Source organism: Triplophysa dalaica, chromosome 3, assembly GCF_015846415.1.
Source record: "Triplophysa dalaica isolate WHDGS20190420 chromosome 3, ASM1584641v1, whole genome shotgun sequence".
In the NCBI taxonomy this organism is placed as follows: Eukaryota; Metazoa; Chordata; class Actinopteri; order Cypriniformes; family Nemacheilidae; genus Triplophysa; species Triplophysa dalaica.
This window is the reverse complement of record NC_079544.1, coordinates 10,564,957-10,704,315: the sequence shown is the minus strand read 5'-3', so window position 1 is coordinate 10,704,315 and position 139,359 is coordinate 10,564,957. Positions and strand designations below refer to the sequence as shown.

Genomic DNA, 139,359 nt, shown 5'->3' with positions numbered 1-139,359 from the left:
ATATAGATATTTAGTTGTTGGTTTGTAATGTCAATTTAATAATTGCTATTGTTATAAAATCAATGTGTTTATAGTGTTTGCAAACAAAAAATAAATCAGCCAGAAACAACTGAGTCTGAAGTGTATTTAATTGAAGTATAGTATAGTGCATCAAGTAAAGAATGTAGTATTTTTACAGTACATAAAGTAACACAAACATTGTAGTGATAGATGGAGAGTTTTTTAGTGTGTGAACGAGGACCGCAATTCTGCTTTTATTTTAAAACTGTCCGTGTCGCGGCCATTTGTTCAAACTTGCTTCTCCCTTCACACTCCTGCAGATGTGTAACCGCGAGGATGTGCATTCAATCTACTTCAACGCTTGTGTAAATAAACCAAACGACCGGAACATAGGAAACAATGGAGAACATGGTAATAATACTATAATGACACTGCCAGACCTTCAGTAGAGTGAAATATGCATGATGTTACAATTATAGCAGCTGTATTGGCTAAAACTCGAGGCCAACGTTTCTGTGTTGACTGCCAGGATGCTAACTTAGCCAGCTAGTCTTTGAGCGATGCTAAAATCAGAAAACAAGCGGAAATACTCCAGCGTTTTATGTAAATCTACGTTGTGACAAATGTGTGTTTACAGAAACCCACGTGTCTTCTTCAAAACTGGGTTTTGAATGGACTGAGTTCCTACACGTACCATAGCAATCCAGTTAGCCGGCTGTGTTTCAAAACCTAGTGTGCTGCCTACACAGACAGATTGCATAGATGGGGTTCCCACACGGCTGTGATGCCCAAACATGCTGTATGTGTATTGTGCTCAATAGGTTGTGAGACACGACCACCATCAAAGCATAGATGTGAAATGTTAGGCTTTTCAAGTCAACAGCATAGCGAACATCAACAAATATTTGAGGAGTGAATGCAAGTTTATGGTTTGTTACTGTGGAAGTACCAAAATAATGAAAACATTATGGGAGAGTTAAGCCTAGTCCCAGACTAAGTTTGAGGTTGTCTTGATCGAATACAATTTAGACTTGCATATCTTAAAATATATCAGAGTGATTGTTTTGTCACAAGATGCACATCAGTTATGTTTTTCGTATAGTATGTTTTTAAAGACAATTTAAATATCTTAATTTAACTAGGGCCTAGTCCTGTCTAAAGATAATCCCTGTCCCGCAAACCACTCCTGTAGACGTTAAAGGTGTAGTTGTGTATTATACATTCACTGGGAAAAATGCTTGTTTTCAGAAATCACACAAACTAAGTAAACATGGGCAAGAAATTTATTAACCACTGAGCTAACACTCACAAGCCTATCTGTAATTTGGTGTCCAGTACCAAGAAAAGCCGTAAAGGACAAACTATAGTGCAACATCAAGAACTGGAGCTAGTGCTGAGATAAAATACAGATTTGGTATTGAGAAATATATTAAGATCTCTACGAGAACCTTTTTCAAACTAAGGTCATTGCTGTGCAACTAACTACTGTTTTTGCTATTGACTCCATGTTATTATTTTGTACGGAACCAAAAGACTGACTGTTGTCTGTTGTATCCTCTCAGTGCACTGTACAGGTGAAACTAGAGCTAGGACACAGAGCCCAGCTGAGGAAGAAAGTCACTACAGAGGGCTTTACACATGACTGGATGGTATTTGTTCGAGGCCCGGAGACATGCGACATTCAGCACTTTGTGGAAAGAGTTGTCTTCCGACTTCACGATAGCTTCCCAAAACCCAAGAGAGGCAGGTGGCTTTGTGTGTGTACCTACATTAGTTTCACTGTAACTTTGTACTTTGTACAACCATTCAATACAGTTTACATTGTAGGTGTTTGTCAAGTGTGAGAGGTTGTTTTCTTCACATTTACGCTGCTGCCATGCATTATATTAATATTTAGTATTAATTGTTTTATTGTGTTGTTACAGCACATTTAAACATAAGAATGAATGTAAAATACTTCAATTATAAAGTAATTCCAGCATTATGGATGTGACATTTAAAGTCGCAACCAACCAAACCATCGTTTATCTTTTCCCAAATACCTGACGATAGAGTCCAGACATCAGATCAAATATTACTTATTATGTTTTCTGTTTAAATGAGGGACATATCCGAGCATTGTGGATGTGACGAAAAAGGACACACGTTTCTAGGAGACATCTTACTTTGTAGGAGTTCTGAAAATTAAATCAGAAGCAACAATAAGCAACAAATGGAGAAGAAAGGACTCTTCATAGAACAGAAAATATTTTCTTCCCTTTTGTGCATTTATGAGAAAGAAACTTTCTAAAAAAAGTGTGCAAAGCTGCACTTACCTGACTGTAAAAAAATAAATAAAATGCCTTTAAACTTAACAGAGACATTACATAGATATATGTACAGTAAACCGGCAAATTACATCTGAGATATAGGTGTGCTAAAAAGGTTCAAATTTTGGAATTGCTCTATAGCAGTACAGCATAATTTCAGATGATAAATACTTTTCCGGTCCCAGTTAAAGATACATCACAAACACAGATTGGATTTACAGAGTGTAAGCAATTTATCCCTGTGGCATTTTCCACATTGCTGTCGTTGTTTGAGTGGCCCGACCTGTATTATTCTGGATTAACCAGTGGCATGAGTTTGAAGTGGGATTACCTGTTTGTCGGATACATTTCAGACGGGGGCAAAGTGGATGGGGCTGACTGTTTGAGAAATTAGTTTAAAGAGTACATAATATGAAATCATGAAATTTACGTTTCATGCAGAGTGTAATGTTGCCGTGTTTGAAAGTAAGCAGTCTTCCCAAATGTAAATCCGGAGTTAATGAATAACAAAGTTATTGGCTTGGAAAAAGGGAGTTGACTCTGAATCACGCAAACGAGTCGTCCCTAGTCCGATTCGCTAACCGCCATGGATTTACGCCACTACATATAGTCCCAGTCTACGTCTTCTCCCCCAAACACAAGCTTTGAGCCTTGTTCGCGGTAGACCAATCACAGCAGACTAGACCATCTGACCAATCAGACTAGGCTAGGGGTTTAGACAGATAAATCGCAGAACGAATCATTTGAGAGTCAGTCAAGAAGTAAGGTAGGAATAACTACATATTATTACGAAATAATAGTGTTTTTACACCTTCTATGTACATAAACATGTTGTTGGAGACTCCATAAACCAAAGCAGGACCTTAAAAATCCCTAGTTATGTACTCTTTAAAAATATTATTTTTGATGCAGCTATAGGGGCAGAAATCTCTTTTAATGTGGCTGTATCTTCAGGTGGTACTTTTTATAAATTTAATCTTACAGTTTAAATGTCGTTTTTTATGTTTAGCTATCCATTTGTCACATGACATATTGAAAATAATCTTTCTCACACAGTTTGCAAAGAGCCTCCATACAAAGTGGAAGAATCAGGCTATGCTGGCTTCCTCATGCCCATAGAGGTCTATTTCAAAAACAAGGTGAGCCTACCCCTCAGCCAAATGATGCTAACAACACAATCAACACTGTTTCTTTTTTTACTTGAATAACTGGTATTTCAAGCAAACTGCATAAAAAAGGTTGAGCGATCTGCTGTGCCTAATCTTTTTAGATGTGGGAAAATAAAATGGCCAGTGTGGCTTATTTTAGGCAGAAGTAGTAGCCCATATCAGAGAAACGTTGCGATGGGTTTTGCAATTCGGTGTAGATAAAAGGTTACACAACTCTGTGGACAGGAGTATTTGTAGTGGGTGCAAACAGATTTTACACACACATGAACCGGGAATATACAGTATATGCGGCTGCTGCATTGGAGAGAACTCAACAAAGGGTAATTGGTAAGAGTACAATAATGACTAACCTTTTTGACTTACCTTCATTGAGATTTTGTTGTCATTTGTTTATTTGCTTTTTTAGAATTCTTGGCAGAATATTTGTGGTGTTTTTTCATTTTCTCTGTTAAATGTTCTGAAGTGTAACCCACTGTAAATGTTTCACATGCTGCTCAGTTTTTAGGGTGCAAGACATTTTTACTTGTATTAATAGTACATTTTTAAGGATATATTTCACATTTTAACAGACTGATCATGCTCATCTCCTTTTTTCACAGGAAGAACCTAAAAAGGTGTGCTTTAATTATGACCTTTTCTTGAACCTGGAAGGGAATCCGCCTGTTAACCACCTGCGCTGTGAGAAGCTTACATTTAACAACCCCACACACGAGTTTCGACGCAAGCTGGTCAAGGCTGGTGGGGTGTGTGTGACTGTTTGTTTTGGGATTATCTGTACTTTTAATCAGATCTTTCAAACATACAGGCTCACTTTTTTCCACTCTTTCTCATTGGGTTGTATGCTCATCTCAGGTTATAGTGGTTCCTGAAGGAGCTGAGATGATGCCGAGGCCCAGCCCAGATTATCCGATCCTGCCTAGTATCCCTCTCTCTGCTTTCTCTGATCCCAAGAAGATCAAGTCTTCTCATGCAGTAAAGGTTAGTAATGAAAATATCAATTGTAATATAACATTAAAAACATACGTTGCTTGTGTTTGTCATTTGATTTCCAAACTTATATATGATTTACCCACAACACTTTTTTTGTTCGTGGCTTTCAAATTTGCCTTGTTTTTGGATTAATAGTGTTGAATGGATTGGAGGTAATTCTTCTGTATTTGTCAGGAATGAAGCCTAGAGTATTATTTTGGAGCGGCTACCAGATTGTCATCATGTATGTCATGCATTCAATATTGACTAAAGCTTGTGTTTGTAGGAGGCTAGCAAAGATGGAGGTAGTGGGAGCAGCAAAAGTCTCAAAGCCCATAAGGCAACCAAAGAGCACAGAGAGCGTACGCGGAAAGACTCAGAGAGCAAAGCCACGTCCAGAGAGAGCGACCGTGAAGGGGGTAACACGTCATCATCGTCTTCCTTCTCGAAAAAAGCCTCAGACTCCAGAAGAAAAGATGCAGGGAAAACCATGCCCAAAGCTGCCTTTAAAGAGTCTAAACTAACAGTCAGAGAGTCCAAGATGGACAGCACTCCTCCGAAGGGTGGAGGAGCCATAACGAGTGCAGGAGGTCAATTGGACACTCGAATTCCAAGCAAGCGGCCCTCCTCCGCCACTGAGTCTCCAAAGCTAAGTACCAAGAAACAGAAGCGATTGGGGTTAGATGGCATAAAGGGACCTGTAAGTGGAGCCTACAGCAGCAACTCTCCCCGCATCACCTCGACAACACCCTCAACTTACACAGAGAAGAAAACTGCAAAAGATAATAACCACTTGCCCAAGATGAAACCAGAGGTTCAGGATATGACAAGGCAGCCAGACTCTGATGAATCTAACTCTGAGGATGAATTCTCTTCAAAATCTGAGGTATGTATTGAACAGTAATTGTAGGAATGTGCAAAATATTTCAAAATCATCAATGATGAACGGATTAAAGTTCAAGGTGCTGTTCCTTGTGAGAAACAAGTATGTGTTCTCTATGTTCAAAGCATTCGGCTCCTTCCAGTCCATCTAGCTCCAGCTCAAGTTCCAGCTCTGACTCTGATTTTGAACCTTCCCAGAAGCAAGGCCAAGGTACTGCGTTCTGTTGTACAAGTTGGGAATTGTATTTTCCTTACTGTTGCATGTATCATGACGTCAACTTAAATGTCCAGGGCCGCTGCGTTCAATGGTAGAAGATATGCGGTCTGAAGGTTCTGATGATGATAGCAGTTCTGAGGAGGAGACACCCATTAAGACATTGACCCCGTCCAACCACGACTTTCGGTTTGTGCCATTTCCTCTCAGTTCAGTTTTGATCTTTCTTGGATAACTGAAAGATTTACAAACAAGTATCTGTAGTAACATAAATTTTAATTGATTTGTTTGAGTCAGTGTAAACAGAACTGGATTTGTGGCATTAGGCTTTACACAAGTGTACAGTTTAAATGCAGCTCAACAGACCTGGTATTCTCTTGTGTTATTAAAGCAGCACTATAGAACGTCTGCTCCAGTGTCGTAAAAGAATGTAGCTGCATAAGCTTCCCAGTGGGCAGCGCAATACATGTGAATTTGTTTACTAAGCTGATGGAATATGCAAATGCAGAAACGTTGTTTGGAAACCATGTCTCACTCTTCGGCAGTCAGGGGATGGGCGGGGCTGTGTGTACCAACCCGAACACAGAACTCACAGAGTATGGTTGTAGCCTCCAGGAGGCTGGTCAGGTGGCAGTAGCGGCGTCTGGTTAAGAGTTGTTTTACCACTGTAATCATTTTTGAGACATTATTTAAAGGTTGAAAAACTACAAAGTGTTGCTTTAAAATTACTACCACATCCAGGTAGCCTTTTGAATTTGCTTGTGATTCCTTTCACTCTCACATTCAATATTTATTTCCTGTTTTCAGTTTCAGTATGGACAGTGAGAGTGATTGCAATGAAGAGTCCCGCCCTCCCAGCCAGGAAGCCCCGTCATCTCCTCCAAAACTCAGCTCAGCAAACCTCAAGGTAACATTACTCATAATTTCTTTGTGATTTCTGTTGAGAATATCTTACTTTGCTGTAAACTGTGAGCGATGTAACTGCAGATTATGACACACTGACTGAAGTTGAAAATGCATAGTAAAACTCGAAGTAAAACTTCAAGCGTAAGCCCGGAGGTTTGATTTGCTATTCATTTTAAAAAGTGCCTTTGTGTCCTTTGTTAGATGTTAGGGAAAAAGAGTCCAGACTCTTGCACCCGTGAGAAGCTGCTCAAGAGGGGATACGACAAGGTAGGAAGGGTAAATAAATCAATCATATTCATTAATAATGGCTGAAATACAGAGTTAATTGTACGTAAAACTGCGAGAAACTTTTTTAACAAATGCTGTAACAACAGGCCTATACAGAGGAGCTCGTGGACCTCCATCGCAGACTGATGGCTTTGAGAGAGAGGAATATTTTGCAGCAGGTAAAGTGTTTTATGTGTATGTGTAGTTGACAGTACATTAAGTGCTTTATTTTGGCAACATCAAGATTTAGGGTTGTAATGCGTACATTTGTGTTTGTGTGTCTATTTAGATCGTTAACCTCATAGAAAAGACTGGGAATTTCAATATCACCAATACAACCTTTGACTTTGACCTGTTCTCGTTGGATGAGTCGACTGTACGAAAACTCCAGAGCTACCTGGAAGCCACCTCTACATGACACAAGTTCCTCGCTCCTTTCCATTAGAAGAAGCCTCAGAATTGACTGGTGGCAGAGGGAATGGTATTGAAAATAATGTATAAATGCACAGGAAACAAAACAAACAAATAGAAAAATCTTTATACTGTAATAACAAAATAAGCAAATGAGAACACCAGGGGCATAACGGGGTGGTATTCAGGGTTCATTAATTCAAGAACAGCATTGCATATTGCACTAAACTTACAGAAAGGGCACAATACTGTCCAAAATGGACAAGATCTCATTATGAACAGTTGATACACCTCATTTCAAATAGGTACATTTCAAGACTGGTTTTGCACCAAAGCTATAACACTGGTGGAATGGATCGCCTGCTCATGCCTGGAAGGGCCTTTTGCAAGGGCGTAGAAACTGTGTTCCCTCTCTACCCTGTTACATTTCTGCACCATCATATGTGTCAACCACTCAGCACAGTGTGGTTGCAGGAAAGAAGCCAGAAGTGATTAAACATTATCAACAACAGCTTTGTTAGCTTTAAAAAGTACGTACACAAGCTTTACTGGTAATATATGCTCCCACAGTTCAGCCAATGTGGAAAAACTGCCTTTGTAGTGCCTTTTACAAAATATCATGTTTTTAATTATAATTTAAGTGACCTGTCAACATAAAAACGCCTGAAATTGATGTTCAAACCCCATTTAAATGCATTTAATACCTGCTAAGAGAGAACACATAACGAGAGATCTGCTTTGCATGTAAGTTGGAGAAAGGTCTTATGCATTATCTTTTGTTTCTTGATGTTCAGCAACATGAAGTCAATTTTTGGTTGGTTATTTAAGTAACTGTGCACTTTTTCCGTGTCACTTCAGTGCTTTGTAATTATCTCAATACTATATTTATGATTATTTACTACTTTTTTTTTACATAATATTGACCTGCAAAAATGTACAGATTTTTGTCAATGTTTTTAATGCATCTATTGAAGTCATATTATTGATTATTCAATCACTTGAGAGAATATGCACACAGAATGAAGATGAAACGTGTTTTGTCTGTACTCCAATGGTGCAATTGGAAAAAAGTCTTCTGTCAACCTGAAGTATTATACAAGTGAAAATGTATTTGTGTCGAATACCTATTGTCTGATAACTGCTTGACATGTTATACTTCATTGTCGATTGCCAGTTATTCTTTTTTTGATGCTAAGTAATATATGGTTATGAAGTAAACAATGTTTCCAGTGAAACCTTTGTGGCAGATGTGTGATACCTCATGGGTAAATCACAGTGAATTGCAGTATTTGTACGATAACATGAATATTTTAATAATTGATTTATAAAAAGTCCATTTTAAGTTAACATGTATGTTTGTGTCAGTGGGCCTATAAATCCTCACATGCTCACTGTATTTTTCTGATGTGAGCTGTGGACAGTTAAGAGACAATTAAACTGAACACAACTGTGGAATTTAGCTCCCTCTTGACATGGCAAGAAGCTTTTTTTGTGTTTTTTAAGATTCCTGGATATCTTCCAGGTGTCTAAAGTATTTATGTCAAAGAGCATGCGAGAATGAACCTTGTGATACTCAGAAACTCCCATTATGTTTCCACACAGTGGCTTTCGATATATCACCTATTAACAGGACTATTCCACACACTGATGAATAGATTACAAAACCATAGAGGTCTGGTTTAAAGCTTGTTCATGCTCTTAATTCGTTTTGTTTATATCATTGTGTGTTTATTTATTGCCTTTAGACCAGCAATACTGAAAGCTATGACATGTGGAGTAACTTGATGGTTATTCCAAGCAGTGTCATTTCTAATAAAGAGTTTACGTAGATTATTACATCCGTCAATGTGCGGATAATAGAGGTAATGTTAACGTTACTCATATTGCACGTGCCTGACTGCCTGTATCTCATTTGGTAGGGAGCTGCTTTACCAGGAAGCACATATACTGCTTCCTGTAAGCACATATCATCCTACTAAAAAAATCCTCAACATTGAAAGCGCATTCGCTTTAGATAAATCAATCGTGTAACGTAACGATAGCCTGCCAAACCCCTCACTTTATGAGAATCTCGGTGGGAGGACTTTTATTTTGAAGTTCAGGACCGGAAATATGATGTTTTGTTGAAGCCCGATTGTCGTTAATGCCAATGGTCGATTTGCCGGGGTACGGAACGGATGGAGTGCACGGGCGTCATTTTTACGGTAAATCTGGGGTTTTATGTCTGTATACACAATAGTGATGCTAAGAATGCGTTTATCGCGTAGACAGGATCTCATTAATTAACACTCCATTTTAGGCAAGCGATCATGTCTCGGTAGTTTTCTCCAAAAATCAACGGGGTTGTAGCAGTCGCGGTTCTTTTACGTAAATTCCTCGAAAAATGCTGCGTATCAAATATAAAACGACCATATGGGCGAGGACTGACCTACTGTGGGAATTAAACTAACGACATGATTTAAGCACAGCACATCTGGGTATGATAACTGCTTGCACAGGTATAGAATGGTATACGTTACCATTGCCTTGACAACCATTTAATTTTACAGATCAGGGTTCACATAGATATCGGGGCACAATAAATGCCTTTACCGTGTTTTTTTAGGGTGAGGCATATTTAAATTGAATACGGTTTCACATTTACTTTAAAACAAAGTGGATTAAAAGCAAGCATGTTTAAATTTGCCTTTGTGTGAGCGTTTCATGTCTTCCGTCATATTATGAAGCATGACTTTTTTGTTTGTTTCTTTGTTTATTTAGCAGACCCTTTTATTCTTTTTTTTATACATAGCTGCGTACAATTTTTTTACTTTGCCAAAGAGTCAACAATGAACACACTATACATAGCTATGTATATTAAAATAGTATTAGTATAAAAATTGTATTTTATAAACATCAGAAACGTAAGTTGGAAAGGTTTTGTTAATTTTCATCTATATTGCGAGCTGTAATGTGACTTTGCACGTGTCATTTATCCATCCACCGCTTTGCTCCTCCAGGAAGAACGTGAAAGTTCCTAAAAATGAGTTCGCAGCAGTTTCCACGTCCAGGACTCTTATCTGGCCTAGGACAAGGACCAGCACTTGGCAATAGCACTCCAGGACTTGCAGGAAGTCAAAAAAACACAGGTGAGCGAGCCAAGATGTGTGCTCCGTAAGTCATTTTCAGAGGTCATTTAACACGATTCTGTCAGTTGTGACACAGTTCTGTTGGTTTAAGCAGGACGGGGAGACTCTAATAATGCTCCACGTGAAGCGGTGTCCAGTGGACCTGCTACGATTTTCAGAGATGATAAGCAGGAGACAGTGGTGGTGCGACCATACCCCCAACCCCTGACTCAGCCCCCGCCTCATGGAGCTCCTCCCACCCTGCCATCTCCTCTCCAACAACACCCCTCTGTTCAGCCAGGCATGCCTGTCTCTGTTTCAGCAGCAGGGTCCCACCTTCCTCATGGTCTTTCCTTAGCCTTCTCAGAGGGCCCTCTAAAGGTACAGGTGTTTCATGCTTAATCTTCAGGTCGTATTTCTAGGGATGTGAAAACGATTATGCATTTTATTCAAAGTGACTTGCAGTGTCACTTTGGTGCATTCAAGGTACATTCGTTTTACATATGTATTATTAAAATCAGTTTGCTTGCCATTATGACCCATCTCTAGTACCTTTATGTTATAAAGCTCTAATATCTTTCAAAAATCTATTTGAATATGACCAAAATATACGTTTGCTTTTGTCTCTGTTCTGTTAAATCCAGTCTGCCCTGAAGACGCCCATTTCAAGCCGTGTTATAGCTCCAGCACCCGTGTCAACACAAGGTCACCTCACTCTCCCTTCTAAGGTGCCTGGTCATATCACATCTACTATGGAGACCACACAGGCCCCTGGTATACCTGTGGCAACCATAAGTGGTCAGCAGGTTTGTAATGGTTTAAATCAAATGCATCAGAATCAGTTTTTCTGCACTATAATGCTTTTTTATAATACTATCATTTTTGTATCATTTGGCTGTTTAGTGAATCCTAAGAATGTTAGTTGTGAAAATGGCAAACCACAGCATATTGAATCTGTATTAAAGAACAAAAAGCTCACATGGGAAATAAAAATTCATTGACCATAATTTTTTCTGAATTCCATGTGGTCTAAAATAGTTTTGTGTCACACAATAAGGGTCACACTGGTAACCTGCATCACCTGATGACCAACGTGCAGATCATCCGCAGTGGAGCCCCTGCACTGCAGATTGGTTCCTCTGCTGCTCCTCAGCATCCATTTACCTCTCATTTACCAAGAGGTGAGTTCTACCAATGTCTGACATTTCAAACAGTTTTCGTGTCTGCATGCCGACTGGATTTGTCTCGTCGGCGCAGGAGCTGCTGCAGCAGCTGTGATGTCAAGCTCCAAAGGAACCACAGTGCTGAGACCAGCAGTTGGTCCAAGCTCCGCTTCAGGGCAACCTACAGTCCAGCACATTATCCACCAACCAATTCAGGTACTGGTGACTGAGTTAGTACTTCCGATTATAAAGGGAAATATCATCCAAAATGAAAATACTGTCATCATTTATTTACCTTCACCTGTGTATTACAGTCTCGGCCCATAGTCACTACCTCTACAGCAGTGCTGCCTACAGTAGTGGCTCCAGTGTCTGCCACAAGACCTCAGTCTCCGGTTATCACCACAGTGGCTGCCCACTCTGGAGACATGGCACATGGGTAAGGCTCATTATCTTTAGATTTAATGATTTCACTTGTTTTAATGGGATGTGCCTTGGAGACACATAAACTGTCTGATAAACTATTTTTGGATCTAGACGCTCGCCGTTGACAATCCACCCACCCCCAGCAGCTTTGAGTATTCAGCGCCCTCCGCCCTCATGGGACACGCCCACACGCATCACCCTGCCCTCCCACTCTGCTCAGAAAGCTCTGCCTCACTCTGTTGCACAGGTTGGAAATTTTCCTCATCTTTTGGGGAAATACTTATTGGATTATGATAACAGATTTTAAGTAAGTCCCTCTTATTGCTTTGTTGTAGAAACCTATTTTTAGCACTGTGACACCTGTTGTTGCTGCAACAGTGGCTCCCATTCAGGCAACTAACACTGCACCATCACCCGCAACAACAGGTAGGTGGGAATACTATAGTACACCTATTAATATAATTGCAGGAATGCAAATCACACGTTGGTCATGATACCGAAATTTGACAGTATATTCCAATTAATTATCATTATAAGATTCCAATTATTATACATTTTAACATATTCAAATAACAGGATATTCTTTAAGTTATCCTTCAATATTTTCAAAATGAGCAGCAAGTATTTTTCTTAGGATCAAATCAAAATACTGACATACTTATAGATGCACTCATGGACTCTAAATGTTTCTAATTCTATTAAACAGCTCTTATATCTTTCTTAATGTATTCCAATAAATACTTAAGTTACCGCCTCTTTCAGGTTCTGCCCCCCACAGCCAAATAACCAGTAGCAACATTGTCACTATGGCTGTTGCCTCCCACTCTTCTCATGCCTCAGCAGTGACCACATCCACCATCCCTGTGGGTAAGACACTTTTCTAAATTCGTTGCAGTTTACTTCGGATATTTAAAGAGGCAGTGCAGAATGCTTGTGACTAACCTTCGTAAGCCAACAAACTATTTATTTATTGATATCAATTTAAGCTATAAAAATGTAATAAGAAATTGGGATTAAAACATTTTGTAAGGCTTGAATGTAGTAAACACTATATTAAAGATCGCTTGTAAGATTGTGAAACCTCTGTACTAAAGGATTTCTATTGTCTTTTAGCTAAGGTAGTTCCTCAGCCCATCACACACACTTCACCACGTATCCCATCTGAATATGTTGGAGAGAGGGGCAACCTCATCCCCATATCAAGTCATCGCTCCTCCCCCAACCCCATCACCATGGAGAATCGCACTGACAACAGGTAAACATCTTCCACCTTCGAAATATTAGGTATACTAAAGAAACCGAGATTGTTTGTTCAGATTACACTGTTGGGAAAACTGACACATTATGGACATAACACAAAAGGGATTAGTTCACCCAAAACAAAACATTCTGTCATCATTTATTTACCCTTGTAACGTTCTAAAGCAGCATAAGATTCAAGTTTTTCTGTGGACAGCAAAAATATATTTTGAGAAATGTCTCTGTGTTTTTATATCTACACAATCAAAATCAAAGGAGTATGTTTTTGTTTGGTTACCTGCGTCATCTTTTGTGTTCTGTGGCCCGTTTCAATAAGGAGGTCCAACCAACTCTAGGTTAAACCTTGAACTCCGAGTTGGTTTACTTAGAAATTAGAAACTTTGAGTTTTTGGTTTCAGAACAGCTTATTTGAGTTAGTCTGGATAGGCTTACCCTTGGTTAAGCATGTGAACCACAACTGTAAAAAGCCATGATCAATGGAGCTCCGATATGAGGATTCACCATGGCAACGGGACCAAAAAAAAGCAAAATAGTGGCAGAAAGCGCCTCAGATCGAGGCACACTTTCCACTCTGCATACAGTGGATTTAATGTATGTGCTGAAAGTGTTAGTCTGATCGCCGGTTCGAGCCCTGTTCTGTGCAGATTTGAATTGGAATGGCTGCAATCAATTGTTTATTACCTTTATTGCTTCTTTTCTGCATGGAAGTCTGTATTTATAAATTTCTTCATGCACTTTATTAAGTCATTTCTCATCGTCCATAGAAAACTATGCTCTGGCATACCTCGCATTTTGAAACAGAAAACCCAGAATTTCCCTCATTTCAGGGTCACTATACTCAATTTTCACTAAACCCCCTTTCTGAAACGGGGCCTTGCCCGTAAGTTATACAGTTTTGGAATGACACATAAATAGAAGAATTTTACACTTTGGCCGAACTATCCCTTTAAGAGTCCAACAAATTTATCTGTGTTTAGGATTGTCTTATTCAGTATACACAAAACAATACATTTACCCCTACATAAAATCTTTGTGTGGGTTTTTTTATTTCCTTTGTCTGCGAAAATTTGAAGTATTTTTTATTGTGTGTATGTGTGTTTTGGATGTTTTTATAAATGCATTGTATCTCATCTGCAAAATGCATGTGTGTTTGTGTGCCCTCTGCTAATGAGTTATGTTATTGTTCTTTATAGACAGTCTGTTCCAGTGCAGTTCCAGTACTTTCTTCCCACCTACCCATCAGGACCGTACCCGATGACCCACACTTATACCCCTATAACCAGCTCTGTGTCATCCATACGGCCTTATCCAGGTACCACTAGTGCAATTAAATCAAATGATACTCATTGTTTAAAGCTTTTACACAATGTGATCCCTTTCTTGGCATGTGGTAAACATTACTGACCAATCCCTCTTAGTGTTGCTTGAGCCATATTGATATCCGTCAGACCGGATGTTGTTGTTTCTAATAGAAGTGAATGGACATCAATAGAGTTTTACACGGATTTGATGACCGAATGTTTGGATGAACTATCTTGTTAAGGGTTGTCAAACTCTGTACTGCAACTTTGTTTGCCTGTTGTGTGGATGCAGTAACTGCTCAGGCCCCCAGTGGTGCCATGCCTGCCCAGACCGGCGTGGGAGTTGCACCAGTTCATTTGAACTCTATGCAGCTGATGACCGTGGACCGCATTACCCAGATCAACACCCAGAATATTCAGCCGGCAACCATGGCAGCACAAGGCATCCAACCCATGCCCATCCCTGCACAGGGTTTGCATACGTCTGCTCAGATCACCACCCCGAACATTCAGCCCACACCAGTCAACCAACAGCCCCAAACAGAATCCAAAGCTTCAGGTGAAAAGCCTCAGATGAGCTCTGTGTCAACGTTTATTAGTTCTCAGCACCGATTCATGCAAAATAAAGTATGATTTTGAATTGGAGAATTCAAGGCCATTTGACTGGCTCATACTTTAGAAGCCCTAAAAGGCTTGGAAAAAGTAAAATAAACGAGCAAGTTTTTGGACCACTGTTGTTCACATCTTGGTAAATGGTCTGTAGATGCATTTGATCTGCAAAAGCAAAACCATTTGGTGATGGTTGTGTTGTTCTTTCTCCCCCAGTTGTGCTGGCCGATGGTTCCACACTAGTTGCTAACTCTATTAGCAATGCGTTCACCACCAGTCAGCCTGCCACCACTGTAACCCAAACACACAATCAGAGTGCAAACTCCGGAAACCCTTCTATGGTGACTTCACCTCGTCCTAGCATTTTGCGCAAGAAACCTGCTAATGATGGGTGAGAATCCTACTGTCGGCCCACTCTTTGTGGTTGGAATGCTTATTTTTGGAGATTTATTTTGCAAAGTTGTGGTTTAGATGATCGTTAAATCTGACTATTTTATTTATTACAGTGCTGCCATTAGGAAGAACTTGATCCCAGTTCAGCTCGGTGACTCCACAACGCCCAGAATGGAGGGCGCTATCAGGAGTGCAGCAGGATCACCTCGTCCTACAGGGTAATGAAGTATTCTGACTGGTTTTACAAGCTTGTTAGTTACAAATCAGCTTGAAACACTATCTGAGTCTTGCCTTATAATTAATTTTTTTAATTCATTGACAGCGTTAAGCCCAAACCTGACATCCACTTGAGCCTCACTCCATCAGTGACTGGGGCAATAGAGGCTATTCCCCCCCAGGGAAACGAACATCAACCACAGCACGTGGGTCCACCACCCTCTCAGCTTCCCTCACAACCTGTATCCGCCCTTCTGACCTCAGCCACGCCCCCTTCTCAACCAAGTCCTGCCTTCTCAGCCATACCTGCTGCCATGGCAGTAACTTCCCCACTCCCCTCCATGGCTAATGTTGTGGCCCCGCCCACTCAGCCAGCAGCCAGTACCACATCGGGATGTGCCATTAGCTCGACTCTCCCAGAAATGAATATTAAACAAGAGGCGGAGCCTATGGACACTACAAAACCAGGTATGCACAAGTGTTCAGAATGTCCTTATACTTTATTCAAGGAATAGGAGTATAAAGCAAAAATAACCGGAGGTTCCTTCGCAGGCATACGCACTCCCACTCAATTTGATACTTTATTGACATGCCACATGTTTTTACCAGCCAAAAGTATTTGAATGAACAGCATCTTTCACCTTGTACTCTTTCAGTGGCATCAGGGCCCAACAGTGGCGCACAGATGTTGGCAGTACCAGTTGCAGACATCACTCCAGGAGCTTCACCCAGGAAGAAGCCCAGAAAACAGCAGCACGTCATCTCCACCGAGGAGAGCGAGATGATGGAGGCCAACAGCACAGATGAGGAAAAGCTCCCACCCAAACCACACAGTCATCGTGCGGAGAAACGCAAGTCCCCTCCTAAAGAATACATTGGTGAGTTCTGTTTAACCACACCTGTCTGTAATCCAAAAGGTCATGATTGGCTAGTTAATTGCATCTTTCCAAAACCTCCGATGTCCAAATCCGCTGTTTTTAGGAAATGGAAAAACACTGAACCTTTTGTGTGACAATAGGAAGAGTTTCAGATCTGCATATTTTAATTAATATTAAAATTAAAGAAAAAAAATATTTTATAGAGCTCTCGAGATTGACGTCGCGCAATCGGAATCCGCCATTTTGGCAGTAATTTAAAACCAGGCTGTTTAGACTTTACAAATCCTACTAATTTAAAATGGTGGACAGCTGCCGTGTGTCAGAATGCCAGAACAGGCGGGGATAGCAAACTACAAATCCTTTTATCATATTCGTAAGGATCGTAAGTGGTAAACTGCAATAAAATGTTCTAACCAACACGCCACCGCTAATTCCTCTTTGTTGTTATGCTACCAAATCCAATCACAGTGGGATCCTAACACAACTCCATCGTGTCTGACCTCCACCCATGGCTTCAATGGAGCGTCATTTAGGTTTTTTAGGGGGAATGTTTGACCTGCAAGATCAGTGATATAGCTATGCTGGCTACCTACAAACAAGGAAATCGAGGGTCGATTACGTTAGCTAACAGAGTTGACATACCCTTCTAAAACAGGTTCACACCAGCGGATTCCAAAGTTGAATATCCATTACAAAATTCACATCAATTTTGACCAATCCAGGCTTTTAAAGAGTCTCTGGAGTAGGACCATGAAAAGTTGATGAGGTAGTTGTAGATATTAGGATCCTGCAGGTCAGGAAAGCTTTCCGTTTCTATTGATAAACGTTAAAAGCACCCTGGGGGGATTATAGGAGCATGTTTAATCTATTAAATTTTGCTGTGCACAGTTCTATGTTTTTTTTAAATAAAACTGCACAGTGAACTCTGTTGCCTTGAAACTCATGTTGGCGCCATTCATTTCATATTCGCTCCCGGCTGTCACTGCCTGCCAGTATGGTCACGTAACTATTGGAGCTCTGTAGACACATCAGTAGTAAATTCATCCATAAAAGGATGCCATTAAACCAATATAAAAAATAAACTGTGTTGTTTCTACATTAATTTGCAGTATTGTAATGAAATTATTAGATAAGTATATAATTATTAAATATGTAAGTATATTTTGAAATGTTAATGTCATGTGACATTAGTTTGTTTATATTGATTTACACCACTATTTAAAATGTATAGTATATAAACATATATATGAATGACAGCACTAATTAAAATGTATAGTATAATGTATGTATGTATGTATGTATGTATGTATGTATGTATGTATGTATGTGTATATATATATATATGTATGTATATATATATATATATATATATATATGAAACAAAACTTGCACCATTTATCCGGCAGTAATAAAAAAACTAAAGCATGATGACCTGTATAGTGCTGAACTGTGCATCAGTGAATCTGTTCTTCATGCAGATGAAGAGGGAGTGCGGTATGTTCCTACTCGAGTTCGTCCTCCCATCACTTTGCTCCAACAGTACCGCAACCCGTGGAAGGCGGCATACCATCACTTCCAGAGACACAGCGACATCCGTGTCAAGGGTCTGTATAGGTTATAGGACACACCGTTTCTTATCATTTTTTCATTTCGCAATAATACAGTTTAGTGTTTTTTTTTTTTTATGGTCGCAGGTTATTGAATAATACATGTTTGTGTTATCTATTTATAGTATCTCAAAACAAACCCATTCGCTCGCAATCTCCCAGTGTTACAAAGGGGTTTCATTTTTATGAAGCAATAGTTAAAATCCTTTTGGAGCCGCTCTGGTTGTCTTAGGGGTTATAATGGATAAGCGATAGCCTGTGCAGCATTCCATTTTGCAATATTAAAAAATATTATGTGATGATTTTCTTGTTATACATCAGTAAAATAATGCCTGTTCATGTTATCCAATCAGAGGACAAGAAGGGCACCCTGCAGGATGTGGCCAATCAGAAAGGAGTGGTGTGCAGAGCCCAGGGCTGGAAAATTCACCTCTGTGCAGCTCAGCTCAAGCAGCTGGTCAGACTTCTTCGGTTACGTAAACTATAACAAGCAAATTATATATCAGGCTTTGGTCTGAACACTTTTGTATCTTTAATCTGCAGACTAATCTGGAGCATGATGTCTACAGTCGTCTAACAAGTCTTCAGGAAGACCTCATCCCAAAGAAGAAGGCTGGAGCTGAAGATGATCTTCACCGTATAAATGAGCTCATACAGGTGGGATCCACCGATCGCTTTCAACCACTAGTAATGTCACATTATCAATAAGGACTAAAATGTGTAGTTTTATCATAACTTTAATGTTTCACTGCACAGGGCAACATGCAGCGCTGCAAGCTTGTGATGGATCAGATTTCGGAAGCACGTGATGCCATGTTAAAGGTGCTGGATCACAAGGAGCACGTCATGAAGCTGCTAAACAAAAACAGCAGCACCAAGAAGCTCAGTAAGCTGAAGCGTAAAGACCGAGCATGATCGTGATCACAGGAGAGTGTCAGTGACACGGTGCCCTGCTTTACTGCTGTAATTCCAACAGAGGATCTTTTATCTGGCAAACTCTTCCTCTCCAGGCACACACAATGTTTTAGGGAACAAGAACTATAAATCTGACAACTGGAACAGTTTATTTTAGTCAAGTTTAAGATTTCATTTTAAACTGAATATACATATTTCTCAGATAAAAAAAGAACAGCCACAGATACAGGTAATGGCAATGCTGTATTACCGTCGTATAGATTATATTCATCACGTTTTCATTTGGGTGCCTTGAATGATATGCCGGTATTGGCAACTCTGAAGAACAGTATTCCATAATGGCATTTATCGCTCCAGAAGGTCACAGTTTGCATCGTAAGTGCTCAAAAAAGCCATATTGATGACATCCAAACTGTCCTAGTAAACACAGACTGAGCCTGAGAGAGTATTTTATCACGCATGCGTTGTGGAAAAAGTTAGGGTGCTTTGGTAAAATGGGAGTATCGTGCCTTTCAGCATGCCTCACAAATATGGGTTTGATATGGTGTAGATTGTGAAAACTGTTTAGAGGAATTCATTCTCTGCTATGACCTGTAGATCTGTGAGGATCATGTAGATCCAGCTCTGGAGGGATCTCACTCATGCATTAAGGCCGGTGAGAGTTTTCAGATCGAAATCAAAAAATGTAGAAGATACGTTAGTTACAGGTCTACGTTAAAGGGATAGTTCACGCAAAAATGAAAATTCTGTCATGATTTATTCACCCTTTTCTCATTTCAAACATGTATGACTTGCAGAACACAAAAGAAGATATTTTGAAGAACGTTGGTACAGAACATTTCCGGCACTCGCTTTTATTGTATAGACAAAACCAGTGCAAGTGAATGGGTGGCAGTTTTCTTTTGTGTTCTGCTTGAGAACGTCATACAGGTTTGAAATGACGAGGGTGAGTCAATGATGACAGCATTTTCCTTTTTGGGTGAACTATTGCATCAAAACAAAGTATATAAAGTATTTTTGTTGTTTTCTTCTTAAAAGAATGTCATGACTATTTTTCCATTTAAGTTGCTTGAAGGAGTGTCATTTTTGGCCAACATTGTATAATGAACGATCAGAATTTCTTTTGAATTACATTTCATGTTGCACTCCGCTGCTCAAGTAAAGACACTTTGTTCATCTATTTGTGTGTGTTTTTTTTTTACTCCTTTGTGGCCTCATTTAAATGACAGTTTTTCTTGTTTTAATTATTTTACGTGACGCAAAATGTAATAAAATCCTTTTACAGCCTTTCTGGTTGTCTAACGGTTGGAATTTAATGCTTGACGATAAGTCATTATCAGCTTGCTGGGTGTGTCTGTATTATTTGGTGTTGCTAAGCACATACATATAATTGAAAGTTAGGTTGACTATCCTGCCAACATGAATTGTAAATCAATAACAGGTACTCAAACGTTATTAATTAGACTTATCTAATCAACCAGTGTGTGCCTTGAAACCTACTGTAAACAACCATGGTTTTATTTTATTATTGCTTATGAAAACCACTGTTTATGAAACGCCCAAGGTGTACATTGAGACTATACATGAATACACTAGAATTTACTGCTTGATAGCCGTTCTGACTCAAATAATCCATGCTGGCCTCTGACGTGAGAAGTCCAAAAGGCATGTGTTATGCAGAAGTCACAGTTAATGGGTAGGGGATTTCTTTGATAAGGATATAGCATTTCAGAGTTCACTTGACAGGCTATTCACATTTCATCACGTAGAGCCCCTAAAGAACTGCTACTTTTGGTTTTAAAGACTTTGTCAAACTGAGGTTCCTTTGTTGCTGCTCAGCACAGCTCACTATATGTAACAATGAAAGTATCAAACTGCCAAACTCTATCCTGGTTAGCCTCTCACATAACCCTGACAGTTTCTGGTGATCGGGTGGCACGAAAGAGCAAAGTCTGGGTGCCATAAAGAGATGAGCACAAGGTATACTTCCTTGTTGCTGTCATACAAGTTGGTTGGAAAACTTGCAATTGGACGATTCTTGAAAGCAGCAAGCATGGAGAGATATTCCTAGGTACTATATATTTTTATTATTAACTATTTTTCAGTGAAACTATTCGTTTATATGTTTGCTATATGGATTATCATTATAACATGCTTAATTTCAATCAGATGTCTGTAATCTAAAATAGTTCGTCCTAATGGTGATGTTAAAGAAGGTCAGTATTTTTTTCCTTTTTTTCTTTGTATTTTAAAAACAAATTTTGTACATTTAAATAGGGTGGGGGAAAGTGTTTAAAATACAGTTATTGTTAATGTGAATCTAGGGGGACCATGTCTGGATTGACACCAGAAATGGGATCCCTGTTGGAGCTCGTGTGAAGATCTCAGAAAAAGGACAGTTGTTTTTGCTTGATGACAATGGGAAGGTAAAAAAAAGCATTATAAAATGTTTCACATCTACTCCTGAAATATGAAATATTGTTATAACGTATAATAATGGAACAGTTATTCCAAGGTGTTGCATGACAAAGCGTGTATTTAACTGGAGTATTGTGAACAACAAACTATTGTACTACTTTGTAACGCATGAAGATCAGAACACATTTTATGAGCAACCAATGCAGACATCCAACTGCAATTTTTATATTTGATCAATCTAATGTATTGGGATGATTTCACAGGAGCACAGACTCCCAGGGGAGGAGATGGCCAAGCTTAGGCTTATGCACCCAACGTCGATTGAAGGTGTGGATGACATGATCAAACTGGGGGACCTCAGTGAAGCTGGCATGCTTAGAAATCTACTGGTACGCCACAAACAGGGCATCATTTATGTAAGTGACTTTACATTACATCAACAATAAAGCATTCCAATAATTGAAATATATAAAAAATGTTCTTAATCGATATGATTCTATGTAATAAGATGTGAATATATTTTTGTATTCTGTGTGTGTTTATCAGACATATATTGGCTCTGTACTGGTAGCGGTGAATCCCTATCAGGTGCTGCCTATCTACACCACAGATCAGGTCCACCTGTATCACGGGCGTAAACTTGGCGAGTTGCCACCGCACATATTTGCCATCGCTGACAAATGTTACTTCAACATGCGCCGCAATCAGTGCAACCAGTGCTGCATCATTAGGTACACATTTCTTATTTTCACATACTGTTGTAGCTTGGTGATCAGGACTGTTGCCTGGCAGCAAGAAGGTCCTCGGTTCGAGCCCCGGCTGGGACGGGAAGCCTTTCTGTGTAGTTTACATGTTCTCCATTGGTGTTTCGAGTCAGATCCGTGGGGGTGGCTTGTTGGTTTTGACTAAATCCTTGGTGTTTTACGAAGTCTTATGAAACCTTTACCCAAACCCACATCCTAACACTAACCTCACTCTAACCATCTAATCTCCCTAAGATTGTTAACATTTCCAAAAACAAGGTTCCGTGATGACATCAGACTCGAAACACCAAAGATTTAGTGAGAGCCGTGTGTTTACTCTGGGTGCTCTGGGTTCCTCCCACAGCCCAAACACATCCAGGTTAGGTTGACTAGGTTGGATTCCTAACTCAACTTGTGTATAGAACAGACGGCTCTCCTTTTTTTGCCAAGGGGTTGATATCCTTAGGACATCATCATGTTGACCCTTGGACAACATTTTAATCAACCAATCAGATTTCAGAAATTAATTTGCAGTTTATTTTAAATTTAATCTTCCAACCAGGATTAGGTGCTTCTAGACCATTGTTTTGGTCATCAAAATCAGGTCAAGAACAGACTTGTGTATGGATTGACTATTTCTCACCAAGAATATAGCCTTAGTTGCTGGAATGGCCTTAAGAATGAAAAATAAATAATAAACTTCAGGCTCATTGTTGGGTTGCCCATTATTTTATTGTATCCGATATCTTATGTTGTCGCAATATCAGATATTCACTACATGATTATCCTATCCAAACGGATTTATGATTGCAAAATATCTATTGAAATAGTTATATAAATAAATGAATCGGTCAAATTCCTCTCTCATTATATTTATTTTCTTTTTTTGGAAAAACAATTATATCCAAGGGAGTCAGAGAAAGATTTTGTATCCATTGTGAATCTTAAGGCAAAACTTTATATGGGTTCTAAAATATTGACAATATTAAGATATATTTTGAATTTTCATGTTATCTATAATCATACTGTAGTAGAGTGAGGGGCCGCCGGCTGTTATTATTTATATTAAAACGTTATTTAAATGTCTCCCGGGTTTCGGCACCAATGTAATAAATCTCCATAAAAGGGAAGGAAGGAGGCGGGAACCGGCAGACATTTAAATAACGTTTTAATATAAATAATAACAGCCGACGGCCCCTCACGGAAGACCGCCGGTGAAATAACATAAACATAAATATAAATATAAATACAAACGTAAAAGATGTTCGGGCCCGGTCCTCTCTCTTCGACGGTCCGGTCGCTCGTTCCTTTCATATGCTCCCAATCTCCTACGTGATTCGAGCCCGGTGTGGGCACAGCTGGCGCTCATTCACAATTACTTATCGGACTCGAACCACAGTCTCGCCCCGCCTTCTCTACTACACATACTTTTGAATATCATGATTATTGTTAAATACCACTTTATTACACGGCACGTTGGAATGCTTGATTCTGATTGGCCCGTCGCGATATTTGCAGGTTCGTTATTCCCAGATAACAACCTCTCAAAACTAATTAAATGTTAGTTTGTCTTTTAATGACATTATATTTACAAATGATTAAACCAAATTGCCTGTTTGTGACATTTGAACATCATTTCTTACCTTAAAAAACTAAAGCAAACGTCTTTTCCTCGCAGAAGGTCTTCATTCGGTAAAATTGAGCTAATAAAATATTAAAAAATGTACATGTCATGTCCAGTTATTTTTATATATGTTGCTGCCTGTACATTATCCCATACTTATTGTGATTAATTTTACGGTCCATGCCCTATCCAACAAAATACCTGCAGCGATACATGTACTGGGTTTCTATTTCTATATAGTTATATTATACAGTTACAACATGACCACAAAAGTGCTTGCCTATTATTGAGCAGTTAATGTATTTTTCTTTTTAAATACTGTACATATTCAGCGTATACATTTTTAAAATAAGTTTTGTTCACTGTTGGTTTTTGTCATGTAAAAACAGTATTCATTCCTACATGTGCAGCACACAAGGAACAGTACAGTCAGAGGTAAACATTTTAAAGTTCATTAAAGTAATTGAATAAGTAACTAATAAATGCTTCTGGTGCGTGTCAGTGGAGAATCTGGTGCAGGAAAGACAGAGAGCACTAAACTGGTGCTGCAGTTCCTGGCTGCTGTGAGTGGGCAGCATTCCTGGATTGAGCAGCAGATCATACAGGCCAATCCCGTCCTGGAAGGTAAGAACTCAAGTCTGGTTTACTCTACTATTTCTGTCTGTTCTGTGAAAAACTGTCTCACACCTTTCCCCCAGCCTTCGGAAATGCAAAAACTATTCGGAATGATAACTCCAGCCGCTTTGGGAAATATGTGGAGATCTTCTTTAATAAAGACGGGGCTATAGAGGGGGCTCATATGGAGCAGTATCTGCTGGAGAAGTCTCGCGTCTGCTATCAGGTGTGCTTTTATGTGGTTTGTTACATCTACATTTAGACTTAAATTGTACATGAAATGCTTGTAATGTGTGATAAATGATATTGAATAATGTTGCTTTAGTAATAATAAAAAAAAATTGTTGTCACATGTGAACCTAACCTAACCTTATTCTTATTTTTTATTTTAAGGCACCCCAGGAGAGGAATTATCATATTTTTTATTGCATGTTATCTGGGATGCCAGATGAGCAAAAGAAACTTCTATCTTTTGGTGATGCATCGGAGTTCAAGTACCTGACTGAGGTGAACATTTTAATTGGTTCATATGCGTTCAGTCCTGCTTATGAAGGATCACGATCCTGTTCTTATATAACCCTGTAATATAAGATCTTCATTATATAGTTCAGGTTTGTTTAACTGAAGTTGAAGAAAAACCTTGTTGGATATTGGCCCTCCAGAAATAGGACTGGGCATCAACTAATTTGGATTTTAATATCAGTTTATTATAATTATGATCACTATGGCACAAGCTTGGCGGTTGACCTTCCAGATGGTTGTTCTAGGGTGACCATTTGATTTGTGATGGTCGGGACGATGCTGATGAGTTCAGACGGATTCGAGCTGCTCTTAAGATTCTCGCCTTCTCAGAAAAAGATTGCTGGGAAATCTTCAAGTTACTCGCTGCTATTCTCCACATGGGCAATGTGGACTTTGAAGGTTACGATTGTTCTCTTAATAACTGCATGGAAGTACAATATGGTTCCATGAACCACAGTGTGGTATATCATCACCATACCGTTGTAGTCATTTGCTTGAATTTTTCTGTAGGCACTATGATGAATAACATGGACAGCTGTGACGTCCTGTCGTCCAGTCATTTCTCTATCACGGCGAAGTTATTGGAGGTGAAGACAAATGTCACGACTATGTTAAACACCAAACTTTAGATTCATTCATTGTTACCCTACTCTGTTTATGTAATCCAGGATCTGGCTATCAGTTTTTTCACTTCTCTTATTTTGTAGGTGGATAAAGTTCATCTTGATAAGAGTCTTACCTATCGCTCCTTAATGACGAACAGAGAGAAAGTATCAAAACCCCTGAGCCCAAAGCAGGCCACAGACACCCGAGATGCTTTTGCCAAGGTACCCTTCTGCTTTTTATAAATCACCTTTATGAGGTTTATCTTTATGATGGTAATCAAAGGTGTGACCCCAGCGCTTAGATATATTAAGACTTCATAAACGCTCATTTGCTTTGAATATTTGAATAATAAAAAATCAATGGCTTACATTTTAGTACGTTTCAATTGTAAAACCTTTAATTTAATAGTGTTTTGAAATGCTTGTTTAACCCTAAACTCCAATTCCCAGTTCTAATTGCATGCAAAAGATGAGGAAGAGGTAATGACAGTAGAGTTTGTAAATATTTGTTACTCTTTCTAACAGGCCATGTATGGAAGGTTATTTGTGTGGTTGTTCAAAAGAATGAACAGTACCATTCACAAACAACAGACCAACGATGCCTTGAACATTGGTCTGCTAGACATTTTTGGCTTTGAGAATTTCAAGAAAAACAGGTCAGTGACACATCATCTGATGGCTAAACCCAAAATGAATTGAAAACTAAAAATAAGTGTGACGCTGAAATGATTGTGCTTTCGTAGTTTTGAGCAGCTGTGCATAAATTATGCCAATGAGCAGCTGCAGCAGTTCTTCGTGAGCCACATCTTTAAGCTGGAGCAGGAGGAATGTAAAAACGAAGAGATCTCGTGGAAGCGGATTACTTTTAAAGACAACCAGAAGACTCTGAACCTGCTGGCTGTTGAACCTCTCAGCATACTGGCGCTGATTGACGAAGAGAGCCATTTTCCCAAGGTTACTTTAATACGCCAATGTGTCGGCTTTCTACACAAATTGACCTTCCTGATTGTATACCTGTGTAATTCTTTTTCCATGACAGGGTACTGATGCCACTTTGTTAAATAAAATGAACCATATACACAACAACAAGAACAAACCTTTTATCTCAGCCAAGAGCAACCACAGCTTGCATTTTGGGATTCAGCACTTTGCTGGGGCGGTTTACTATGAATGCGAAGGTACATTTTAATTACTTTAAGCAGTGATTATTCAATTCTGTTCCTAAAGAGCGATGTCCAAAGAGTTAAGGTTTAAACTCTGCAGGATGTTGCCCCTTCAGGAAGGAACAGACCTAAAAATCTTAACTTTGCATTTTGTCAGGCTTTCTTGAGAAGAACAGAGATGCGTTGAGCATGGACCTCATGGATCTGATTCAGAAGTCTTCAAACAAATTGCTTCAACAGATCTTTGCATCCGAGCAGGCTAACAAACTCAACCAAATCATCAAGACTCCAGGAAACTCATTACGAGTATGAGCACTTGTGGATGGATTGACTTACATGCTCAACACTGACAATGGTTTTACGAGAAATTGTTTATCTTTTTTCACGCAGATGGCAAATGATTCAAGGAGGCACATATCCACCCTGAGTAGTCAATTCCGTCAGTCTCTGGACTCTTTGATGAAGACTTTATCTCTCTGTCAACCCTTCTTCATACGATGCTTCAAACCAAATGACAACAAGTCCCTGGTATAAACACATAACCCCAGTATATTCTATATTGTGTTGTCAAAACCCAACTGTTTTCTCTTTCTAATTACTGTTTATTTTTCTGGTCAGGTTTTTGATAGAGAGCTCTGCATTCAGCAGCTTCGCTATTCTGGGGTGGTGGAGACGATTCGAATACGTGAAGCAGGATTTCCCATCCGCCACTCCTTTGAAGAGTTTATGCAGCGCTACCGCGTGTTGCTGAAAACCATAGACTGTGACCCCAACACTGTATGAATGTTCATCCATTCATTCATTAATCCAACTATTGCAGCCAATATACAAATTTAGTGCATACAATATTACTGTAACATACAGCACAACTTGTTTGTATATTAGGAGTCTGCAGCTCACTGCTGTGAAGCTATCTGCAAGGCTATGATCAAAGATAGAGATGACTGGAAGATTGGCAAAACCAAAGTGTTTCTCAAGGTACCTGTGTAGTTGTAAACATTGTAAAGTCATTTTAAGTGCGTTTTGTCCAAGACTTACTGGTTTGTAAAACTTGCTATTTATTCCTCTCACAGGATTATCATGACTCCTACCTGGAACTAGAAAGGGAACAAGAGCTTCATAGAAAAGCGCTTATAATCCAAAGAGTGATGCTTGCTCACAAGGACAGGTATGATCTCTGCTTCTTCTTTTCTTTGTTCTTATGTATTTGACTGGGGGTCTGGGTGTTTATTCTCCATCTTACATTTAACTTGTACATTCAACTTGAATCGTGTTAATACTTGTAACGTAATGTTATTGCAAATAACCAAGCATCAGTAACACCAATATTTTGAATTTTGATGAACAATATTGCATTAATACTTAGCATATTGTAATATTGTATCCAATATACTGTTATATAATCCAGAAGCACTAACTGTGTATTTTAAAGTTGATTACTAATGTAAATGTAGACAATACGCACATTATAACACCGCAAATAATACTTCAATTAAGCAATTGATAGTTTGTGATAATTCAACATAGTATTTATTTCAATTTAGTTTCATCGATGTACATTGCCTTAAGAAAAACATGCAATAATACCATGTATTTTAATACCATATTGTCTTTATTTTATTTATTATATATATTTTATTGTTATGTATGTAATTCTGCTTTCATGAAACTGAAATGCACTATTATATAAAAATAAAATTGAATTGAATATTGCAATTATAATCTAAGTCCTCTTTCATCGACATACAGAGGGAATTTTGTAAAGAAGAGGAGGGCAGCTCTAGTTCTGCAGAAGCATTGGCGTGGCCACAAAGACAAGGAATTATTTTGTAAGGTAAGCTATGCAGAAACAGCAGAAGGATAGTCTACAGTGTCTTCTTTTTTGTCACCAGCCCCTAATGTAAAAGGGATTGTTTTCGGGACTGGCAGCTTCAAGTCACCATCACTAAAGTCCCTAACGTCCGGTTGTTGTGTTCCACAGATGAAGGAAAATCATAGGGATTTACAATAACTGATTTCAGTTTTGAAAACCTTATTGGGTGAACTTGAATCCAGTGTCTGTTATGAGAAGGTTGCATTTCTTATTCTGTAACTGTTTCTCTGTTAGATCAAGCAGGGATTTCTTCGGCTCCAGTCGAAAGTGCGCAGTCGGCAACTCCACATGCAATACAAGCGCAGCAGAGCTGCAGCCATCATCCTGCAGTCACAAGTACGCGGGTACCTGGCCAGGAAAGACCTGAATAGTAAAAAAAAGGCAGTCATACTACTACAGGCGCAGACCAGAGGATTGCTGGCCAGAAAAAAACTCAATAGAATGAAGACAGATGTAAGCCAATAATGATGTTAAGGCATATCCACATTGCATTACGACATGACTTGGTTTCTATGCGTCATTTTTATGCTTTAATAAGCGTTCATTCTCTTTCACAGGCATACCTGACTGCTCGGGAAAGAGAAGAACAGGAATTGGCAGCACGGGAGCTTCAGCAACGTCTTGAGGAGGTCCTCAGAAAAAACGAGGCTGCTACCAGATCTCAGAGTGAGGGGGATGAGGAAATGGTGGAGAACATCTTTGGCTTCCTGCCCAGCACTATAGGAGGACAAGAGGGTCAGGCTCCTGAGGGTTTTGAAGTAAGAGCTGCCACAACAGGAGAATAAGGAAGTAGAGAATATATTTGATGGGAATATGTATAGATAACTTCCTGAAAACTCCATTTTATATTGTGGTCCTTTTATAGAGCCAATGACGTCAGACAACACACTTACTTCAGCATTTTTTCAATACACAATCCCTAAATGGATTCTGGCATTCCTACCAATAAAGATTTCTGCCAGCACGCAATTTCAGGAAAAGACATGTTGGTCTACTTTTACAAAAACAATGTTTATTAAGTTTATTTACTAGTGTACTTCTTTAAATGTGAAAAAGTCTACCTGCGGTTCTCTTTTATCTACTAAATATCCACCTTTTTCTTGATGTCTCCGTGGAGGGCGCCATTACTGTGGGTGACTTCCTGTTTTATGCGCCGCACTTCTGTTTTGTTACAGAATATTTCGGCTAATGGTCAAAAATAAAGTTTCTTGAATAATTTATGCGGTAATAGGCTGTCACAACAGCCAAAGAAAGCTCAGAAAACCTTACGAACGAGTGTGACCACATGACATAACAAGAGCGTAAAGTGAATAACATTTAAAGGCCGCTCGGTCTTAGCTCTGACTACTGCCTCTACCTCTCAAAAACATCACAACATATTGTTTACTTCGTTATTTACTTGTTATTGCACAGCACCATTAACACATGAAGCTTCTATTCAGGGCTAAGTGACATTTTAAAAATTATTTAATGTAATCATCCTAGTAGATTTCGCTGTCCAACTTCTTATGGTGAGAAATAAAATGTTTTTTTACGGTCTAGGTTAAAAACTCATTCCCATGCGGCCTCTGTGAAATAATATAGACACCGCTCTTTGACATTATGCTCTTTTAAATGACATAAAAGTATTATAATGTCAATTTAAAAGCTTTCAAGCTAATTTGGTAATGCCTAATTAATGGGATCGAGCGGAAAACCGGAAGTCTTAAGCATCAGCCCTACGGACATTCGCAAGGTATTATGGGTAATTTTGCGCATAGCGAAAAAGGTGGATAGAAATACACTAAGTACACTTAACTCATTCGCTGGCAGCCTTTTTTTTTAAAGTTGCCAGCCTACGCCAGCGTTTTTTAACATTTTCACCCAACTTTAATGGCTCACAGTAAATTCTCAGTAAAGAATATATGGACAAACAATATGTCAAATGAAAGAACAGAGTTTAAGCTTTCAAACAAAAGAAACCATTTGTTCATTTTTTATCACTCCGTAGATGTGGGTAGGTTTCTTCAAAAATGCATCATTTTTATTGAACAGCTGAGATAATTAACGTGAGATTAAATCTGAGATTCCGCCCAGATTCCACACAGAACAATCATTAAAAACCGCTAAAACATATACGTTCTAGGTTCTGGGATTCTGTACTTTTTCCCAAAGGTGTGTAATAGCGGCACCTGCTGTAAAACAGTACTAACACTGTTTGCCGTAAAAACTCGTCTTTGGCAGGGAAGCGTTTTTTTTAAAAGACGAGATATCTCGTCAATGGCGGTGAGAGAGTTAAGTACACCTGACCTATATTTGTACTTGATATATTTTTATTCAGATATTGGTATGATGGAATGTACAGGAGTAACTGTTAGCCTATCAAATACTAATTTCCACATAGTTTTATGTGTTACCATTTTATAGTAATAATTAAACTTTGGTGTAAAATAGCTTAGATTATAAAGCATATTCGAAAAAGGCGTAATGCTCACAATTTAGCCTATTGACGCTAATGCTATCTTGGTTTGTTATGTTCCCAATGTTCTTCTAGGATTTTGAGGCAGAACCAATGAAGTTAGAGAATGCTGAAATAATAGAAAGCCCTGTGATGGAGATAAAGGAGGCCCCATTCCAACCAGATATCATTGAAGAGGAGGAAATCGATGACTACTCTTTCGCTAAATTTGCATCTATGCATTTTCAAGGATCTTCTTTGCCGTCACATATCCAGCAGAGACTGCGGCAGCCACTGCTGCATCATGAGGATGAGGGGGATGCCCTGGTAACTGCTCTCCCCCCAATAACATCTTATTTTCCCCTTTAAGCCCCTTTAATGACATATACCTCAAATCTCTTCACACTCTTATCCTTTCCTCTCTAGGCATGTTTGACTGTTTGGTGGATCATACTGAGATTTATGGGAGATCTTCCAGAGCCGAAGAAAGAACGTATTTCTGCTACAGCGGACCCCATCCAGAGGAACCTCGGTCAGAGACAAGCCCGGCGACTGAGTAGCATTGTTGGATTAGATCAGGTAACTTTGCTTCTTCCTTGACTGATTATTTTAGTGTAGCTTCGGGTCTCTGTTATTGTCTTTCATGTTACTGCAGAATTTTTTGAGAAAAAAAATGAAGCCGCAAAAGGGACTTGGCACTGGCAGGAGAAAACCATCGGCCATTCCTGAAGAAACGGTTAGAAAACTACTGTCTAGAGTACAACAACATTTAACATACTCACACGTCATGCAGTGTTTAATCATCATGTGTCAATATACAGGCAGAAGAAGAACCAACAACTAAAGTGATGCCTGTTCATGAAGAAGAGGATGTGCTGTTTGGAGAAGGACCAACCTTTGATCGTCCATTGACACCTTTAGAGAAATTACACATAATTGTGGGATATGCAATTGTTCGACAAGATATAAGGTAAAGGTCAATAAACTGTGTTCAGTGTGTACAAAGTTCAATTGTTAATACATAAGTGTTATACATTGCTTCCCCTAGTACAGAGAAATGACACTTGCATTATCTTAACGACATGTTTTTTTTCAGAGATGAAATCTACTGTCAGATCTGTAAACAGCTGACAGACAACAAAAGCCAGAAAAGTACAAACAGAGGCTGGGTTCTTCTGTCCATCTGTCTTGGAATTTTTCCACCTACTGACCGCCTCACTATGGTACGAAATACTTTACCGTTAAAGTGTATAATTTTTAGTGTATATGTTATATAGTTTCACCTGTATGCCAGTCTATTATGCACATATTGCTTTAACTAACCTGTTGTCGCAATGATGTCCTTGTAAACTATAAACATGGTGGCTTTATGGCTCTGTGAAACATTACAGTGTGTTTAGGCATTGTGCCTGACACAGTAACATTTCTTTAATATGTTATCTCCTACAGCAAAGAAGCGAAAACGTGATGACACCTTAGTTCTGTCTCAGAAGGGGCGAGGGATGTGGAGTTAATTGCAACTAGATGCCATTAAATTTCATTCACTAGACCTTTTCAATAAAAATAAAGAATCAATTTATCAAATACATAATAAAAATGTAACTAAAGTTAACTGTCTTTTTCAAAAAGACAAATTAATAGGCACATTTAAAGCCGTGAATTTAGTTCATGTTTTTTAAATCTAGTTAACTTTATAATTTAAAATACATAAATGTATGAAATAATTAGAAACATTTAAATCCGTTGGGTTAATTCATGCTTTAAAACTAAATAAATAAAACAATGAAAGCACATTTTATATTTGTAAATTTAGTTTTTGTCTTTCGGTTTCCCAGTTGATTTTCATTATCCATTTGTCATCAAGTTCTATAAAAGAAAAAAAATGTGTTACATATTAACTCAACCCTTTTGTCACAGTACCTGCGGAACTTTATTCGTCACGGGCCAAGTGAATATTCCTCAAACTGTGCTGAGAGGCTGCGGAGGACTTTACTCAATGGAGAAAGAAAGGAACCGCCATGCTGGATTGAACTGCAGGTAGGACATCTCTCTGGCCGAAGAAAATATTCATTTTGTTATTACTCTCACGGTTGACTAAACATGATCTGAACTGAAAGGCTGTAGAGACCAAGAACCCCATGAAGGTCATTGTGGGTCTGATGGATGGCAGAAGCATCAATCTGCAGGTGGACTCGGCCTTCACCTCTAGAGAGGTGTGCGATGCTATCACCCAGAAAAACAACCTGAAGGACACATACGGATTCTCTTTATATGCTGCAATCTATGAGAAGGTTTGTAACATCCAAATGTATTCAGAAAGCTCCTTCAGTAGTCATGTAGTACTTGCAAGCATCACTGTTATTGCTCATGTTATTTGTTGAGAAGAGCTTTGCTATTCAAGTCCCCACATATATGTTTTTTGCTCCGGCTTCAGATGTGGTCTCTTGGCAGTGGAGGGCAGCACATTTTGGATGCTGTGTCCATGTGTGAGCAGGAAGAAAGGAGACAAGGAAGAGAGGAACAACACGCTCCCTGGCGTCTCTACTTCCGCAAGGAGATCTTCACTCCATGGCACGACTGTTCATTTGACCTCATCAGCACAGAACTCATCTACAGACAGATAATCCTGGGCCTCAAACATGGAGACTATCTTTCTGAAAAGGTCGGTCCAGGATCTGTTCAATGTCTCCTCTTTTAGAGTTGATGTTTGGGATTTCAGTCTGTTTTTGATCTACAATGTTGTTCCAGGAGGATGATTATGTGCAGCTCGCAGCCAAACATTACTATGTACAACATGGCTCTGAAAGCAGCGTGGAAAACGCTCAGGAAGTCGTTCGTGAGTGTATGAACATGACTATGATTGAGAACATGTCTACGGCCAAACTGGTGCAGATGGTCCAATCAGCGCACACACAAGTATGTTTATACGCTGTTACATACTACACTACACATGTTAAAGTATGTGGACACCCGTGCACCTCACCCTTGTGTGTTGGGCATTTCAGAATCATTTTTTACATTTTTTTTGGTGCCATTCTGCTCAGTCAAAAAAGTGTCCGTTCACACTCTGCAAACTGGTTTCATGATATTAAGATCACACAATACTTAAAAATTTGCTTTGAATGTCGTAGTATTAATACTTTCCACTTGTCTAGCCAAACCATTGAATTAAAGGCTGTACACATACTGCTGTACATGGCCATTTAAAATACAGCATGTGTTTATTTACAACACCATTTGCATTTTAAGTGAGTACAGATGATGTCAGAAATAAAACGAACACTGGTCTTGTGTAATTTCTCAGGGTTCTTACATAAACTCTGAAACACCTGTCGATGATGTAAAAGCAGAGGTTGTCGAATATGCACGCCAGAAGTGGCCCATCTATTTCTCCAAGTTGTTTGAGACGTACAGAATTGCTGGTAAATAACTATTCTCTGTGTTTTTTACTCACTGTTTTATTGAATAAATTACTGTTTGGCGTAAAGCACTGAATTATTGTGTTCAGGTCTTCCATTGCTTCAAGACAAGTTTGTGATAGTGGTGAACTGGAAAGGTGTTTCCTTTCAAGTTGGGAAGGAAGCAGCATTTCTGGAGCTCTCATACCCTGAGGTCTCAAGAATCGAAATGCAGAGGTGAGATATTTCTTAATAACAAACTGAAACCACTAAATAGTCAAATAAACATTAAATTTTTATCAGAAGATTCACCAATTAATACATATAATTCTGTTAAGGAGTGCAAGTAAATAACTGTCATAAAAAATAATAAAGTGCTTTTCTTTTTTTGTGCGTGGTAGTGTAATATATTTGTTTACCATTGTACTTATTATTGTCCTCTGTTCTGGGATGTTCTCTTTCAGCGAGGACAAGTCTGGTGGGATTGTGTGTTTGACCACACCGAGGGGCGAGTATGAGCTGAAGGTCGTGAAGGCAAATGAATTGGTGGAGCTTGTCAACCTGTTCATCTCTGGTCTCAAGCTAAGATCCCTGTATGCGGTAGCAATTCAGGACTTTACCAGACAAGGTGCTTTACAATGATTTCCAATTGATTTGTCAAACATCCTAGTATTACTTTCTTTAAAATGTTTACATGAATGCATGTGGCAAAGGCTTGGTCCAAATAACATTTTCTTTTACATGGTTATTTAGAGGACCCCACAGTCCTGAACTTCAGAAAGGGTGATTTACTTTATATCATAAAGGATGGAGAGTACGATCCTGAGGAAGGCTGGATCAAAGCCCGGAATGAGAGGACAGTTCAAATCGGAGCTGTTTCCTTAGATACCATTCAGATTCTGCCAATGCTGAATAGACCCACTGAAGAAACACTGGTACGTGTAACACTTCTCTTCTTATTAACACTAACCATGGCGTGGAACATCCCAGTCCTAGACTAAAATAAATGTTAGAGCTGTCTAACTCCTTTAACTAGACGTAGTCCTGGTTTATCCCAGCTAATCCCTGTCTGGGAAACTGCACAATAAGTGCATCTCTGAGGGGAAAATATTAATCAGTGATCTTTGCTTGTGATTTGGAAAAAGAACCGAAATAAACTTCTATGCCTTTATACATCTAGAATTTGCTAAATTTAATCCAAGCGAGGAGGAAGTCAATAGCGCCGATCATGCCGCAGACGGAGGTGCTCAGCGCTGAGAAATTAACACTCGCCACACTGAAAGAGTTCTCCTCAGAATTTTTCAGGTAATTTGATTAATAATTGCTTTAAAAGATAAGCTGAATCACTATAATCATAACTTGACTAACATATGGGTTGTGGTTCCAGGCCAGCAGGTAAAGAAGGGGGACGTAGGGGAGGAGCCAAAGAGAAACTGTGGGCTCTTAGCAAAGAGCCGCTCAAACAGCCGCTGCTCAGAAGCCTGCAGGGCAAATCAGATCTCAGCCACCTCGCTTGTGACTGCTTTACCGATATCCTTCACATATCGTATGGCCCTGTATGCCACGAGAAGTGAAACCTGTTGTCAAAAATCATTATCAAAACATGTGATTTTGAAATTGTTCATTGTCAAAAGGCAAAACAGACATGTGGGTGGCACACAATGAAAATATTTTTTTGTATTTCTTAAAAAAAACCTTTGAAAAAAGAGAAACAGTAACATTTGATGCTGACCATTTTTCTTTAACTTGCTCTCTCTACCTATCCTTAAATATATGGGAGATTATCCAGTAAAACAAGTGCGAACACCCATAGATCTCACAAACCAGATCTTTGGCCCAGCAACAGAGCACATTGAACTGAGAGATGAGATATACTGCCAAATAATGAAGCAGATGACTAATAACGGCAATGGGTTAGTCAGCTTTGATTCATTTGTTTTTGTACCCAGCTGTAATGCAGTGCATCTTTTATCTTTATATATTTTGATCGGACTCTTGTTTGCCTCTCTCTCTTTGTGTCACAGGTTGAGTATGGAGAGGGGTTGGCAGCTGTTGTGGCTGTGCTGTGGTCTTTTCCCTCCAGATCAATCTTTACTGAAACACGTTCAGCGATTCTTGGAGTCCAGACCCAGAGAGACACTGGCCCTTGCCTGTCTACAGAGAATGCAAGCCATGCTCAGGTAGACACTAACAGATGAGTCCTGTAGTAACATCCATGCTGTTAAAAGTACATTATTTAGGAGTATAATGTACCAAGCCATAAAACAGAAGTTTTTTTTCATTTAAATGACCTTTTAATCTTTTATTTGACTTTATGCTTTTTTGTCATGTACAGTATTGAATGTAGGAAGTTCCCTCCTCACCAGGTAGAAGTGGATGCCATTCAGAATAACAGCCCTCAGATCTTCCATAAAGTTCACTTTCCAAATGAATCATTTGAAGTAAGAAGCAAAAAAAGAAGTCTTTGCTATTTTATATACTTCAGAATTACAGTATGTTCAGTTTTTCTGAATATACTATTTTAAAGTATGTGTTTTTTTTATTTGCATTTAAAAGACTAGAGAGAAAACTGTACTAGTCACTTAGGGGCGGTTTCCCAGATATTTAAGATCTTTTAAAAAACGTGCTTCACATTTACAAAAACACCACCGGTGTGGATCTTGAGACAACCCAGTCGCACCGATATATATTGTCAGTGCAAGTTGTTTTCTATCAAGACACCTCTAACATTTAAGTTAGTCTGGAACTAGGCTTAAGCCTTGTCGGGAAAACTGCCCCATAATGTTTTTCTGTGGCTGTATATTCACATTTAATTTCTTGATCTCTTTTTTATTCAGTTATTTGAAGTGACCACAACCACAAGGATCAATGAATTGTGTCGCCTCGTATCTAAAAACCTCCGTCTCTCTTCATCAGATGGATACAGTCTGTTTGTGAAAACAACCAATAAGGTTGAAGACATTTATATTGAAGCTTATTGGTATCTTTTCACAATGTTGATTGAAGTCTTTTTATCCTTATGTGTCGTTTGAATAATTTCAGGTAGAAAGTTTGAAATCTGACGAGTACTTTTTCGACAACCTCAGGCTACTCACAGACGTTGTCAAAAAAGCAAAGAAAGCCAAAGAAAGTAAGTTTTAAAACAAAATAAAGCGTCTCATAAATCAAACAGACTCTCGCTCTAAAAAAAATCACTGGTTCTGATAACAGGTACTGCAACTATCGTGCCCTACCTGGTGATCTTCATGCGGAAACTGTGGTTTAATGTGATCCCGGGAAAAGATCTAACAGCCGACCTAAACTTCCACTTTCCCCAGGTATATGAAATTTTGGTTACTATTTGGAGTCTGTTATCAGCTTTATCTTCAAGGGGATGTTCACAACACTAAACACTAGCAAATGTGTATACTACAGAGCAACTTTGCCCAGCAGTCTCTTTTTCGTTTTATTAGGAGTTGCCCAAGTATTTGCGGGGGTACCACAGTATGTCTAAAGAGGACACGATCAGCCTGGCTGGGCTGCTGTTCCGTGCTCGGGCAGACACGGATAGATCTCAGTTCGTCATGATCCCTAAAATGCTAAGGGATCTTGTACCCGCTGATCAACAGCAGATGATGACTGCTGAGGACTGGAAAAAGGTCATTTTAAGTATTTATTGAGAATACTAAAAAACAGCTTGGTCTTATTTGATACAAGCGTATCTAAGATATGACGCTTATGTGCTACATTAGATGAATCCTGGAATGTCTTTTGGTTTTTGGTTTACAGCACATCATCAATGCATACAACAAGCAGGCTGGTTTGACAGTAGATGAAGCCAAAGTTCAGTTCCTGAAGGTGATCTCACAGTGGCCCACCTTTGGATGTGCTTTCTTCGAAGTGAAGGTGATCAGTTTTCCGCTAAAAACACATGTTACCGGTGAAAAGGTTTCTAGGTACTGATTGTCCTCTTGTTCACAGCAAACGTCAGAGAAGAGTTATCCAAATGTTATCATGATATCAATCAGCAAGCAAGGAGTCAGCCTCATCGACCCCAAGACAAAGGTAAAAAAGACTCAAATGAAATGTACTGAATATCTATATGCACTACATAAGATATATTGTCTGTACATCCATCACTTGTCATTTCTGTAACATTTAAAGGGATAGTTCACCCATAAATTAAAATTGTGTCATCATTTAGTCAACCTTAATAGGAAGAATGTCAGTAACTGAACAGATCTCATCCCCCATTTACTGCCATACTATTTATTTTCCCTGCTATGAAGGTTATTGCGGGATGAAATCTGTTTGGTTACTGACATTATTTCTAATATATTCCTTTGTGTTTAGTAATACAGGTTTGGAAAAAACCTGATGGTGAGAAAAACCCATTTTTGGGTAAACTATCCCTTTAAGATTTCATTCTCTTTATTCAGTGACTTTGCTTATAAAGTTTTTGTCTTGTTTGGATGCAGGAGGTGCTTGTAATGCTTCCATTCAGTAAGATCACTTCCTGGTCTAGTGGAAAAACTTATTTTCACATGTCCATTGGCAACCTGGTGCAGGGCAACACTTTACTCTGTGAGACCTCAATGGTAAGAGTATTTTTGCATTATTTCTGCATACAAATTTTACGATGCTCTCTGTTTTTCTTCTTTCTTAAAGTTCTACACATAAACAAATAGAAATAGTATTTATAGTTTTATAATTTATTTTAAATTGAGCAGGATGCTTGAGGTGGGGTCATTAAAATAATGTACCATGACAGTTAAATACTGCAATCTAGATTTAGATACAGATAACCCAAATGTTTTTGTACACTTTGACTCTCTGATTATTAAATCCTGACTTATTTGCAATACCCACCAGCCCCAAATAACAAAATGTCCCTTTAATCTTATATTTGTCTGTTACAGGGTCATAGAATAAGTGATCTCCTGTCGTCATATAAGGACATGTATCTGAATGAGAGGAAGATGGTGCTCCCCAGAAATCAGAAGTTCTTTTGAATGTGCTTCTGCTTAGGATATCGTTTTGGCACTGATCATGAAGAACTCCTGTGTTGCCTCATGAGAAGCATGTTTGGCGTAATCATTCTTATATAAATTTTTATGGTGTAACTTAAATATAGTGAATATAGTTCATACTTGGTACTGTGTAACAAATTAACAATTAAAAACTCTTTTCATTCAGTTTTTTGCTTCCTTTTCTTTTTCTCTTTCATATTAACATACTCTTTTTTTATTTATGAATATTTCATTTTAGAATATCCCATATATGAAGAGTTTGATTCCAAAATGTATTGTGCATTCCAATAAATATCAATCAAACTGCAGTTGGTTTGTTTTGATTTAAGCCATAGTTACTAAAAAATGCAGCTAACAAACACAATGAAACACGATAAAAACATGATAACACAATTAAAAAATTTGATTTTTGAGGTAGTTAACTCGTTTTGGACGCAAACTCTTCTTATGGTTTTTCATCGCCTTGCATTGCAATGTTACGTGACACTAGGTGGCAGTGTTTCACAGTTTAATTCTAAAAATGACGTAATCAAATGCAATTTTTAAATGAACGATGATGTTTTATATGCAAAAACTGACGTTTTTTCATACTTTAAAATGGACGGATTTTATTCATTTTCCAAGAATGGGATGGAAATATTTTTGTAGTATTTAATTACACCAAGAAATGCAATTTAAAATGCCACACTTTTAATAAAAATAAGGAAAATGGTACCAATCATTTTCTGCCAGTATATTTTTCGTTAATATTACAGACATCTAACACTAAAACACAACACGATGCAGTGTAAAATCCCCATATTGAAGAGCAAGATTTAAATGAATATATATCACCAAGCTATTTAAACATTTTTTAATTTAAAAGATAACCATTAAAGAAATTGTACATTATATTCTACATTTAAACTAAATGCTTTTAAAAAACCTTATGTTTGGGCTACCTCCAAGGTAACCCAAACATAAACAAGCTTTCAGGGCTTTCCAAGGCTATTTTACCACTTAATTCCTCCACTAAACCAAAAATATCCCAGTGAGCCCCCTCACAGCCCCTGCCCTCTTGACCTGTAATTCAGCTTTTCCATAAAATAAAGAAAGAAAGCCTTGTGCTAAAACTGGAAAATCCAACACGGATTCACCACAGCAATCGTGGTAATCGAGTGTAAATCACGATTTTGGCGCTGACACACTCTTTGCCATGTGCTCACTATTACCATAACACAGGGCCCTGGGCAGCCCCGAAATGTGCCTGGGAGGATCAACAGGTGAGTCAGAAGCATAACACTTTACTGTGTAAAGAGCAAAACCATCTCGTCATCCCTAAAAAATGTATTAATTTCTATATAGCTGTGAACCTAATTTTGTGTTCCTGGCATGAGATCCATGTTATTTAAACATGTTCTTGGTGCCATGACATTACTGGGTGTTTCTAACACAGGCTGACATCTGAAACAAGTCTTGAACTGAAACTGTTTTTCACAGTGAGCCCTGGTGAATGAGATGCTCATATATTGGGGTCTTTGTTACATGCATAATATTTTCTTGAGTTTTAGAGCAGTTTGAACTTTAGATCATTCATCAGCCTTCATAAGATGTTGTGGATAAATATTCATTTTATTTATTTTTTCCATATAATTAAACAGAAGCAGTTTGCATTGAGACTCATATATGCAGGTTTTTTTGGATACACACCATTGCCCATTCGTGAATTGTGTTACCCATGCCATTTCAGGAATGCATTAATGTATTTCTCTAAACAAAGTGCCCAGCAAAGTCAATCATGACCAAGTACTGAGGCTATAGAAAAAAACAACTCTAAAAATGCGGCCAGTGATTTACATTTAGATACTGTTTCCAACCATATAAAGAGAGAGAGAGATTTATTCACGGATGGGTTTGTGTAGCCACTGTTCATCATCACATTTACAGCATTGTAGCCATGAGGTATGTTTTAGGTTATGGCATAGTTTAAAAAAAATGAAGTGAGGCTTGCTTTAATTTATTTCCCTTGCGGGCTGGTTCAAATCAATAATTCAGAGACGGTCCAAGTATTGAAGGTTACGCCATCAGTCATCAATCAATACTGGAAATGTGTGTGGGAGAGGTAGTCGATTTACTCTGGGAGAACAAAACATCCTGCCAGCATTTGCCAAACTGTGAATAGGACATTTATTAAAAGAATTTTAGAGAAGAGCAGAAGGATTTTGCTTTTGAGTTATGAACTCTTTATTTTATGGAACTAATCATTTTAAAATGAAGCTGGTTTTCCACTTTGGTTTGTTCTTGGTTCGATCATGACTTAAAATTCAGACTGTTGTAGTTGTGCAACACCTTATCCAGTTGTTTGTTGATGAGTGTAATATTTCTGAATTCTTCTGGTTTGCAAGATGCAGGAATGTGCTCTTTGACCCTAGCTTAACTGGTATAGAGCGTATTGCACCATCAACTCCAAGGTCAATGGTTTGATTCCCGGAGCATGTGTGTATCGATAAAAGGTCTGAATGCACTGCGCGATGCTTTGGGTAAAAGGATCTGCTAAATGTAAAAAAATGTAACCGCTTGCCAGTTCTCCATTTTGTCCAAGAACTCAAAGTCAAAGGAATGTTGGCAAAATGTCAAAGTTAAGTCTGTGAGGGAGAATAAGACTTCCACTTCGTTTATAAACAAGATTAATTGCAGCGCACTTGTTTCCCAGTTCCCATACAGCCTGTAACAGCAATAAAAAATATAAATCTTTTCATTCCTTCTGAGAGGCTTTTTCTGCTCACATAAGTCTACCTGGAGCCAAGTTAGTGCTTGTTTATGCATCAAGATCCAGTTTCAATGTCATCATTGTATTTGCTTTGGTGAAAGATGGTTTGTGGCAACTATTGAAAGCGCATATGAATATTATTTGCAGACCAGGGTCATGATCTCAACAAGCTGCTTTGTATTTTTGTCTTTCTTTTGAAGATTAATATTTATAAACTGTACTTTGAGTTCTTATACTGAGTTTAGGACATGATAATCCATCATTTTAGTGTGTAAAAATATTTTATCTTTGTTCTAGTATGACTTTATAGACAACATAAATAAACATTACTGACGTTACTAGACTTTTGTGGCCAAAATTGAACTTCCGGTTCACATCCGCAAATAATAGAGTCCCTGTAGATTATTTTTGATTAAAAGCAAAATAAATATGTAAATGACATTAGTCAACAGGATAAAAGTGCGTCTATCTTGCATTATTCTGCTTTACCAGTAGAAGAACTGTTAATTTAAATGCGACAAAGTTACATGAACCATACTTCAACAAATAGTTTATTTAATTAATTTACCATACAATAACATTTTAAAATAACTTAACACAGCTATCATATATTAAAATATTAATATACATTGATTAAAATATAAATAGTTACATTATGAACTAGCTTCTAGCCAGACCAATAAACAAATACTGCCCAAACGATACAGTCTTGGTTTATGGTATTTTGATCCTAGATTAAAAGTGGTCAGCTTTGAATCTCTCTGGTTTGAAATGGCGTTTTGTCGCAAAAGTATTCGTTGAATCTTCCCGGAAAGACAAAAAGAGCAAGTTTTTTTGTGATTTCAGAGAAATTGTCTCGTGGGAGGGGCAACATGGTAGTTTTTAGGATAACGGTTACTCCTTAGATATTTACCAGACATTGGATGTTCATTGTTTCCTGTTCATTCCATTGTCTACTGTTCATTCAATCGTTGGAGTAAGTTTAGTTTGTTTAGTGGTTTTCACAAAACGTATTGTGTATCCGAACTCCCTTCCGCTCTCTTTACATGCCTGGGCCACCTTGTTAAAGCCTGAATTCTTGAGATACCTTTATCAACCTCAAGACATTTTTAAAATGGTTATCACAATGGTTTTTTTGTGTATGTTTTGCTCTAGTGCTCCTTTGTTTCTCCTATATGCTAAATGTCACTTAACCGATTTACCATGGCTGCATATGTTAAGGGCAAAACATGTACACATTTTTGTTATTTATCTGGTAAAAGGTGTGTCCACAGGAACATGTGAAAATGTATATTATATTTTTCTAAAATTAATTTTAGGCAGAATTTGTTTTATATCTTAACTTTAAGTAGACAAAATGTTCCTCATGTAGATTGTATCTGAGCCATCAGGTTTTAAAACTACTAAATGAAGAATTGACTGACAGGAAGATCACACACAACTTCCCCATACACAATGCCATGTAACATACCTCTTATGCCATTCAGTTATTTAAAAGTGCATAAGATTTAATAAGTCATACTGCATTTAAAAACACAGACTGTCAATACGGTGTCAGAGAGTACATGACTTTGTTGATATTGCTAGGAACAAAAGTATTTATTTGTAGAATAGGAGGCCGGATAGTCTTCAGATGTTAGTTATGAAGTCAGCTTTGAGTCAGTTACCTATTGTTCACTCAGAAAAACAAATTTGACCCTAAAGGTGAACTAGTGTCAGGTTTTCTCTGGTGAAATATGAGCGCAGGAATGCTCTTCGCTTGCATTCATTTGTAATCACTCATCTTTCTCTGAAAGTGTGTGTGAGAAGCAGGAAAAACACAATGAAGAATGTGAAAAGTGGGACATTATCCAGTAAATGGTCCTCGCTAGAACCAACAAATATTTCCAGGTAGTTTGACACATACTTCACTGGAGGCGGTCATTTGTATATATTAATAACTTTATTGTAGATTTATGAAATGTTTCAGAGCATTCACATCTTTAATGGTTTAAATAGGAGAGGTCAACCTTTAGCCATGTGTTCTGAACACACAACATTACTGAAATGCTCTTTGGCATCGTTCCTCAGTGTAACATTCCAACAACACAAAATTATCTCTCAGCTTACAAAATATATTAACATTTTACTTTGAAACAGAGTAACTGTGAAGACCAGTACGCAGCTGTTTATAACACAATAACATACTCTCTTTAACACCTTGACCAGCAAATGTGCCTTTTAAGAGTGTAAAAACACAAACATTAAACAAAGAAAAATACAGGAAAGAAGATTACAATATAGTACAATCAGTTTTCCCTCAGACAAACAAATGAATATGCGTTGTTTTTCACATGACAACATAAAGCGTGCCATTCCTATAAATGCAACGAGGGCACTCCTGCCTTGTAGAATGTCAAAGAATTACCTCGCTGAAGGGCGTTGCGGCCATAAATACAAAAACACGAGAAAAATGTTTCACCGTTTATAACAATCAGTGAAGGCGGGGTAGAAAAGTACATGCGAGAGCCTCAGGAATTCAATTGTACTGGAATGTGGTGAAGTTACCACAGGTCTGCTCAGAGGAAAGAGAATGGAATGGTGATCTCCTATCAGATAAAAGAGGTAGGCTATAGAAAGATACCCACAAGGTCCTAAACTCAATTCATAAATTTGTGTCTGATCCTGTATGGGATTTGTATAAATACTGAAAACATAGTATTATCATCACCAGCAGCCAATAAACAAGTCCACTGCCGTATCCAGCCAAATTACAAAATGCAACCATGGAGATGTACTGTGCCTTGAAACTTTTAACACTCGCAAATGTTTTATTTTCTGCTCAAGCGGTCCATTCACCTCAGTTTGTGAGGAGAGCGCAGCTCCCTCTTTCACAGGAGACCGTTGAGCAGCGGTTATTTAGCCAGAATTGCTTTTCACCACAAAAGAGTCTTGCATTTATTCCCAACGCCAGCTCATCTGATCCACCTTTTATCAATCATATGAAGATCTCCACTGCTTCGGCCTCCACATCATCCAAGCCTTTAAAAAGGTCCACAGGGGATGGTCGTTGCCGTGTTTCTTCTGTTAAAAAGAAAATTTTATTTCTGTATAGGCATTAATTATAGATTATGTGGGTCAGATTAGCCAATCAGCAGCATCTAATACTACAGTACACGCGATTTCCAAGTTAATCAATGACCCCTGCGGTACATTACAGCTTCTGTAAGAGAACAATCATTGATCTCCTGCCAATCATACACTTCATGAAGTGAGATACACATAAAGGCAAAACATTATAATACACTACTGAGCGAGACAGTTTGTGTACGATTTGTGTACTCACTGAGGTTGGACTCTGTGCTGTGATCTTGACCTGTAGCGTGTTTCACTGGCTCAGACTGTCCGGGTGTAGTTACATGCGAGCATGAGAAATGTGACGTGCCTGACGTCTGGTCATCTGAATGACTCTTTCCTGGAAAAATACCATAAGAGCTTGTTACAAGATACTTTACTATGCTCAGCTTATCTGATGTCAGTCTAGGATCCGATACTTTACAAATGCCCATAATCACAATATTAATATAAATAAATAATGAATAAATGTCAAGTAATGGATTTTTACAAATGATTTTGGGATAAAGTATGCATAATGTTTTTAAAATATGTTAAATGCCGCTCGAAGCGCTACAGTTGTATTGGCATCTAAAATAGCAAAAAATCAGGAAAACATATCATTTACTTTATATATACATTTGTTGAATGATGATTTAGTTCTGATCAAGCAAAAGTAATGTTAGCGTTCAGATACGGACCTTTGCACTGGCCAGTGGGATGAGAGGTGCTGATGGAGGGCTCAGAGCTGGCTGGCCGGAGGAATCCTGACTCCTTATCCATCCTCTGCTTTAACGTGTTGATCACTGTGTCCTTCTCCAGGATCAGGGCATGCAGAGCACGGATTCTAAAAACATCAATGGTAAATGCATCCTTAAACTATGCACACACAGGTGGTGTCTGGTGCAAACTAAGTCTGAACTGAAATGACATTTGAATGACCGGAGTGAGTTCTCACCTGTTCTCCACCTCCTGGTTCCTGTACTCAGATGATGGCAGCTCCTCATTGAAACTGCTGTTTGAGGAATGGCACGGTGAATGGTTGATGATGGTTGTGTCTCTGCAAAGAATGGACGGATAAACCTTGTGGTTAGGGACTTGTTTGCACAAAAAACGACATTGAGATGTCAACATCTTTCTCTTTGTTTGTACCTCTGAGCTGCGGCGGTCGCAGCAGCATCCATTGCAAACTCCCTCATGGTCTTTTCTTCCAAGTACTTCTGCTCCCAGCGCATCTTGTCAGCCTCCAGGGACAAAATCCGCTCTTCTTTCTCTAGCAGAATCTCCTCAAGATTGGACACGCTCATGCGAGCTCCATTGATTGGTTGAGGCTGTCTCTATAGACAAAGAAAAACAAATCAGTGTTAAGACCAGCAAACCAATTTTTTTGGTGTAATTTGTGTGTGTGCTTGTCTTAGTACCTGTTGATTACGGAGGCTGCGCAGTTCATGCTCTAGCCGCGTTCGCAGGCGCGTTTCCAAGCCTTCTCTTTTCTCACAAGTTGCTTGCAGCTGAGCCAGAGCCCCCTGCAGACGCTCAACCTTCTCTACATATGCATTCTTTCTCTGCAGCTCGGTCCACAGCTGCTGGCTGCGCGTCTGCGTGGACCTAAGGGTGGCCTCCAGAGACTCACTTCTGCGCAGATGCTGCTCGGCTTCATCTCGCAGATGCTGCACCTCCTGCTCCAGACGTGCAGATTTAAGCTGCTGTTCATCATCTGTCAGAGAAACAGAGATTTTAGATTCATATTTCAATAATATGTAAACCATCCTAGTTTGAAAACAATTTTAATAACGAAAGTTACATAAATGCACGTTTGAATGAGTCAGAATGAGATATTTCATAAAGTGGTGGGTACAGTACAGGTCTCCAAGTCAAATGTTGCCTATGATCAAGTCACAGCATTTCTTGTCTAAAGTCATAACACAGAGGTATTTGTGAGGACGTGAGAAACATGCTGATGGAATGTTTATGTTGACCCTCTCCAGCACCACTCCCCATTGACTTCCTGCTCATAACAAGAGGAATTCTATCACAAAGTCCAGAGCGTCCCATTTACGCAAGCGGCTAAGGAATGCGGAGGGAAGGAGAATTGGCAGCCCACTCTCCCTTTGACCCACATCTGAGAGCTTCAGATTATTGCCATTGTTTCCCACCAATGAGGATGATGGTTGTGTCTCATAAACCCAGAGGAAAATATTTTTGCTCTTTGGTTGGGTTCTCAGTAATACTTTATTTAAGTATCTCATAGTCTTAGATTATTAAAATTGTTCAAGAGAAATAAAAGTAGGCGCAAAGGAGACACTTGGTGAAATACATAAAGAGTATGGAGGTGTAAAATGAAGATTGTAGAGGTAAAATAATCTGGGTTTGGGTAAATTTGATGAGAAATGCTTGAGGTCATGGAACCTATAATTAAAATGACTTTTAAATGCAGACTTGCATCTAAAACTCAAATGGCGAATGCCAGAGAGCAAAAGTGTTTATTTGGTTTCCATTTATTCACATTGAATTCTAGGAGAATTAACTGAGATCTCATCTGTGATTTGTCTTTCTCATGGGAACTTACTCTGCGAAAGGAGCTTCATGATAACATGCTGGTTGTGGTCTGCAGCCTCGGCTTCTTTTGCCACTTGAATGTTTGAATGCTGCAGTCTCTTGATTTCACCCATGAGCTTGTTCCGTAAGGCTTGCTCCAGAGTTTCTCTTTTAGCACAGCCCTGCATCAATGTGTCATAGGCCTCTGAGATCCTCTGGATTTCTTGTTCCAGCTGTGAGAAAAATAAGAGCCATATAAATTAAAGTAGAAATATACTGATTATAATCTGAACACTTCTGCTCGTGAGACTTTAAATTTAAATGGACAGTTAACCCAAAAACGAAAATTCTGTCATAAATGTCTCAACCTCAAGTTGTTCCAAACCTGAATAAATTTCTTTGTTCTGTTGAACAAAAAAAAATGTTAGCAACTGAGATTTGTGGGGCATCATTAATATGGTTGTCAAACGTGGCCCAGAACTGTTTGTTTTCTACTATTTCTTTTTTTAATATGGTAGTCAATGAAATTTCTGAACAATTCATGACAGAATTTTCATTTTTGGGTGAATTATCCCTTTAATATCAGATGTTTTAATCCAACAATTTTATTGCCATCTACCGTTTTTAGAAATGTGGCTTTCAACAACCGTAAAATACAAGACCTTTCAGCAAGGGTCTGAGCATACCAGAGAACATAGACTGTGTTCAGGAGGCCATATGGAAAGACCATGACTCCTCAGGTATGTTTACACAAGGCAGTAGCCAGATGGGTAACCTGTATAATTATCATTCCTTCAGAGTGAGAAAGAGCTGAGGCTCTCTGATGTAATCTACTGGAAACACTTCACAGCCTCTTGGACACAAGCCAGTGGAAATTAAAAACCTTGTGAATAACCCTATTCTGTCTAGATATTTTTATAGTTGACATCACGTATACTGGCATCCAAATATTTTGCTTCTACCTTTGTGTACAACTAAAGTCTGTGATGGAAATGTTTGAAAGAAAAGCAGCACTGCCCACAATAAACTAAATATCTAATTGACTACATAACTAGCTGAACAATTTCAAAGTCAAAATTTACCTTCTGAATTTTAAGGGCCTTTTCAGTGTTTCCCTCCAGCTCCTGTCTCAGCCTCTTATTCTCCTGCACGAGCATCTCCAGTTGACTGCGACTGCAAGCGGACACCTCCCTGCCCACAGGGGGAGACGTGGAGTATGTATGGCATGCGTCCGGTGACTGCATAGGTGGGCTATTTCTAAAGTGGCACAAGGTAAAAAAGCATCATGTTAGCTTAAAAACCTTAGAGGCAGCCAGTAACAACATATCTGGTGACAAAAAACATTGGTATGTCTCGTATTGCAAACTCAGGCATAGTATCAGCTAACAGACTGTTAGTCATAATGACACATACTATAAAGTACGTAAGAACTGTGAGAATTGAACACACCAAAATTAGTTAAAGATGAAATATTTCCAAATTACATTCAAGTATCTGCGTGTGAAGTAGGTGGTGTGGTGCAGTGTCATGTAAGCAATTCTTCTAGTATCTCATACCTGTTGAGGTGAGAATGGAATGGTGGTGGTGGTTTGTGGTACTGCTCATACTCCAGCCCTTGTCTAAGCACGTATCCTTGAGACTGCACTTGAGATCCCTGCTTATAGTAATCCAAACCCTGGCTATGTGTTAAGTGCTGGTTTGAATGATATCCATGTGGAAAACTATAGGGGCAGCCAACAGAAGAAGCAGTTGCAGGAATTGAATTGCTAGCATTGCGGTCCATGGAAAGCTGTAGAAGTCGATCACTGAGTGACCGTGCGTGGCCTCGTTTCTGATCCCAGGTACCTTCCTCCTCAAAAGGTTTCTGGCTGTTTACACCATCCTGTAGAGAGCAGACCCTGTGCGGCTGGCACCACTGTGTGGCCAAATACTGGGAATGAGCTTTAGCTTGTTCGTAGGTAGGCAGCTCCTCAACATGGTGCGGGTAGGATTTGTAGTTCTCAGAGTGCTGGAAGTCAACCTGGTGCTCTTGGCCCTGCGGCTCTTGACGGGCAGAGAGCTGAGGGGACTGGGGCTCCTCCTGACTGAGGCTCTCAGATGAGGATTGGGGAGAACAAGCTCCTCCGCTGCCACCTTCAACACCTCCTCCCCGTCGCAGGGCCTGCTGCTGGATGGCCAGGAGTGTGTGCGCGTCTGTGGGGTTTCCATAGCGAAGCTGTTCTTGGATCAGTCTGTGGAGGACAGTGCCGGATGCGTCTTCACCTCTCATTATATTTGATTAAGATAAATATTTTGTTTGTGAACTGGACCTGCGGGGCAAGAGAGATTTAACAAACTGTCTTTTTTTGTGATCATCAAGATTTAACAACAAACAGTTCTTTGTAAATTGAATAAATCATATTTTTTGTAATATGTTTAAATTATGTAAATTATCAATTCATCAATATAATTTTACAGAATGAAAAAGAACCCTAAAAATAATAATAATTATACACAAAAATAGTTTTTTTTTACAAAAACAATGTAATATTACATCATTTTAAATAATACAAGTATGTAAATAGTTCACGCCAGCTCTTAAAGTTAAGAAAGGAAAATCTGCCATCATTTACTCACCATCAAATTGTTCCTATAGAAATTTCTTTGTTCTGCTAAACACAAAGGAAGCTATTTGGAAGAATGTTCAGTAACCAAACAGACCTCATCCCCCATTAACTCCCATAGTATTTATTTTCTCTACTATGGCAGTAAATGGGGGATGAGAGCTTTTTGGTTACTGACATTCTTCCAAATATCTTCCTTTGTGTTCAGCAGAACAAAGAAACGTATAGAGGTTTGAAGCAACCTGAGGGTGGATAAATGATGAGAGAATTTTCATTTTGGGTGAACTATCCCTTTAAACACAAGCAAAGCGTTAACAAAAGCGCAAACGGGGATATTCGCGTAACCAAACGCTTCGCGCACTTCCCCAGCTATTTTAAAGAACGCCATTACCCCAAAACAATTTTACTTGCCAACAAATCGTTAATCAACAATGTGGTTTACTTGTACTGACTCGGATTGATCCCCATTACATTGAAAGTTTCACATTTAAAGGTTTTCTGGCCGAATGTGTTCTAGCATTAGCGGAAGCATTTTCTATTTCCCCAAACAATCCATATAATGTTGAGTAAATAGAAAACCAACTTACCAAATACTTTCATTCCAAACCGATTCCCTTAATGGCATTTACAATAGTCCCACTGAAATGGTCCTTGTATGGTTTATCTCATAGTTTATATGCTTGCGCGTTTAGGTCTGGTTGGGTTGTGAGCTGGTAGGCGCGCGCTGTGCTCATAAATAACTGAGCGCGCCTGGAATGATCGGAATTTCTGAGCTCAGGGATCAAAAGTGAAGAGGGGGGACGGAGAGAGAGAGAGAGAGAGAGAGAGAGAGAGAGAGAGAGCAGCTGCAGTTCGACCTGCGTCCGCCAGAGATATATCACAAATTTTCGTGGAAAATCATGTCATTTAAAAGAACAGCGCCGATGTTATAGTTCCACAAAATGTACGCATAGCATATGTATTAATGCAGAGTCTGAATAGTGATGTCATTTTAGTTGAGAAAAGATTTACGTCAGAAGGTGTGACCTGAGTTGAAAAGTATGCAAACGTGTTGACACAAAGATACAGAATGCAAAGAGTTAGAAGATCAGCCTGTGTGTATTTAAGCAAACCCGCCAAATGCACAGCATGTTTTCGTGTATAGGCTGCTTAATGGTTGAACATTTATACATTCAACTATCATACAATCTCTATCTGTGACTTACATTTTTGTTTCATAAATAAGCAAGTATGAAAAAGAGAAGCTTTCTTTAGTTTGTCTATTCCCAAGGGCGTCTATCTGCATAACTTACTTCCTGATGTCACAATATAGAGCAAACAAACTCAGGGGCCTTTGTAAACAAAACACATTCCTGTAGCACCTCCACACAGATCACAGGCTGTGGAACTAGGCTTTGACACCCCGAAGGTGATCTTTCCCAACGTTTCATTGTTTGTGAGATATAAAACAAACCATTCACGATATCAACATGTAACATTAAACAGACATATTGAGATTTAATATTTGATTCGCCTTTTTTTCAATAGGCCAGAAAAGCTTGCCAACAGGAAACAGGGAGGTAACACCCTGAAACGGCAGACAGGGTGTTACTGTAACGTTCCTCTCTTGCCTTGTCGTTCTGAATCCTCAGGTTCCTCCTGTCTAAAGCCACAGCGCATGGGAAAGGGTGGAATTTTACAGAGCACACTAAGCCAAATGTTTAATCAGTTGGGCGGAACTGTGTGTTGGGATCAAGCGCAAATTAAAAGTAAAACTAGGAAGATTTCGTTTGCTGCTGTGTTGTGATGTTTAGAAATGCATTCACATTCCGCTCTTGAATAGACTGATAGGAGGGTATTTCCGCGGCTACATCTCAGACAGTGACTCAATGGGAAACAGGCGTGTAGACATGTGAATGCTTGATTGCAGGTGTGTGGAAAGGAAGCAGTCGTTGGCAGGTCTCTACAAATCTTAGAGAATCTGGAAGAAAGTGTGAAGGCACCTCCGAGCAGTGAGAGAATTCACTTAGAGCTCTCTCTCTCTGTCTCTCTCTCTCTCTCTCTCTCTCTCACACACACTGTTTATCTCTTTCTCCCTGAAGGCCCCTCTGGGGGCCAAACCGAAATATCTTCATTCCTTGAGCCTTCACCCTGATATCTTAGACTGTTCAGTCAGAAACTGGCCTGTTTTTTTTTTAGAAGAGTCACAAGACTTGAGCACTGAGAAAAGAAAACAACTGAGAGGAGAAAATACGGACAGAACTACATTGAGCACAAAAGGCATCAGTTGTGGTTATTTGGGTCGTCTAAAGCAGGCATTGGTACAAGAGAGGATTCTCTATTCTCATCACAATTCTGCCTTTATTGGTTGAGAATGGCCAAGCATATTTTCATGGCACATTTGTGATTTAAGAGGTGATTGAAGCATGACTCACTGAGATAGGACACAATGGCCTATAGTTGTTTGTGGACCAGCACTGCTCCGGGCCACTTTCTTTACACATAAACACCAAAACTGTATTTAATTGCAAAACAAGCCTTGGGCACGTAAATAGAGGGAATGTCTCTAAAGAAAAGCAAGCTCAACAGTCTTTTTTTCGGATTCAGTGTATTAACCAGCATATTACATCGGACAACTAATAAAGTAATCTCAATCTGCCCAAATAAATACTGTTTATATGTCCACTTATTTATTTAATCTGCTGCGAGTCGACTCTATAGCATACATGTAATATACAGTATAGTACGGTTACTCTTCTGCAGGTAGTTTTCCTCTGTGGCTGTGGGTAGGTGAGAGGAACGACCAGAGGTGTGTGTGCAATTCAGAGGGAAAGAGAAATAAATACTACACATGACTCTTCATGAAACCCACCGGCACTGTCCAAAGACCTTATTGCAATACATAAGTCTCAAATACTATCTGTGCACTACCAACAGTAGCCTTGTTTGAGAAGATCTTGTGCTTTGAATATAAAACCGAAAAGATTACTTTACCCAAGACTGAGAGTTTATGGTGGCTCTGTGGATCTGGGTCATGAAACAGTGAAAATCATCTGTATGTTGTTTTCTTGCTCACAACTCCATTCTTTACATTCCATGGTGTTAATAGAGATTATGAGCTTCATTTACATTCCTCTTTACCGGTGTGCTCAGATTGTTCTCATAACATCTCATTGCAGATCACTACATTTTTGGAAATGCATGAACTACTCAACATTTTTCCAGGAACATTGCATTCGTTCATGAAATGGTTTTGGGTCAATAAAGGACAATGAAAACAACAGGCAATACAACATGATTAGAGATGGAGTTTGTAAAGATCCCCTAGATAGATTTCCACTAAACCAGGAGAATGCCGCTTATTCATGTGAATCCCTTTTTTAACCGGCTAACCGTTGTGCCCCTAAGCAAATAGCTGCCCCTGCTACTGCTGATCCAGCACATAGCTCACACTCAGCGGTTTTACCCACCAAGGTGGTGGAGAACGAGGATGTTCACATTTAAACTAGAACAGGCTTAGATTTATGACCTTCTCTAGAATTTCATGCAAATTCTACCTTTTACGTTTATTTAAAAATGAGATTCATATGACAGTCATGCTACAGGATCACAAACGGCAAACCGTTTACAATGACCAGTTGCTTTTCAGGAATGTACTCAAAAAAGGAGGGGGAGTGTAAATGGCATTGGAATTACATTGGTCATAACAACATTCACATTCTGCACTAGTTATATTGTTATTTTTAATGGCACCCAAAATGCTGATAAGATAGTGGGTAAATAAATATAGTTGTGTAAGCCTTTTTAAGGACAGAATATCAGAATGCTCAAGTAGCCTACAACTCAAGTTCCTTGTTGTTAACCCTGTCAGCATAATTAATAAAATAACATCATGAATAAGCTCTTTATTGCTTACTATGTCAGCTGATCGAGCTAAAAATAGCGTTTAGTCCCACTGAAACAGAGTCATTGTGTGGAAGCTTCACAGACAGGCTATTTCTCATCACCATGGAAAAATGTCCTTGAACACAAGTCATTTTAGCTGAAAATAACACAAGCGCCTGAAAATGTGTGAGATACTGGCACAAAATTCTATATGTACTGTATATTGTTTATATTTCTTATATTACAACTTTTTTGTACTAGACAGTAGATAGGTATTACTGTATAAACTGAGTTTATCTGAAGATCTGAACATGACACTGAATCAAGATTCATAACAGAAGTTTATTATATTGGGTAAGTGGTGCATGACTTTTTGGCCAAATATAGCTTTTTTCCATATGAGAGATGCCATTCAACTGGAGGAAGTTTTACGAGCATCGGCTCAGTTTACATGCAGGCAGGCGGCAGCTCGTTCTCTGTGTTTTGTTACACTTCAGTGGATGAGAGGCAGAAATACAGCCATGCCATGGAGATTGTTATTGACTTCAACGTGCAATTATGTGACAAAGGTTACATTGGGAGCAAGGAAGAGAAACTGACATTAATTTTGTAGCAGAAATAAGTCCATTGGGACTGGCAATAGGTGCCCAACATAATTCCCTTAACAGAGAGCACAATTATTGATGCATCCGCTTTAAAACAAAACCGGTGACAAGTTGACAACATCACTACAATCTTACTTTCATTGGCCCAAAGACGATTTAAATGTTTCGTTGGCACAAATATTCACTTTGATTGATGGAATGTCTGACACCACTAGCATGGGAATTATGAGTGGAATGTGAGGGTCACGACCGACAGGATATCTCAGGAAATACATCCGTTGAGCACAAGAAGGAGAACGAAAACTTTGGAAAAAGTAACCATAGTCATAATAATAGTAATGTTCCTTTCAACGATTATCACCAGTCATCACTGTCAAATCTTTCTTTGAACTCAATAAACAAATATACAAAAAACAGGCCAAGATCCTGACATACACCAGACAATTATAAACAAGGAAATAAAACAGCAACAACCTATTTGTAGTGTGTTGAACTGTCAAAACAATAAAAACGGTTATATGCAAAGTAAAAAATACCACCTCCGCGCTTATCTTGAACAAACACACGACTAGTATGCAAAACATTACAAGTATGAAGTTGCTGATAATAAAAGTGTTTGTTTTAACATAATTGTGGTACCATTCATCTAAAGCTATGCGGAATACTCTCCTCTTAACCTTTTATAGCTCTATTCACATTCCTCTGTGCAGACTTGCACAATATTTGTCAGAGATGAGATACAATCCAGCTCATACTGGGATTACTGTTATGCATTGCAATTTATCTTCACTTTGTCATTTCAACAGATAGTTTGGTCGTGGGGTTACAAACGAATTGAAAACAGGTGAAGTTGACATTATTTACAGTTAATGGCAGAGCAGGAGAAAAGTTTGCATGCTTTTGGTTAAGGTAGCTTGGGTTTTCCACACTGTTGCGCCTTGGAAGTGCCAATAATGATCTTTCCAGCTGGAATGGATGTGTGGAACTGTGCAATATGTTGTATTTCAGTAATCATGAAAGGAATGGGACTGGATACAAGCCACGCCAGGTGAATCGGGGAGCAAAATGGTAACAAAGCAATGATGCTGTTTGACTCTAGTCAACTCTTACCTTGACGTCTTTAACAAACTAGATGAATAAATGGCATAAAAACTTTTCAAAAGACTGATAAAGCTATTTGAAATCTCAGATGTGAATAACTACACGAATATACAAAATGTCCGACTGCAATTCGCAAGGTCTTTAACTTCATGTTTTATCTACACTTTCATGAAGTTCAGATGGAAATTTGGAGCCGCTTTCAGACATGACCAAACAATGATAAAACATAAAGGATATAAAATGTCTTTGCTACATAAAACAAGAATAAAAAACGCAGCTTAAACCAACACATCATAAATATGAACGGTCTTGGCACTGCAGGAACAAAACCAGAACCAGCTTTCTGTGTATTCTGACGTCTCATTGATGAATGCAGCCTGTATTGCCAAACGTCTTCTCATATAAAAACATTTTCCTTTATGCTCTGCTGAGATTTAGCCTACAACGTAATACATTCCCCGATCATTATTTGTTGGGTATTAAAGAACAGGTAGCCATAGCAACCCTGCACCATCCCAAAAATGTCTGGCCTCTGGCCTGTCACAACACCAGCTGCCTAAAGAGCGCATACTTTACACACTTTATAGACCAAGACAAAAAAAGACACATAACTGAGATTCTGATGAATTCGTACGCTGCTCATTTTTTACCGTTTTTGTACGAATTCCTATCAAAGCAAACAAGAAGCTTTGGTCTGTGTGGACATACATAATGCGTTGACATTAGCAACAGCATATTTCCAAGAGCTCCACATGGTTGTCATTAACATTCCAAATGCTCTCTCTCCTCTCCCGCTCTCTTGCTTTTGTCTCTTGAGGGGGCCGAAGAGGAAAATTGACAGTATTGGCTGGAGACCATGCATTCCTTGGGATGTGTCAAAACCATTCTGTGAAGAGCAGAGAAGGGCCAAGTAGGAACACTTGGAGACACACACACATAGCAAAGAGAGGGATCGCAGGGTTGAGAATCTTTATTAAAGAATGGCAACACGTTTTACATGTTCGCCAGAGAGAAACAGAAATCAGTTTATCTAGGCTCGGACTATTGTCTAAAATAGATGTTGCTGGATTTATGGTGACAATACAGAATTAAAAGTCCATGTTACATATTTCATTCCAGTCTGGTTATTATATTTATACTATATACTTATAGTATATTATTTATACTAGGAGACCGTTTTAGGTCAATGACCTCTTTGTAAATAGTTTTACTAGATTATGCTGGTTAAATGTGTATTGCTTATCTATAAATTACACTTGTATGGGACTATTTGTGTATTTAGATGTTTATACTTGTATTGTTTTGATGCATATAATGTATTGCAAAGTTATTTTACTCATCGTTATTTTTGACAAAGTCATACAAAACTTTTAAGCACGGTAATACATTTGTGGGAGAGACAAAAAAAAATTGCAACTGCACCCCCGTTTTAGTTGAAGTTAACATTTAATGTCTAAACCAGCCTATCTTTTGCAAAGAAATGGGATTCTATGATTTCTGGAATTCACAGTTTCACTAAAAATAGCCCTGAGAGTCAGAGATGGGGCGTGAAATGTTGTGGAAAGCCCACTGCAGGATCCCATCTATAGAGCTCTGCATTTATAAAGAGAAATAGACTGTTAAGTATCATATGCACAATCTATATTTCTTTTTTTGTAACACATGTGTTGCATCTATTTATTAGTGAGGAATTTCTTAAAAATGCCTACCTCCCCCATTATAGAGTCCACTTCATCTTTGTTCAGCAGTTGCTCTGAGGGTGCTAAGCTCTGATCACTTATGTGCTGGTTCATCTGTGAGAATAAAAATACCCATATTTGTGCAAACCAGAGGTTTAAAGTATCAGTGTTCTGTGTTAAAGGAATACCTGAAGACTGTTGATTGAAGCTTCCCTTTCTGAACCCCAATTCCTGGAGCAATTCCTACATTTAGTCTTTCCACTGAGATACATAGAGGGATGGACTGAGCGTCAAAACAGGGTAGAATTTACAGTAAATATACTAAAGAATGAAAGATCTAGACGGACTTACTTTGAGAAATGGCAATGGGAATGGTAGCTCTGAAGGCACTGAGGGCAGGTGATCAGCTCTCCTCGAGTTAGGTGGCAAATTCCACAAGCTATCCTGACACTAGCCATTTCACCATCTGCGGACTAACAAAAATAAAACATCAAGCTTATAAATATCTCAATATAATAGGATATTATAATAAGGGATTACAGGGTTTAAGGTAAAAAAATTACCAGTTCTTCCAAAGAGTACCATTTCGTCTTTAATTTAAGTTAGCGGATGTAAGAACAAGTGGGGTGGCTGGTGCATTTATCCCATTAATTCTCTAAGTCACTGTGTCTCAAATTGAGTCCCATGAAAGTGTTACCTGAAGGCCCGTGGACTGAGCACTTTTGTCTCCAGTGACTGTGGAAAGTGAAGTGGAGGACATAGAGGAGAAGAAGGAAAAGTCCACAGCAGAGCCGGAGCTTGTCTCCATCAGGGGAATATGAACAGCAGGCTAATAAAGAGAAGTTAATACTACCATATTACGAAAAGTAATTTTGCTTCACTTATTAGTAGTTATTAGTGCTAGTATGTATATGTGACACTGGACAACAAAACCAGTCTTGTGGGTCAATTTTTCAAAATTGACATTTTTACATCATCCGAAAGCTGTATAATTAAGCTTTCTATTGATGTAGAAGTTGTTAAGGATAGGACAATATATGGCAGAGATACAGACGTTTATAACTCTGGAATCTGAGGGTGCTAAAAAATCTAAACGTTGAGAAAATCGCCTTTAAAGTTGTCCATCAGAGGTGCTGTAGCAGGCCATCCACTCACAAAATAAAGTTTTTAAGTATTTAGGGTTGGAAATTTACAAAATATCTTCATGGAACATGATCTTTCCATAATATCCTAATGACTTTGGGCAAAAAAGAAAAAATCATAATTTTGACTCATACAATGTATTTTTGGCTTTTCCCGTGCTACTTAAGACTTGTTATCCAGGGTCACATATAACCAACTGTAATTAATAATAATTAAGTTTTACCTGCGAGGAGTTGTATGGCCTCTCATTGGCTCTGTTGCTGTGGCATAACTGACACCTCCATGTACCACTAAAAGAACAAGCACATTTTGATGTAAGACTGATAAGGAGTGGGGTCCAAACCTATAAAATCACACTGAAAATAATCAAGGTCTCAGACTTTTTGACCCCCACTCTTTTTTTCAATGTTTTTTACATGTTGTTGACTATTGTGCAATTTTTTTAACAATGACTTGTTAGTTTTACACGTAGGTCCCATGCTGTGTACCTGGGTATGGAGGTAAGGGGTGGCATCAGGCAGGTGAGGTGAAAGGCACGAGGACAGCCGTCACAGCAGATGAGCTCGCCACCATCTCTACACACCGCACACTCATCATCATTACGCCCGACCTAAAAAACAATGATGACGATATAGTACAGATGCTGTATGTTTTTACAATTAATAATATTTAATTTGTTCATATTTTAGTTATGTATGATACTAGGAAAATAAAAATAAAGTATATTCTCAGGATTAGGATAATGATCACAAAAACAATAAACAAATCATAGAATTTCTTTGAAATGATTTTAACATCAAAGATTTTGTTATTTTGGTATGCCCTGTCGACCACTTACATCCATTGCTCTGGTGTTTGGCTCCCCCTGCTGGTGAGTATAGTTTTGTGCGGTCTTGTGTCCAGCTCCCTCATCCAGTTTGCCCGAAGAGTAAAACTCTCCACCAACTTTGATGCATTTTTTGGCACTTCCTGCAGACAAAAGTAGCTGCGACATCAAAGCAAAAGCATTAACTGAGTAAATATGTGTATCACTGTCCGTCAGCTCACCAGACTCAATGACTTTCTGGATCAGAATCCCCTCCATTGTCCCGCATGCAGTGGGACGGTCGCTTGTGGACACGGTCACGGCCCGCTGGACTGAGGTAGAGACAGCCTGGACTCCTACAACCAGCACATTTGTTACATTTGTTTGCATGCAACCCATGGGCGCCGTAAAGGGGTGGAAGGTTAGGACGATTCTAAGGGCCCAGGCCGATTTAGGGCCCAGAAGAGCAGATCCCCTTATTATTTTCCTATTTGTAGGGGGCCCAGAAATTTTGGTTTCCATAGGGCCCAGAATTTCTGGCGGCACCCCTGCAACCTAATTATTCTAGTAGCTACAACGCTGTCGGCCTAACCACACGCTTTCACAAACGCGTGGGAAAGTGCCGCACCGTCTGTTTTCCTCTTACACTTTCCTTTGCCTCCTGGAACAACTGACCCATATAGATATTAGACGTGGTTGCCAGATTGTGATAAAGGTATTAATATAACTAAATAGTATAGAATATACTATAGTTTCAAATAAGTGATACATAACACTAACATCAATGAGAATGTTGTGCAAGGGTGCTGCACTGATCAGTTATATTTTATAAAGTTGATTTATTTTGCTGCATTTAACATCATTACTTCATTTCTTTTTCAATTTGATTTATGAACTATGGCTTTTTGTTTGTGCCGGTTGTCATACCTGAGCTGGAGCTGGCTCTTTTGGTGAAGTGATGAGGGCGATGGGATAGCTGTTTTTCTGCTGCCCCTCTCTTCTTGCCCGTCTGGCCACGAGCCTGCAGCTCAAGCCTGGGGTTCCCGGTGTGTCTGACCATCTGCCTTAGTCCTGCCAAATCAGATTGTCATCACAATCTCCTCCAACCCGCCTTGACGTTTGCCTGTGTACCTGTATAACTGTACCTTTGGGGAGGTTGATAAACAAAGTTTCCAGTTTGGGGTAACTCTCCTTGTTGTATTCTTTCCAAAGGTTGTTCCAGAAGGCCTGGAGGATGGCAACGTCCCGATCCAGAAGTAAAGTTAGGAGGGAGTAGACAGCTTTGTGGATTCCGTCTTTTTTCTTTCGCTCTAACGTCTCCTTAAAAGGATTAGTTTATTCATTAATGAAACGCCTTTTAAAAACATGTAATACCTGCAGTATTGGCTTTTTCTTTTCTGTAAATCACATAAGGAGAAAAAGAGAAAACCCCTTATTGTGATTTTTATTTTTTAAAGGCCTTAAAAGCTTGAATTCTTTCATTGTAATAGTACATTGTAAAACAGTACATTCTTGAATATTTCTTCTCGTATGTCCCTAAGAAGACGAAGTATACATTTATCTTGTTAGAGCATAAACATATCCTTACATCCTATATCAAGATTTAAAATTAATTAATTATTTATTTAATTAATTATTAAATTAAAGTAATAAAAATTATAATAATATAGTACATATAATATATAGTATTATTGTTTTATAATTTACATTAATATATATATATATGTATATATTTTGTATAATAACAGTGCTTTTGTGTCAAAATGCAAAAGAGAAAAATGTTGACCAGTGTGATCTCTTGTTTACCTTCAGGATCTGTTCAGAGATGATGTCATGATCGGCCAGTCCGTACAGCAGTGGGAAGGGGTCATGGATTGCCATGGCGATCTCAGTCCTACATGCTCGTAGCTGGAAGCGCAGGTCAGACTTTCCGTAACCTTCTACCCTTGACATTCTTACAGAAGCCAGTGGTCTGTACCAAGAGCAATTGAAGTGCCGGAGTATAGATCAAAGCTAAATCACAGAGCACGTTTATTAAAAAGGCTTTTTTGTAATACTGTAGTTTGTTATAAAAAAATAAAAGGTAAAATACACAGCAAGCATCATTAAAGCATCAGTGAGACAGTAACACTGCTTAGAAAATCTACCTGTTCGCAAAATATACGCTTATTGTAAAAAAAATGTACTCACAATGTATGCTGGCGATTATCTCTAAATGGAAGCCTGTAATCTCCTAATGGGCGTTCTTTATATTTGGTTCGATGCAATCGGGGATCAGCATGGCGTATATATAAGTGATGGACAAATTGCCCTTGTGCTCCTCGTCCTCTAGGGGCCATCGATTCATGAGACCTTTGATCATGCAGTGGTAAATGGTCACGTTGATTTCTATTTTCAAAAATCAGTTGAAACACTAGACTCCAAGATAAAAATACCTGCTTCTCATTTAGGCCCATTTGTCTGGTATGGTTTGGAAAGTCCACAGTTAAGCAAGAAACGATTTCTAAGTCATGTGAGCCATTTACCTTTGCTCACCTGTCTCTCTTGAGGACCGAGGTTTAGTCTGTAAGGGGGATCCCAGTTTATTTAGTTACATCTCGGGTGGTTCAGTCTTTCATGCATCAGTGTAATTGTGTGTGCGAATCAGAATCGACATTTAGATTTTTGTGAAAACGTAATGCTTATGTAAGTATCAGAGCTTTAATACTTATTATTTCATATTAAAACATCCGACATAGGATTTATCTTTATTAATTTCACTTCATATTATTAATATATATAGAAAAATGTGTGAATTGATATATTTGTGAAACCAGAAATTCATCCCCTACTTTTGCTTAAGTGAATAAGGAACAAATGCAACAGCAGACAGTATGGTATTAAGACATGGATTTTATTGATTTTTTCAGACAGATGTCATGCTCATAAATGTCCTTACAGAGTGAATAAAGAGGCAACTACACTGCTTTACACAATCCTATGGCAACATCTTTGAGGGATTCGACCTCCTCAAGCACTTTCAATAGCAACATTTTTTCCGGTCTTACATAAAACCTTCCCCTTACATCAGAATGTTCTGCAGCGCTTCAACGCTTGACCACGTGAACACAAGATTTCATTAAATGAATATCACACAATGTTGTAACTCTGTCGGTTGCCTGGCCAACCTGTCAGTGACCATCTTTCTCAGTCTAAAACATGTGTTCTCAGGTAGCCATACAGTGAAAGCTTTGCATTGTGGTGTCACAACAACAGAAGGCACAACTAGTGTACAAAAGTGAAAGATGACAAAGCAAACAACAAGAAGAAATGGAGGCTTGAGAAATGTAAAAGATGACTTATGACCTCTCAATGAAAAACTCATCTACCTCAGCCCCACCCCTAAGTTAATATCGGTGACCCATTTAAAAATCCACAGTTTGTATCAGAGCAAAGCTAAAGTCGACTGTAAGTTCCCTCAATTCAGTCACAGTAATTCCTTATGTCCAACAAAAACGATCATTTTTGTTCAAATTAATAAATTATTGGTACCAAAATTAAATATATTTTAAACGCTTAATATATTCTAAATTAATCCAAGAATCTCTATACAGTCAGTGGTGTTAGTCAGTGCATTTATGTAAACAATTTAAGATACGAAACAAAAAAATAAAGTTAAAAGATCCCAGCTAATATTTTTACAGACAGATTCGTAAACAACTCACATTTCTGTTGCAATAACCTGAACATTGCGAGTTAACTACTAACATTGTACATTCTGTTTCCGCTCAGCTCTGTTTTAAAAATGTCGAGGTGAAGTCATTACAGAAAAAAAGCAGTTTTCACCTCTAGCTAACATTATGAATTTCGACATCTGCTTTCATACCAGTAAGGCTTTATGAGAGATATGACAATCATTTACCTGTTTCATCACTTTACGAAGCGAAAAGAAATACATTTCCTTGTCAGAACCCAGAACAAAGTGCATGTATTTGAAATGACAATCCAGTTGTTTCTAAGGCTCACCTCAAATTCACCTTCCTCACCTCATTCTAAATGACACTTTCTCTTTCTCTAAATTCCTGTTGAGGGGTGTAATGGGATTAAAAGTATGCCTTCGGAAAAGATCATTTAAAAATCAAATGACCCTGCTGGAACAATAAAACAATATAAGGCAACAAAAAAATGCCCAAATCAAATCGAATACTTCACTACCAGTGTATGGCTACAGGTGAGAGAAATAAAACAAGAGTGAAGCCCTTTTCATATTAAAATAAAGAAAATAATATTTGTACAGGTGAACAAAAACTACGTCTAGAGTAGATGATGGATGTTCACAATAATATAAATACTATATACAATACAGTACGGATCTAAGGTGTATACATGATGCTAGCAGAAAAAATCCATTAGTTCTTTGCAACAGTGCCAACGCACTTTAAAGGTTAGCCAGAGCGTGCACACCCCTCACCGAGGCCTGCTACTGGATTAGCATGTAAGATGTACAGCATACACACAGACTCACACTGAGACTTTTTACAGGATCTTTCTCTTTTTTTTCTTTTTCAATAATTGTTTCTTTACTACTGATGTGTATGGACCAAAGGACATAACAGATTCTAAAAGTTGTCTTACATGCATGCTATAGTCGAACGACAGTTAATCTGACGTTCCTCTTATTTCTTATTAGTTTTTGTGAAGGCATTTAGTGCTTTTGTAATGTACAAAAATACAAAACATAACAACTGATAATCCACTCTGAATGTTTTTGTCCGATGATGGTACACATGCCACTTCCTGTCTCATATGAATCTGTTAGCTAGTCGTTTGGAATTACCTATTATATTCTTTTGGCAATTGAACTGACAGTGATTTTTCTTGCAACTGAGGAGTATAATATCAGACCCATTCAGATAGATGTTAAAAGCCTATATCCGATCATAAAGTTCAACTGTACGTGGACCCATAGGAAGCAACAAAACAAGCGTGTGGTGTTAAATGAAGGTCCAAACTGCTTTCTACTAACAGGAACACCCACTTTCAGTGGCCGGAGGATCTGGTTGTTTGTCCAGCTTAATGTCGATCACTGAGAGAGGTTACGTGTTAAGAAAATGTACATTTGCCTCATTCATTTAATGCACAGCCTTCAACGAATGACTCTTATTAAAGGTATAATTCACCCAAAATTGAAAATTCTGTCACCATATATTAAATATACAGTATGTTTGGAAGAAAGTCGGTAAACAAACAGATCTCATCCCACACTGACTCCCATAGTATTTATTTTCACTAATATTGCAGTAAATGTGGGTATGGTTACTGACATTCTTCCAAATATCTTCCTTTGTGTTCACAAGTTTGGGACAACCTGAGGGTGAGTGAATGATGACAGAATTTTCATTTTTTAAATGTATTACATTTGGAACAGCACAGCTCCCAGATCTCTCAAAAACCGAGAGGCACGTGATGGGGTAACAGTAGGGAGCTGCTCAACATAGAGTAAAGTGGTTTTAAATATCATAATTGGTGTCTTACAGCTTTGTTTAGATTCTGGTTATAGATTTTGAAACGCAAAGCTTTGTTTTGTTTAAACCACATTCACACCTTGGTTGAAGCAATGATTTTCATTTAAAAGTCATCTTGCTATGAATGACTTACTTCTAGTTACTTAATATAAAAAAACAATGACACGCATTACCTTGTCAGGTAGAATGTGCAAAAGGATACTGCCTTCTTTGTTATTTTCATCCAAGCTCTCCATTCCTGGCAAAGCAGCAGCCACTCGCCGGAACAACTGTTAAACAAAACAGAAAGCAAATAGAATTAAACCAAGATTTTTTTATTACGGACTAATACAGCTAAAGGCCCATAGGAACCAACTCAGTGGCCAAATCAAATCTTTTTAGAGCTTTGCATGTGTCACGTTACAGGCCATGAACTCAAATTGAATTACGGATTTCGATCAAGCCCATTTGCCATTGACCGGATGACGAGGCGCTGTTAGACTCACCTGTTTAACGTTGCTGCCGGTCTTCGCACTGGTCTCAATAAACATCACATTCAGCTCTTTAGCCCTCTGCTCCCCCTCTTCAATAGTGATTTGCCTATTAGGTGTGATACATTAAAAAAATAATAAACAAACTGTAACAATCTGGCATTATAGCCTGTATATTAGTGGCAATAACAATATATACATTGAAGGATATTTAATCACTTGCCAGATGATTTTAATAATGCAAGCTAAGGATTTTGTCACTGCGTGTGCTCGCTGGGTATCAAACCCATGACCTTTGCATTGTTAGCGGCGCACTTTACCAGTCGAGCTATAGAACGGAAGCTTAATGACATTAACATGACATTTAAATGACTCGCCTCTTCTCCTCAAGGTCTGTTTTATTGCCCACCAGCATGATGATGACATCACTTCCCCTCTCTGTTCTGACATCATCAATCCATTTGGAGGTAAGCTGAAATGAATTGATATCTGGAGGAAAACGGGACAAAATGTCACTCTATAGTATAGGTTAAATTCAAATATCAAAAAGTGTAAGATACACAGTATCTATTGATTCAAGTCTCATGCACATGTGTGCGTCTGTGGCTCACTTGTGATGTCATACACCACCACAGCCACTGTGGAGTCTCTTATGTAGCTCGGAATGAGACTCCTGAAACGCTCCTGCCCCGCAGTGTCCCACAGCTGTAACCTCACCTGCAGAAAAGGACAGTCATATTTTTTATAAATAATGATACCATTTGATTAATCCATCTGTTTTATTTATGGATTTTTTTGCTTCTTACAGTTCGGTCCTCCAGGTACATGGTTTTTGATAAAAAGTCAATTCCAATAGTCGCCTGCAATGATACAAAATGTCAAAATGATGTATAAGAAAGATAAAGAACTCTTTTAAACATAAGTGCATGATAGTATACCTGATAAGTGTTGTCAAAACTGTCATACATGAACCTTGTTATCAGCGATGTTTTTCCAACTGTAAAAAGAACCAAAAGAAGGAAACCTTTCAGAGTTTGATTTACACTTCATAAAGAACTGTAAATAAATCACAAATGTTGGAGTTATTATTGATAATGACTTTAATGCAACACAAGAATTTGAATGCCTTCCCTTCCATCCTTCAAATAATAGTAAAATTCTAGATCACCAAAAGTTTATTCACATTTATTCACACCAAAAATGTGAGATCACCATTGTTTTGAGTTAAAAGGACACACATCCTTAGGGATAGTTCGCCCAAAAATGCCCTCACTTACCCTCAGGTTGTTTCAAACATGTTTTAATTTCTATGTTCTACTAAACACAAAGAAAGATATTTGTAAGAATTTAGGAAAAGTTTAGGCCACCTTTGACTACCAATTTTAAGTTTTCCTATGGCAATCAATGATGTCACAGAATTGAAAATTGCTTACATTTTTCCAAATATCTTTCTCTGTGTTTATCAGAACAAAGTCATTTAAACAGGTATGAAATGACATGAGGCTGAATAAATGATGACAGAATTTTCCTTTTTGGGTGAACTATCATTGTAAGAACATGCGTAAAAAGGCAGTAATTGATGAAGCTATTGTCACAGTGAATTCCTAAACCACATTTCATACACTATAGGACTGATCCTTTCACACCAGTCAGGTCTGGCCTGTTTGTCAGGCCAAGCAGATATGCTTAAATCTTTAAACAACACAATGCTAAAAGTTATCCTAGAGCTCATAGAATCAGAGGGAATAATGGCTCCATTCATCTACAGCCTCAATAGAACGAGGAGGGGGGTCTGCTAATGTCTTTAAAAGAGAACAACTTATTCTGACTAGCAGAGATGTTCAGGACCATGGACAGCAAAAAGCAAATGGTCTTCTGACCCTAACTGATCATAAAATCATGGGGAATGTGATAATATTCCAGCACGTTTAGCAGTGTTTGTCTATCCATCCTCATGAAGAAAACACGTAATATGCGGTTAGTGATCTGGTACTGACAGTAATTTTACCTTAATTTCTGCTACGAATATTTGTAATTTAAATGATTTTCATCTTATTTAGTCCAGCACTCCTTAATACTGTACAGGGCAGGCCCTATGTACGACGGCTGTCCTTTTTCTCAATGGCAGCAGTAAATAACGAAAGGTATAACCATTGGTCTAAGCCAAGTTTTGCCAGACATCGTATATGTATACGTATTTATACAATTGTAAATTTTCCTGTGATACCACGTCATTGTCATTATGTTCAATGTTTGGATGTCCAGTCATGACATTACAGACATGATCTCAAATCCCTGTCTGATTACGTCTGTTCACAAACACCGACGGTGATACTGATAACACACCCAAAATGTATAAACCACGATATATAGTCCCAAAGCACAGACTGCTCTTTCAGATCATGACAATTCATGAAATTATGCATTTTTTATTCATTTATGCTGTGCTGAAAGATCCCACAGACGCTGACTGCCAACCTGGGTGTGTCTCCGGTAGACACACGGCAAATGCAAAGCCTCTGCGCCTTTCTGTGTCATGAGATATTAAATCATTAGATGATAAAAAGAGAATATATATCAAAACAAAACACCCACATATGCGTCTTGCATTTAATTTAGTTCAGATGTGTCATTTGTTTCGGGCTATTTGGTGCGCTAGAAAAACAGCGATCAATAATATGATCAGATCTCCAGACCTCAATCCGAAACGTAACTGACAATCAAATAACTTACGTGCTTTCTGAGTTTTATTGAATTACGATAACGCCCAACGACACGTTTGCAGATGCATTTTCACCGATGTCTAATGACGCTGCATAGCAATACATTTCATGACTAATCAAAAACACGCAACATACTTGTTTGACAGGAAATCAATGAGAATATGAGCTATTCCGAAATAACACCACAATAAAGCTTGACACGAAAACCTAACATATAATGTAACCTACAACATGCATGTGTCGAAAGGTTAATGGGTTCGTTAAACCCGATCGTGGCAAATCGAAAGACTCACCGCTTTGCTCCCCTAAAAAAACAAGTTTGAATTTCCTTAAAGGGTTCCCAAAGTCACTTCCCATAGACATGATTGCTTTTGTTACAGAGTTGTAATGGATTATTATGTACAGGTGGCACCAGTCTTGCGAGAATGCAGAGGGGAAATCTTCGGTCCCGAATCGATGGATATTGCAGTGCTGCTCCGCGATGTCAAGTCCTCTGTCGAGTGCGCATGCGCAGTGAAGGCGCTACGCCCGTCTGATATCACTCAGTGTTTACGGAAACACTGCTCGCGAGCTCCCCTCTCGCATTAAACCGCAGGCCATGCATCCGTTTGCAGAATGCATTCAACAACGGCACTTATTTATGTCGTTTTAATCCCCTTTATTCTGTTCAATGTTTTAGTACATTTTTTTGTAAGGAATGCATCCAGCACTAACCTGTCTATAGCATATAAAACAAGGAGTGGTAATAAAACAAATAGTTGAAGGAATTAATATTAATGCATTTTGTCATAACACAGCAAATCTATGTCATTTTGTCATAACACAGCAAATCTATGTTATTTTACATGACCCGTTGATCTGATAAGCAAGGATTGTTTTGTAATTTGAATGCTTGTAAACTAATAGGGTATATAAACAGGGCAACAAAGGCAGAGAGTTAAAATTGACTTATACAATTTAGGCCAGAACACGAGCTTTAAAACCTGAGCTTTTAAAAATGAGCTCACACCTCTTATGTGTCAAGAACATATGCACTACCCAGTGTGTCCAGACTGACAGGATAATTTAACATTTCATGTAAGATTCATTCTTCAGGAACTGCTCTGCGAAGAGTTATGTAACTGGGATCCCAAATGTATTATCCAAGCATGCACTGTGGATATAAATCTGTTAACCTTCATGTTCCAGTGCATCAAATTGTAGTCTCAAGGTCTTAACAGTGAGGAGTTCATTCATTCAAATGAAATGAAATTTTAATGTATTGATGTGTTTACCAATGTTTCTGAATTCTTTTTTACAATATTACAAAAATACATCTTATGCACAAAACCATGGACCTTAATAAAAAATGTTTCATATTTTGCCTGTTTTTTTATATTTTAATTTCTTTTGAACTCTTAATTATTGTCTTTGTCTGAACAAATGTTTTAATATCTAGCATAAGTAGAATGTTGTTTGAAGGCTGAGAAAAAGCATCAACTGGAGTCTTTTTTATTTTCCGGTGTGTATTTTTCTAGTTATTTTAGGCATGGTAGTGATCTGTATAAAATAAATGTTTATTAATCTTGTTCAGTCTTCCTTTGAAAAAACTTTGCTGTAATTTTGCAGCAGTTTTGCGAGTAACTTACTGTAGATTTGATTACTACTTAATATTTTGCTATTAGTACTGTTTTTAAATTTGACTTTGACTTGATATTCAAAATGAGCAAGAAGAGACTGGTCTCATTACTGGCACAACACTGCAAAATGACATTCTGCCTGAGCATTTTTGTTTAAATAAATTACAAAACAGGGGGGCACGGTGCCTTAGTGGTTAGCACATTCGCCTCACACCTCCAGGGTTGGGGGTTCGATTCCCGCTTCTGACTTGTGTGTGTGTGGAGTTTGCATGTTCTCCCTGTGCCTTGGGGGTTTCCTCCGGGTACTCCGGTTTCCTCCCCTGGTCCAAAGACATGCATGGTAGGTTGATTGGCATCTCTGGAAAAATTGTCCGTAGGGTGTGAGTGCGTGAGTGAGTGAATGAGTGAGTGTGTGTGCCCTGCGATGGGTTGGCACTCCATCCAGGGTGTATCCTGCCTTGATGCCCGATGACTCCTGAGATAGGCACAGGCTCCCCGTGACCCGAGGTAGTTTGGATAAGCGGTAGAAAATGGAATGGAATGGAAAATTACAAAACATTCACATGAGAAGAAAAGTAACCCAAGATATTTAGTCTTGTTTAATGAAAGAAAATATACGAACTAGGTAAGTTAATGTTTAAAAATAAATTGTAAATTAAATCTACATCACGTTATAGGTGAACCTGCTGCAAAACTACAGCAAAGATTTACAATGTACAGGTGTTTCATCAGTTTCTCAGGTTTGGGCATAACATGCATTTCTCCCACCAACATTCATGCTTATTAATGCATTGCATTTAAGGTCAGATTCCTGTTTCTTCTTATGAGAAAGAGTTAAACAGTAACAAGTTATAAGGAGACAGAAGTGCTTTATAATTAAAAAGAGCATTTCTGTAACCCAAAAGACCAATCCTATCAAGCAGCAATGTTCAAACAAAAATCAACTTTTATTTACAAATGGGCATTTAAAGAATACTGCACACATCAAATAAATTATTGTAGGGCATTTACGTATATGGCCAGGTCCTGATCATAATGCATATGTAGTATTTAAGTTTTATCAGATGTTCATTACAACCCACCAAACAAAAGTAAGCCTCTTGCAGATTGAGATTAAAATTGTAATTCAATTTTATTGGCTCGCTTATCATATTATTACATATCTCAAAAGCATTTGTTTGTATTTAAATGCGGCTCAGTATCACCATCACATAATTCAAACTTCAGAAATCAAACAACTCTGCTTCTTTCTCCTTCCAAAAGGTGAAACTGCGATCAATATATTTGCAAATTTCATCATTACAAAACATTGAGAAGTCGTTGCTTTCATCTCTGCTGGGACGTCCTGCATCCTCTAATATGGGATTTTCACCTATGACATTCGGCGTGACCTCAGCACAGATCGTCCCAAGTTCTCTTTTCCCAAAGTATTGTGCTTTGGTGTGCTCAAAACCATCTTTCCACTCACGTCTCCCAGCCTCAATATCCTTGAGAACAGCCTGGTGAAACTCTAGGACTGTTTCCCAAGGAAAATTCCCTACATGGTCAAAAACTTCAAAGCATAACAGGTGCCTCATCTTTCGTTCCTCGGCTGAGAGGTCCTGTTCGAGAATGTGAAAGTAGCCGAGCATAAAGAGCTCGAGAGTCAGGGTGTCATACGCAACAGGAGCACCATTCACGCGGGGAAGGAACTGCTCGGGTGAGTAGGTCACTTGCTTTCTCTGTAGGCTTCGGATCTGTCGTGAAGGGACCCCAGAGGCAACACGTTTCCAATTGCCAATCATCTTGTCTATTGCACTTCTCTGCCTGTAGAGATGATACAATGATCTGGTTCCTGGCTTGGAGACTGGAGCAGTTATTGCTTCACTTGTCGAACAGGTCTCAAGATTTTGTTTCATTTTTGCTCTCATTGATATTGCGTATGCAGACTTTTTCCAATGGCTCAGAAATAACACAACAATGCGTTCCTTTCGCAAGCAGGTGGTCTCTATCACTTCAGCTGAATCTTTGCCAGGTGTCTGTTTGCATTTTATGCCCTTATCATTAGCGTGATTTATGCCGGTGCTTTGGATTGTCCCTGAAGACTGCTCTTGACAATTTGTTGACGTAGACAGATTTTGCTGCCTTAGGTCTGAGTGAGCTGCGTTGTTTAGAAGCCCAGAAAATGGATAGATGTTACCCAGCTGACTCTCAAAGTTTGATCTTAAATTTTTTACAGAAACTCCTGACTGCTGAATCTCCAGTTCAACCTTCTGCCTGCTTCCTCTGTTACAACTTCGCCTCTCTGACTGGTATGCGAAGACTGAAGCAAGATCTGTGTTTGGCATCTTACAGATGCCGTCTTCTCCATTTGTTTCTGAGAGGTTGGACAGCAGCAATGACATGCTCTTCACGATATTTGAGATACGATTGTACCACACAGGAAGAGGTAGAGATTCCCCCACGTTCGGTCGCTGGTGGCACTCTGTATCTACGATGATATTGACGATGGGATCAGGAAGGACTGCTTGGAGTTCCTCTGCCAGTCGGCTAAGCTCAAACTCATAGGCCTGGCAGCGTTTCTGAAGGGAGATGGTTTCAATCTGTCCCTCCAGGTAGACCAAGTCGTCTTCAGTAAGCAACTCGCCAAAGGGACCCAGAATGACATTGTGTGCTTGGGAGTACCTCCAACCATCCACTTCCACAAACTTGTTACTGTCATCCTGTGTAATGTGAAACAATTATATGTAGGGTGTGCTTATTTAAAAGAATGTATGAACTGCAATGGGTGGGTAGTATTTACTTTAATGCTCTTGTTGTCATCATCCTGTAGTCGAGCCTGAAGCTTGCGCACCATAACTTGTCTCTTCCATTCAGCAATGGGCCTCCCGTTCACATCATGAGTAGGGATCAGAGAATCAATGTCAGCAAGGTTTTCCTTCAATGCTGAAAGCAAAACATCTTCATTTTCTCCTTTCTGAAAACAAATTTATAACAATGCTGAAAAATTACTCAGAACTAATGACAACGCTATCATCTCATTTACAATTAAACATTTTCTCTTAAAAGTTTAGTTGACAATGACACCTAATGATTAAATATTGATTTACTTTTTAATCTGTTGCTTTTTGCTATTATTTTGTACTTCAATGGGATAGTTCACGAAAATGAAAATAATTTATTCACTGTCAAGTCATTTACAATCTTTATATGAGCCTTTCTTTTGTGAAACACAAAAGAAGATACTTAGAGAAATGTCTTTGTGTATGGTTTTGTGTCTATAAAATGTTGTTAGTGTCTCAATGTTCTCCAGATATCTTCTTTTGTGTTCTGCAGAAGTATGAGAAGGTTTTAAAATGACATGAGGGTTTGTAAATTATGAAAGAATTTTCGTTTTTTAGTGAACTATCCCTTTATTACATTAACCAACATACAATTTCTGTGTTACACAAACATTCCATTATTTTGATTAACATTATTAACAATAAACTGTTCACCCTTATAAAATGACTTCTTTGCTAATAAAGAAATTAATAAATGGTGTTGAGGGTAGAACATACATTAAATGCTTGTCCAGTGAAGACAGCTGTGATCCCTGCTTGTCTCATCGACCTCATTGATTTGTTGGAATGAATTGTCTGCTCTTCCTCAACATTTTTCCTCATGTTGAATGAGGTCACAACTGTACAGTTCGGCCAGATAAAGAGAAGAATGAGATAACTTTAAAAATACGCTCTCTTTTTAGACGTTTTGACAAATCAAGATCTAACAGACAGTTGTGCAATGATCATAGTAAGAAAAGTGCTAAAAGACCTGTAATCTCACCTGTAGAGGCCACTTGCATGTGCTGAATGGTTCCAGACCCAGCTCTGTTGCCCTGTGAGGAGACAGGGAACGCAGATGATGCATCCGGGTCTGGTGGAGAGAGTCGAGGTTGGGGAGGCACCTCGTTCACCGGCTGCTAGGAACACCAAAACAAAGTGATTAAAAATAAGCGAGTCGTGTCATGTTTGTTATATTAAATTAGTCTGTCATTAAATATCATCACCTTGATGCTGTCCATTCTAGTATTGGACAGGTGCTTAATGTCCTGGTAAGGGTCACTTGTGCTAAATAAGGTCCTTTCTTCCTCTATAAGTAGAACATCTGGTGCAGGGAAACCATCTACAGACTGTCAGAGTAAAGAAGCAATGAGTAATTCGGGGCTGACTCAGAATGCAGTGAATTTAAACTGCAATTTTCTCATAATGGTAAATTATCCAAAACACGGATCTGGACGCACAGTGTACACCAGGATCTAGCAGAAGCTTACAAGGAGAGTACAAAGTCATGAGAAAAGTGAAACAGGAGCTCAAACTGTTTAGTATAGCAGACCTCCCACTTTGTTAACGAAGAAAAACTGCCTATAGAGATCCGTCATCCGATAGGACGGGTCAAATGACCCATACCTGGAAATGCAGTGATTGATTTCTCTTATGGGCACTCATGAACCCTCATGAATTCTCTCTGTGTGTCTTTAAATACTTATATGCCATACAGCACAGTGGCAGAAAAGCTACGGTATACTGAAACTTTTGCCAAATGGTCTGTACATGCGTTAATATATAAGAGATGACCATGAGGATATGATTTGATCAAATTTACAGTATGGGTCTTATGATATACCAGCATGCGCAATAGTGTAATATTAAAACTCATGATTATCAATATAGTATTTACACTGTAGCAACCGACAATATTTCAATTTTGAGCCATGAGAGTTACAAACGCTTTCTCTTCACCTCCCAACACTCAAATTTTGAATGTGATTCATTGGCCAAAACAAAAACACAAAATAGACTAAATCAAAATGAGGTTGATTGATATAATTATTTTATTTATAAAAACATAATTTCAATAGATATCACAACAATACTATTGTTCATTTCTATTGGATATGATGATGATGATCTTGTAGTAAAAATCTGAGCGAAAACCGTGAAAGCCATAATTAACAATAGTAGTAATCATTTTAAATTTATGGAACAGTCATGTATTGAATAAAGCCCTAAATGCCAGCAGCATATCTAAGATATTAAATAAGTAATATTTCATAATAAATATTAAATAAGGCTTGAAGTACTACACACAGTATTTAACATTCAATCTATATCTTAAAAAAATTTACGCCGTATTTTGATATTTTAAGAAAAAGTGTGTACAAGCAAAACACAAACATTTCCGAATTTCTGCTTTCGTCTATTACATCATCTCTTACTTGCCCTACAAAAGTAATATTTGTTTGTTTAACCTCACAGCCTGCATATAGTCTTGGTATCATTTGTTTTTTAACTTTCTTCTTTATTTATATGCAATCTGTTTAAATTGTTTTCCATTAATTAGTTTTTTATTCTCAAATGTTGTACAAATATTATGACTGATACTGATAACACCCAACAAAAGCGCATTCTTCATCAATCAAAAACAACCCCATGCTGTCTTTTAGAAGGATAAAGAAATTCCATTACTCTTGAAGCACCTTAAAAATCATGATTTCAGAAAAATAACTTTTATAACTATGTAAATACCTTTGCCAGTTAAATCTTCACAAGTACTGTATAACCGCCAAGTGTAACGTGTCCAGCCAAGCACCTTCATCCAATGACCAAAAGCTTAAGGATCAATGCCCTATAAACAGTTCACTCGGACAGGAGGTCTTCATAGTAAAGTATTAATAATTAAAGGGTGGGATTAGGTGAACGCTTGTTCTTTAGAAATGTAAGGTTCTAAAAGCTTTGTATCAACACCACAGTACCACAAGTTCCTCTACAACACTTATACTCTTAGTGTTTGCTTCAGGCGGATATGTATCTTTTATGACTAACACTTGCATGTACCGTCACAAGCCTCTGATTTCTCTAAATCTCAAGTGTCTATTTATGATAAGACCTCCGTTGTACAGGAAGTCAAGGCCAAAGAACGGGGTTTGATAGTGTCTACACATGAACAGACAGTTCTAGTCCCTGATGAGCTATCATGTTATCTTTACCTAACTGTCCTGCTGCTACGCAACTTTAAACAAGCATCACTCAATAAAGACAGTAGCTGTCCATCACCTACACATCAGCTATGGAGTGCTCAGGGGTCAGCACACATCACTCACAGATCATTAGATACTGTATATGTAAGTGGAATAACAGCTTTATCTGCAGTAAGCATTGTATGACATCAATATTTGTTTGATACTTTTTTTGTGGTAAATTGGTCTGGTACCTTGTATAGCTGATGCCACCACCGTTTTTAGCTTGTATCGTTTTTTAAAATACAATAAAATGAATGCCTAAAACAACATGGATGACTAGTGGTTCACTATTTTGAAAACAGTTATACAAAGTGCTTTTTAAAAACGATGAAATCGAATAATCACATCCAGAATAAAAGATGTTTACATTATAGTCTCTGTACTGTGCGTATTCATTTTTAATTATAAAAAACACATACATGCATACATATTTAAGAAATATCTAGATGTGGTTATTCATATTTATCTATAATTTCTATTATATACAAACGTCGATTCATGTTTATATTTAAAATTTTCTTAAAATATGCATGTATGTGTATGTGTTTATGAATACAAAATAAAGATGAACAGTACACAGACATATACTGTAAACACAAACTTTTAATCGCAATGAATCGTTTGACAGCCCTAAAATGAACGTGCCCACACTTTCCTTTGGGAAGGTACACACAAAACAACCAGTGCACGCCAGTGTAAACAAGGACAGCGTCACTATACAAACTGGGGCACAACACGTCTCTCTGTGCAGCCCTGTGATATATTCACTGAGCATGAGAAGCAAAACGCCATGTGACATACCCATTGCTGCATTTACGAGCCTCTGACACCTGAGAAGGGGGATCTCATGACGCCCCCGTGGCATTGGAGCTCACACTGAGAGGGGAGTAAGTGATAGCACACAGATCCCTCCTGCGCCAACCAGACACTCCTAAGTGTCTTGCTAATCAGCCTGTATCCGACCGTATCGTTCTGCTTTGCCATCGATGTTATGCTATCAAAAGACTGCCTCTTGCATAGTTTCCACATAATTTATGCACTAATGACGTAACTGACCTTTAGCGTATGTGAAACAGTGGAGGCTGAGTTGAAATACAAGTTCCTCATTTTGTGAATTTCCAGGGAGAATTGGGGTTTAACACTTTATGGGCCTATTAGATGTTGCAACCATCCTTTCTCACGGCTAATTCTCCTGACCTTACATCTGTGACGTAGTTATGTGAATGACTTTAAGGTGAACATAAAATGGCCCTCTTTTGAGCTCAGACCAGCTATATTCTTTAAATCTAATTATATGATAGCACAAAAATTGCCCAGGCGTTCTTCCAGTTGCAACAACAGATTTCATGACACACATGACATACAGTATTCCTGGAATTGTTCCTGGAATCCGTGACGATGTAACAACAGAAAAAAGTGGATCAGATTATGATGGAATTATTGGTTAGAAGATTAGGGGTCTCTGAACAGAATGATCCTATGAAGAATGTCCTGTCCTTTATCTCATAAATAATACATCACTTATTAAGTAGTGATGACGGTCAGTGCACGACTGAGTCGGGTTAATAATGTGCTTTAATACGTGTACTCAGTCCTCTACTATGTATCTTTATTTAGCCATGTTCATCTGCTGTATTTTATTGGCACAAATATGTTCAGGGTGGAGTAATAAAGTTTGCCAGAAGGTGGCAGTAACAGTTTGCCATCACTAGGGGGATACGTGAACCAAAACACTGCCGTCAGCTGCATTCAGGGTGTGCCATATTATGCCAAATGAAATACAGAAATTAGAAGTACCGTAATTAAAAACTTAAACACATGAAAAGAAAATAAAGTGCAAACAGAAATCTGAAAAAAATGATCTTACATGAGGATCACCGGCACGGATGAAATTGGCACAGTCATGATAGCCATTGTACTCTGCCAGATCCACTGCAGTAAAGCCATCCAAATCTCTTTCCAGTGGACTGATGTGATTATTCAGCAGTGCCCGGCAGCACTGAAAGAAGAAAAGTCTGTCATTCAAAGCCGCTGCGACTGCATTTGAAACACTACTTACAACGTATAAATATTTGTGATGGGAACCTCCAGTTCTCCATTCTCAGCTGCATCGTGCAGAGGGGTCCCACCCCAGTGGTCTTTTATGACATTCGCTCCCATTATCAAAAGACGCTCCACAATGCGATGGTGGCCCTCACTAGCAGCAAAGTGCAGTGCTGTGGCTCCATCCTTATCCTGACTGGACAGGTCCAGATCTGTGAAAGTTGCCTGAAGATCAAGAACAGATACAGTGTGATCATTGATGGGATCATTGTTTCACATCAATTGTATTATATTCTATGAATTTGTTGATTGACAGATGTTTAGTGCGACCATCACTTGATCAGATGATAGACAAAAGACAATCATAGCTAAGAGTGGCTGTAACTCACCAGCCAGACCACCAGTGCATAGTGTCCCATGTGGGCAGCTGCATGAAGAACACTCATCCCATCCTTGGCCTGCAAATGGACGTTTGCCCCAGAATCCTTCACCAAGTATTCAACCACATGAAGATGCCCTTCCTGACAGGCCAGATATAGTGGGGTGGCCCCAGTTCCTGTCTGACGGTCCACATACCTGAGTCCAAAAACATCTTTATGAGACTTATAAGGTATACTGTGTATACTGTACCCTACTTTATGCTTATAGTATTATTATATACTATACATACAGTACCTACAGTAAAAAATATCCGTGAAAGAGATTAAAAGGGATAAGTGAAGTTAACTGGGTATAATGTTGTTTATGTTCTTCAAAAAATCTTTATTTGTTATGAGGGGTTATAGTTCTGTGAAAGGTTTCTTTTATCTGATCCAGTTAAATTAGAGAGACCGGCTCCTTGTGTTAAAAAAATATGCAAAACCCTTATTAAATGTTTTACTTTTTAAGCAAGTTAGTTTAGTGAGGTCTTAGAGCGAGGTACACTTTCTATTGCAACATTATATCGGTGGCTGTGCACAGTATAAGCACAGCTGCTGCCATATGGCAGGTATGAAACTCCTGATGTATTATAGAGGACAAGGTACAGTGAGATGACAGGTTTGACATGTGTTAGTTGACCTTCTCTCAGCCTGCAGCTTCTAACAGCAACACTGACTGTGCCAATACTAACCTGTCCAAGCATGACACATTATTTGCCGACGCGTAAACGAAGAAATCACATACAGTATTTTTAACCAGTACTGGGGTCATTCTATAATTTGGGGTATAAAGAATTTGAAAATGGGGAACATTTTTCCCAAAACTCTAACATAACCTCACATAACCTCTCCTATTAGTCTCAGAGTTTCATAGTTTTAATTTTTTTTACCTTTACCTCATATATTTTTAACTTAACTGAGTTACAATGTTGATAATAACTTTTACATTTACACAATTAGGCCTATAGCCTACCTCAACATATGCATATGGCATAGTTAGAAATACATCTTCATAAACCTATCATAAGTTATAATTCTAATACTGTATGTATTGATAAAATGTCAAATGCTTACTCATTTATAAGTCACTTTAGATCAAGGGTTGTAGTAAATGAAGAAATAAATGCAATGTGTTTAGTTATAATCTCTTGTTAGAGTTTAAAGTCACAATATTTATGTAACACTGCTGACATCTGAATGCTGAATCCACTGTTGATCTTGACTTCCTTCTACTTCATCTATAGAGGAAATGACATCACACCATGCAAATGATTTACAATTGGGACAAACCATTCCTTTTTGAGAGGGGTTTTCCCAGTGGATAACATATTTGACAATGGTCTTTCGGACACACATAAGGTGTATCACAAAAAACACCTTATTTCCCAAATGGTATGATTATCTAATCTAACTAAAGACAAAACTATGAGAGTAATGTGTTTGTATTTTGAGGTTATTTTAATGCTTGAACTTTACAAAATCAGACAGCTATATACCATACTTTTTTAGCTGATAAAATGCTGCGTTAAAGACAGCTCGGATTTGGGATATTTCCCCATCACAAACCCGGAAGTGACGTCTGGTTTGGAAATGTATTAACATTAGTAAAAGCGTTTCGTAACATTAAGGCTGACCACCTACCATCAAGATTGGCTGCGCTGCTTCAAGATTGTCTGCGCTGTGGGCCTGCAGCTGCAGCTTGTTACTCTTGTGATAGTGAGAGAAGTTGAGGTGTGTTTGTTTGTTCATGGCATTTCAGTGACGGATGTTAATGATGGATGTAACGCTGGATTTGCAGATTGTTTGAAATTGATAGATGGAGCGTTCCCACCGCTGAAAGACATGAACCAAACGCGGTTTTGTTGGCAATCGGCGCGATACTACTCTAAGGTACTCAAGATTAATATGAGATTGGCAGAAACGGTGCGTTCTACTGTACCTTTAATAATATATCCCATGCAGGCTACATTATGTTCCTGCAATTATAGAATGGCTCAGTTGCGTTTACCCAACTTCGGTTTTAAAGTCCCCGTGAACTGGAAGCTGCGATCTTTTTAACTTCTGTATTTTTACGCATTTCCGAGTGAAATGGAATTTCTTATGAGAAAAATAGTGGCCGTGGGTTTCGTCTTTCTCTTCAATTTGATTGGAGGTGTAAAACTGCCGTTGCATTTTGAAAGGGGAGGAGTTAACGGATGCTCCGCCCAAACCGTCTAACGATGTCATATAAGATGGATAGGAAGGAAGTGCATTTTCAGATTTTAACTGAAGATTCTGAGGGCACACAAAAGAGAATGACCCACATCGATAAACTATTTATAATAAACAAGGACATACTTAATGAACAAAATGGCATTGTCATTTTTTTTTCACTGAATCTTTAAGTGTTGTTCGGCTGATTTATGATCCGTATAGCATTTAAACTACAAACATCAAAATATTTATAATGTATAAATGATCAATATAGAGTGCCTCACAGCGGGGAGTTAGACATGAGTAATTTGAGGGAGGTGAGGTCTCCACTGGCTGCGGCATAATGAAGAGGAAGAGCTCCGCAGTCGGTCTCCGCCTCAGTGCTGCTTCCCTCTGACAGAAGCCACTGCACTGCCTCCGCGTGGCCAAACCTGGCAGCCAGGTGCAGGGCCGTAGCTCCCTCGCCATCACGATCCCGTAAGCAGAAGTAGATGCAAAATCATCATCAAATACCTCATAAGTGGTTTAAATTGCAGGCACACTGATTCTAGTATACTGTCATTTCTACTAATGAAAAAGCTGCTTTAGTGTTTGAACTGCACATCAATCATTGACCGTAAAGTAAATAGACATTGACTCACCATCCTTAAAAACATCATCAATCCAGCTGTCAAAAGTGTTTTTTCTCTTTCATACACTTGGCACTCACCTCAATCCCACAATTCCCCTGTCTCAGCAGCCACTCCAGCTCTCGCACATGCCCTGTGACAGTAGCATCATGAGCAGGCGTCGCTCCGTTTTTGGTGCGGATGTGGCAGGGTAAATGAGCCTCTTTCACCAAAAACTGGAGGCACTCCAGCTGGCCGCAGCGGGCGGCGTGGTGAATGGGTGAAGCTCCCTGAGCATCCGTGATGGTCGGACTGAGGCATCCGGACTCATGCAGGGCCCTCAGAGCCTCCACGTTCCCTTCACGAGCTGCCTGAATGGCCTTGTGGAGCACCATACTGCACCTTAGCCAGCCTGCAACTAAAGTGGCAGGGGTCCTGGGCTGCACCCAATTATCGCTCCAAAATGACACCTGAGCTTGCTAACAGATGGGAGAGGGATGAGGGAGTGGACAAGCACTGAGCCAGAAATGTAATGAGATCCCTTGTGAATATATACATCTGCTTCTGTCTCTTGAATTTCCTTCAATCCCATATACAATAACAAACTATCACTGTAAAACTGGAGAACTGTAAAAACTTAAAGCGATAGTTCGCCCAAAAATGAAAATGCTTCTATCATTTACGTATCATGTATGACTTTATTTCTTCCGCAAAACACAGAAGAAGATATTTTGAACCAGACATCTCCATCCCCATTGACTTATAGCGCCAGTTGAAGTGAATGGGTGCCGGTTTACAATATACTGAATTTTCATTTTTGGGTGAACTATCACTGTAAAAACAACCGTCCTCAACTCAATAGTGAAAACTCTCATACATTATATAGAATTGCTATTCATTTGAATGAAAAAGGAAGTCCAGGCTTGGGCAAGTTTGCGCATATTTCACATTTATTTCACAGCCGACAAAGTGTTAAGTGTCCACAGACATTAGAAGACACAGGTCCAACACTCAAAGAACTTGAGCACTGAGTACACTACAGCCCATTCATTATGGTATAAAGTGGTTACAGCTGTGTGCTAGACCACAGGTTTATATACAGAGCAAATCAACAGAAATATAGAAGCAATACAGTAGATACACTTAGTTTATATTGAGATCCTCTGTAAATTTTGAATATTTGAATGGATGACAGGTGTCTATTCAAAGGGATGCTTGAAAAGAAACGCAAAAGATTCATAGAGTGAGAGCCACATTTTAAATACAAACCCTATAAATTTCATTGGTCTGCAATGTGTCTTGTTGCATTGCATTGTTAAGGTGTCAAATGTGAGGGTTTGCAAACACTACATGCTTATAGTTGACTGTAATCCTTTATTTCACTAAAATGATACAAATGAACTATTTTTTTATGTCATTGCTACTCTTGTACTGTATGGAGGTATACATTTGATACATTTCATCTAAAAGCAGAATAAATATGTACAGCATGCTATCATATTCATAGCATTATTAAAGACAAAATGAATAAAAATCTGAATCGGGGCACTGAGAGGTATACCTGGTTATATAATGTGAAGATACTTAGATTTAGATCTATTTCATTGAATGTATTATCAAGGTATATTTATACGGCTGCTTGAAGGGTAAAGACCAGAAAAGCAAAGACACAATGACTCTTATATATGTTCAGATAACTCGGTATTGCTGCTACATTTGTGCTCTTTGGGTTGGCTGGCCCATGGCACAAAACATCACTTCTCCCATGACAGGATCTTAAAAGTGCAACATACGGCATGAGCAACATACTGAATGGTTGACTGACCACTAGCATAAACTCAGATTATACAGCAGATTTCTGAATAGATCAACATACGTTATTGTGTTTTTGGTCTCTGGTGCAGTATTACTTCTGCATATTATTTGAATGGCCTGATAGGAACTGTCTTTCTAGGTATACTCTCTCTTTATATTCACAAGGCAAAATGTGGATAAAACAAGGGATTCTTTCAACCTGTGTGGGTATGCTATAATAATGGCATCTACAAAGAACAAAAAAACAAAAAACAAATGAGCAACCATTTAGCTAAGATTAAACATAGAAATGTATAAACTTCTGGTTATATATTGCAACACTGGATCTCTTCTTTTAATACATCTCATTGCCATCACATACCAAGAAAGAGATCCTGGTTTCAATACATATGATATTCTATCATTACATTAAGGCCAGGATGACCTGAACATACCATAGCAGCTACAAAAGAGGAACAAGGCAATAAAGATACATTATTCTCATGAACATGGGCACAACAGTTTATAAAAAATTGTGATAAAATCTAAATCCAATCTCCCTCATCTAAAGGTTAAAAGTGCTCTGACTTTGTAATGATTTTCTGTGTATGAGTAACAGAAAAGAAACATTAAAGCAGTGGAGATTCTCTGTAGCAGCAGAGCTCTTGTGCAAATGAACTAAACAAATCTGCGAAACAACCAAAGCTTGGTATCAAAAGTGCAAGGTGAAAAATTATAAGTAACACGCTATAGCGACCTCTCGATAAATTAAATATGTTTATAAAACATACAACGCTTAATAAATAAGTAAACATAATGTAATGCTAAAGAAGACATTACGGATGAAAATAAAGAGATAAAAATAAACGTAAGTATGGTAGAAAGTTAGTAGGATTTCTAATGTTGATTTCGGGTTGATGTAACAGACAGTTACCAAGTCCTAAAACTCAAAAAAGTTCCTTCGAAATAAGCTCTGCATCCCTTCAAAAAGACATTCCAAAACTATAAAACAACAAGCATCTACTAAAGCCCAGGTAAAAGCGCTTGACATCTACTCTGCAAAAGCACAGAAGAGCACAAAAAGAGCATTGTGTTGCATTTACAAATGAATGCCATAACACTTAGGAGTGGGGTCATGTCTAAATGCTGTTTTGCCATTCTAGTTTTGAGCAATGTTGGGAGAGTGTTGAATATTTCAATATAGTCAATTTATGTTTGTAACTGACTAAACAGAGCCTGACATACACACATAAACACACTTTGTGAAGCCAGTCCCACAGTCTATAGTTGGCATGGAAAGGAGTGCTAGGGTAGGCAGGCAGCTGAGATAAGGTGGGTATAGGACACTCATGATCACATGACCTAATTACATCACAAGGGCCTGTTAGCTAACAGTATATGTTTTAAGCTGGAGAAAAGTTCACATCCTCATCTGTGATTTTCTTCTGGCAAGCTTAGACCTGTGAGGAGGGACAAATGAGAGAGATGTTAGAATTGATAAACAGCAGAAAAATGGGACAAAAAATCATAGAGCAGAGAGCAACTTGCCTAAAGCATTTAATACATTTCAGAGAGTTTGTTGTTTTTCAAAACAAAAATATGTATGGTAACACATAAATTTCTATGCATCAATAGCAATGGTTTAACCTAATTGCATTAAATGAAAAACTTGATGTGTCATGTCACCATTTACTGAAGGAATTAAATAAATGTATAGTACTTAAGCAGTGTATTTGTGTACCTGATGGTTCCTGCCAGCAGTGGGTTGAATGCATACAGCCAGTCATGCATCTCTTTGTCATTGCTGGCTTGGAGGAGAATGTTACGGTGCTCGGTGCACATAGCAAATGTGTAAGGAGCCTACAAAAAAACAGCACGTGAATAGATTTGACACATGGATGCGGTTTCATTTGCTTTATACGACTCAGTAACAGCGTGTGTAATCTCATTTAAAGCAGTAAGAAATGCCTCTTACCCTCATCAAGGTCTGCTGATCTTCATTGTACTCCACCTGGGCAGAAGACAGGTTAATGACGGCTCTCTCCACGTTGTCTCTCTCACTGCGGTACAGGTACACATATGGCCGTCGCACTACAATGTAACGCTTCACCCAGCCGTTGGTATGTGTCTCCAGAAAATGTAGATAGCCTTTCTTTGACACAATGGGGCTGCAGACAAAGAGAACATTTATATTAGATTAAATTGTTTGTTTATTCATTCTTAAAGGTGTGCTTCAACGGCGTTTCATGCATGCTGACTTCTTTACAATGTTAAACGTGCTGTCTTCTCAAGCATGACATGGTCAACTTGTCAAAACAAGAGTTGGGCGTATTACGTAGTATTTCTGTACTCAATACAATCCCCCAGCGATTGTTCAGGTTTCGGAAAGTTTTTTTCGAACATATAAAACTGTTTTGTAACAATTTTTCTTAGTCTCTTATTGGACAATTCTCCCGGAAAAGCAAACGGCACACCCACACGTCAGCATGGCGAGCAGTAGAAGGAGCATGCGCAGACGTCACTTTCACTTGTGTGCAGGAGAGAGAGAGCATATGTTCCCAATGTTCAGGTGTTTGTTTGTTCACTGCATTTGGGTGATGAATGTTATATAAACGGTGGATATAACGCTGAATTTGGAGATCGTTTGAAACTGATGGAGCCGTCCCAGCACTAAAAGATGCTGGACATGAACCGCATGCGGTGAGTGAAACTGATGTCTTTGTTTTGTTGACAATGTGCTTTAGTTCAGCCTACCCCTCCCCCCTGCACGCGCCGAATGATTTTGGAGGTAATGGTACAGCTGTATCTATCTTTTATAAACGAGATCAAACTAAATACTCTTAGAAGATACGAAGTATACAAACTACTCTATAGGTAATCAAGATAAGTATGAGATTGGCAGAAACCCTGTGTGTTAGAGCAACTTTAACGCCATTCCAGCATCTCAGGCTATATTCATGGAGACAAACTAGATGATCCAGACACAAGTGGGGGGGGGGAATTTGGAATCTATTAGATTAAATTCCCTACAGTAAAACTATATACTGTAAATAACCTGTAGTAAATTAAGTTATAATTTACAAATATTAATAAACTATCAGCTTATTTTTACTATAATTAGGTAGACATATTATGCTGAATTGTATATTATTAAATGTCGGCATTGTCTTTCGGAAACCTTAGATGTGCAAATTCGTGTTTTTCAGGAAATGGAAAAACACTGTGCTTTTTAATGTATAAATTATGATAAAATAATATGTTTTTATGTTAGATATTGGCCTAACCCAGCGATATACATTAAGGGTGAATAATAATTTTACTAAAAAATAAAAATCATGAAATATGCAGAGACCAGGTTTCAAAAGGACAGCAGTATCTGTTCATTCAAAGAGGAAGTACTTAGTAACAGGATACTAAACAAGCACAGTGTTTGAAAGTCTCCTGTACCTGACTCGGATCTCTTGGATGTTTGGGATAAAGGTGCAGCTCCTGGGTTTTCTCTCTACAGGGCTGAATGGATCGAGGTCAGGGCTTGAGGCACCAGAGTTAGCCTCAGCACCTCTGAGAAATGACAACAAAACACACATTTCGGTTAGATATCAAGAAGTTCTGAGACTTGGACATTAATTGTTACTCAAAGACCATAAAATTGTCATGATTGTGACTCAATAACTAATGGGGAACCAGCCCTACATATGGTGTATTATGCAAGTTCCTTAGCAGTGATGAATCATTTTTTGTTGTTGTTGTTGTTGTTGTTGTTGTTGTTAAGATATACTGACCTGAAGTCTTGACTGCCAAAGTGACCATCCACCAGTGAAGGACAGGTGGAGGAGGGGGTCAGAGTGCTCAGAGCTGAAGAAGAACGCTCTCTTAAAAGTGATGCTGACATTTCTGATAGCTAACACACACACACAGGGAGGAAAGAGGACCAGATATTCAAGTTAAGAACATCAAGTTCTTAGTCATTATAATCAAAAAAATGGTCTGCTTACCCTTAAAGCATCTATTACTAATCATGCTGCTCTAGTCTAATGAATGAATGATAGAATTCAACACAAGTATTTTAAACGGAGTAGAAATAAATTCGACACTGCTTAGCGTGAGCAGCAGCAGTGCAGGAGAAAGAGAGAGTAAAATATACAACAGCCGAGCAAGTGTAAAAGAGAGAGAAAATAAGAATGAGATGTTTCTGAGGGTCTGGATGGACACTAGGACAGTAAAGGCTCACCTTGCTTTCACTGAGACTGCTGCTCACCTGGCTATACTGCCTGTTGAACGTGTGCATGAGCAGTCGTACACACTGCAGAGAGATGAAGGCGGGGGCAAAACTTTAAGTGACATTCATTTGGAAATTCGAAGTGTCCAGCTCAAGAACAAGGTTTTAAAACAAAACAATGCAACTTGGTGACCTTATACAATTAAAATATTAAATGCAATACGTTTTTAAATGCAGATGCTGGATGTTTTTTTAAACGATTTAATTTTGGCTGTGAGAAATTGCTTCCAAATACTTTTTGACCTTCAGTCACTAGGGATGGATATCATTAAGATTTGAACCGTATTACTACTCTTATCGATAGTGCTTAGCGTTCCGGTACTTTAACGGTTTTCTTATCAGTGCTTTTGGATATATTCTTTTTATTAAAAGTAAGAACTAAAATAAAGAATTTATGAATAGAATCAGCGCGGACCAGCAGTATTAAAAAAATGTGGGTTGGTTCATCATAGCTGCCCGCAACGATTTTTATTTTGAAATATTGAAATGTTTCCTATTGGACAGATTTTTATGTTTGTCCTATGTATGTTAGTAAAGTGACACATTTTGAAGCTCTCAATGTTATCAAATAGGCCTATTACTTGGGCTGATTTATGTATTATTATATAATCGTGTAGAAAATGTGTTATGTCACATCATTTAATCCAATTGAAATTAGACACACAAATAGATATAGGTTGCGCGCATGTCTTCTGTTTTGGAAGATGTGCGCATGGAAACTTGCGACTCCAGGCGCGAGCATGACTCTGCTTGAAAGAGACAAGCCATGCGTATTTGTGATGTTAAAACAGCTCATTCCATTTAGTTTTGGGGACGTGCTGTTTTTTTAACACGAAATGGAGCGGACACGAGTTTCAAAAGCATTCAAACACATGCTGGGTTTCGGTACCAATCCCTATTAGTCAAACTAGATTTGTAAATATACCATATTGCATCACTGTTTGGATGTGTATAGTAGTAGCAGGTGGTATTTACCTTGGCAGCCAGTTCCCGCTGTCTATCATTGGGACTGTCCAGACCCAGACTGACTACTGGGTTCATCACCATCACAGGACTGGAGGCCTTAGGCGACTCCATCAAGTCTTTACCACAAAAAGAATCGTGTCCCAGAAACAGAGATGCTTCTAGCTTCTCTCTCAGCAGAAGATAATGCCTGGTCTTCTCCACCTGTGGACACATCACACTTATTTACTTTTCAGAAAACTAAAAAAAATCCATTAATGCACAACATGAAAGGCTCTGACACATCCTGATGGAGCACATTCACTCAGGTCCTTACCTCCTGCAGTAGGCTGAGTTTCTCCAGCTCCCATTGGTGGTCCAGAATGAGGCTGTCGCTGCGGGGCCTCCAGCCAGCCAGGTTCTCCTCTCCACGCACATACGCCACTGAGGTGTCCAGCACCCGTCTGCGTCTCCTTTGCATTCCTGAGTCAAACAGCAGCGTTTAAACATGTCAGATTATGTGGTTTTCCAAATAAAGTAGTGAATTTGAATTTGCATTCTTACCAGGACTTCCAATGTCTGCCAAATGGCAAAGGCTTAGTTCGTACACTCCGGTCACACGGTTACTAAACCAAAAAGTTAAAGTCGTTAGACATTGCAACACACGCTAACATCCGAACAAAAGCAGAATTCTGTGCAAATGCATGAAAGTGACATATCCATTTTTATTTAGATATTGAATCTTGCATCCTGAAGCTGACTTTAACCTCAGGCCTGTGCACTCTGCTCACCTCTCAGAGGGCCTGAAGGCACCTGTGCTGAAGAGGTTGCGAATGGAGCGCGATGCAGGAAGCTTTGCATCTCTGGAGTAGAAGACCATGCAGAAGTCCTTGGTTATAACAGTGGGCTGGGTGCAGTTTTCCATCTAAAGATTACAGCAAAACCCATTAGTGGGAAATTACAGCGTACTAAAAACTAAACTTGGCCCTGTGTGTTGTGAATTTATTGACATTTGTGTTGATATTGCTTTGGATGAGACAAATAATCATAATGATCACCTCAAGGTAAGCAGATAAAGTGATGTAAATTTTCTCTCCGTAGGGGGTGACACGGTTGAGCAGCAGAGAGTTGTGCATGGAGCTGTCCCACGCTGCTTCAAAGCGGTAAAATGTCCTGAGAAGTAAACAGATCGATGTTGATGTTTAGACTTTGTACTCGATAGTAATCAGAAAGCAATGTATACTGAGCTTAAAAACATACCTTTGGTCAATTCCCAATGACACACTGACGGGGAACAAGAGATCCATCATGTTAGTAAATTAGAATTTGTGAACAAATGGGAACCTGTCTGTGTAAACCAGCTCATTTTTTTCTGATTTACTGTTTGCTAAATAAAACCATCCAACATAACCTAAATAACATTCTTTCAAAATAACTCTGATGTCTTTAATATTGACCAAGTAAGGCAATGTTAAAGATTGAAATTATAGTGAAATGAATGACTAAAACCACATTTTGATGTATATATATATATATAATATATGAGAATTTATCCTGGATTTCACAGGCCGGGACACAAATTATAAAGCCATTAATTGTCATTAATGCAACTGCATTTTAAAAGCTATTTAATTTAATTCAAATTAATTATTTTATATAAAGGCAAGACCTCAAGAATGTATTACATTTTTGCAAACAATTGTTAATTAAAAGGAGGAAATATTATCGAGTTATTTTGGTATATTTATATGAACGTCTGTAGCACCTGTCATCATAAGATGGCCTAATGTAGCTTGATGACAGGATGTTGAGAGACAGGATGTTGGGATCTATGATCGTCTCGTCCGCCTCGGGTGTGTTACGGATGCGTCCTGAAACAGAAGAGAAGAGATGCTGAGTCATCTGAAACTCTGCCTGAACATACACTTGTCCTTTAGTTTAGCAAGCTTTAAATGAGATGAAAGCTGGAGGTAAGCAAACACAGGAACATTTACTAACCTATGACCAGCTCTTTAACCTCCTTCCACTCAATGTCATTGCCAGTTTCATGGGCTATAGTTACCGTAATTCTCCGTTGGATCCCCTGTTAGAAGCAAGATAAAAATCCCCTTGAGTTTAAATATGACAAAAACAAAGTAACCATTTTACTTATCATTTGTATCGCTATTAATTGCGTTTCACTAGTGGAGTCAAATCTGGGTTACCTGGTGCAACAGGAATGTACCATGACAGGGCATTCCACCCCTGTGATCAACAACAGCTGGGATGTAGCTGAGAAGGTACGAAAACAGGTACAAGGGTTACAGTACTGTACATATAAATAGCTTGACTTCAATGAGTAACTTACCGAGAACTGATATACATAAGTCATGAACTATTATGCAACTCACTCTCCATTGGCTTCCAGCTCGCAGATCTCAAAAAAGGTCATAAGGTCATATTTGGAGTGACAGGGGCCGGCGGTGGAGCGCGTCAGGGTGCTCAGTTTAGTGGCAGGCACTGTGGGGACAGACAGAGCTCAGACCCACACACCTGAACCGAAATAAATTCTACAAAACAATGCAAAAGGTCTTACCTGGCTTTGACAAAGGCATAACTCTGGGAAAATGCCTTCTTGTTGGACGTAATGAACTACGAGGAGGTAAAACGGGGGTTAAAAAGGAAACTTATTTAAAGAGCATTCAAATGTGCCAAGTCATTCTTTACCTGATTAAGTCTTTACACAGAGCAGGGAAGGGCTGTTTTTGGTAGTGTCCGAATACCTCAAAAACGATTGGCTGACTTTTGATGTATTCCACAAAGGACTTGGTGACCTCCACGGTTATCTACAATAGAAGCAAACACATGCAGTTCATATAAATCATTTACAATTTACTCGTTACATGTTGAACACGGTTAGCTATGTTAAGTTACATTTTGCACATGGTAGAATCCCAGAGGAGGCCCTCTGCCTGTGTTCTTCAAGGGTTCAGTGGAAAACGCCTCGTCGTGCCTGTGTATAAAGCTGAAGGACAGAACATATGGTTTTAAATGTAACATTAACTGTTACCTAAGAGATAAATCTATAGATGAATGCTGCATATCAAGGAGACATCTACTCACTTGAACTGGCAAAAGATGTCTGCATACTCAGCTGAGATGCTGGAGGCCTGGAGAACTGTGACTCTAAAAGTGAAGTTGCTGCCAATCTTTAAGTGCTGTAAAGATTTGTCCTGAGTCACATCGAAAGGACACTCGAGACTGCCCTTCAGAGGACTGTTAGGAACATCCGGAGAGGCTGGAGGGAGCAGCACATCAGAATATTCTGTAAATAGACCTTTCATAAGCAAAACATTTGCATCACTAATATAAAATAAAATTTGACTTTAAATGGGTCATATGGCGGAAATAGGTGTTTTTCTGTGTCTCTGGTGTGTATTAAGTTGCCCATGCATGCATTAGACACGTAAAATTGCAAAAATGTAAGTGTCGGAAACAAAAGATGCATATAAAAGTGAATGCTAACCAAGACCTGCCTGAACCACACCCCCACACATGTATGTCACTTTGTAGTATGATTTGACTAGGACCACCCAAATGTATATGCAAGTAAGGTGGGCGGTCTTGTAAATCTTGTAAGAGGCATTACATTTCCGTGCAGTATTTGACAAATCACTACGCACTTGTGACCTGGCCAATCATAGCACACCTCGCTTTTCAGAGCGATGAGCTTTGTAAAATATCAGTACGTTTCCGAGATGCGGAGCAAAGAGGAGATACAAACATGCACGGTATATGAAAAATACAGCGTTTTTTAACCTTAAATCGTGTATACACAGTGCATTAAATGTTATATAATATGACGTTAAATATCATGCTGTGCCATGCGCAACATTTTATCAGAAAATCAATATAAGGCCATCCGTTTTTCTAGCTTTCAAGATTACCTGCACAGTTGTTGTTGTTGACCTCATCAGCACTGAGTCCCGTGTCTGAGTTTTGTCCTTCTCCTTCCACAATGCGCAGCTCCTCTTGAGATGTGCTCGTGTGAGTCAGCCCACCACTGCATGACTCTGTCTGGAACTGAACAGAATGTGAAACAGATGTTCTTTAGTAACAAGCCAATTAAAGCATTTCTGGTTGAACCCAACCAGTGAGAACGGACTATAAAACAAATGACAGAACCAACCTTCTCAAACTGTTGATCCTCAAATGAGATCTTGGCGGTTCCTGATTGTCGCACACCTGAACCATAATCGGGAGCTTCCTCATCAGCTGTGCAGAAAAAAAATGCACAAAAAATGCATAAATTCTGACACATTGGTCCATTGATAAAATTCCCTGCGCAATCCATAACTTGATGGCCTCTCTCTTTCTTTTTAACATAATGACGTTTTCAAATCAAATGAATTTTTCATATGCATTTGTTTTGTAAGAAGACACATATTGAGTACATTGGTTTTATGCATTTGGCAGACACCTTTATCCAAAGTGACTTACAGCACATTCAGGTATTTTATCAGTATGTGTCTTCTCACCCCGCAACCCTTTTCTCTATCTGTTGAGCTACAGGAACATAATTGAACAGGATGATGTAAGACGAGAGGCGTCATGCCCCCATTCAAACAGATAGGGCACGTTCCCCCTCAGATTTTTTAACTGTCTGTTTTGTATGCAACCTCCAAATGATGAGTTAGGCATCTATAAATCAGTTGCATAATTCTATAGGAAGACTCTATATCAGTTATGAGCTGCAACCTCGTCCTCTTATGGAGATTTTCACCGTTTGAATCGCATAGGAGCTTAACATATATGGTATATTAGCTAAAATAATATATTCAATATATTAAAAATACATAAAACATGGACACTTTTCATTTTTTCACTTTGCTTCATTTTTATTTACTTTTAAGACATCATAGGGATTTTTACTTTTACATTTGAATGCAAAAAATGATTCTTTCACTACTATAGCACATAATTGTATGCAAGATATTTGTTCTCAAAATACACCAGACTGATGCATTAACCTTAAAAATGTAAAAAAAATTTCACTGGGAAGAAGATTCATTTATCAGATAGTGTTGTAATTTAATTCTTGCAATAAATTGTGTGATGTTTTGAATAAGCTTGATAGATATTCTCTATAATATTGCTTTAAATGTATGTGTTTGTATTCATAGGACATGTTTCTTTGTGTTCTGCACACTGTGGGTGCAAAAAATGGATGCATGACGCCACTGTGTAAGACCCTTCTGATCTGTGCTGGGGATCCAATCAACGTTTTCCCCACATCGCATACTAAAGCCAAAGTCTGTTTACAGAAGTCATATCACTCGGCGGCCATAAATTCAATGCCTCCGTGCAGCTATTTACGTCATCGCAGGACAACAGGCAGATATTTGTAAAATAAGTGACCAAAATCAGAATTACATAGCACAATTACCTAAAAATTAAATGAAACCCGACATGAACTGTACCATTACTTTGGTTTGCTTTGCTAAGCTTTAAATGTGCTAAATTGACCTTTTTCCATCGGTCATATTGAGCGCTGCATTCTTCCAGTAAAATAAACTGCACTTTATGAATCAGGATGAGGCACTTATTTAATTGTAATAAGTGTGGAACACTCACGGTTTTAGTTTTGTTTACATAGTAGAAAGAGAAAAGGGGCTAAAAGGTGCAAAGTTTAAGCCTGCGGAGATGATTACGCTTCAGTCTGACGGTGACTGAGGTCATTCTCAGCAAAAAATGAAAAATCCACTATTGGACTATGTTTTTAGTTGATGTCCTCTCATTCAATTTATAAACATCACACAGACTCTATTTGAATTTTATGTAAATTTTTTGTTATTTATAAACTTCCATGTGGGCGTGCTTATATGCCCTAAGAAGCATATTTGTAATATATAATACAATAGTTCACAAAATTATATATTCATTTAAAATTGAATTGTACAGTCTATTTTTATAGAAGATGAGCCTAAAAATAGGTAATATACATGACACAAACTGTACGACAATTTTGTAAACTGTAGGGACTGAAAACCTAAATTCATGAAACATCAGGGAGAATTTATCGAAGAATGCATGAATAAAAATTGCTCTTTTGGTCTTTTTACACATTTACTATAACAAAATTGCATTCATATATAAAAAATAATATTTCTGAATTGAAATTTTAGAATCAGAAATTTGGAGGACATCAGAGCTGTAGTTTGAAAATCATCTTACCAGAGATAGCTTGAACTGCCACTCGGAGGAAGCCCTTGACCTCGCCCTTCTCGCTCACAATGGCCACACGGTGCACCAGGGGCACAGGATACAGCAGGTTACTCAGATACACAAACGCCCTATGGGAAATAAAAAGGGGGTGGGAACAAACGAGGATCTGAGTCGGTCGATGGGGTTAAAGACATTTAGAAACAAGAAAAATAAGGTTAACATTAATGGGGAAAGGAGCTGAAATGAGAAAAAAAATGCTAGTGGTGAAGATCAGCTCAGCCACACTGCCACCAGACAACACAACATCAGACACAAAAAATAAAAACAAGAAGCTGCTCCAGCGAAAGCCAAACATGTGCCCTGCACTTCTGCTGTTCATCTGGTAATGTGCTATTAAAGCCTTCATTCTCAAATATAATACATAAGGGGCCTTGTTCTCTCTGTGGAGGTTGGTGAAGGGTTTCAAGATACATGCATTTAGAGCATTACTACCCTATAACCTATTTTACAATTTACAGTTGTAACTTTTGACTGACAGCACACTTTAGACTAACTAGGTTGGCAGATTTTATTGATGTTTCAGTAAGTGGTTCAAGGATTTTGTGTCTATGAAACAAATAAACACACCAATACACCAAATTTTGGTGGTCTATATACTGGTCTATTCATTCATTCAGTCAGTCACTTAAATATGCCCTCTCGACCCCAATGTGTTTTCTGTAAGCACTCAGAGAGGACTAAGCACGACAGGCGGGGTCAAGAGTGGCAGGAGATGTGGCCAGAGGGGAGGAGCTTACGACAAGATTGGTGAGGCGCAAATACAGCATGCTCAGATAAACAAAATATTTAGTGAGGAAAATAAACTTCAAATTTGGCTTGTTGGGCCAGATGCAAACTGGAAAGCAAAGTATTGAAATGACATTAACATACATGGATTTTAGCCCATCAACTTAAAAGAGAAATTAACACACGTCACAAATCTTGTACTGAACGTTACATTTGTGTGAGAAAGTGAAAAAGTGAGAGCCATTACTAAACCGAAATACAAATTTTAGCTCTGGCATGCCCGATTGAGACTGCTGTAGTCGAAACCAGCTCTTTCATCTTGAGCTCTGTAGCATTCAGATTTTACAGCTGACTCTCCATAGCACCGAAACGCAGGAATTCTGCGACTTCTTGAGTTTCAGGAAAAACTATTGTGACATTTAGAATGTAGTCATATTGATGTTATTTGGTATATTACTGGAATATAATGCTCTGCAACATGCGTAAATCTTTAAAGCCACCCGTGCTGACCTTTTTGTTTGTTGCTCAGTGTTCTTGCATTATTCCCTGAATAAAGTCAATAATGTTTCTCAAAGGTAGCCCCATAAAACAATGAAAAATCCACTATGGGACTATGTTTTTTGTTGATGTCCTCTCATTCAATTTATAAACATCTCACAGACTCTATTTGAATGTTATGTAAATTTTTTGTTATTTATAAACTTCCATTTGGACGTGCTTATATGCCCTAAGAAGCATATTTGTACAATAGTTCACAAAATTATATATTCATTTAAAATTGAATTGTACAGTCTATTTTTATAGAAGATGAGCCTAAAAATAGGTAATATACATGACACAAACTGTACGACAATTTTTCAAGAAATTACACTCATGAATGACATTGTATGCATAATGAGATGAAGTAACAAAGTGAGAGATTGTAAGAAAAAAAGGTTAAATTGACTCATGTTATGGTCAAATATAGACATGTTTACAAAAAAAACCATGATTTTTGATCAACCTTTGTGTTTCTCTGTGGGTTTTGCAAATATTTATCCAAAAAATACAATGCTTTTTGTGTAGCCGTTTTGGAGATACAAGGTTCATGTCCTCTACCATATTTCCCCAACCACGGGCGGAAACAACCCAAAACTTTTTAGAGTGTATGAAGTGGCTAGCAATTTTCTTCGAAAAAAAATACAAATGTTTAGCAAGACCTTCTACAAGACTCACAGTGACCGACCCTGTCTCAGTGTGAAAGAGCTAGTTTCCTCTAACAGCATGCTGCTGAAACCTCACCAACCTGCCCACTAAACTGAACAGAGGCCAGCGGTCGTAAAAGGGGTCCTGGCCATGGCTGGCACCTGGGCAGTGTTCCCTCACACCTTCCTCCTCCTCCTCCTCTCTCCCAAGCTCTGAGCCAAGGTCCTCCAAAAAGAGCTCATCGTCCAGGTCCTCCAACTCCTCCACTTTCCCATAATGCCGCTCATCGGCGAGCTCGGTTATGTCAGAGTCGGGATCAGAGAGGGTGGGGGAGAGGGTGGGGTCGCTCATGCGCTCTCTCATGCATGTGTTGAGAATGGGAGTGCTGGTGCAGCCGGAGACACGGGAACTGGGTTAGTACAACACCACACGCACAAGGGTCCCGCACGAGTGCACACGCTCAGTCACACACGCAAGGTATTGTTGTATCTCAGCATAAAACAGCCATGAGCTTCCCAATTTGTGTTTGGTTACAGTAATAAAGACGGTGAGACAAGTGTCCAGCAGGCTGAGCTTTAGTGTTTGGAGTGTCTAAGGGTGCAAAGGGGAAATAATGAAAAATCAATGCAAAACCGCTCAGTGAAATGTTCACTAAGATGGCTGCACATCACTCACCATCGCTTAACCATTATTATAAGCACTATGCAAATCATAAGCAGTTACCAGCTACATGTACATTACAGTATGTACAGTGGGAAAACCAGCACCCGATCACCCAGCGTTTCAATGCACACCACACAAGCTTGATGTATTGATGACTCACCGGCCAACCAGGCGGAACCATGGGAAGCGGTCATAGAAGGGGTCACCGCCAGACATCATGTGGTCACATTCCTCAACTGCAGTACTGGGCACCTCCGCTGCTCGGTCATACATTTCCCTCATCAAATCCAGTCTTTGTCTGCAGATATGACATTAATGCATTACCAAAAGAAGATTGTCAGCAAGACTTATGGAAACGTTCTGTTACTTTTGTATATAGTTTATGTGTGAAGTTTATATGTATATAGAGTTTATGGTTAAAAACATACACATACTGGCATATATTTCAGAAATGTATAAAAAACAATAAACATTTATGGTAACACTTTATGTTACGGTGCCCTTGTTACATGCTATATGTATTTACTATAGTATTTACCATAAATTAAGCATAATTACATGTAACTAACCCTGAACCAAACCTCGAGCCATACTCAGGGGACAGACCTTTGATGTCAAACTGTAAGTTTCCAGACCACCATATTTTTTCTACATGACTAACTACACGACCAGAACCACTCTTAGTATTCTGGTCATATTATGTACACATTTAGGTATCTGATTGTACCTGAGTTTCTCTAGGGTCCAGTAGTGTGTGGCACCATTTTTCTGATCCTGAACCTCTACGGCTACGATGGTGCGAGGGAACAGTCTTTTCTCCCTGTCTTTGGCTATGCTGGGAGGCAGGAGGTCAGGGGCCAGCGGGGAGTACAGTGTGTCCGTTAACAACACAAACTGAAATTGAACCTGCAGAGGAAAATACATTATATAAATTTTTCATCTATTGTTTAAAGTGAGGTTAACATATCCATAAAGAAGGACTTAATGATATGATGTACCTTTTTCTTCAGCTCTACGCTAATGGCATTAGCCTCTTTGAGGAAAATTGCATTTCCCCAGAGCATGTCTCTGAGCGAGGTGAACTGGTAGAATCGCCATTTACGGAAACCCCAGAGGGCAAGTTCTGTCTCTCGGTTTGTCCACGGCACTGCAGGACCACAAATATGAACCCATTTTAAACTTATATCAGAAACGTCTAAAACTTCTCAACTTTTTCATAGATATGTTTTTTGTAACATAACCAACATTAAATTATGTCTAAATAATATTTGCTACTGTGTATGGATCAGGGTATAACTATGTGACCCACCTTCCTCTTCTGGTTCCTCTTCTTCCTCCGTGGTTTCTGGGTAATATCTGGAGTCAACCTGCCTCTGAAGAGCTTCCAGCTTTCTCTCGTAGTCCTAAAAAACGAAAGGTTTGTTTTGGTTTTATTTAGATCTTCCAGTTTGCTTCTCAAAAAGTCTGGTTACTAAAGGCTTACCAGTCTCTGTTGTTCCAGAAGGTTGCTCGCCTCTTCTCTCTCCTTGCGGTACTGTTCCTCAAGCTCCTGTAATCTGGAAGTGACAGAACCATCAGAGTAAAGCTGCAAAGACTAGAAAGCTGGTAATAATATGAGATGCTAAAACCAGCAGACTCTGATGAGTTTCATCAGTCAATTTAAGGTGGTTTAGATGGTCTGCCAGCCTGGCCAAATTGTTCAGCTGGTCCTTCTGCTGGTCTTTGAGTCTAACCAGCTCGACAATGGCAGGAGACCCTTACCCCCTTATGTGTGTGCCTTTCAATAAAATTGTTAATGATGTAACAAATTGTAGCAGATGGGCTAATAAATCTTAAGGAGGACAGTTACCTCTGCTCCATCTCTTGCTTCATATCAATCCCTTGTTTATCCAGTAGTTCTCTCTGGGCGAAGGCCCAGTCCACCGGCTCCACAGGTGTTTCTGCACACGGGGTTCTCTCCCTCTCTTGCCGTGCTTGCTCTGGATCATTGAAACGGAACACGTGGCTCTTGCCCATGATGATACGGTTACCTGTATTTGGCAACATACCGGATTTAAAACTTATGAGAGGTGCTGTTTCATCAGGCCTTGCTTTTGCTTAGCCCAGCTGGTTTAAAATCTAGAAGGCAAAGACACACCTGATCTGAGAACAATAGGCTCTGTCACTCTCTTTCCATTGACATAAGACTCAGCTCCTTCACAGGGCTCCAATACCACCGTTCCCTCTCCCAAGGCGTTTGTGCTACTTGTGAAGATACAGTGCTCGTCTTTGATGAAGTGACCGCTCAGGACAATGTCCTGCCGACTCCTGGCATCATCACGACCGACCCTACGGATAAGAAAACCATGTCAGACCAATCAAAACAAAACTAACAACTAAAATCTATATTAAAAATCAATCAATTGAATTTTCTATTACACATACTGTACATTATGCACCACCTGAAGGTGCACGCTATTATTTTTCTCATGATAAAGGTTTAATGTACAAAGAATACTTTTTTATTTATATTTAAATTCATGTATATCAGCTTAATAAAAGACGTTTTGTTACATATGTAATTATGTAAATAGTCAACATTCTTACTTGGTGATTCCATCTTTAATGTAGTACAACAAGCACTCAGACATTAGTGGATCTTCATTTAAATTGACCAAGTGAGGCGTCTGAAACATTAAAATCACAAAGTGTTGGTTTAAGCATTTGACCAAATTGACTTTCTTTTAGCGCAAACAGCACTAAAAGATCTCCTAACCTTCTTTGGAGAAAAGACTCCAACTGTTCCTCCATCTTCTCTCATCGCCACACCCATTTCAGCCAAAAGTGCTTCCCTAATGGCAAGAGAAGATAATAAACCACACAAGCTTTGCAAAAGAAGCACGAGACCTTAATAAATGCAGAAACATTTGAAGATAAAAGATCTCCCAGTGTTCTCCAACCTTTCCATCCTAATAGCCTCTGTGCGGCGAAGCTTCTCTTCCCAAGTTTCATTGAGTTCTGCAATTATCTTCTCAGTTTCCTGGTTGGAAATTAGGTCGTAACGTTAAAACCATCAGCAATGGCCCTTATTAATTTATCAAACCATCCGATAATCCTCGGCCTCACCTTCAGCCTCTCAATGGCTTCCTCACTTCCGGGGCTGAACATGATCCGGTCGTGCAGGCTGCTGATGGAGCCAGCTCGGCTGGACAGGGCGGAGAGAGAGGGAGACGGGCTCATTCCTGTCATGGCATTGGTCACTGTGGAGAAATCACCCTTTTGATTGGCAGCCTGGATGCTATTGATATAAGGCTTGTATTTGCACAAGTCTGGCCAAGAATTGGGAATAACTAGTCGGAGAGTCAACGTAAAAAGTAGTGGTAAGAGAAAAGGGGTAACCATGGAAACAAAGAAGATGGGGAAGGAAGAAGAATAGAAGGTGTCAAAAGTAAAGCTAAACAGCTAATTAAAAATGTTACAAAGCTGCAGGGTGCAGGGCAGACAGCATAAATCTGATTTTTTGTTTTTCATATAAGTGTATCAGGATACCAAACAATGAGTAGAAAAAAACGTCCTGCATGCCTCAGTATCTGAACCATGCTTGAAATAATGAGCATGGGGATGAACTGAGCACTCAATGTAGTTTTGATCAGCGACTGCACAGCATGAATGGCCAAGCCAAATAGAGATGACCACATGCCTCTGCTCCACTTAGAGGTAAACCTCTGGAGCACCTCTGGACCATCAGAGCTGTACTGTTTAAAATACAGGGCTGGGGAGTAACGAAATACATGCAACTTGGTTACATATTAAAAATACAAAATTTCTAAGTATTTCATTACAGTTACTTTTAAATGGGTGGTAATCGAATTACAGTTACATCTGAAAAGTATTTTAGATTACAAAAGGGATTACTTGGAATTTTTATGTCATTTATTTCATTAAAACATTCATATAAACTGTAACTGGCAATTTATGTAAACAGCAATTGGCGATTCTCTGACTCTGACAAACTGCAAAAGCACCCTAAACTACAGTTATGCTCATAAGGGTCAAACCCCATGCCGAATATGCAAAATTTGCATAACAAAATAAGAGTGATCTGGGTTCATAGAAATTGCATGGTAATATTATTTAGTCCTGTCCTCAATACGTGAGATAGTTGTTTGTGAGTTTCTTGTTTAAGTACTTTTTAAGGTACTTGCGACTTTTTGTCTCACATTTCGGAATTATCTCACAATTGTGAATTTATAACTCATAATTCTGACTTCTTTTCTTAGAGTTGTGGAATACAATGTCCAATGAAGGAAAACTGTAAAGCCGAGTCCTCTGTTTGGTGATCCTTTTGTTTTATCTACCTTATTAGTATTCTAAAGTATTTAGATTAAGTTACAAAACGTGTGTAATCTAACGAAATGCGTAACAGTTTACCCTTTCAATTATGTATTTGGTAATCTGTAGTGAATACATTTTAAACGTAGCCTGTTTAAAGCCCTGTATTAGTTTAAACTGATTAGTTAAAAGGTAATAGGCTTTGGTGGTCCAGAGATTCTTGTTTAAGCTTTTGTAAGCTGTGAATCTAGAATGGCAAAATACACACATTTAAGGGCAGCTATCCCAGGACCTGGTGTCCGATATGCTGAGAGAAACAGACAGAAAAGACAAATGCTTTAGACATATTTCCAGAGCTCTGCCTGACCCCAAGGACCCTAACAGAAGTGGTATAGCAGAGCGGTCGCATCAATCGTCCTGAGAATATTGGAATGTGAGTGTAATTCTTTAAACACAAGAAGAGTTGCTGCTCTTCTATCTGAAGAGAATCACTCACTCTCAATGATGTCTCCAAGACCCTGAGAATAGAGTAGATCCTTCAGACGAGCCACTTCTTCCTTTAGTTCGCGCACAAGGCGGTTGTTGGGATCTTCGTTGATGACAGCGTTGCATCGGATCTGCTTGGCACGGTCAGCATACCTGTGGACGGCAACAGTACATCTAAAACCGTCCAAACCAGCATCACCACATACCAGAACATCCACTGGAGGTGGTTTGCTGATTTTGGCCTAGCTGGTCTCCAAGCTGGTACAGTATTTAGCAGAAATCATTCTAAAACCACCAAACCAAATTAAAGGGATAGTTCACCCAAAAATGAAAATTCTGTCACCCATTACTAACCCACTTGTCATTTCAAATCTGTATGACTTTCTCAATTGTTCAGTTTCTAACATTCTTCTTTTGTGTTCAGTAGAACGAAACTCATACAGGTTAGAAATGACAAGTGGGTAAGTAAAGGACGACAGAATTTTCATGTTTGGGTGAACTTTCACTTCAATGACATAGATAGATGTAACATTTTTATTGTACTCACATTAAATGAAGTTTTGGTATTGGTAGAAATGTTATTGGTATTAGTCAAATCAGTCAAAGTGAAATCATGTTTTTTACCTGAGAGTACTGAGAGTTTCATCATAGTTTATATCGGCGGGGCTTAGAGCTGCTATCATTGCAGTACGCGAGTTACCTCCTGAATAAAGAAACACAATTTGATATTGAGATCTTGAGAAATGTTTTTCGACCTGAAACTGTTATAACTGCCAGACAAATGTTGTGATACAAGATGCACAAAGTTTTATACCAAGGTTTTCCCTCAGCAGCCATGTCAAAACTGAATCTCTGTATGGAATAAAGTTCTCAACCTTCTTCTTCTTTTTGTTCTGCATGGAGAACAGAGAAGAGACAGTCATCAAAGCTGTTGTCATAATTCAAGACTACCAAAAATTATTTAACTGATCCCCACCTTGTTTGGTGCAGAGTCCTACAAAACAACAAAATAATTTGTTAAATGTTTTCTGTTTTACTGTTTTATTTATATTAAGAGAATATCTTAAAGTTCTCACAATCTCAGCTAAACCGGAGATAACTTTGCCCAGTGTTGTTAAGGATTTGTTGATATTAGCTCCTTCCTATAAAAAGGAATGATACATTTTTAATGATGCATTCCTGACATATAAAATGTCACAACGCCCCAAAAAGTGACCCACCTTCAGTCTAGTGCCTTTAGCTCCAGTTGAATCAGCCCTCTCGCTTCCTGCCAAGTCGACGAGGCTGATTTTGCTGACCTGTATCCAACCGGAAATGTTTTGTCTTAGAACAGTAATGCTCTCTAATGCACATTTAGCAAATTCAGCCTCTGTAAAGCTGCCAGCATCCATCAGAAATGAGTCCAGTCACCTACTTTGTATTTTAGTGATGCACATTTTCCGAAGTAGAACAATAGTATGCATCGCACCATCACATGAATGTCTGATCGGTAACTTTGATATAGCATTCGCTTTACCTTTTCAGAGGTGTTTTCTGACTCGCTGTCATGCCGTTTCTGTGTGAAGATGATGTTGAAAACTGCATGGGAACGGCTGCTTGTCTCGTTCATGTTAGTGGCTGCCACAGTCCTGAGAACAGACAGTATGATGAGCAAAACACAGAAGTACTGAGATACATATAGTTCTGAAATTAGACTTTTCTATTCACTATTTCCATATTTAGATGTTTTATTTGGCTCACCTGGCTTTGTTGCCAGAGTCCATCAGGTCCTGGATGTCATTGTAAGAAGTTACGGCTAGTTTAGATAAGTCCTCCACATATGGTCCCATTAGAGGATGCTCTCGGACGCGCAGGTTCCCTTTGTTCTTTGGGTTCAGCAGATCTCGTACACGCTCACAGTAGATCTCCATATAGCTAACCTATAAAAAAACAGTCTTGACTTGCAATTTGGACTGAACGGTCCCATTTAAATGCATTTATCATGTGATGTTCTTACCTCAACTGAGTATGACATGCTATTGTCATTATTATCATTGATCTTGGTAAACAGATCCTCACATAGCTGTCAAAAATAGATTCAGCGTTAAGAATATGAAAGTTTCCACAGTATCTGCTAAAAACTGTATTTATGTATTATGGACATGTGGTCTACTACCAATGGGATGATCCCCTCTTGGTCTTTCTCTTGCTTGCCCATCATGGTGTAGGATTTTCCTGCGCCAGTTTGCCCATAGGCAAAGATACACACATTATATCCCTCAAAAGCGTGCAGAAGCATTTCCTCCCCAATGTCTTTATACACCTGCATCTGACACGCAAAGTTGATATCTTCTGGCTGTTCAAGACAGAGAGGGAGACACACAACATTAAAATACTGTTAAAATGGCTCAAGAACATTTGTTTTGACTACGGTTTATAGTAGAATAACGACAGTACTGAGTGGGACCAGTGCCATGAGAGGGAAACTTACAGTTGTGTGTGACCAATAGGAATAGTCAAAGTTGAAGCTCTTGTTGTCCTTTGGCTGTTTTGGGTTTAATATTGCTAGAAAGCAAAGAGAACATGTCTATAAGAATCTTCAATCCATAAAACAAACAGTTCTACATCTTCTTTTCCTTGAATTTTGCATAGTTGTGCTTGTACTGGATTGTATAAAGCCTGAGGTGTCTCTAATACAAAACATGCTAGTACAAGTGAAGATCATCTATAAGAAATGAGGGAACAGCATTTCGGTCAATATACTTTTATATTTTATATCAACGAATAAACAAGGTTTGAATTTCTTGCCCAGGAAATGCAACCAAATTGTGACTAAACAGTGGTTGCCTCAAAGACCTTACGAAATGACTGCAGTCACTTTCAGACGTTTCAGAACTGTTTATTTCTATTCATGCAATGTCCAAAAAAGACAAAGATAGGTCAATAGTCATCATAACGTCATCTCATTTCTGCCCTGTTTATCATTTAGGCTATGTATGGCTTATGTAGGCATCTCCCACTGGACATGACTGTATATCATGCATCTCTTGGGATCCAGCAATGAGGTCATGAAGGGCTCTGCATCCTCTCATCAGCACAAAGCCATTCAGTGTGTGTGTGACCTCACACTCTGCATCAGCTGACACTGTTTTCCCACTCACAGTGTAACGAGAACAACAGGACAGATTTTGGTTGTTGGAAGATCTCCAGAAATGTGGGCTGGAAATGCCATAGAATCCGTGTCCCAAACTAACCCTGATTCTAAGCATGTATCTACCGAAAATCTGCTTTGTTTTTGAGAACAAAAGTATGGCAGATCGAGTCTCGCTCCACTACTCAATGAAAGCAGACCTTAACTGAAAACAACGGCGTGACATTTGAAAAATTTGCAACGCGCTAATTTCTCTCATTGGGGTGCTGATGCGAGAATATGAGACTAAATATTTTTTATTTTGGGCATAAATTATTACTACAAGACAATATTTGCAACTGCTATCTGAGAAACAACAAAGTTCAAATGATGGAAATTAGCACTCACTGGTAGTGTTGCCTGACATCTGGATGATACACTTGCTCTCTTTTCCAATCTCTCGGGAATTGAAGGGACGGACCCTCACAGCTACTTTCACCGAGGCACCTGACATGATGTCTGAGTGTTGGTGTTCCTTACTACACAGGATTTGAGGGGACAAAGCCCAGCCAGGAATCAGAGACCACCTGCAGAAAGATACATATAAGGAATCTGAAAATACATGTCTTTCTTTCTCATCCCTTATCCATTGTCAGGAAAAAAGATAAGAGAAATGTTTAATGCCTATATTTAAGACTTAGACCAAATTAATTACTTAAAGAGACACTCAAGGAAAATCCCTGTAAAACTGTTCAGACAATTGTACTGGCAAAGTTACGCCATTGATAATCTAATTTAGGTAATGGAGTTTGCCGGCATCCAGAGCATGACTCATCAGAACTTTTATCACATTCAGTAGATTACTGTACGCACTGTATAAAACGTACTTAGCCTATAGCCTTTATGTGTGGGTTGTGTCATGTTAGATGAAACACATTTAGGTTTAGGACCCATATGGTCTTATCTATTAATAGAACTGCAAAACAGCATAATCAGCATCCAAGAGCAGAGTCAGACAATGCAAGAAAATATAAAACAGTAAGAATTTTTTTACTTTGAACTTCACATTGATGAACATCTACTTTGCTCAGAAATAGCAGAATAGACTGTTGGACTGTTTGGTGTACTGGAGCTCTGCAGTTAGAACAAGAACATGGATGTGTCTGTCCAAGTTGTGAAATGAATTTATAAATAAATCAATAGTTATTTCAAGAATAGCTTAATAAAAAAAACATAGAAATGTAATTGTTAAAGAGAACACTATTATTTTCAATTACATTGGCGCAAAATTGGTAGGTATAGCGATTGTGGCTCTTATTACGAGCAATGACTTGCTGTTTAGAGCACAGATAAAAACCATTGGCAAACCAAACTGTTTGCTAGTGACCGACAGATATATCCAGGAGGCAGTGTAATCGTAGCCACAATTTTGTCTCGGCCATTTTAACAGTGTTAGTGCTGGTGTGTCATGTGACTTCAGGCAAAGAAGACTGTTTGAGATGTAGCACCCCATAATGACCTAATAGAAAAAAACTGACGTCATAGGAAAGACCTGCTTTCTGTTAATGTAAAGTTTTTTAAAGGGTTATTAAATACTTCATTTCATTGAACACCAACCCTGATATCAAACATAGAAAACTCTTCTACCGTGGATAAACCTTCCATTTAAAAGCCTGACAAGCAAAACATGGAATTGGATCAAAGCTGTAAGTCAATTCTATAATGGTCAAAAAAACAAAGAATGTGTTCAGAACAGTTATCAGTTCGTAGTTTCCAACTTCTTACGTAACCTGAATATTGATGTGAACCATGTGATTATTAAAAACGTCCATATGATGCAAAACATGAGGCAAACACTGACTTTAATTTGATCTCAAAACTGTTCATTGTAAATGAATGAAAAATCTATTACAGTTTGTTATTGTCCCTTAAAATTATTCCCCCAATTATTCCAGTATTGAAAATTGTAAAAAAAATAAAAAATATAGTCCTATAGCCCATTGTAAAATACATTTCCTATAGCTTTAAATAAATGCGCAATTTGGTCAGCATGAATTCATCACTTGCGCCACTATTTGTATCATCTCTGCCCTGAAAATGTTTAGCATTAGTGCCATGAAATAATAATAATAATTTACAATACGGCCGTTTACAGACAAAATGTTGTTTACCACAGTCCATGTAGACTAGTTTACACTGAAAATGGCTGCCGTGCTGTCAGCATCCACAGTCATGAATCAGCTGTGATGGACGGGCGTTTGCGTCATCTTCAACCCACCGAGCAAAACAAACATAATGAAGCCATTTTAACTATCTTTAGACAAACCAAGGATGACAGTAACCGTCCTACAACAATGTTACAAAATAGTGTTTCAAACCTTTAGCTAGGCTACTGCTGCGTAGATGCAGTGATCTGAACATCAACCGAGCGACGCAAACGGAAACGCTTCACGAACGCACACCGCATTATAATCGACACTTCTCATGAATTGCAGACAGCTCCGTTACAATTGTAGCATTTTCTTGTTCGCGTCGTTTAGATAGCGCGTTAAAGTGTGACGCGTCTGTTACTATGGGAGTATTTCCTCAATTCAGAGCACAGCAAACATACATTTCATATCGCCTCCGTGATATTAAATGGGTCTGGTCCACACTGTCAAACACAAGTGCGTACACTGTAATTCCCTCGCATCTTATAAAAAACGTAAATGTCATATATTATGGTGTCTTTATGCATAGTAGCCTTATTAATTCCAATCGATCAGTTCATTAAATCTGGGAGCTATTGAAAGTGAATGAAGAATAAGGCCTAGATTACATGACATGGCCTCACCCTGCCATCACAAACAGGCGGATGCATCCTTCAGCAATGTGACTGTAAATACTGTAACTGAATGAATAGCAACTAAACGTTTGGCTAAATGTGCTCTGATATCCAAAACTAAAGGAAATCTGTCCTTTATAATATATTAAAATCGTTACATTATAACAGTACAGCACCAAATTGTAAAAAAACACCCATTGTCTCTTATGACGTTTTTTTTAAACATCTCAAGGGCAATTGTTTGCCTACTGTTCTGTATATCAAGTATTTTTCCATTTCATCCTTGGTGTGGCTTGCGGGACAACAACAGTCGAATAGTGCACCACCCTCCTCCTTCTCAGACACGAAAACACTATATTAAAACCGTAAATCATAACAGACAAAAGGAAATTCTCACCAACCTGATTCCTTATAAAAATGTCCTGTTGAGATTGTGGACAGCAATAGGTTATTCCATCGAGCCTGCTTCTTCCTCTTTAATTTTTTTCCTATAGGCTCCCAGCCTCTCCCTAGTTCAGCAACATCAATGCAGGTGGAGCCCCCCCTTGCAAGACCGTCAGACTGAGAGAGTCTGGTTTTGCAGGGCCTGGTACGCAGTGGCGTGTCAGGAGGGGGTAGAGCAAGCTACGTCAAGTCTATACGAGGGGAGGGTTAAATGAGGTGGGGATGTGTAGAGAGAGCAAGAGAGAGTGTTTCTATAGCCTAACACAAAATGGCTGTTATGGTGGAGCCAAGGATGCTGATCGGCCGTGAGATGCTGATGACATCATCAGTGTGGGAGCAGGCAGCACTGATGCAGCAGAGGGAGTGGGAGGGGTGGAGAATGAGAGAGAGAGAGAGGGGGGGACAGAAAGAACAAAGGGGAGGGAGGAAAGGGCAGGAAGGGAATAATGGTAGGAGGCTGGTAAAAAAAACACTGTCATGGATTAGCTTGCATGTTTTCAAATGTAAACCACACATAAATATGTGGATTTCAGTTCTTGGCTCAGCCAGTAGGGTTTGTCTATCAGCGTGGATGACATGCATTTCAATGGACTCATTATGAAGGGCTGAGGCTTCCAGCTGGGCTTATGCAAAAAAAATGAACAACACTAAATAATTCAAAAAGACTATTAGTGTTATACAGCCATGGAAACATTTAAAAGACTGTTCCAAATTTAATCATTTCTAGATGTATTGTGGCCAGTCCAGACCAGTGTCTGTTGAATTTTAACAAAACAAACAAGTCCTCGAACAGCAATGTCAAAGACAGCATGACAAGACACGTGGAAATGAGGTTATCACATAAATAATACATGGAACTAATAAAATGTTATTTTTCCATGATATTACTGTTGTATTGGTCTAAATAAATAGAAAATTGTTTTAGTTTTATGCAAATAGAATAGAATAGAAAAAAATATTATTATAATTATTGTAAGTAGTTCACAGAATGAAACAACAATGATAATTTTACCTAAACACTTACTGTACCTATAAATCGTAAATTTAGAAAAACTGAATTAAGAATAAAATCTTACTGTTTTCAGTGGCTTTATAGTCACATTTAAGGATTTTGTGTAATCATATAATAAACTAAATAAATGTACAAAGGACTATAGAGTGAATCAGGGAAATTGGAGATGTGGATTGGGGGCTCTGTAATATACTGTATTCACTTAAATATAGAACAATATACATTTATAATTATAAAAATACATTATAATCATTTTGTCAAGCATAGAGAAAATAAATTGAAGATATATTATACCGGGGTTTCACAGCACCTGAAATGGTCTTAGTACAATAACCCCATCTGCTGGACAAACATCATTCTGACCACCAGAATATTTCAATGTCCAACTGGATGTCGATTACAAAGCACCTGACAAACGTTTAGAAATGAGTTGTGGTCAAGGCCACTCTCATCTACCTCTCCATTAGTCAATAGATGTTACATCAGGGTGTCTTTCACAAAAGCATGGCGAGAGTTGAGTTTCATTTGCCTCATATTTTGTCCCATCAGGTGCATGGTTTCCACTGTCTGTAAAGTGGGTTTTTCAGCCCCACCACAGTGCAAAGGGCATTCAAGGGTAAACACAGCGCTTACAGTTATTTACTGTGTAGACTAATTATTTACTGCTGTATGAGTAGTGGGGGCTGGTGCTCTGGTCAAAGTCCCGGCTCTGACATCAGCATCTTCTTTTGGACGTCACTATGTTCTGATTAAGTACGTTTGTTTGTACAGAGTAAGCGTTTCGGGAACAGCATGATCTAGGCATATCAATGACTCATTATTTAAACCTGTAAATAACACATCTGCACACTCTTTAAAAATGATATGTTGTTTTTTATCCGTATTTTTTATAGTTGATAAAATGGGTATAATGTCATACATGAAATGTTTTTGTCAAATATTTTGGAAACACGCTGACTTACAAAGCAGCATGCCAGTTGAATTTTTAAGCCTTACTCCCATATCTTATTTCCTAGATGACTGCTTGAATATAAAACAAGAAAGATCATTTTAAAGAGGTGGGCATATGTTGAATTACCCCTCTTAATTCATCTCCCAACCATAAGGAATCAAAAATCACTTTTAAATCTTAAAAAATATAAAGATCATTTAAAAAGCCTTAACGTACAGGTATAGCTATAACATGGATAGGTGTCTGTCATCATTTGCCCTCAGATCTCGTCCCCCATTGACTCCCACCGTATTTATTTTCTCTACTATGGCGGTAAATGGTGGATAAGATCTGTTTGGCTACTGATATTCTGATGGATGTTTATACAGGTTTGGAACAATCTGGGGGAAGGGTAAAGGTAAATTTTTTAGGTCAACTGACCCTTCATAATCTTCATCATAATTTGAGACATAATTTATGTGGGACTGTTGATGCAAAGCCACGTGCTATACTGAGCATGGAGACAAATCGAACATGTCAGTGAGTGTGTGTTCACAGTGACCAATCAAGTCTACTGACATGGGGACACTCCTCCTCAGAGCTTGTAAACAAGTTGGAAATGAAGGAATCAATAGAGTTCCTTACAAATGCACTGATGCATCAAAACAAACACAATTTATTCTATAATTTTGTCTCCCTGTGATATGACTTAGTGTCGGTATTAGTTGTGAGATATAGGCAAATGATGATATCCTGTAGCAAACTATTATGTAGCTGCTTTGTTTCCTGACTTTCTCTATTTGTTGACACACAATGTTGAAAACATATTTGTCCAAATGCAAGTCATATAAATTTATAATACACTCATTTGTCATTATATTGAATATAAACTTTATTATGTTTTCCCATTAGCTAAGCTTTATTCAAAATGACAAAAATCACCCATTTAAACCCACATTTAAAAACTTGGATAAAGGATATTATGTTTGAAATATGCAAGCCATGATATTCTCTCAGGGAACTTCAGCTACAGTGTGTGAAAAGGTTCAGATAAACACATGTTTTATGTGCAAGTTAATTTCTGTTTGAGGAAACAGGTTTAAGTTATAGAACTTTCAATCGATTCAATCGACGTAAGCACGAAAACACTCTTACATAACACAATATCGGACATATTTTTCTTAACCACCGCCACCCCTCTCCATTTTGATCTATCGCTCTTGACAGTACTGCAACTCCGGACCGTTATACCATGTTTGGAAGATGAAGGGCGGGGGCAATTTTTGCCCCAAAATATGACGCATGTTTCTCTGTGTTCCAGGGGTCAAAGACCCGTTTGTTTAAAATGTTCGACAAGCGTTAACTTAAGTGCACTTTTTGCAGTACAGCTAACGAACTACAGCAAGAAGAAAGATGTTGCCCAGGTCTGTTGTATCCAGGTGCGCGCTCTTGGCACAGCAGGTGCCTTTCGAATGCGCGCTGTCCAGCAAACACTTCATCCAGCGCGGGATGTCTTCCGTCACCATCCCTCCACCCGCCTGCATGTTCCGGCCGCTCGAGGCACCTTTTCGACACCTTTTTGGGCCAGGTCCCTCTAATGTGCCGCCTCGTGTCTTAGCGGCAGGAGGGAGACCTATCATAGGTCATATGCACACAGAAATGTTTGGGGTAAATGTTTTTACGCACTTGCGCATTTTAAAACTCTGAAACAGGTTTACTGTTAGAGCTGATCATTATTGTTTCAAACTTGATTGTTATAAAAATGCAGGCATTTTATTTTAGATTATGGACGACATCAAGAAAGGAATCCAGTACGCCTTTCAGACCAATAATAACATGACGCTGGCTATGAGTGGCTCTGGTCACACCGCTATGGAGTGCGCAGTGTTCAACGTTGTGGAGGCCGGAGAGAATGTGCTCGTTGCTGTCAATGGAATCTGGGGAGAACGAGTGGCAGAAATTGCTGAACGAATGGGTCCGAATGTCTTCATTTATAATAAGCCATGAATTTAAGACTTTCCAATGTACTATTCTGTAGAAATGTATTCTTATAAGTTATTTCTTTAAACAGGTGCAAAGGTTCACACCTTGAAAAAAGCACCTGGAGGACATTTTACAAATGCAGAAATTGAACAGGTGCTTCAATGTGACGTTTATAAGTGACTTACTGCAATCTTACATTGCAAAAATCAATATGGACACTGTCAATTATTGCAATTGGACACACACACATTTGAATTTATGTTTGTCTCTTTGCTGGAAAACTCTATAATTTATTTATTTGTTGTTGATTTGCTTGCATTTGGTCATGAATTCCCATTCTGGTTTAATATTCATTATCTGTCATTCTATAGGCTCTGGCTAAACATAAGCCAGTTCTCTTCTTCCTCGCACATGGAGAGTCTTCAGCTGGTCTGGTGCACCCAGTTGACGGTGTCGGTGATTTGTGTCACAAGTAAGAATATTCCACCATTACTTAGTTTTCGCTTTGTGTGAGACTACTCAATAAATAATCATTTATATTATGAGCAGACTTTAGAGTCTAAAGTACTAAAAAGAAAACCATTGCTCTAGTCAGGGTGTGCATTATGATTTTATATCTGTTGCCTGTGTATTTTTCTGTATATAGACACAACTGTTTGCTCTTAGTGGATTCAGTGGCATCATTGGGAGCTGCCCCACTATTAATGGACCAACAAAGTGAGTGATGTAGATGAACTTAACAAGCGCAAAGATTCATGTGGCTTGTTACTGTTCTAAACTATATAATAAATATTTTTTTAGATATTGATATCTTGTACACTGGTTCCCAAAAAGCATTGAATGCTCCTCCTGGCACAGCACCTGTTTCATTCAGTGAAAGAGCATGGTGAGAATTTGAGCATGTGTGTTTGTGTACATGATGTTATTTAAATCCACTAACTATATTTTTTCTTTCAAATTCAGCCATAAGATGTTCAACAGGAAAACAAAACCAGTGTCTTACCTGCTGGATATGGCCCACTTGTCTAATTACTGGGGTAATGATGGCGAGCAAAACAGACTGTAAGTTTTACAAACAAAATGTTTCTCTCGTGAGGCTTTGTGGAATGTTGAGTTAAGAATTGTCTAACTAACTAATCCGTGTTTCAGATACCATCACACAGGACCTGTGTCTGGATTCTTTGCCTTGAGGGAAAGTCTGGCCATCCTTGCTGAAACGGTAAAATAGCTGATTTAAAGAAAACATTTACAGTCTACACTGTAATAATAATTCACTCCTCGGTGTTGGTTAACATTTTGTACTGAGAGTCCAGAACTGCTAAACAGACTTCAACATACTGTTACTAATTTGTAGGTTTGTTACCGGGTGTACTTTAGGCTTGTGCGCTCTTTCAACATTTTATTTTCAATGAACTGGTTATCTTATCTAATAGTTATTCAAGCCTAAATGTTTGTTTAAGGGCCTTGAAAACTCATGGAAACATCACAAAGAAGTCGCACAGTATCTTTGGAAGGGTTTAGAAGACCTGGGCTTGAAGCTGTTTATCAAAGACAAGGTAAAGTTATTCCTGACTTCATGTGCTTCTTCAGGTTATGAATCTCAAAATTTGGAAAGTGGTTAATGCTATTTTTCACAGGATTTAAGATTACCCTCTGTTACCACTATTGCGATTCCTGAGGGTTATAACTGGAAGGAAATGCTGGCTTACATCTTGAAGCATCACCAGATAGAGTTTACAGGAGGTCTAGGGCCCTCGGTTGGCATGGTGAGACAGATTTTATATACAGCTTTAAATGAATTCAACTGTGTGTCTGAGTGATAACCCTCTGAACTGATTTCTAGGTGATGCGCATAGGTCTCATGGGATACAACTGTAACAAAGCCAATGCTGCAATGGCTCTTGCGGCCCTGGACGATGCTTTAAAGAACTGTAAAAAGACCAAAGCTTAAAGAGGGACCACCATGAAGTCAATTCTACATGCCTCACCTGGCAACTCCTTTTGTAAAATCCATTAACTATGATTCTGATGTTCTACCACTGACTTAAATGTGATGTGTGTGCATTTTCCTATGTTAAATATTTCATCCTAATATGCAGGGTCATTGGTAGGAGGGTTCTGAAGTGTAAACGCTGTGACTCTGTGAAGCTATCATTGCTCTGTTTGTTTGAGCATTCAACCTAGCCAATGGAGTAAGTTCGGGGAGGGATCTGTTTCACTGACCATTCATAAACAAATTGTGAAAATGGTCAATTTATGTAAACTCCGTCAGGTGCCACTAGTAGCGCAGAAGTTACATTTCACATACCATATATGTTAAGGAAGAGCTGTTATACATGATGTTTTCACTTATAGGTTGGTTGTAATAATGGATTGCAAAATAAATTATATCAATAAAAAATTATGCCAGAAATCATGTCTCTGTGTCAAAACTGCTCAACATAGAACAGACACAAAACATATTCCTTATTGTCCTTTTGTAAGATTCACAAGAACTTGTATGAACTTCATATAAACATAACTGATTAATGAACCATTCATGTACAGTAAATACCAAGTTTTGGTTAGCAGTTTAATTACTCAGTAACTTCACACCAAGTTTCATCTCTGTCATATCGAACGTCTCTACGAGCTATTATTTGACTAGCTAGAAATGCTAAAATAACATTTTTAATTGGCTTTTTTAGGAATTTTAACAAAACACTAAACTCCAACTCCCAAATCAACCAAAACGTTTCTCAAACTTACCACAGCAAAAAAGGCCAGTTTTCATCAACAAAAAACCCAGCTTGGAGAAAATTTCAAAACGTTCTCAGCATTTTTCAACTCAAAGCACTGCCACAGGCATTTTAAAACAAAATAATTTCTAAAACAAAATCAAGCAGACATCTTGGCAGTTTCAGCATTCTCCGCCTACGTGCTTGCTCACTTTAGCTGCAGGGAATATAACATTTAGCTGAACCAGAAAGTACTGCTGGAATTCCTCCACAAACACAAAGGTCATTTTAACTTTGCCATCTGCATCCATATAAAATAGCAGCAATTGTTCACCTTCGTAGTCCAAGTCAACCAATCTGTATTTTTTGGAGTGCATCTTAACAGGAGAACTCACACACCAGAAGGGACGCTGACCCTCATCCAGAACGGTCAGTGTCATCATACAGCAACGCTAGGAGAAAGCGTAGAATATATACATTTACTTTTCTTAACCTCATTTGTCAAATCAAAATACACAATAAACCACCACATCTAAATTACAGCTAATGGGATGAATAAATCGTTGCTGACTGAAAATGCAATTTTTCAAAGGGGCACTGATCACCAATAACGTTGGATTTTGCTTCGTCAACGTTAGGTGTCAGCCTACGTGCTTCTGCTAAATGAGAAAATGGCATGTATAAACAGGAAGAAATGACGGTACCTCAGCAGCTTCATGCAGTCCCTCTGTTTGCCATGGAAGACTGATCTTCCCCACAGGTATGTGCTCTGACACATCAGTAAAATCAATGGCACTTAACTGCCAAGAATCTCCCAAAGACGTCGCTGGCGCCAAACAAGAAACACCAAACATTAAACTCAATGCCATAAGATTTTTCAATATCAAAATATAAGCAATTAATAAGAGTAACATTTTGGCATGTAAACATAATCTAAAATTAATAATAGCCAGTGCACTTCACCTCTGCTCATGAATAGTGGGGAAAAGCGGCAACGCAGGATTCGCTGAACAGGATTGTGAAGTACAACATGCAGAGTGTATCCATGTTGATCGCAGTCTGGGTCAAAAGCACTGTCTTGTGTCAGTACGTAAGGACTATTAAAGTAACCAAAGACACGGTATTTGATAAAGGTTTGTGTGGAATGCAACTTTAGAGCAATAAAATACACAACAGCAATGCCCATGAAGAGCTATGTACCAAAATCGTGAGCCAAGGAGACTTCTTTCAATCAATTTGTGGAAGTGTAGGGTGACCATGATAAAAGCAATTTTCCAATTGCCCTGCAAACGGCATAAATGAATGAAAAAAACACAAAATTTGTTCTCAGCCCACATAGAGAATTGTTGAAGTTTAAAATACAGAGCAAGAAAGATAAGACACAGCGTATATTACTTGTATAATAGTCTAACCACACTAATACCAACATTCAAATCATTCATTTTATTTGCCAAACAATGAAACTTAACAGATAAGTTCTTTCAGCTTACCCGCCAGAACCCAACAACGATTCCTTCATCAAACTGCAGCAACTTCACATGTCTGTCAGCTCCGAGGAACGACCAATGTCCTGCGTTCAACAGCGTTTTGTGAATCAAAGATCGCCATGTTGGCCTACAAGCAAGAGAAGTCAGTCAGGTGAGCATTCGCTTGATGCTTATGATTTCTCAGTTTACCTGTCTCCTGGAGCCAGCACTGCTGGACGCATTATCCCATGAAGCTGTAGGCTATGGACACGGTTGATTTGCGGCCATTTCCCATGGTTCCAGCAAACCGTAACCGACGAGTCTTCGAAGAAAGTGCGTGTCTGCTCGTAGACACTTTCATGGCCATTCTTTCCTGTTAGTGTAATCTCCCACTGAATGTGTAACCTCCTGTCAGACACCACTTGTTACCTTTTCAAGATATAACCATCACGTTCAATGTTCAAGCAAGTGGGAATGTCTAACCTGAGAACTTGCTCCGTTAGAGCAGGCATCCCTGTGTGCGGGTTCATGTGTCTCAGCTCGCTTTTCCACATATTGTTCTGGTAGCCGGCCATTTCCTTGAAGAGAAGTTTCTTCCAGTAGCCCACAGGTTTATGCACACCTGTAGTGCTCACGGCTTCTGACGCCATGCACACTCGGGGCCTCCACCTTCTCTTCTCAATCTCACAAGCGTACAGCACATACCACAGAGCGCTGGTGATACAAAGTGAGGTCACTACAGTGGTCAGCTATTTAAAATCATCATTATGTGTAGAAAGTAAGGAGAAAATCTTGGCTAAGGCTATAATAAACCATGCATTAAAGGGTTATTTCATGCTCGGGGATGTATTGTTATTATGGCACATACTCACTTGTTGTTAGCCAGATCATGAAACCTTTTGTTGACAAAGCTGATGTTAAAGAGAGTAGAAGCATCCAGAAAGGCAAATATCTTCAGGAGGACCTCAGCAGGCAATCTTAAGTTGGACAGACAAATAATATGTACTGAATTGTGTGTATTTTATCTATTTCCCTGTTGTCCTCTTTTTTGAGTCTCTGGTTGATATAAAATGTATTAAGCTGCTTCTGCAATGCAACACTGTAAAATGTGTTATAGAAATACGTTTGAATTGAACACTTACTAAATAATAATGTCAATGCTGCTGTATAGTCTTTCATCATACATATATACATATTTAAATATTAAGAATGCAACACAACACATTATAAAATATTAAATAACATGCCTGTCCAAGTAATTTTCAAGACTGCACAGAGACTGCACAGAGGTGTCTGTCCACCTTTGCCAAACAGGAAAATATCAAAGATTATTTACAAATTTCCAACAGTTGTAATTCATTTGGGAAAATAACATTACATGGTTAATTAAAAGCAGGATTTTGAGAATACTTCTGCTACCTTTTGGGATTCGCAGACTGCGCCATTCGCCTTACTTTAACCTCAATGTCTTTGCACGAAGTTTGTTCAACTCTTTCGACGCCTTTCTTTAAACTCTTAAAAAACTCACCGAGGCTAGTGACGTTAGCCATACTGTCTTCAATATGAGCGTTACTCACTTATAACTTGGAAAGAACCCCATAGACGCAATTGGATGCCGTTATGTTTACCAACTATATCTTACTTGTGTGTTGCAAAAATAATCACCACCTCCACCTGTCTGGTCTAAAATAAAATAAAAGTCAAATATTTATTCGGGTAGAATATGAGAAGTTTTAATCTTCATAGTGAGCACCATTAGCTCATTTATATGAAACAATTATCACTTTCTGTTTCAGCATTTTTTTTATATTTGTTTTTACAAACCTTCAAATACTCGCTAATTGCAAGGGCTTAACTACACGTCCCAGAATGCTTAGCGTCTGATCAGGAAGTAACGTTAGACGCGTACTTTTATTCAGCTGAAACGATATCCTAAATTTACTGTTCACCTGTTAAGCCGATCTAAAAACAAAGCGCAATGTCATGCCCGTTCATCCAGTCTGGTAGGATATTATTATTTTCTTCTTTTTCAAACGATTTGCTTGAACATTTATTTTTGTCTGTCGTGTTTGCTTGTAGTATTTCATTCCCTTGGAAATGAATCAAACATTTTAAAGCGACAAGTGAGTGCGGAAGCACCAAAGTGGCTATGAACATATTACATATGTCTGTTTGGTGTAGGAACACTTTGGGTTCATTTAACCCGCCGTTGGTGTGTCCGCAGGGAATCTGAATCCCGCAGTGCTACCGCTGGACTGGCTTCTGGGTACCTGGCAGTCTGATGAGCCAGGTGAAGGCTCTTTCCCGTCCATCTCACCTTTTCGTTACACAGAGACTCTACATTTCTCACATGTGGGACAGCCCATAATTAATTTTATGTAAGTATCAAAAAGTAATACATTTATTTGATATTGCATGTAAATTCATTTATATTTGATATTGAACAACCGGACAAAGCCTTTATTTAAAAAGTTATTTTCTTTTAAGAATGGTGATCCACCACTTTGGCATGTGCTCACATTAAAATTCAATTTAATTTTATTCATATAGCGCTTTTTACAATGTGCTTTGTTCTAAATCAGCTTTATAGGAGAAAATAAGAAAAATTGAAAAACACAAAAGAGGTAAAACATAGCTCAGATCATGGTGTTTATAGAACAAGCAAGATCATCCTAGTAAATAATATCTAATACATGCAGTCTCCCTGTGGTTTATTAAGGGTGTTTTGCGCTATATGTGAAAAGGTGTTTTTAATCTAGATTTAAATTGGGAGTGTGCCTGACGCTCGAATTGTATCGGGAAGGCTCTTCCAGAGTTTAGGTGCTACAAATGAGAAACCCCTTTGGTGGATTTAGTTATACTAGGGGTTATCAAAAGTTTGGAGTTTTGAGATCTTCGAGAGCGTGATGGGTTTTAATGTGATAGAAGCTCTGTTATGTAGGTAGGGGCTAAACCGTTATAATTGAAAATAATAGTTCACCTAAAAATGGTCCCCATTGACTTCACCATAGTCATTTTTATTCCTACTATGTTAAGTCAATGAGGACCATTTTTTTGTGTGAACTAGTCCTCTAATTTCACAGCCTCATTCAGACCCACATTACGAAAATGTATGAATGTGGTTGTTTTATTTCATTTCAGGTTTAACGCATTCCATGCTGAGAGCAAAAAGCCTCTTCACAGAGAGTGTGGCTTCATTAGGCTTCAGCCAGGCTCCAACAAAGTGGCCTTTATCATTGCACAAAACTCAGGTATCTGATAAAGAAACACTTCTCTAACAGGTAAAAAAATATACATTATAACCTGCTGTTTACCCCCCAGGTCTTGTGGAGATTGAGGAGGGGGAACTCACTGGACAGCAGCTGACTCTGCACAGTACTGCCTTGGCTAGGACATCTTTTGCCAAAGAGCCTTATGTTCAGCAGGTCTTAAAACATCCAACTTACGCCTCAATTCAAATTTACGTCGTGTTAAACATTAAATACTTATATAGCACCTTTCATACAGAAAAAGTGGCTTGAATACTATTTAAAAGTTGAACAAGGCTGAAAAGTAACATTTCACTAATAATTTATACTTTTGATCAGATCTCCAGACACATTCATATGAAGCCCGATGGAAGACTGGAACAGACTGTCTCCATGGCACTGGAAGGACAACCACTGACACAGCATTTGCACGTCACCTACCGCAGGACTGATTGACCAACTGAAGTGTTTGTTAAAGATATGTTCCTTAAAGCAATCGCATTATGTAAATCTCATATGATACACGTTCTTTTTGGTTGATAAATATATAAACTTGTAGGAGAAGGTGATGCAATGTAACCTGTGACTAGTAATATTTTCTTACTGAGTTTACAAAGGGGTTTATTTTCTATATAAAATAGATCAACCTGATTATAACTCATGTACATGGTGATTGACAGGGAATACAGGTTATGTGGTAATAGAAAATAAATAGCACTGACAAACATTTATGAAGTGTGTTTTCTCTTAAGAGTGATTTACATTTGCTCTATATGAATATGGTTAAAATCTTTATTTTGAGAAGTACAGTGTGGGTGACACCTCCGTGTTGTACACGCCATACGGACTTAAGTATACAATACTTAAAAGTGCAAAGTGACACTCCAAACAATTTTTGTAAAAATAAATCTGACACTTGCTTATGAAACAAAGTCAAACATTAAAACGTTTCACTTGTTGACAAAGTCATTCGGTATAAAACATCATTCAGTAGAACACATCCAATGCATCATCAGCACAAAAAGAGCTCCATTAACTCCAGACCTTATTTTTGGGTCCTTTTAAACTGAGGAAAACATTGTTGTTCACCCCACACAGTGTGTCAGGTCATTGTATTTGATTCAGTCAAGGCGTAGTCTTTTCTTACAGGATAAAGGTAAAAATAGATTAAAGTGCAATTAAACCTGTGTATGGCTTCTGCAATGGGACCGTTGGCTCCTCAGGACTCCAAAGACCTCAATAGATCATTCAAATTGTTCTGGGAAGGAGGAATTCAGCTTTCAGTCAGGCACAAAGCTACTTCGTCAGGTAGATGTACATGGTCTTTAGGAATTGCCTCCATGTCAAAACAGCCGCCAATAACCAATGAGTGCGAGCACTGGAGTCCATGTTCACCACACATTTTGAAATGTCACTCTGGAATAAGAGATAGAAAGAAAAACCTTAAATTTGATAAAATTAACCCACCTGCCAGTCTGTCTTAAATCTCTTAATGTATAAAAATAATTTCCCAATTTGGCCTCTAGAGGTCAGGATTACTCTTGGTTCATGAAGAAGACTCTACAGAGAATGGTGACTCACCCATCCTCCTCTCTTTCTGAGCCATGGAACCAGACTCCTCCGCACAAATTCTCCCAGACTGTCCACTATGGTGTGCACCATGACTGGATGGCCCTGCCGCACACAGTCCACTGCTAGTCCAGCAGCTACAGCGTAGATGGCCACCACTTTGCCCCATGTGATCCCTTAAAGTAAGAACAATTATGGGAGAAAATCTGAAGTTTCACAGCTATTCATATTGAGCAAACCAAATTCTTATGTTTTTACAATAATTATAGAACCATTTAAAGGTAAAAAAAACGCATTGTGAAAGCTTAAGAAGAATTCTGTGTTGCAACCAAAATCAATACATCAGCCTATTAAATCTGATCATAATTGAAGTGAAAGTGACCTATGGTGACCCATACCCGAAATGTGACCACTGCTTAGTGAACACACCCTTATCTTCAATGGTCATTTAAGGTAATTCTTCACAAGTCTATCCCTGTGTGCTTGGTACAGACGATGAAAAGGTTCATCAGGCAGTGGAATGATGTTGCCATGGTAATGGGCTCCATTACAACCACCATGTACATCAAGAGCTGAATACCAAGATAAAATGTGACCAAATATGTACAAAGTGAAGAATGTGGGTATGTCCTTTTTGGGATATTTATCACATTTTCCGTAGGAAAAGATCACTGTAAATAACTTCTGTCACTAGCCCATGACCGAAGCTGACCATCAGAGTTGCCTTTTCAAATGCACCACTGAAATTCAATAAAATACGTGATGATCATCACAAACCCTTCCATTAAAGTTTGTTTTTGACTCCATCCCAGCTATTTTAATTGTGCTCAGACTACCCGCTTCGTCATTACATAAAAAAATCCCAGAGTCTCAACATTCATTCCTTTTATAGTAGTTAGGATGCCCTGCAGTATTTTTGGCCATGATGTCCTGCAGTGTTTTTCTCCCAAAACTGTCTTTTGTAATGATCATACACTCCATAACCTGCTATACAAAGTTTTGATAAATGAGGGCACAGTCTCACACTCTCCACATTTGTCCAGCTGACTTACCCATGGATATGATCTCTGTTGCCACGGAGAGAAACGCGTCTGACACCACAGCCTCCACCGACACACTGATGTTCAGCTGTTTAGCAATACAACGGTAAACATACGGCCGCATACACTCGATCTCATCACCTGTATAACATAAAACAAATCCATAAAGGTGCTAAAAATAAACACCACACGATAAAACAAACGAAACCAAAGAAAAAACACATAAAAAGGAACATTTATACCCAAACAACGGAGAATAAAGTGGGTTGTGTTAAAGATACCTATCACACCTGGATCTTACCCAGGTTAAGAAGCACCATAGATACATCTACAAGAGCTCCATGTGGTTCGGGAAGATCGGGCTCAACTTTGGATAAGCTGAGTCCTTCTCTTATTATTCTTGAGTGAATGAAGTCTCTACAAAGCTCCTTCGACTGCAGCACGAGCTCTCTTTCCGTGGCAGTGCGCTCAAACACGTCCATTATCTCCGCGGCGGCGAACATTGAACGCCGAAACATGTTCACATCCCGCATTGTCGGCACGATTCAACACAACCGCAACTTCACTTTAAGTCAAGCAGGCCACATTGACATTCCATATTATGTATTACCAGTACCGAGCGCGTTTTGTTCGGCCAGTGTTCAGATTGCTTGCAATTGTTGGGTTTATGTTACACAGGTTCATCGGAGGTAAAGAGCCAATCAAGGGAAACCATCACCAGTTGATCATCCCACAACGTCTCCCGCGAACCAATTGATACGCACTGATCGATCTTCAGGTTCCGAACTTCCGCTGTCCGTATTAGTTTACAATTCAATGCCATCTTCTGCGTTCATTTCTTTAGTCCGTTTAAAAAAAAGACGACCGTGGACCGTGGGCCGTGGAAATGGAGTGTCATTGCGTCGCTCGGTGTGGCACTTTTCACCTAGTGGACTCTTGGAAGTGATTTTATCTCTACCTGGAAAGCTTAGGGAGCCACTCCCAGCGAGCGCGTCTTTAGTCCAAATATAAACATCGCCTGGGTCGTCTTTTACTGGCTGGGCTGATTGTTGTATTTAGTAAATGAGAGTATCTATTTAATATGAATCACTGTAACTCGTGTTATTTATTATCATATGGTCAAGGAGTTGGTTGTGCATCTTCTTTAAAAAACACACACAAATATATATTTTTGAAAGAAAGGTGTGCCATGTGCAGCCTCTTTACATCCATAAGAATTATTTTGATATTATACTTCTTAAAAGGATCGATGGTGAGATTCATTAATGCCTTGCTCTAATGGTTTACTAGTTATAAGCTGTCTATGTTTAGCGAGGAAATCCTCTCTCTCATTAGAAACCAGCACAACAGTTTGAGGCCAGTGTTTGACTCGCACCTTGATATCAGCGTTCATTCATTCATTCATTCATTCATGTAACGTTATCTGTCCTGTAAACTTCTGAATGGAAATCAGTTTTCATATTATTTTTGTATCTGATACTTTAATATGAATTAAAATAAAACGTGTGCTGAAAAAATGTTATTTTTTCATATTCATATCAAATAAATATTAGTGACATTTCTAAAAACATGGCACATGGGTTTCAAAGTGAGAATAATTTTATGTCTTGCTTTTACTTGCACACCTTTATTTTTTAGTGAACCAATATTTCTATTTGCATGTTTTACATGTGCAGTTTTGGGCTCTCTTAGACGAGGTTATATCCGAACAGAACATGGGGAACATTTTAGCGTTACTAACTCACTACAAACGACCAAAACCTAGCGAAACTACAACTTCCACAGTTCCCCATTGCTTGACTCACAAGCTGCGCATGCGCGATTGCACCTATTATTTTGTTCTCCCGCAAGCAATAAATGAAGAGTCTCCTGAACGTGCGGTGATCAATATACAATATTTACACGCGGAAACAGATTTGCTCATACACCGGTGGTTTTATACATGGAGGCACACGACACCTAGATTGCATTCTCGCCAGGCTGCGGGGTCCGCCATCCGGGGATAGGAGGCCGAGAAAACGGCAGACAAGCAGGACATGTAAAGGTGTTTTTGTATGTAAAAGCTAGCCGGCTAAGCAGGGGATCGGAGAAGCAAAACGTTCAAGAGTTCTCCAGGACCCCACCTTTTGCAGAAAGGGTTACATCTGCTCTCAGCCACACCGAGCAGCTGTCAGGATGGCGCACCTCCGCGACATGCAGAATCAGGTAATTCCGCAACCCAGCCGAGTTTATTCATTCTGGATCCATTAGTATTCATATCATTGTTATTTAAAAGACACTGCTGTTAAATGTCATCCTTTATTTGTAGTAAACGATCACCACAAACCCAGACACCTTGGTTGTCTATTTTGAATGTAAATCCAAGATTTCATTATCTTGCAACTTCCTTTCTTACTGTATTTCATGTCACGTCTGTTGTTTTATTTTACGTTGTTTACTAGTTCAAATGTTATCCTATAGAACATTGAAGGGCTTCCCGCTGAATTTGGTTTTTATTCTTTGGGAGAATGTATGTTAATAGCTACACTTTAATAGGATCTCTCGTACATTATAACTGTACTGTCTTTCACTCCATCAGAATTCACGCCTGGATCCAGAGGAGTATTTCACAAAGCAGGAACGCATTGGGAAGGGTTCTTTTGGCGAGGTCTACAAGGGCATCAACAATCGCACCAAAGAGGTGGTCGCCATCAAGATCATTGACCTGGAGGAGGCAGAAGATGAGATCGAAGACATTCAGCAGGAAATCACAGTTCTCAGCCAGTGTGACAGTCCATATGTCACCAAGTATTATGGTTCATATCTAAAGGTGAACTCTTGTGTTGTGTGTACAGACATTGTATAATAATAATCACACCGATGCAGCATTTTCACAACGTATTTGTTTAAACAAGTGCAAACTCGAACTTATTTTTACTTACTAGATTATGGGTTATAGACATGACATCATTCTGGAAACTAGTCTCCGAAATGTTCTTCATTTTCTAGTCTAATTCTTTATATAATTATTATGGATGCTGCATTTTTGACAATATACTGAATGAATACTAAATCCATAATGCTTTCTTTCACTCTTCAGACTAACGTTTTTAACAAGAAATATGACTAAATGCAAAATGTCATGTGGTGCTTAGAAATAGTGTGAATGTTATTTTTGTCATTGTCTGTAAGGAACTAAGCTTTTTTGTCTTTTTATAGGGAACTAAACTGTGGATTATCATGGAGTATTTAGGAGGCGGCTCTGCTTTAGATTTAGTGAGTAAAACAAGGATGGCTATTTATTTGTAGGAATCATGTCATATTTAATTATAGTGAACGATTACATTCTTTCACACTTTTCAGCTGAAACCAGGGCCCCTCGAGGAGACGTACATTGCCACTATACTGAGAGAGATTCTGAAGGGACTGGAATACTTACATTCAGAGAGGAAGATTCACCGCGATATCAAAGGTGTGATAACATACGCGCCTGCCCACTCAGCTTGGAAAGTGTTCAGGTTTAATCATTTTTAATCATACGAGCACTGGGATCATGATTCATGCTTGTGTCTTTCGGTAGCTGCCAACGTGCTTCTGTCCGAGCAGGGGGATGTGAAGCTGGCAGATTTCGGAGTGGCAGGGCAGCTCACAGACACACAGATCAAGAGAAATACGTTTGTGGGAACTCCATTCTGGATGGCCCCCGAGGTCATCAAACAGTCTGCCTATGACTTTAAGGTGTGGAAATTCTGCTAAAATAAAGCAAGCAATTTTTTTTTAAATGCAAGGGAACGATCCGGTCATTGAAGAGATCTATGCACTGTCAGAATATTAATGGGCAATTGTGCCCGCAGAGCTGTGAAAACACACGTTCAGCACTCTGGCAGGAAGGCAGGGGTGTTAAAATGGAGCTTTTAGCTTTTAAAGTGGTGCACTGCTTCGTAAATTTCTTAGATATTTACTGGAAAGTAGGACAAAATACTGATATGAAAATAAACAATGTTTTGTTACAATTTTGCTGCAGGCAGACATTTGGTCCTTGGGAATTACAGCGATCGAACTGGCAAAAGGGGAGCCCCCGAACTCTGACCTGCACCCGATGCGAGTGTTATTTCTTATACCCAAGAATCCTCCCCCCACACTGGAGGGCTCCTATAGCAAACCCTTCAAAGAGTTTGTCGAGGCCTGCCTCAATAAAGACCCTCGCTTTGTGAGTAGAGTCTTGTATTTTCTTCTTCAAAAGTGTATTGATGATTACTCCTGCACAAATACATTTAGACGTCTTTTGACAGGTAAGTAAAAGCTTTGATCATATTGACCGTGACCTCACTCTTGTGGTTATGTGCAGCGGCCCACTGCCAAGGAGTTACTGAAGCACAAATTCATCACGCGCTACACCAAGAAGACGTCCTATCTGACAGAGCTTATTGACCGATACCGCCGTTGGAAATCTGAAGGCCACGGTGACGAGTCCAGCTCGGATGATTCTGACATGTATGTCATCCATCCATCATCATGTACATATAATCCATAACTCTTGGACTCTAACTGCCATCGTGATATATTATTCATTTCTGTCTTCTCATCACTTTGAGCCCTGGGCTATTAATTGACTGACTGGTGAATTGATACTGGTTATTTAAAGCTTTAGAATACAGCATGTTTCTCCCATTTGACCCAATAGGGATGGAGATAGTGATGATCGAGACCAGTGTCCTGTGTGGACGTTCCCTACAGTCCGGCCCAGCTCCATGAACAAGCTCCAGAAGGGCTACACAAACACCGAGGTCAGGGACTAAAGGAATGGTCCTTATAGACGGTTTCAGTCGTAACAACATGCAAACGTTATGTGGCCCAAACCTAACTTCTGGTAGACCTCAGCAAAGAATCAATAACTGTTGAGTGGTTTTAATTTCACTTATTACAATGAATATCCAATAAAATGTTAATATTAATTCATATATATATAAAAATAATAAATTGTTATATTACTAGCCGCTAGCCAGACGATAACCAAACACAGACTAGAAGTTAACAGGTAACTGATTTCATTTCTACTTGCTGTAATGTTCTAGCAGACCTATTATTATAAGGATTTAGCGTGAACAACAAGATGAGTGTGAGTAAATAATGACACAATTTGTATGTTTGCTTAATTCCTTTTCATCAAAATTCACTTTTGGGTTATAAAATGTTGTAGGTTTGGTTTATTTCCTGTCGTTTCGGGGAACTTTGCAGTGTCATTTTGTGTTGACATTTGTGTTCCAGGCAGCCGAGACTGTACAGAGGCAGCCGAAGTCACAATGTCTGTCAGCGATGGTCTCTCCAATCTTCAGAGAGGTAACAGCCAATCCCTGGCCACATTCAAACAGAAACTGTATTTGAGTCCTTAATACGATTGGGTTCACACACGCAGTTTGGTTATTTACAGGAGTGAAAACTGCATTTCAAAACCAATCTCACCCGTAAGTTTTCAGGATTCTTGTGTCAATGACATATAAGGTTAATTAAAAAATACAAATAATATCTATTGCAGTTATAGTGATTTTTATCGAAATATTAGATTTAATCCCTTAAAAAATGTCATGTGGTGTGACCGTGATTTTTCATAATATTAATTAATTTCCTTGACATGCTTAACATTTTTTCACAAATCTTTAGTATTTAAAGTGTTAAGAAACAAAATATTTGCATTTCTTTGAGTTTTGGTAAGTAATCTAATATATTAGTTCTATAATTTTGTTTTCTTAAATTAATAAAATTCAATTTATTATTATTGAGAATCCCACACAACTGATAAAATGTTAAAAAAATACCATTCACTTAAGCATAATGTCTCAGAGATTCATATTTCAGCCTTAAAATTAGATGTATTTTATTTTTATTAATTTATTACTATTATTGATATTAATATATTGATCAATTCCCCATGAACATCCTGCAAGCTGTTAGTACATTTGGGACAAAATCATTTCAAAAATAATATTTTGTGTTGACAAAGCAGGATTTATCTTTTGATATTTACATTCGTCACCATAGGTAGAGGCATCACATGCAGATAGAGTATGAGGTTCGGCTGCTTGTTCACACAGACAGTACATTTACATTTAGGCATTTGGCAGACGCTTTTATCCAAAGCGACTTGCATTGCTTTATCCTATACATTTTACATAGGTATTTGCAATCCCCTGGGATCGAACCCTCAACCCAGCAGTGAGCTACAGGAAAGCAATTACACTTTCGACTGCAAGTCACTGTGTGAAAAGAACATTTCCAGACTCCTGTAATTGCGGTTGTCATCCTGAAAACTGACAGTGTGAATGTAACTCTCACCTCAAATGTGTATTCGAACACATGGGCCGACGTTGTCAAAGTAACACAGCAGTCCTGATGTCAGCTTTATGCTTCTTATCATGGCTAGAGCAGATAAGTCAGCAGTAAAGAGTAATGAGCTGCAATATCTCTGTATGTTATGGAGTTAAGTGAGCGTCTGTTTTGTCTTAAGTTGAAGGAGAAGAGGAAGGCTTGTGGAGGTGGAATCGGTGCCATAGAGGAGCTGGAGAATGCTTTTAACCTGGCAGAGGAATCGTGCCCTGGTATCTCTGACCTTCTGGTCACACACATGATGGAGAGAGTGTGCAGGTGAGCAGACGTTTATGAAGTACTGTGATGATACCAGATGGTAAACGGTGGGACTAAATGATAACCATATTATATTCCAAACCAGTAGTACAATAGTACTTTTTGTATTAGTGTGGCTCATGATTGTAATAAACATGAACTAAACAGTTTGTTTGAATATGAATAATGCAATTTTGTAATACACTTGACAACAGTGAGTCTATTCTTGTGTCAGGTTTGCTCTTAATGGCAACACCACAACATCGTCACGGTGAAGCCTCGCCCCTGCTGCTGATGCCCCTTTCCCCCTCCCTTAAACCACTGGAGCCCCATCAGGACCACAACACAAATGTCCTCCCCACAACCACTCTCAAACGCCCCCTCCCAGAGATCTTTTAATTAGTTATGATTAAATATTTTTACAATTTTCTTTATAGAATGGAAAGTATTTAAGAGAAAAGCCATGTCATTGAGCGAACTGTGTTTACCTGTTAGATCAAAAATACTATTATAAAGTGTATATGGAAACATTGTGTTGTGTGGTTTAATGGTATGCATGTTTACGTTTCTTTAGATAGTTTATGAATATTTATATTGCTATAAGATAAACATCTCTAAAGATGTTGTCCACAAGTGATCAGGGACGTCTTTATATATAACAAAATCGTGCACAGTCATCGCTAACCTGTACTGCAAGATGTACTACTCTAAAAAAGTATAGTTGACAAAGAGTGATATACAATGTTATCATCTAAACATCACACTTATTGCTGTAGACCTGTATGACTTTCTTCTGCAAATGACAAAAGTTACTTTAAATAATTAATCAGGTTGCAAACAAATAGATTCACATTCAACAGACAGCTATAGTGGTTTAGAAAGCCTTAAAGGGATAGTTTATACAAAATTATAATTCTGTTTTCACACCCGAGTTGGTACTAATATGTATGAAGTTCTTTATTCTGATGAACACAGTGAAAGATATTTGGAAGAATGCTTGTAACCAAAGAGTTCTTGGCCACCATGGACTACAATAGAAGGTAAAATGACAATGGGAGTCAAATTGCCCCAGAACTGTTTGCTTTCCTACATTCTTCAAATAATATATATTTTGTGTTCATCAGAAGAAATAATATATACAGATTTGAGATTGACTAAATACAGAAGTTGCATTTTTGTGTTAACTGCTGTTTTAAGGATAAGAAAATGACAAAAATGTAACCTTAGATCCAGTTTTGATGTAGCACACTGCAGTAAATGTTATAATAAATATATCATAAAGTTTTTGATATTTATATAATGTTTACATTTAAGGGGCCACATCGTTCATGAATAGACTTATCAGATGTATTTACACTGAGCACTGAATCTGTTGAGTCAGTGTTCTCAGACAGGAAGGAGCTAATGAGCTCAAGCTTGTTAATCCATGTTTGTACAGTCAATAGGTCAAGACCCCTACACCGACATTTCACACTGTCACAATACCTTTCATATTATCAGGACGTGAGTTTTTTAGGCATGTTCGAGGTTTAGTCTTCTTTAGGGTGTTTACCCAGTTCGTGTGATAACGTGCGGCCTCTAGTGGTCATAAAGATCCGCAAACAAAAGCCACCATTTTGACAATAAGAGGAAAAGGTAAAATCAAATCACTATTTTATTAGCTATATCACTACTGTACGGTGGTTCAACCTACCACCATTTATACATTTAAATAGATTCAAATGGATAAACATTGACAAAGGGAAACCGAAATGAACAAAATAAACTGTTTTGAATATAACATTTATTACAATAAGATAAACAAAAGTGGTTTATTAGAAAGTTCTCAAGTGAAATATTATAACAGGAATGTTGACAACCAGGTTTTCAAGAGCAACTATGGTAAAATGTTTAGCTCACTGAAGGTGACATTGCTGTCGGGTAACAGATTTATTTATATAAGTATTTATGATACAGAAGAAACTAATTCAGTCACAAAAATGCGTAAAAAATAAACAACCAGGAAAAACTTGGCATGCATGCATGAAGGTCAAAAAGCACAACAGCATATTTCAATGTCAATATATATCCTTTTCCTATCCCAATTTCACATTGCACGTCTGATATTAAATGAGTTCCACAGAGCTACATAAGTCACTCAAATCAGAGAATCGCTCCTTCTCCTTCATAAAACAGCACAGGGATTGTACAATGGATCACAGTATACCTGTTTTTGCATTTGTTTGGAGACCATTCAGCAGAATGGCACATGACACAAAGACTTCTTCATGCAGGAATGAGAGAAGTACTTTCAAAAACTCCTGAACTGGAGGGCAGCAATCTCTCTGGCAACACTTCTTATTGATGTAAAATGAATAATAAAAAAAACACTCAAATTCAAAAGCTGCTTGAATTCGATGATGATTCGATTCGATGGTGATTTTAAGCTACTGTGGATGGTATAATATGGGGCAGTAAGTACTTTCAGTGGTCTTGAATGGTCCTGATAGACAAAAGGTGCTTTATATAAGGAGCATTTCGCAGCATTTGGCTTTTGTAACAGAATACAACACATTAATTGCACTGTGGGGTCCACAGACTTTATAACTGATTCTACATTTTGGTTACTGGCATAATAAGGTGAGTGGAAGAAAATAAATGACTTTTAGATCCGAGTAAATAACAAAGAACTTAATACTGCTTACAAACACATAAGAGTGACAGAAACTTAGAAAATGACAAGCAGGATGAGCTAGTCTCCTCACTTTCTCCAAATTTAGCAAGTTTTGGCGATGTGCCTGACTGGCTCAAGCTCGAATGACAGGTCAGCATCTAAAAGATAACAGACACAAAACAAGCTCTCTAATTGCATCTTTAACAACACAAAATATACAATGTAAATATTATGCTAGACCAGTTACTGGAATGCTATTAGTTTAAATACGATTAGGAGCAATGTGTGCTGTATCAGGTTAATTGACAAAAGTGAAGTATTTAGTCGTGAAATCGAAAACCCTCTCCTCTACGAAATCTGATCTCATGAGGTCACAGGAGACGGATGTTAATAGCAAGTAAACAGGTTTGAATGAGCTCTTACCGTGTTTCTCACATGTGTGGACTGTCTCCCTCACCATCTCCGTGCTTCAGCATCTGTGCCTGCATCTTGGCAATCATCTGCTGCATCCGCCTCAGCTGAGAGACACAAAACACACACGCTCATGCATCGACACTCATGCATTTTAATAATAAAACTAGTTTACGGAGTAAACACTGAGTGAGAGAGTGTACCTCAGCCTCCTTCTCCTGCAGGATTACATCCTTGTCCATTTCTTCTGGCTCCGTGTTGTTGCTTCACAGAGAAGGGGGGCGCGGTGTAAAAAGCACCACACATAAAGTTACTTTGTAGTTAAGTTTCAGAAACAATTGATTATACACATTGCCCACCTGCTTGTATCGTTGTTCGATGGCAAATTTAAAGACTTTCATTGAAAGACCCCATGAAAACAAAATGGATTAGCTTGGAGGTTATTTAAAAGCTATTGTACTCCAAAACTCCCTTTCCCCTAATACCAACAGCAACAGACCAGCAAGGACGATACAGGCTTTTAAGCACGTAACTAAAATCTACTGGCTGTAAAAATTAGGCATGTGCAATAGCCTAAACTTTCTGCTCATCATGCGATTTCATGGAGTCTTTGAGAAATGATTTTGTGGATTAGTAACACGTTGGCATTAAAGGATTCGTGATGCAGAGTTTAGTCAAGACGACAAACCCAAGTAATTAGTGCAAGCGTGCGCTGAGCATAGCAGAAAGTCAAGAGGACGAACGTTTGTGTTTGAGAAGTGTAGAAACAGTCAGTGTGTAGGATAGGTGGAGCTGTGACTGAGCTCCCAGCAGTACCTCCCCCTCCTATCCTCTAAAACACATAGATCTGACTCACACCTGCAGATCTATGACACTCAGATATTAAAGGCTGTGGAATAAACACAAATGTATCATACAGTAAAACTGTTGCTTAAAAATAGAGTATGTGAGATTTACCACAGGCAGTATATATCGACTGAATTAGCTCAAACTATTTCTTGATGGGTCAACACAATACTTCTCTTTTCACTCGTTATTGCCGTTTCTGTGTGTATTTAGCAAAATTGAGAAGTGTCTCTAAATAAATGTGCTTTTTCAATCTAGCTCCCTATTTGGTGTACTGCTTCGTTCAAATACCAGGAAAGGCTTGCTTGTTTTTGGATATTCAAATAATACGCAGCTACATCCTCAAAAACTGCTTTTTCAAAGAGGCTGGGGAGGAGGTGGAGAAAGACAAGCAGAGCAGTACGTACGCAGGCGACAGAGGCAGAATGTAACCATGGGAGGACAACCTGCCGCCCCGTTTGAGGCGCTCTGAGCGGAAGTTCTCATAGTGAAGATCCTGAGTCACCTCCTGCAGGTCCTGCATGTGGGTACTGCACAGAGAGTCCATGATACATTTATATATTTATGCATTTGTTAGACACTTTTATCCAAAGCGATATAAAGTTGATACTTCTATGAAAGGCTATAACCCAAGTACAACAGAAAATACTACCAATACACAAAAAAACTCACATCAGCATGGTGCGCAGTTTAAGGAAGTCGTTGTGTTCAGGGTTTTCCACCTCCACTACACCCCACGGGTACAAGCGTCCTCTCACCTTCTTCCCTTTAGCTTCAATCTGCTGGTTGGATCCCACCACAGCAAATGGTATACTGGCCTGTACACAGTAATGCAAATAATATTACTTATATTATAAGTAATATTAATATTATATACAGTTTTATGGCTCCTTTAGTTAACCAAATAATTGTTTAATCGTTTTATTTTACTGTGAAAATGGCAAAACTACACCATGCCGACCTTAAGAATTTTGGTTTGCTCTTTGAAATCTTCATCCTCATCTGACTCTGCATCAGGTAGATGATAGATCTTAATGCCATGCTCATCGATTTCATCCAAAATCTGCAACAATGACCACAGACAAAAATCAAGCCAAATATAATGAACCAATGGGGATCTGTATTTGGAAAGAAATCGAAATGCATTACCCTGCGCTTGAGTCTATCTCTCTCCCTGAGGGTCAGTGTGTCTGCTTTGGCAATAACAGGAACGACATTCACTTTATTGTGAATGGCCTTCATGAACTGGACATCTAGAGGCTTCATCCTGTAAATTAGTTGTTATATTTAAATCTTTAAAACACAGATTTTTGTAAATTTACCTAATTATACAACCAAAAATGTAAGATCATCGATCCATCGAATGATTTGCAGGTGAGCCGGGGGGGAGAACTCACCCGTGACCCAACGGAGAAATGAAATAGAAGCAGCAGTGTACGCGGTTGTCAACAATGTGTCTGCGGTTGAGTCCGCTCTCATCGTGAAGGTAGCGCTCAAACTGGTCATCGATGTATGAGATAATGGTGTTGAAACTGTCCAAGAAAACACAAACATTCTCTTTTAAACACCGACAGAAAGATCTTTATGAGTTCAGTGATTTATAAACAACTAAAAAAGTAAATAAAAACGTCAGTAGCTCTGTGATGTGTTTAACTCAAAGTCACTTCAAATGTTATGTTTAGGCTCTTGTGACTCCTATTAAATAAAAAAATGTACCGCTTCATATTTTAATAAATAATTTTCAGGGTTTTTTTTTCAAATTGTCTTATGTTTTCAATGAATGGTCATTTGTTTACAAGGAAAAGCAGTGGAGGAATAACAATAACAGTATAGACTGTTAAAGCAGTAACAACACAAATAAACATTATACATACTTAATTTATGGGTCACCTCCGCAGTTAATATATAATAAATATAACATAAATTGTTATATTATAACCAAACACAGATCAGAAATTAACTTTGGGCCATTAACTTAAAATACATACAGTATATGACACTTATATACAGTACATACATTATACATAAAGTACGTTTTACCACATAGGAGTTTAAATGTAACTAAATACACTACTAAAAAAAACACATAAAACATGTTCAGGTTGTGAAGATAAAATATACAAAACACACCAGGCCCACCATTAAAATGCTTAAAATGCTGTGAACTCACGTGTTTGTGAGGTTTTGTGTTTAAATGACAGAATTAAAAGATTTAGTTATATAAACGTATAAATGTGAGAGCACACATTTCCTTTTTCAGACTAAAGTAATTCAACGTTTTCCTTCTGAAGCAGGTCATAGAGTCGACAGGAAGAGGTCACACATGTTTCCTGTCTCTCCAATGCAACTAACAGAGCAGCGTTGCCAAAGTAAAAATAAAACTTCCTCCATTCCTCCCTGCACTCTCTATTATCCATTCCTCCTACACAAAATGTATTTTATTTTCTTCTGGGAAATCCTCCAAACTAGTTCTCCTACTGTAAATTTAAAGTGGCAATCTGCAATAATTTTGAGGTATATATAATCAAAAATCAATCGTTGAGTAAATACATAGACAGAACAATGTTCATAAAGATTGTCTTATATTACCCAGATTCACATATAAGCTTATAATAGTGATTTATAATTTGCGCTGTCTGGTCGCCCCATGCAGTGTTGTTCATTCTTACAACAGTCGCTTGGAATTTAAATCATCATCTAGATATCTGTGTTTGAAGGCAATCATCTGGGAAATGTCATGTAAACATCTTCATTTATTAAGTTCTGATGCTGATTACATCCAGTGAATCATCTTTTGTTAATAACTAGTAACCTTGTGCTCCGGAGAACTTAAGTGATAGCTTCGTGCTAAAGCAAAAGCTAATATCAACAGGGATATTGCGAGTGGGCTCTGACATCTGAAAGAATTGCATTTGCAACAGGTGAGACGTCAATATCGTGATTAATTTTTTAAACACTTGTAGACTTCATGCAGTCAGAACAAAAGCGCAAGATATTGTTTGTGTTCAGACGACATGTTTCAGATATATTACTTGTAGGATGTAAGGTAGATGGTATTTTCCATGTTATTTAGAGTTATTGTCTACATCAGGCATGACGCACTATCAAAGCTACAATTGATTCTATATTACTGGTGCTTTTAAACGTTTTGCATTGTATCTGGTGTAGACGCGGTCGCATGTTACAGTATGAGCTTAGCACAGAGCTCGGATTCATTCGCGCAGAGCAGCAGTGCCAAAAACAACTAACATAACTGACATTTTTATGTTTCAAACTTAGATGGCGACAAAGAGGCCAAAGTTAAGGACTGCCGCTTTAATTAAATAAGTAAACAAATAAACAACAGTGACAAAATGCCAGAGTCCACAGGTTGCATATGGTCAAACATAACTCAGCCTCATTTATTATTTTTAATGGATATCAAAAACAAAGCTTACCAGTCTTCACTATTAATGGCATCTCCATATCCAGGTGTGTCAACCACAGTGAGGCGAAGCTTCACTCCACGCTCTTCAATCTCCACTGTTGAGGCTTCGATCTGCACCGTACGCTCAATCTTCTCTGAATGACAAAACCATACGTAACCAGTCAGAGACGATTCTGATGATGCAAGTTACCGGCCCAAAGCCCTTCTGTGCACAGCAACATCATAAATATCAGACTTCAGACCGTCTCATTAAATACAGTTCATATTCAAACTCTCACCTGCAGCACCAGGAATGACTCTCTCGGGATAGAGATCAGTGAGGAACAAACTGTTGATCAGCGTGGACTTCCCTAATCCAGACTCACCTGAAAGAAAAACACAAGACAAATGAGGACAAACTGAATAGTCAAGACAGACACATGCATTTATTGTTCTGTTGTATCTTTTCGAGTGGACTAAACCGTTTTCTATTATATAAATGTCATTATTCTCCCATCTAAGCGGTTTCCAACATCCTGTGCAGAGCTGAAACTGAGCAGCCAGTAAAAGTATTTGTGGCTTTAGTTCTGCATTACTGTGATTTATTTTAAGGCGATGGGATGAGTTTACAATGGGTCGTGCCGAGCAGTCACCCTCCCCCACTCAATTCTCCAGTCCAGCAGATCTCATTTGTGTGTCAACAGCTGTACACACACACACACACACACACACACACACACACGGCTGAGAGAAGAGTCTCAACCAATCTGATGCTGCCAAAGATTCCCGTTCCCACAGCCACTTCCACTCAAACACCAAATGGAGAGTTTCCTACAACTAAAATGTTGTAAAATAACACTCCAGTCTTAAGCAAGTTCTTCTATAAATATCACATGATACTGTATTGCTAATAAAACAGATATAGGATAGTATGTAACAAAACATCACACTGTCCTTTGGTCAATATAATGAAAAGATTTCCATTGCTGAAAGACATTTTAGAAGAAGAGCTTGTTTTGTATAAAATATAATGTCAACGCTACTTACCCACCACCATAAGCGTGAACTCAAAGCCCTTTTTCACAGATTTCCGGTGCACCTGGTTTGGCAAATTCGCAAATCCCACATACCCAGGCGTCTCTGGGTTTGTAAACTGTCCCTGCTGAAAATTTGGGAAGAGTAATATCTCAATAAGATTTTTTTAACCATATGCTGTCTTTCTGAAACCTCGTATCTCCATATTTTGTGACTTTTATCTTTTGTAATAAATCATCATTGTAAGTCAACCTGTCGTCACTGGGTTTTGCAAATATCTAATCAACCACACAATATTTAACCATTTAAAAAGTAAAGTGTTTTTTCCATTTCCTTCAAAACACGATTTGGACAAGATGGACACAGAGATATATAAAAAAATCTTTCTCTGTACACTGCCGCATTGGGAATGCATTGAACACAACTAAACTTCCACCCACATGCTCTCATTTCCTTACCTTCAGTTTATCCGCCTGAGACATTTTGAGCTCAAACAAAACCTGCAAAATGATGAGATTTTATAAATTAGGTTTATTTATAGTCATCACTTAACCACATTACATACTTGAGCATCTTTAAGTATTATATTCGTCTAAACATTGGCCGGCATTGCAGCTCGGGCTGAACTTACACGCACAGAAAGGTTGTAGACAAAGTGAAAGGTTTCAGAGCTAACGTTACACAGGAAAAGGAAGTCAGTTTCTGTCTGTCTGCTTCAGTTTTACCACAAACTCAAATGTATGACTTTAAACAGGAACACTAAAACCTAGTCTAGATTTCCTGTTTTACATTTACATTTAGTCATTTAGCAGACGCTTTTATCCAAAGCGACTTACAAGTAGGGTAGGTAATGGAAGCAATTGGGACAGCACAAGTACAACAAAAGCATAAGTGCAAAAATCTTGTAAAGCAAAACTTAAATACAAGTCAGACTGAATTCTGTGGTGTTACTTGTGACTTACTAATATTTCTATAAAGGACATTTGAGCAAAGTATAACCATAGAAATGACTTTAGGAGAAGAATTGAAATGTTTATGTTTCAAATCCTAGTAAGCATCATAGATGATTTTTGCATGAGGACCAAAAATGTCAATAGAGATTGAGACACAAACAATATGTAAGACGAAAGCTTGAGACATGACATGATGAGATAGTCTCAGCACAGTCATAAGAACAGAAGAACAGAGACAATAAAATAAATACAATGTTTACTCATTGTTAAATTTATTAGATAGGGATTAAAACTAGTCTAGTCTTTTTCTTTAATATGCAGGCTATAACATATCCTTTCATTTGTATAACTGAATCTGTTTATTATGAACCCCTGCTAGTCCCAACATTATCTGCCATAATTCCCCAAAACACATTTATTTATAATGAAAAGTGGTTTCGTGCATATTGTGTTTGTTGTTGAAATCTTAACTAAAGTAAGAACAGTGTCGTTTTTTCTTCATCGCGGGTGCACTGAAACGACACGCCTCTGTTAACTGAGCTAATTCATTAACGTTACCGCTACAAGGGAAACGATCATCTTGAGAAAACCAAACGTCCCGCGTAGAGTAAACACTTGTGGTCTGAGGCAACAAAACATACTTGTGTAAATGGATTAAACATACCTTAAAGTTGCGGGAAAACTAGATTTCAGTACTGAGGGGGGTTAGGAGACGATGAGCCCAAATTCCTGAGATACCGGAACTCACACTGACGCCGACACCGACAGCAATGTACTGTGAAGAGGAGAACGTGGAGAACTGGATGTGTTTCACGATAAAAGTCCCGTCGCACCTCAAATGTTCCACATACTTGATTTCGCACAAATTAGGCTTTGCTTTAAATTAAATTATTGCTTACAAATAGAGTAAGAAAGTTGATTATTTCCTTATTTATTTTTTATGTCTGCTTTAAAATTACTTTTCCCTCGACTTGCAGATGCATGTCTGTTTTTAAAAACTGAAAGCATGCGAGTTTCATTTTAGATATTGGTTCTTACATCTGGATTGTGCAGAAAAAAACAGCCTTTCAGTACTTAGGATGACAACAGCATTGGTGCAGTGACCTCTAGTGGTGATGAATTTCATAAAACAACAAATGAATCAATCATCACAGCTTTAATCTCATGTGTAGTTTAGCAGACTCCAACATTTGGGATTTACATTTGCATTTATACACACATTTGCTTACAAGTATGTGTAATCCCTGGAATGGA

General features: G+C 38.6%; 15 protein-coding genes across 31 annotated transcripts in view; 7 read left to right on the top strand and 8 right to left on the bottom strand.

Moving 5' to 3' along the window:
- znf414 (zinc finger protein 414) overlaps positions 1–109 on the top strand; it is a 3,446-nt gene extending 3,337 nt beyond the window's left edge. For all 5 annotated transcript variants that reach the window (XR_008906345.1, XM_056744623.1, XM_056744624.1 and 2 more), the window contains one exon: positions 1–109. This exon is cut by the window's left edge. The gene's annotated coding sequence lies outside the window, so the exon portion shown is untranslated.
- A 193-nt stretch (positions 110–302) lies between these two features.
- mllt1b (MLLT1 super elongation complex subunit b) lies at positions 303–8,474 on the top strand. Of its 3 annotated transcripts, none has more exons than XM_056744485.1 (12): positions 303–411; positions 1,563–1,743; positions 3,366–3,448; positions 4,078–4,221; positions 4,331–4,456; positions 4,734–5,333; positions 5,456–5,540; positions 5,621–5,732; positions 6,351–6,450; positions 6,651–6,716; positions 6,824–6,895; positions 7,006–8,474. In XM_056744485.1, the coding sequence occupies exons 1-12, from the start codon at positions 400–402 to the stop codon at positions 7,132–7,134; spliced, it is 1,710 nt and encodes a 569-aa protein (XP_056600463.1). In that variant the 5' UTR covers positions 303–399; the 3' UTR covers positions 7,135–8,474. The 3 variants fall into 3 exon arrangements, with proteins under 3 accessions (XP_056600463.1, XP_056600462.1, XP_056600464.1); XM_056744484.1 differs by having other exon boundaries at positions 6,651–6,725; XM_056744486.1 differs by lacking the exon at positions 303–411 and adding an exon at positions 1,202–1,463 and having other exon boundaries at positions 6,651–6,725.
- Positions 8,475–9,112: 638 nt separating this feature from the next.
- On the top strand, positions 9,113–20,291 carry sap130b (Sin3A-associated protein b). The gene is made up of 21 exons (XM_056742735.1): positions 9,113–9,331; positions 10,127–10,255; positions 10,350–10,615; positions 10,879–11,040; positions 11,292–11,415; positions 11,492–11,613; positions 11,712–11,836; positions 11,935–12,070; positions 12,159–12,249; positions 12,586–12,690; positions 12,937–13,078; positions 14,277–14,395; positions 14,677–14,943; positions 15,210–15,384; positions 15,500–15,604; positions 15,709–16,070; positions 16,259–16,480; positions 17,959–18,084; positions 18,441–18,544; positions 18,631–18,744; positions 18,844–20,291. Exons 2-21 carry the CDS (start codon positions 10,150–10,152, stop codon positions 19,000–19,002), a joined length of 3,132 nt encoding a protein of 1,043 aa, XP_056598713.1. The 5' UTR covers positions 9,113–9,331; positions 10,127–10,149; the 3' UTR covers positions 19,003–20,291.
- A 647-nt stretch (positions 20,292–20,938) lies between these two features.
- myo7bb (myosin VIIBb) lies at positions 20,939–39,574 on the top strand. The gene is made up of 48 exons (XM_056742734.1): positions 20,939–21,073; positions 21,172–21,218; positions 21,327–21,428; positions 21,684–21,836; positions 21,967–22,151; positions 24,290–24,411; positions 24,486–24,628; positions 24,796–24,909; positions 25,170–25,323; positions 25,435–25,511; positions 25,632–25,751; positions 26,055–26,185; positions 26,273–26,483; positions 26,569–26,707; positions 26,850–26,998; positions 27,083–27,220; positions 27,311–27,469; positions 27,578–27,670; positions 27,766–27,860; positions 28,442–28,526; positions 28,800–29,018; positions 29,123–29,323; positions 31,099–31,329; positions 31,429–31,581; positions 31,658–31,738; positions 31,824–31,972; positions 32,099–32,225; positions 32,920–33,039; positions 33,120–33,293; positions 33,437–33,664; positions 33,751–33,918; positions 34,307–34,424; positions 34,511–34,637; positions 34,865–35,028; positions 35,154–35,335; positions 35,581–35,705; positions 35,788–35,930; positions 36,160–36,313; positions 36,425–36,580; positions 36,736–36,841; positions 37,238–37,351; positions 37,443–37,530; positions 37,611–37,717; positions 37,853–38,038; positions 38,169–38,285; positions 38,361–38,444; positions 38,858–38,977; positions 39,299–39,574. Exons 2-48 carry the CDS (start codon positions 21,201–21,203, stop codon positions 39,389–39,391), a joined length of 6,423 nt encoding a protein of 2,140 aa, XP_056598712.1. The 5' UTR covers positions 20,939–21,073; positions 21,172–21,200; the 3' UTR covers positions 39,392–39,574.
- A 4,507-nt stretch (positions 39,575–44,081) lies between these two features.
- On the bottom strand, positions 44,082–51,148 carry amotl2b (angiomotin like 2b). Its single transcript, XM_056744387.1, has 10 exons — positions 50,980–51,148; positions 49,346–50,098; positions 48,872–49,046; positions 47,821–48,022; positions 46,673–46,968; positions 46,404–46,588; positions 46,210–46,311; positions 45,953–46,098; positions 45,484–45,612; positions 44,082–45,221 (listed from the first exon to the last, which is right to left on the bottom strand). The coding sequence occupies exons 2-10, from the start codon at positions 50,056–50,058 to the stop codon at positions 45,136–45,138; spliced, it is 2,034 nt and encodes a 677-aa protein (XP_056600365.1). The 5' UTR covers positions 50,059–50,098; positions 50,980–51,148; the 3' UTR covers positions 44,082–45,135.
- Positions 51,149–57,196: 6,048 nt separating this feature from the next.
- On the bottom strand, positions 57,197–61,542 carry aire (autoimmune regulator). Its single transcript, XM_056744291.1, is given in 13 exon segments — positions 57,197–57,555; positions 57,672–57,755; positions 57,830–57,902; positions 57,993–58,114; positions 58,339–58,470; positions 59,008–59,074; positions 59,273–59,427; positions 59,623–59,753; positions 59,832–59,942; positions 60,182–60,250; positions 60,517–60,660; positions 60,735–60,909; positions 61,396–61,542. Coding segments are annotated over 13 exon segments (1,488 nt in total). The 3' UTR covers positions 57,197–57,477.
- A 921-nt stretch (positions 61,543–62,463) lies between these two features.
- Positions 62,464–68,779, bottom strand: rab6bb (RAB6B, member RAS oncogene family b). The gene is made up of 8 exons (XM_056744302.1): positions 68,580–68,779; positions 66,502–66,560; positions 66,370–66,423; positions 66,175–66,280; positions 65,941–66,052; positions 65,579–65,672; positions 65,296–65,362; positions 62,464–64,654 (listed from the first exon to the last, which is right to left on the bottom strand). Exons 1-8 carry the CDS (start codon positions 68,647–68,649, stop codon positions 64,590–64,592), a joined length of 627 nt encoding a protein of 208 aa, XP_056600280.1. The 5' UTR covers positions 68,650–68,779; the 3' UTR covers positions 62,464–64,589.
- Positions 68,780–70,833: 2,054 nt separating this feature from the next.
- On the bottom strand, positions 70,834–81,603 carry espnlb (espin like b). Its single transcript, XM_056740842.1, has 10 exons — positions 81,311–81,603; positions 80,885–81,076; positions 78,378–78,564; positions 78,031–78,213; positions 77,828–77,944; positions 73,933–74,055; positions 73,710–73,842; positions 73,445–73,566; positions 72,688–72,861; positions 70,834–72,607 (listed from the first exon to the last, which is right to left on the bottom strand). Exons 1-10 carry the CDS (start codon positions 81,601–81,603, stop codon positions 71,129–71,131), a joined length of 3,003 nt encoding a protein of 1,000 aa, XP_056596820.1. The 3' UTR covers positions 70,834–71,128.
- A 533-nt stretch (positions 81,604–82,136) lies between these two features.
- Positions 82,137–108,532, bottom strand: kif1ab (kinesin family member 1Ab). Of its 10 annotated transcripts, none has more exons than XM_056742631.1 (48): positions 108,193–108,532; positions 105,376–105,554; positions 104,329–104,402; positions 104,014–104,193; positions 103,855–103,920; positions 103,599–103,777; positions 103,375–103,486; positions 103,079–103,156; positions 102,935–103,000; positions 102,835–102,852; positions 102,673–102,751; positions 102,483–102,561; positions 101,869–102,011; positions 100,167–100,390; positions 100,001–100,080; positions 99,817–99,892; positions 99,648–99,727; positions 99,199–99,389; positions 98,911–99,091; positions 98,545–98,617; positions 98,371–98,464; positions 98,060–98,208; positions 97,789–97,967; positions 97,222–97,359; positions 96,499–96,783; positions 94,437–94,555; positions 92,392–92,477; positions 92,150–92,285; positions 91,326–91,527; positions 91,137–91,227; positions 90,930–91,048; positions 90,799–90,854; positions 90,614–90,722; positions 90,428–90,494; positions 90,222–90,306; positions 89,989–90,094; positions 89,484–89,507; positions 89,282–89,396; positions 89,015–89,148; positions 88,788–88,849; positions 88,561–88,706; positions 88,257–88,448; positions 87,234–87,305; positions 86,785–86,903; positions 86,450–86,563; positions 84,978–85,170; positions 84,744–84,862; positions 82,137–84,462 (listed from the first exon to the last, which is right to left on the bottom strand). In XM_056742631.1, the coding sequence occupies exons 2-48, from the start codon at positions 105,479–105,481 to the stop codon at positions 84,423–84,425; spliced, it is 5,436 nt and encodes a 1,811-aa protein (XP_056598609.1). In that variant the 5' UTR covers positions 105,482–105,554; positions 108,193–108,532; the 3' UTR covers positions 82,137–84,422. The 10 variants fall into 10 exon arrangements, with proteins under 10 accessions (XP_056598609.1, XP_056598610.1, XP_056598611.1 ...); XM_056742632.1 differs by having other exon boundaries at positions 91,326–91,500; positions 108,193–108,531; XM_056742633.1 differs by having other exon boundaries at positions 100,167–100,300; positions 108,193–108,531.
- Positions 108,533–111,408: 2,876 nt separating this feature from the next.
- agxtb (alanine--glyoxylate and serine--pyruvate aminotransferase b) lies at positions 111,409–114,574 on the top strand. Its single transcript, XM_056744482.1, has 11 exons — positions 111,409–111,846; positions 111,961–112,153; positions 112,250–112,314; positions 112,533–112,633; positions 112,808–112,878; positions 112,963–113,047; positions 113,125–113,223; positions 113,311–113,380; positions 113,622–113,717; positions 113,799–113,927; positions 114,005–114,574. Exons 1-11 carry the CDS (start codon positions 111,592–111,594, stop codon positions 114,110–114,112), a joined length of 1,272 nt encoding a protein of 423 aa, XP_056600460.1. The 5' UTR covers positions 111,409–111,591; the 3' UTR covers positions 114,113–114,574.
- A 138-nt stretch (positions 114,575–114,712) lies between these two features.
- On the bottom strand, positions 114,713–118,113 carry zgc:161973 (uncharacterized protein LOC556635 homolog). The gene is made up of 10 exons (XM_056744481.1): positions 117,764–118,113; positions 117,592–117,645; positions 117,217–117,321; positions 116,828–117,058; positions 116,555–116,752; positions 116,369–116,492; positions 116,079–116,161; positions 115,842–115,975; positions 115,583–115,704; positions 114,713–115,330 (listed from the first exon to the last, which is right to left on the bottom strand). Exons 1-10 carry the CDS (start codon positions 117,892–117,894, stop codon positions 115,061–115,063), a joined length of 1,452 nt encoding a protein of 483 aa, XP_056600459.1. The 5' UTR covers positions 117,895–118,113; the 3' UTR covers positions 114,713–115,060.
- Positions 118,114–118,224: 111 nt separating this feature from the next.
- thap4 (THAP domain containing 4) lies at positions 118,225–120,321 on the top strand. Its single transcript, XM_056743423.1, has 5 exons — positions 118,225–118,347; positions 118,569–118,722; positions 119,486–119,595; positions 119,666–119,769; positions 119,932–120,321. The coding sequence occupies exons 1-5, from the start codon at positions 118,323–118,325 to the stop codon at positions 120,046–120,048; spliced, it is 510 nt and encodes a 169-aa protein (XP_056599401.1). The 5' UTR covers positions 118,225–118,322; the 3' UTR covers positions 120,049–120,321.
- Positions 120,322–120,370: 49 nt separating this feature from the next.
- Positions 120,371–123,118, bottom strand: bokb (BCL2 family apoptosis regulator BOK b). Its single transcript, XM_056743422.1, has 4 exons — positions 122,503–123,118; positions 122,214–122,342; positions 121,174–121,337; positions 120,371–121,008 (listed from the first exon to the last, which is right to left on the bottom strand). The coding sequence occupies exons 1-4, from the start codon at positions 122,732–122,734 to the stop codon at positions 120,889–120,891; spliced, it is 645 nt and encodes a 214-aa protein (XP_056599400.1). The 5' UTR covers positions 122,735–123,118; the 3' UTR covers positions 120,371–120,888.
- A 905-nt stretch (positions 123,119–124,023) lies between these two features.
- stk25b (serine/threonine kinase 25b) lies at positions 124,024–129,329 on the top strand. The gene is made up of 11 exons (XM_056744491.1): positions 124,024–124,406; positions 124,780–125,010; positions 125,400–125,456; positions 125,544–125,652; positions 125,761–125,918; positions 126,205–126,390; positions 126,529–126,674; positions 126,865–126,967; positions 127,449–127,520; positions 128,686–128,822; positions 129,037–129,329. Exons 1-11 carry the CDS (start codon positions 124,377–124,379, stop codon positions 129,074–129,076), a joined length of 1,269 nt encoding a protein of 422 aa, XP_056600469.1. The 5' UTR covers positions 124,024–124,376; the 3' UTR covers positions 129,077–129,329.
- A 1,238-nt stretch (positions 129,330–130,567) lies between these two features.
- Positions 130,568–138,911, bottom strand: septin2 (septin 2). Of its 2 annotated transcripts, XM_056743635.1 has the most exons (13): positions 138,770–138,911; positions 137,611–137,652; positions 137,165–137,279; positions 136,417–136,503; positions 136,149–136,272; positions 134,109–134,243; positions 133,861–133,978; positions 133,673–133,774; positions 133,384–133,529; positions 133,119–133,241; positions 132,069–132,129; positions 131,878–131,972; positions 130,568–131,612 (listed from the first exon to the last, which is right to left on the bottom strand). In XM_056743635.1, exons 2-12 carry the CDS (start codon positions 137,632–137,634, stop codon positions 131,886–131,888), a joined length of 1,122 nt encoding a protein of 373 aa, XP_056599613.1. In that variant the 5' UTR covers positions 137,635–137,652; positions 138,770–138,911; the 3' UTR covers positions 130,568–131,612; positions 131,878–131,885. The 2 variants fall into 2 exon arrangements, with proteins under 2 accessions (XP_056599613.1, XP_056599614.1); XM_056743636.1 differs by lacking the exon at positions 138,770–138,911 and having other exon boundaries at positions 133,158–133,241.
- Positions 138,912–139,359: the final 448 nt, after the last annotated feature.

Bases quoted from the DNA above. Each gene is read 5' to 3' on its own strand.
- mllt1b (XM_056744484.1), top strand. The intron at 5,334-5,455 runs GTATGTATTGAA...CTATGTTCAAAG, and splicing joins AATTCTCTTCAAAATCTGAG to CATTCGGCTCCTTCCAGTCC. The intron at 6,896-7,005 runs GTAAAGTGTTTT...GTGTCTATTTAG, and splicing joins AGAGGAATATTTTGCAGCAG to ATCGTTAACCTCATAGAAAA.
- sap130b (XM_056742735.1), top strand. From the start codon at position 10,150: ATGAGTTCGCAGCAGTTTCCACGTCCAGGACTCTTATCTGGCCTAGGA. The intron at 10,616-10,878 runs GTACAGGTGTTT...TGTTAAATCCAG, and splicing joins TCTCAGAGGGCCCTCTAAAG to TCTGCCCTGAAGACGCCCAT. The intron at 13,079-14,276 runs GTAAACATCTTC...TGTTCTTTATAG, and splicing joins GAGAATCGCACTGACAACAG to ACAGTCTGTTCCAGTGCAGT.
- myo7bb (XM_056742734.1), top strand. The intron at 27,470-27,577 runs GTATGAATGTTC...TTTGTATATTAG, and splicing joins TAGACTGTGACCCCAACACT to GAGTCTGCAGCTCACTGCTG. The intron at 36,842-37,237 runs GTAAGAAGCAAA...TTTTTTATTCAG, and splicing joins TTCCAAATGAATCATTTGAA to TTATTTGAAGTGACCACAAC.
- amotl2b (XM_056744387.1), bottom strand. From the start codon at position 50,058: ATGAGAGGTGAAGACGCATCCGGCACTGTCCTCCACAGACTGATCCAA. The intron at 48,023-48,871 runs GTAAATTTTGAC...TTTTTCTCACAG, and splicing joins AGGCCCTTAAAATTCAGAAG to CTGGAACAAGAAATCCAGAG. The intron at 46,312-46,403 runs GTACAAACAAAG...CATTCTTTGCAG, and splicing joins GCGACCGCCGCAGCTCAGAG to AGACACAACCATCATCAACC.
- rab6bb (XM_056744302.1), bottom strand. From the start codon at position 68,649: ATGTCTATGGGAAGTGACTTTGGGAACCCTTTAAGGAAATTCAAACTT. The intron at 66,281-66,369 runs GTAAGAAGCAAA...CCTTTTCTGCAG, and splicing joins TGTACCTGGAGGACCGAACT to GTGAGGTTACAGCTGTGGGA. The intron at 65,363-65,578 runs GTGAGTCTAACA...TTTGTTTAACAG, and splicing joins CCGGCAGCAACGTTAAACAG to TTGTTCCGGCGAGTGGCTGC.
- espnlb (XM_056740842.1), bottom strand. From the start codon at position 81,603: ATGGTGCTCCACAAGGCCATTCAGGCAGCTCGTGAAGGGAACGTGGAG. The intron at 78,565-80,884 runs GTGAGGCACTCT...TTTTGGACTCAG, and splicing joins CTCATGTCTAACTCCCCGCT to GTATGTGGACCGTCAGACAG. The intron at 72,608-72,687 runs GTAAATACTACC...CACATTACACAG, and splicing joins ATGACAACAAGAGCATTAAA to GATGACAGTAACAAGTTTGT.
- kif1ab (XM_056742631.1), bottom strand. From the start codon at position 105,481: ATGTCAGGTGCCTCGGTGAAAGTAGCTGTGAGGGTCCGTCCCTTCAAT. The intron at 92,286-92,391 runs GTTGGTTCTGTC...CATTCTGTTCAG, and splicing joins AGGATCAACAGTTTGAGAAG to TTCCAGACAGAGTCATGCAG. The intron at 90,307-90,427 runs GTAACCCAGATT...TGCTTCTAACAG, and splicing joins GTACATTCCTGTTGCACCAG to GGGATCCAACGGAGAATTAC.
- agxtb (XM_056744482.1), top strand. From the start codon at position 111,592: ATGTTGCCCAGGTCTGTTGTATCCAGGTGCGCGCTCTTGGCACAGCAG. The intron at 113,381-113,621 runs GTAAAATAGCTG...TGTTTGTTTAAG, and splicing joins TGGCCATCCTTGCTGAAACG to GGCCTTGAAAACTCATGGAA. The intron at 113,718-113,798 runs GTAAAGTTATTC...TATTTTTCACAG, and splicing joins AGCTGTTTATCAAAGACAAG to GATTTAAGATTACCCTCTGT.
- zgc:161973 (XM_056744481.1), bottom strand. From the start codon at position 117,894: ATGGCTAACGTCACTAGCCTCGGTGAGTTTTTTAAGAGTTTAAAGAAA. The intron at 117,646-117,763 runs GTAGCAGAAGTA...TGTTTGGCAAAG, and splicing joins CAGTCTGCGAATCCCAAAAG to GTGGACAGACACCTCTGTGC. The intron at 117,059-117,216 runs GTGAGTATGTGC...TTGTATCACCAG, and splicing joins CATGATCTGGCTAACAACAA to CGCTCTGTGGTATGTGCTGT.
- thap4 (XM_056743423.1), top strand. From the start codon at position 118,323: ATGTCATGCCCGTTCATCCAGTCTG. The intron at 119,596-119,665 runs GTATCTGATAAA...TTTACCCCCCAG, and splicing joins TATCATTGCACAAAACTCAG to GTCTTGTGGAGATTGAGGAG. The intron at 119,770-119,931 runs GTCTTAAAACAT...ACTTTTGATCAG, and splicing joins AAGAGCCTTATGTTCAGCAG to ATCTCCAGACACATTCATAT.
- bokb (XM_056743422.1), bottom strand. From the start codon at position 122,734: ATGCGGGATGTGAACATGTTTCGGCGTTCAATGTTCGCCGCCGCGGAG. The intron at 122,343-122,502 runs GTAAGATCCAGG...TATGTTATACAG, and splicing joins TATGGTGCTTCTTAACCTGG to GTGATGAGATCGAGTGTATG. The intron at 121,338-122,213 runs GTAAGTCAGCTG...TCTTACTTTAAG, and splicing joins AACAGAGATCATATCCATGG to GGATCACATGGGGCAAAGTG.
- stk25b (XM_056744491.1), top strand. From the start codon at position 124,377: ATGGCGCACCTCCGCGACATGCAGAATCAG. The intron at 125,919-126,204 runs GTGTGGAAATTC...ATTTTGCTGCAG, and splicing joins AGTCTGCCTATGACTTTAAG to GCAGACATTTGGTCCTTGGG. The intron at 126,675-126,864 runs GTATGTCATCCA...TTGACCCAATAG, and splicing joins AGCTCGGATGATTCTGACAT to GGATGGAGATAGTGATGATC.
- septin2 (XM_056743635.1), bottom strand. From the start codon at position 137,634: ATGTCTCAGGCGGATAAACTGAAG. The intron at 136,273-136,416 runs GTGAGAGTTTGA...TTTGTCATTCAG, and splicing joins AGTCATTCCTGGTGCTGCAG to AGAAGATTGAGCGTACGGTG. The intron at 131,973-132,068 runs GTACACTCTCTC...TGTGTCTCTCAG, and splicing joins TGCAGGAGAAGGAGGCTGAG to CTGAGGCGGATGCAGCAGAT.